This window comes from Trematomus bernacchii, unplaced genomic scaffold, assembly GCF_902827165.1.
Source record: "Trematomus bernacchii unplaced genomic scaffold, fTreBer1.1, whole genome shotgun sequence".
In the NCBI taxonomy this organism is placed as follows: domain Eukaryota; kingdom Metazoa; phylum Chordata; class Actinopteri; order Perciformes; family Nototheniidae; genus Trematomus; species Trematomus bernacchii.
In genome coordinates, this window is record NW_022987513.1 from 6,161,754 (window position 1) to 6,288,578 (window position 126,825).

The window sequence follows — 126,825 nt, forward strand, 5'->3', positions numbered from 1 at the left end:
TGTTGAAATCAGGCACTGTTGCTCCCTCTGGTGGTGGAAATCAGAAACCAGAAGAACATCTTAAAGTTGTGGAACAGCTGTATTTTTATTCAGCGTTGCCTGCCTCCTAGTTTGGTTTATTTTAAATGCAATACATATTTCATGATGATGTAATGAGTCTCAATACAAACCGTTATTCACCTGAGGATACCACACCTGAGAGGTATTGTACATCCTACAGAATGAGAGTAGTATACCTCATTATTTGCTATGATGAGGTTAATGTGTCTAATTTTCTATGACGACTGAGGCTCAGAGGACTGACAATTGATTAGACACTGGACTCAGGCGAGATGAAAAAAACATCTGTTATTGAACTGTTTTAGTAAGTGCATCAGTAAGGAAGGAGGCGGACAGGTGGGTGTAGATCCTAAAGAACCAATCACAGTGGGTCATCCGGTCAGTACTTATCAGCACCCCTGCACTGATTTTGATCATTCTTTTCTCTAAACTGTGGCCCGGGTACAATCACAGCATGGTAAGAGAGTCAATGAGTCAATATTGAGACATTATCACCGCTGTGTTACTGAGGAGATCATTATTATAACTTCAGTGGATAAAGGCCAGGGACACTGTAGCACTTGAAGTTCTAATGATCTTTATCTTTTCTTTCTTTTTAGACAAGCTACACAGATAAAGGGGAGAAGGTAAGATTTGAAGTGCTTGTGAAGAAGGACTGTGATGTTTGATGTAGTTTGATGTGTTAACATTTCTGTTAGTTCTGCTTGATCATAGCCAAGTAGATTTCGAATATGTCTAAAACATTTTAAAGAAGGCCTCAAACGATTAAAAATTACTCACCAATAGAGTAAAGTATAGACCAGGGCTTCTCAAACCAAGGTCCGGATCCAACTGCAAATCAATCCGGACTGAACCCTGTGTCCCATTATAAAAAAAGAAATGTCTGATTCTGATGTAAATTAAAGTGGACCTATTATGCTATATTGGAAAAATATATTGTAGGGCCATACCTATACAAAACATGTCTGTGAAGTTTTTTGCTTAAAATACCAAACAGTTCACCCATTGTAGCCATGCCTCATACTGCTCAATCTGTATCCGCTCGTTGTACCCCCGTTTTTAAAAGATTTGGGTACAGAGGAAAAGAAAGGGTTTTATTTTCTGACGCTGCGTGAGTTCCCCAACGCACCGGGGACACATATTTATGTATAAAAGACATCACAAAGTGCATTTTGCATGATAGGTCCCCTTTAATGTATATTTTCTTGTGTCTGACGTGTTTATATTTACTGCATTGCAGACCGCAAGTTAACCGCAAGTTTACCTTGACTTTCTAATGCTTCTAATGCCATTTTTGCCGAGGTTCAAGGCATTGGCTACAAACAGTGCCATTTCTCCCGCTAGTTCAAGCCATCATACTGTATGTATGTATTGAATGTGTGTGTGTATACAGGGGCGCGGTTTACCGACAGGCAAGTGCTTGGACCAGAAGGTGGCCCCCAAATAAAGTAGATTAATCCAATCCAATCCAACTTTATTTATATAGCACTTTAAAACCTCCAGACCAAAGTGCTGTACAGAGAGATACATACAATATAAAATCACACAGCTCAGCTCACAAAACATTAAATAAATAAATACATTTAAAATAAAAGATACAAACACAAAACAAACCAGAATAAACGTAACAATTTCAAAATAAAAAAGATAAACATAAAAAAAGATTAAGAAGGTCCACAGCAACGACAACATGAAACACCCTTTAATTTACTGCAACGACATGTCGGGAAACCCCCTCAAGGTGGCCCCATGCATAGCGCGCCGAAACTGCTTCTTAATTTCAGTTTCGTTGCTCCGCTCCGGGGGTGGGGGGACCATTGACCTTGTATAAAATTGACAAGTGGACCTTTAACAAAAGAGTTTGAGCACACCTGGTACAGTATAGACGTTAACACAGTTATTTCAACATTTATTTTCTATCTAGCCATGTTACAGAATTAAGAGAAACATTGATGTTTACTGTTGTTTCTGTTATGGATTTCCAGAAACTGTTTTATTTAGGCATAGCTAAATTATAAATATTTGCTGGAAAAATCTATGTTTTTTTTTAAATGTTTTACTGAGAATATTGATGAAAGTGTTAGCTTTGCAGGAATGTGTTGTATGTTCTCCTGAAGATTTTTTTTTGTATTAGCTGATGTAATAGTTCTGTTGCAAATTCACTTATTTGCTTTCTAGCACGCAAGGGGAAGGTTTGTCAAGTTTCATCATATCACCTTCTGGGTCGGCAATGCCAAGCAGGTCAGAATCTACACGCTGATATTTACTCTTCTCTCATCTGTGACAGTTTCAGGATTTCAGCACCGGTCCAATCTGATACTCTTCTTACTCACATAATTAATAATTGGATCCAGATGTCTTTTTTAGATTCCACATATTGTACATTTTAAAGTTCAGTGTCCTTTTAATGATCTTTATGCTTGTGTACATGGGTTTTACCTGTAAAAAAGCATAAAGATCTGGTTTGGTGGGAAAAGCCCATGTTTTAATAAAGTTTTATTTACTTTTATGTACAAACATTCACAGGTTTACCTTAAAAAAAGTAAAAACCTTAAATGTTTTCCTCTACACAAAAGCACGACTAGTTTAATCAATAGCCTTTGGAAATATTGGTCTTCAAAGCAACAAGAAAAGATTATTCCTGAATTATTGAAAAAGACAAATCATGGACTGAAAGTACCTAGAACTGTTTTGAAAATATAACTTACCCTGGTTCCAGCTTTTCAAATGTGAGGATTTGGAGCTTTTCTGTGTCATAAAGTCTTCAAATATTGAAAATAACAACAAATAACACATTTTTAAAGTTCACCCTTATCTCTAGCACAATACAATGTGCCTCTCACAAGATTTTTTAGACTTATTGTATAGATTAGAGTACATGATCAGCAGTTTCATCATTCAAACAAAAACATTTTATTTATTATATATTTATATCTTATTTACAAATGTTTACATGTTCCACTACATTTTGTTGAAGAGAAATGTAATTGACATTGTAGAAAACGTAATGAATCTGAATAAATTCATATAAAAAAACAAACAAACATTGAATTGGTTAAGCAGACAGGTCAAACACACAACAGTGATTGAAAAACAAACACAGTAACTCCTACATTTTAAGTAGGAGTTCCCCACTGTTTCTCACCTTGTCATACAGTAGTTAAAGTCCCTCCTTAGTGAAAGACACTGTGACACTTTGCAGGCGGCCTCCTTCTACTGTGATAAGATGGGCTTCGAGCCTTTGGCCTATAAGGGTCTGGAGACGGGCAACAGAGAGGTGGTGTCACATGTCATCAGACAGGATAAGGTATGCAGTCTGTCATCCTGTGCTGATTGAATTATCACTCAGTAAATCCACAATCAGTGATACACAACACCCTCCTCTCTCCTCACAGATAATATTTGCTTTTGAATCAGCGCTTAATCCTGGAAATGAAGGCAAGTTTTCTCACGACTTGAGACTAAATGAAAGATAAAATGATGTGCACATGACATACAGTAGGATGGCTTTCAACATGTATCTATGTTCCCTCAGAGATGGGAGAACACTTGGTGAAGCATGGAGACGGAGTCAAGGACATCGCTTTCCAAGTGGAGGACTGCGACTTCTTAGTCAAGGTACCAAAAGCAACAAGAGACACAACACGACTTCCAAGAGACACAAAATGACTACAAAGAGATACAGAATAATGACAGACACAAAACAATAAAGATACAACTTCAGAGACACAAAACAACGAGAAAGAGTCACATAACCAGAGGTGCACACAACTTTCTCAGTGAGGTACTCAGATGAGTACCTGGAGTCAGTGTTTGGTACTCCAACTTCTGACGATTGTCAACGGGGGGGGGGGGGGTGGCGTCAGTGGGGAACAGCGCTTCGCGATTGTCAACGGGGGGGGGGGGGGTGGCGTCAGTGGAGTACAGCGCTTCGCGATTGTCAACGGCGGGGGGGGGGGGTGCGGAGCGTGTGAACCATAACAACCACGAAGAAAAACAAAAAAAATACAAAGAGACATAACAACCAACAAGAGAAACAAAACAACCACAGAGACAAATAACCACAAAAAGACACAAAACAACCACAAAGAGACACAAAACAACCACAAAGAGACACAAAACAACCACAGAGACACAAAACAACCACAAAGAGACACAAAACAACCACAGAGACACAAAACAACCACAAAGAGACACAAAACAACCACAGAGACACAAAACAACCACAGAGACACAAAACAACCACAAAGAGACACAAAACAACCACAAAGAGACACATAACAACCACAAAGAGACACAAAACAACCACAGAGACACAAAACAACCACAGAGACACAAAACAACCACAAAGACACAAAACAACTACAAAGAGACACATAACAACCACAGAGACACAAAACAACCACAAAGAGACACATAACAACCACACACATAACAACCACAAAGAGACACATAACAACCACAAAGAGACACAAAACAACCACAAAGAGAAACAAAACAACCACAAAGAGACACATAACAACCACAAAGAGAAACAAAACAACCACAAAGAGACACATAACAACCACAAAGAGACACAAAACAACCACAAAGAGACACAAAACAACCACAAAGAGACACATAACAACCACAAAGAGACACAAAACAACCACAAAGAGACACATAACAACCACAAAGAGACACAAAACAACCACAAACAGACACAAAACAACCACAAAGAGACACAAAACAACCACAAAGAGACACAAAACAACCACAGACACAAAACAACCACAAAGAGACACATAACAACCACAAAGAGACACATAACAACCACAAAGAGACACATAACAACCACAAAGAGACACATAACAACCACAAAGAGACACATAACAACCACAAAGAGACACAAAACAACCACAAAGAGAAACAAAACAACCACAAAGAGACACAAAACAACCACAAAGAGAAACAAAACAACCACAAAGAGACACAAAACAACCACAGACACAAAACAACCACAAAGAGACACAAAACAACCACAAAGAGACACAAAACAACCACAAAGAGACACAAAACAACCACAAAGAGACACAAAACAACCACAGACACAAAACAACCACAGAGACACAAAACAACCACAAAGAGACACATAACAACCACAGAGACACATAACAACCACAAAGAGACACATAACAACCACAAAGAGACACATAACAACCACAAAGAGACACAAAACAACCACAAAGAGACACATAACAACCACAAAGAGACACAAAACAACCACAAAGAGACACAAAACAACTACAAAGAGACACAAAACAACCACAAAGAGACACATAACAACTACAAAGAGACACATAACAACTACAAAGAGACACAAAACAACCACAAAGAGACACAAAACAACCACAGAGACACAAAACAACCACAGAGACACAAAACAACCACAAAGAGACACAAAACAACCACAAAGAGACACAAAACAACCACAGAGACACAAAACAACTACAAAGAGACACATAACAACCACAAAGAGACACAAAACAACCACAAAGAGACACAAAACAACCACAGAGACACAAAACAACCACAGAGACACAAAACAACCACAAAGAGACACAAAACAACCACAGAGACACAAAACAACCACAAAGAGACACAAAACAACCACAAAGAGACACAAAACAACCACAGAGACACAAAACAACCACAGAGACACAAAACAACCACAAAGAGACACAAAACAACCACAAAGAGACACATAACAACCACAAAGAGACACAAAACAACCACAAAGAGACACAAAACAACCACAAAGAGACACAAAACAACTACAAAGAGACACACAACCACAAAGAGACACAAAACAACCACAAAGAGACACATAACAACTACAAAGAGACACAAAACAACCACAGAGACACAAAACAACCACAAAGAGACACAAAACAACCACAAAGAGACACATAACAACCACAAAGAGACACAAAACAACCACAAAGAGACACAAAACAACCACAAAGAGAAACAAAACAACCACAAAGAGACACATAACAACCACAGAGACACATAACAACCACAAAGAGACACATAACAACCACAAAGAGACACAAAACAACCACAAAGAGACACATAACAACCACAGAGACACATAACAACCACAAAGAGACACATAACAACTACAAAGAGACACACAACCACAAAGAGACACAAAACAACCACAAAGAGACACAAAACAACCACAAAGAGACACATAACAACCACAAAGAGACACAAAACAACCACAGAGACACATAACAACCACAAAGAGACACAAAACAACCACAAAGAGACACAAAACAACCACAAAGAGACACATAACAACCACAGAGACACATAACAACCACAAAGAGACACATAACAACTACAAAGAGACACACAACCACAAAGAGACACAAAACAACCACAAAGAGACACAAAACAACCACAAAGAGACACAAAACAACCACAGAGACACATAACAACCACAAAGAGACACATAACAACCACAAAGAGACACAAAACAACCACAAAGAGACACAAAACAACCACAGAGACACAAAACAACCACAAAGAGACACATAACAACCACAAAGAGACACAAAACAACCACAAAGAGACACAAAACAACCACAAAGAGAAACAAAACAACCACAAAGAGACACATAACAACCACAGAGACACATAACAACCACAAAGAGACACATAACAACTACAAAGAGACACACAACCACAAAGAGACACAAAACAACCACAAAGAGAAACAAAACAACCACAAAGAGACACATAACAACCACAGAGACACATAACAACCACAAAGAGACACATAACAACCACAAAGAGACACAAAACAACCACAAAGAGAAACAAAACAACCACAAAGAGACACATAACAACCACAGAGACACATAACAACCACAAAGAGACACATAACAACTACAAAGAGACACACAACCACAAAGAGACACAAAACAACCACAAAGAGACACAAAACAACCACAAAGAGACACAAAACAACCACAAAGAGAAACAAAACAACCACAAAGAGACACATAACAACCACAGAGACACATAACAACCACAAAGAGACACATAACAACTACAAAGAGACACACAACCACAAAGAGACACAAAACAACCACAAAGAGACACATAACAACCACAAAGAGACACAAAACAACCACAGAGACACATAACAACCACAAAGAGACACAAAACAACCACAAAGAGACACAAAACAACCACAAAGAGACACATAACAACCACAAAGAGACACAAAACAACCACAAGAGAAACAAAACAACCACAAAGAGACACATAACAACCACAGAGACACATAACAACCACAAAGAGACACATAACAACTACAAAGAGACACACAACCACAAAGAGACACAAAACAACCACAAAGAGACACATAACTACAAAGAGACACAAAACAACCACAGAGACACAAAACAACCACAAAGAGACACAAAACAACCACAAAGAGACACAAAACAACCACAGAGACACAAAACAACCACAAAGAGACACATAACAACCACAAAGAGACACAAAACAACCACAAAGAGACACATAACAACCACAGAGACACATAACCACAAAGAGACACATAACTACAAAGAGACACACAACCACAAAGAGACACAAAACAACCACAAAGAGACACAAAACAACCACAAAGAGACACATAACAACCACAAAGAGACACAAAACAACCACAGAGACACATAACAACCACAAAGAGACACAAAACAACTACAAAGAGACACAAAACAACCACAAAGAGACACATAACAACCACAAAGAGACACAAAACAACCACAAAGAGAAACAAAACAACCACAAAGAGACACATAACAACCACAAAGAGACACATAACAACCACAAAGAGACACAAAACAACCACAAAGAGACACATAACAACCACAGAGACACATAACAACCACAAAGAGACACATAACAACTACAAAGAGACACACAACCACAAAGAGACACAAAACAACCACAAAGAGACACAAAACAACCACAAAGAGACACATAACAACCACAAAGAGACACAAAACAACCACAAAGAGACACAAAACAACTACAAAGAGACACAAACAACCACAAAGAGACACAAAACAACCACAAAGAGACACAAAACAACCACAAAGAGACACAAAACAACCACAAAGAGACACAAAACAACCACAAAGAGACACATAACAACCACAAAGAGACACAAAACAACCACAAAGAGAAACAAAACAACCACAAAGAGACACATAACAACCACAAAGAGACACATAACAACCACAAAGAGACACAAAACAACCACAAAGAGACACATAACAACCACAGAGACACATAACAACCACAAAGAGACACATAACAACTACAAAGAGACACACAACCACAAAGAGACACAAAACAACCACAAAGAGACACAAAACAACCACAAAGAGACACATAACAACCACAGAGACACATAACAACCACAAAGAGACACAAAACAACCACAAAGAGACACAAAACAACCACAAAGAGACACAAAACAACCACAGAGACACATAACAACCACAAAGAGACACAAAACAACCACAGAGACACAAAACAACCACAAAGAGACACATAACAACCACAAAGAGACACAAAACAACTACAAAGAGACACAAAACAACCAAAAGGAGAAACAAAACAACTACAAAAAGACACATAACCACAAAGAGACACAAAACAACCACAAAGAAACACAAGACAACAAAAAAGGCTCAACAACAACAAAGTCGGTGTGTCACCCGAGCTCTCTTTAACTTATTTTGATTAAAATGTAGGCTTCAACAACGTTCCAAATTCAAGAAATAACCCCAATGACATGTATATGACTATGTGCAGTGCACTCGGTGTGTGTTGAAATAGGGGGAACATGCTGGTGGTGCAACAGATTTAGCCTGATTTGAACTCTTTACCTCAGTTAAGGTCAGACTGGCTATGGTTAAACTCTCTCTGTCGACCATCAGGTGGCTACAAAGAGACTGAATCACCTCTGAATGTACTCAGATTTGAGATACTTGCATGTTAAGAAATATATCACAGCATGTGTAGAAATGTATTCTGTCTTCAGCCGCTGGAGGGCTTCCAAGAGATGTCTTCAGAGAGAAATACTGTTAAGATCCTGTGTTTGTGACAGACAGCTAAAGAGCGAGGAGCTGTGATCGTGAAGGAGCCCTGGGTGGAGCAGGACGGCCAGGGGAGGATCAAGTGTGCCGTGCTTCAGACGGTACGCACATGTTCAAGCCTTGTGTGATGACACATATGAGACTGGGGATTAATAACAATATCTGTCAATGATTTTCTTTCAGTATGGAGATACAACTCACACACTGGTTGAGTACCTCAGTCCCTACAAAGGCCTCTTCCTGCCAGGCTACAAAGAGCCTCTGTTTAAGGATCCTCTGTTAGCCAAACTGTGAGTGTCTGACATTCCCAACATGTTTATAATGGGTATTATCCCTTTTTTTGCAGAACTGTCATGGAAACATACTCATGCAATGATTGTTTTCTCTTCATTTCTTTTTAGTCCACTGGCAGGTTTGCACTTCATCGATCACATTGTGGGAAATCAGCCAGACGACCAAATGGTGCCAGTGACAGACTGGTAAGACTGCTTGAGTGCATGTACACATGGAGGGCACAGCAGGCACACGGGGCAAAAGAACAAGTAAACACGACACACACGGTCACTCTGTCCCATGCAGATATAAAAGTTGGCTCCAGTGCAACATCACTGGCCTATAAAATAAACAAAATCCTCATTATTTTGATCCATTTTCTAAGTCGGGTGAAAATAATTTTCCATCTTGGCATTACGACCTTAGAACAGGTAAAAAAAAAAATAAAAAAAATCTTTGATTAAACGTTTGTTGTTGTAATACTCATTTAGTTAAGCCACACAAGGCTGAAGTGCACCACTACCAAACATGCCTTCATTCACTAAATGACAGAATAGGTTGTTTGCCTTTAACTCCCAAAATGACATGTGACATGTGACACACACACATTATAATACCTCTTTTGTGCATTGAAAATATAACTCACCTGGAAGAAGCATTAGTGCTTTCAGTCTTGAACTACTATAAAGGTAGTGGTGCACATCAGCCTCTTGTGGCTGCTATACGTATTACAACACTAAGAAAAAAAATACCGATTTTAAAATAAAAATCCCCCTGAATTCTTTTTTCATCTGTTTCACAGATAGAAAAAATAAAGAATTAAGATCATCCTGGAAAACCAAAGATGGATCACCAGAATGTTTCTCCTGTGTCTCTTGAGGCTTCTGTAAAAAAAGACATATTTAAATAATTAAATAAGACTGAGCTTGCTCATTTAGCCAATGCTCACATATTCTGTCCGGGTATGTTTTTAGGTATGAGAAGTGTTTGATGTTCCACCGGTTCTGGTCAATAGACGACAAGCAGATCCACACGCAGTACAGCTCACTGAGGTCCGTAGTGGTGACCAACTATGAGGAGACCATCAAGATGCCCATCAATGAACCTGCAAGGGGACAGAAAATGTCACAAATCCAGGTGTGACTTCATCAGCTTATAGCATTGGTTCACAGGGGTTTATCACTCTGGTGTAGCACAGGGGAGTAACATCGTGGTACAGAGCCCATCTTAAATGCTTTGTTTTGTTCATGCCTAATATTTTCTAAGTTGTATGGTTTTATTTGTTCTTATGGGTAACTGTTGAATTCTGAACCGCCTGGGAATCAGTATCATTTGCATTAAGTGTTATTTTCCCATCCACCCAAAGGTGCACTATTACCTCTAATAATACATGTTGTACTAACTTGTGAATTGCAAGTGCCCTGCTCATTTAATGTGTTAACTGTAAAAGCTAAATGTAATTTGCAGGGTATCGCAGTGGTTTATTGCAGTTAGTCCCCAGCAGCTTGAGGAACAGTTGTGCAATTAAGTACTAAATGAACTCAATGGAATCTCCCTGTGTTGAAACCTCCTGGCTAATAGCCCTGTCTCAGTGCTTTAATGTTCTGCATCCCCCTCCTCACAGGAATATGTGGACTACAACGGGGGCCCAGGTGCTCAGCACATCGCCCTGAACACGTCAGACATTATCCAAGCTGTGAGTCTCCCCAGTTCATTTTCCCACAGCCTCCGCAAATCTGCAAGTAAAGGCAAGTTTAAGAAGCTGCTTCTCTTTTTTGTGCGCTTGAATCAGGTGGTGAACCTGCGCGCCCGGGGGATGGAGTTCCTCTCAGCGCCTGACAAGTACTACGACAACCTGCGGCTGAATCTCAAAACCGCCAAGATCAAGGTGAAGGAGGACCTGGACCGTTTACAGGTGAGGAAACGTGTGATTTCAGCAAGCCTGAAATTATTTACAACCTTTTTTGCTTGTGTCATTCCAAACTATACATCTGTGTTTTTCACTTTGAAGGAATTGAAAATCTTAGTTGATTTTGACGACAATGGCTACATCCTCCAAATCTTCACCAAACCCGTGCAGGACAGACCGACTCTCTTCCTGGAGGTCATTCAGCGGCACAACCACTTTGTAAGAGGAAGAATTACTTATTATTATAAGTTAAGGTACTAATAATAGCACACAAATGTAACTAAAGTATGAACATATAAAATATTGCCTCCGTCAGTTTTACTATTGTATTGACATCTGCAACCTTTGGTAGTTTAATGCACAGCAATGCATCATATTCGATAAGATCAACATTTGGGTGTAGCTTTGTCGTTGGCATTAGAGAAACACATAAACAAAAGTCAGTTTATGATGACTTCAAGACCATGGATTTCCAGTTTATCCAAGATACTTTTGTAATCATTTATTTGGCTTAAGAAGTAGGAGAATTTCCTAAAGCATAAAGGAATACTTTATCCTTTAGTTTATCACAAACATTCAACATCTGGAGATTAAGGGTTTTCACTGAAAAGGAAGGGAGAGAAAAAATATAATCTGAAGAGTAAACAGTCGTAGAATACAAATGAGATTATTTCCCTCTGAGTAGAGAAGCGGAAGTGGAAAGTTGCATAAATAGAATTACTCAATTATAATAATTGTTTTATAGTATAGTAAAATATTGTTGTAGTATAGTAAAGTAAAAGTTGTAATTGCACAGTATGAGTAAATGTACTTTGTTACTGCCCACTGCCAGTTACACAAACTACTGGTATGATTGGTCAACTAATGGTAGTCGTATCGTGTTTTTGGGGTGAGACCAATAGGAATGTGGTGCTGTTTCTAACGTCCTCACCACCTTAAAGAGTGAGAGCGGCCTGAACACCTGTTTGCAGCTCCCACCCAGTGTGAACAGTATAACAGCAGCCCACTTGAAAAACCCCAGTAAATCTATCACAGGAGCAGATTAAAAGGCTCCCTGCTTCACAGCGAGGGGGATCTTTGGATTGGGTTGCACCCTGTGGCACTCCATTTATTACCTAGCACCCATTCTGCCTGTCAGAACAGGCCCATCATGTCACTCTCCAGCGTTTCACTGCAGATGTGGATACAATGCATGAAAGTGAGAAACTGAAGCTCTCAGAGCAACCACCCAACACTTGATCTTTTGATTATCCATGATACAAATATTGACATGATTAGTTTGCGAGCCCCTGGTGAGCTCCCATTGAACCCTGTGTGAATATTTCCAAGCCTCAGACTTCAAAGTTTCTTACTGTACGGTGTCTGAGAGAAGAACCCCAGAGCCATAAGGAATGACACAGAAGACGGCAGATCTTTAAGTAATTAGCCATCTGTGTGTGCTTGTTCTCTCTCCAGGGCTTTGGGGCAGGAAACTTCAAGTCTCTCTTTGAGGCCATTGAGAAGGACCAAGAAGCCCGTGGCAACCTCACCCAGATGACACCCGACAGGCAGGCCAAAGCCTCGAACTGATGCTCGCCTGCTGCTGCCAAACCACACCAAATATCATTGTACATCTCAACAGCGCTGGATATAAAACACATGTACCGAGTGTTGATGATCTTCATGAGAAAAACTGCTATTAGATATGTTGCTTATCGATTGCATGCTGTACGACTAAATAAAGATACTCATGTTCATGAAAGTTGGATAGTATTTGGGAAATAGAATCATTTCTAAAGGAAAAATTCAACAATTTGGAAAGTATTTGCTTGTTTGCCAAAGTTACATGAGAAAATTGATACTAATCTGTAAATGATGATGAAAAGTCTTGCTTTAAATTGTACATTATTAAAAAATATATATATGGAAAATGAAAACACAACCGTTTTTATTTAAGAAGCAAGGTATGTCAAGAGGTTTAGAGGTGCCGGTAGGCAGGTTGTTTCCCATTTGTGTAAAGGCCAATTTCTCCAAAACCCATAGGGGCCTACTAGTCTAGCAGGAAGGGCCCTCAGATGTTGAGATACCCCTACCCGAGGTAGAACAAAACACAACAATGATTTTTCTTATCTTTAGGGTCTCCCATTAATGAAATTGATTGTTGTCAAATTTTATTTTGGGGGAAAAATGTTTTTTTGGTTATTCTTTAGAACTACCCCAATACCTGAAAAAGAGCCAAATTAGACCAGGCCGAATATGGGAAAGGTGACAAAAAAGCCTATAACTTGAGAAGGATCACTCTTTTCCTCTTCAGATTAGCTGAGGTATGAACCAGATGGCTGTCCTACATCACCAAATAGTCAGACAATTATTTACCTAAAAGAATACTGAATTATAGTCCTGTAAAGCTTTAGTTTAGACGGAAATTGTACTTTTTGGTGATAGGAACATAGGATTGGGTTACTCTTATTCTGACTATTTGGTGATGTAGTTCAGGTATTTCCCTCTCCAAATATGATGACCATCAGAGTGAGCATTCTTAACTTATAGGCTATTATGCCACTTATCCCCCATTTGGAATTTGACTGTATCAGAGAAGAGGTAGGCCTATGTCTAAAGAAATCTCATTTGCAATATAACTGTACCAGATATTTCCATACAACTACTGGTTAGTGTTCAATAGCACCCTAGACAATTCAGTAATGGTATCTTTTTTAGGGATTTCTGTTTTCTGATAAATGAGAGAAAAGTGATGGAGTCCTATGTTTCTATCACCAAAAAGTACAATTTCCGTCTAAACTAAAGCTAAGTTTACAGGACTATAATTCAGTATTATTTTAGGTAAATAATTATCTGACTATTTGGTGATGTAGGACAGCCACCTGGTTCATACCTCAGCAAATCTGAAGAGGAAAAGAGTGATCATTCTCAAGTTATGGGCTTTTTTGTCACCTTTCCCATTTTCGGCCTGGTCTAATTTGGCTCTTTTTCAGGGATTGGGGTAGTTCCATACAGTCTATGGGTAGTTCTAAAGAACAACCCAAAAACATTTTTCCCCCCAAAATTGACAACAATGGGAGACCCTAAAGATAAGAAAAATCATTGTTGTGTTTTGTTCTACCTCGGGTAGGGGTATCTCGAAAACTAAAGCCTTTTTTGAGGACTTACGGTCTATGCCTGAACCTCAATAGTTCGAAAATTGCCTATTTGAACAAAATCCAATGGGTGATATTCCTTCATTGTATTAGGGACTTTACAGACAGCAAATAACTAGTTGCGAGTTTCGACAGAGCTTTTGCATCATCTCACGCTGCCTACGCGTTGCCAGCAGCCAGCAACTATCATGGACTCTATGAAATAACTCACCATAACAGCAGGCGGCGGTAGTCAGTGTTGGTAATACAAAAGAATAAACCGGGAAAAAGTTAGACTTAAGACATGTAGACATACACGCAGTTTTATGACACACACATTAAAACCACAACAACCAGCGTTTTCAACCATTTTCAAACCACTCTCACTTACCACTCACCTTCTTTATAGATGACAGAAAGATGAAACAAAGATTGTGTGCGGCCCTGTTACTCGAGTCGTTTGTTTCTCCTGTGGCCATTTCTCTCCACGTGCGCTGATTCGCTTAAACTGAACAGCCAATCAATGTGATTTATTTTGCCGACACACGTCGAATCTGCGGTGAAAAATATGCCGAAAGTGCGGGACATACGGGGGAGACAGCACTCAAATAATACATATTTTATATTACTTTTGGATTTGAAGCAAAATAATCGTGTATTCTGTAAGTATTAGGCTATATTTAGCATGGTTTTCTTCAGGGTGAAGCTCTTTATGGAATGTAAGCATTTTTGTAACACACATTTGTTTGCTTGACATTCTGTTTTTTCCATTTATCGTACAATTCTTGCAGTTAATAAGGATTACATTGTGCAACATATTATAGCAATGTTTCTTCCCCCTCTTTAATAGGTTGTCCTTGAGGAGTTAAATTGTACATCAGTGTGAAACAAAATAGGTTATTTAGCTCTAGACATCTATTTGTAAACTATGTTGGGTACGTTTGAGTCAACTATATGTAATTGAACACAAACCCAGCTCATCTAACACTTTGGGAATTAAAAGAATAAAAACAATCCTCAGCACAGAGGTTTTATTTCAAAATAATTTATTTGCATATAATTGGAATGAAGACAGGTTGATACATCTGTGATGGCACTGCTCAGTTTCCATATAGAAACATTCAGTCTATACAGAAACCACTCTTTCAAACCTGGACAAAATGGATAAATATATTAGTAAATAAATATATTAGTGACATGTCACTATATTGAAATGTTCTATTATATATAAAATACAACACTATTTCATTTCTGTTTTTTTGTTTGTTCTCTTTTTGTACACAAAGTATCCAAAATATACTGACATATCCCTTAAGGTTCTGGAGGGATTTTTTTTACTCATAGAAAAGGCAGTTTCAGCTCATTATTCTTGCAAAAACATAAAAAAACAAACAAATAAACCACAGAAAGAGAAAGATCTTGAACAGGATGAAATTACATCAGATATTATGTGGCATCATTTTTCATGTGCTTACGGTTTGGGGATGTTTTGTTCTTTAAATGATCAAATCTGCCCAAGCCTGTAAATGCTGCTTGTAATTCAGTCATTTCCATCTCAGACAGAGGCTGTTTAGGCACCAATAATAACAGACAAGGACACTTTGTCTGGAGGACGCTGCGTTGACACATTCAAAGTGGGGTTTAAGAACAAATGACTGCAGTTAAAAAGTCTGCATGATTGTCCAACATATTGATTCCAAAATGATTTCCACTTCAATTCTGTCAGGTCCTCTTCACAAAAGCACATTTTGTTCTTATATTTAAGGAAAGGGTTGCCAACACATACTGAGTTATAAGTTCACTGTGTTCAAGATTGTGCCTCTTTGGTTGGACAGGTAAGAGCTTAGTGTGTGTGTGTGTGTGTGTGGGGGGGGGGAGGGTCCTGAATGAGGATTATGAACAGTTTCTTTATGAATAAGGCACATATAAGGCTTTTTATTAAGTGCTACTGGTTACATTGCAATACCCATGAGCTCTGTGTCTGCTGTTAAACTGTATCTGACTGCTGCTGAGTAAAGCCTTTCACATTTCACTTAGCCTTTAAGGGAAAGTCCACACTATTATAGCATTCTAATTCCTCTAATGTGTGATCGTTTAGCCTAGCAGAGGAGTCTGTGTTAAAGATACACAAATAAAGCCATCTTTGACTACTATCCACACAATTTAAGTTATCAGAGTAATTCTTCCTGGACACATGTTCTGTCTGCCAGAGGGGCTAAATAGGTGGAGTGAGAAGATAATGGATATTTAGATTTTTATTTTTAAAGGATGGCGTAAATATTTCATCTTAATTTAAAAAAATGTAAATACTGAATCTAATTTAGAACAATGCAAATGTACAACAACACAGGATCTTTTACCGATTGGGGTATCATTACTTAAGAAGTCCTGAGAGGCAAATGAGAAAAACAATTCTTGTAATGCATTTTTTTTACGTCTGATCTGAAATGGTGCATTTCCTGTGTTTATGACTTAAGAACAGATGACAAAGAAGCTTTTTCCAGGATATCTTTTCTGTCAGGGCAGTATCAGATTTTCAGTTCATGATTTTATAATTGCGTTTAAACAGTTTTTGGAAAGTTATTCCCCCAAAAAATGTTTACATGATATTGTTATATGTGTAATGTTTGACATTTTTTATATCACAGTTAGTATAAACTGGAAAAAACAAAGTTTAATCTGTGATATAGGTGAGAAAATACAATTTAATATTTGCCAGTATAATTTTAGGTGATTTTTTTGTTACTCCTTTGCTATTGTAATACTCATTTTGCTAACAAAAACTGCTTATCCTGATCATTACGTATCCTTATAGATTTACCCTAAATCATAAACACAGGAGATACAACAACTTAGAATGTCTGTTCTAGGGTCAGGGTGAAAATCACTGGGGAAGCTTGCAGAGTTTAAGGATGTTTCGGGACTGTTCGGTTACATGGCTTTACTCGGGTTATATCATGAAATAATCACTTTTTCTAGAAGGTAGAACATTTCCCTTGAGCTTTAGTTCCTGGAAGACAAAGGGAGGGTGCACCCTTTTTGGAGAATAACACAACATAGCGATGAATTAGCCGTTAAAGCAGCAGAGGATATGGTTGTATTATGGCCTGTACACTTTTCACTGATCGGGAGGTTTAACAGCACCAACATGTGAAGACACCAATGGCAAGAGAAATGGCGAGAACAAGTTTACACTAGCTTGTAATGACGACGGGATAATTCAGTCAAACCGGTTCATTCTGAGAGGATAAAAAAATAATAATTACATACTACAAAAAAAAAAATACAGAAAATGATCCAAAACACAAACAAAACAGCTGCCATTATTGAAATAATGAAAAAGGGCCCATGCGAGGCTCAGCTACCTCATTGAACGCTCGCTGTGTGAGGGGCTGAGCATCAACCTTCCTCTCCATTTTGGACAGGTCGGACTGCCAAGAGGAACACTTTTTGTTGAGTTTATGGGAGCTACGTGGTTGTGACATAAAAAAGAATCACTACAGCAGTACCTTTAAAGACCCCCTGTGTGAGGCATGTTAAGAAATCTGAGCTGAGGTAGGCTGGAGAGAAAAGCTTCTCTCAGCTGAGACTAGACTCAGCGAAGGAAGACGCAGATCACGAGAGTGAAAGATAGTACCTCGAAGATAAATCAAGTTATTTTTGCTTTAGAGTGAGCGACGCAGAGATGGAGTCTCACTTCATGAGGGCTCAACACCCTAAGCAAGGATCATTCATTGCTAAGGAGCATGGGAACTTGTGATATCATATCCAAAATGAATATTATTCCTATATATCTGAAGAGGAGAAATGCAGAAAAACCTTGTTGCCTCTTTGTGGTGTATGAGTCGTTTCTCCAGCAGCTCCCAAACATTTTCATAATTCAATGTATTTTCAACATTATGAAGGGTCTTCACTTAAAAAATGATTTGTTTAAGTTTTAGCATGATTCAATTATAATCATTTCAATCCAACTCAGGCGAAAGAGCATTTCAGTGTGAGTTCTGAATCCCGGGGGGAATTGCTGGTGGAACAATGTGGAAGACGTGAGAGCGATAGCCAATGAGAGGCCTGTCCATTCTGGCTCCTGGGTAGCAGCTTGATTATCGGGGATGCAACAAGTTCTCACACACCGGACTCCTCTTCTGATCCTGTGGGCACAAAAACAGCTCAAGTCATCTTCAAAATATAATTTGAAAAAATACATAATTTTTTTTTTTTAAATAAACAGCTACAGTAAGGATAACGCTGGTGCATACTGTTTATATGGCAGAGTTTTAAATAGTGAAGTTTTACTGGGCACATCTGAACAATGTAACACACTTCGAAATGCACAACTTCATCTCCTGTCCTATGGTCTCCTGTGTGCAAAGAATCGATTCTCCTATTATGGAAATCAAAGGATGTGCCAAGTTTTAAAGCTAGGATAACGACATTGACTGATACTCTGCATTTGGAAAGAATTCGATATATCCTAAAACATAGACTGGGGGAATATGAAAGGATGTGGGGTCCAATGGTTTCATTTACAAGGGGGACGGTCGGCTGAGATGCATTGCACAAACAATCGATTTTTAATGGCTTGGGTGGGGGGGGGGGGGGGGGGGGGGGGGGGGGGGGTTGTAGTCTGGGCTCATTAGCACCCTTTAAGTTTATTTATTTATTTCTATTATATATACTATTTTGTATGTTCTTTCCCACTAGGACTATGTATGTCATTAAGTATGGTATTCCTGTCTTGCTATGTTTTTTCTTTATTATTTCTTGTTGGCTGTTCTGTTTGTCTTCTATGTTGAAAAAGGGAAGCATGATTTCCACCCCAAAGAAGTCTGTACTATTGCTTACACTTGTATGCTTCTTCTCAATTCAGCAAGACTTTTCAACATCTTAGGATTCTTAATTAACCATGGAGGCATGAGTCATTCTTTGGTGGTAAATATTCCATAAAGTCCTAAAGGCTGGACATGTTATTAAAGATAAACAAGTGAGTCACCCACCCTGATTGTGGTGTAAAGTTTGGCAGTGCAAACAAATGTCTGTGTTACAGTCAGCAGCAGGACCGTGGTAGAACCTGCAGGGGGGCCTGTCCATAGGGGCCCCGGGCCCCAAGAGCTGAGGCTCTGAGCGGGCCTGCTGCACCCGCTTTTGCCACACAACATGGGCCCCGGCATAGCAGGGCCACTCCTCAATACCCCCAGAGTCCAGAATGAGGGGCACGGGGAGCAGGGCGGGGTGCAGCTCAGGGGGGGAGCAGCAGAAGCCGGGCCCCTGACCATAGTGGATGTGGATGCTGCGGTCGTCCTGCAGATCCAGGCTCTGGTGGAAGCGAACAGAGGGGCCGTCGTGAACGTAGCCCCCCACTCGCCCAAGTGGAGCGGGAGGGTGTCCGTGTCCCTGGTGGCAGCAGTGGGGCTGAAGCTGTAAGGGGATTGGGGACACCAGGACTGGAGGAGGGCTGCTAGGGTCCTGACACTCGGCCCCCGGACTGGGCCGGTCTGTGGGCTCTGGCTTCGGGCACTGGCAGGGGCTGTGCTTAGGGGGGCACATGGGCGAGTCTTTGTCCAGGAGAGGAGCAGCAGAAGCAGCTGCATCAGCAGCAGCGGCCCCCTGCTCCTCGTCCGAGCCCCTGCTGTGCTCCCCCTCCTCATAGTGGTGGTGTCTGTGGCGGTGGTAGTGGATGTGGCTGAACACAGTCTGCGTCTGCTCCTCGGGGCAGCCTGCTTTGTTCACAACAGAATCCAGAGACCTGGGCCGGGCCTGGGCCCCTTCCTCTAGGCTGCTCCTGCGGGGCCCGTGTCCAGGACCTGGCCCGTAATACACAAACGGATCGTAGTCACTGCTCAGGGAGCTCCGGAAGGTGGACCAGCTGCCATAGACCCCCTGCAGGGACACGTCAGTACAGTTCAGGACAGAGTCGCTGGAGGAGCCATGACATGGCCCCGAACTGGAGTCACTTGCTGGCCCATCAGCCAAGTACCCGCTGCGTTCTGTGTGGTAGCTCCCCCCCGAGCAGCTGCCGTCGTCCTGCCGGGTGTGGGGGGGCGCTCCGCGGGGCTGTGGCGTGGAGGAGGCCGCGTGCTGCAGTCTGGAGCTGGATGCACTGCGCTGGGCAGGGCAGGCTGAGCGGTAGTTGTTGTGGCAGGGCCGACGGGGGGTGTAGTGGTGAGTGGAAGTCCTGCAGTTACCACTTATCCTATGGGGCCTCCCGGGACCCTCCACAGGAAGGTGGTACCCACAGCTGGAGGCGAGCTGCCTGCTGGTGAGGAAGCGTAGTGTCTGAGCGTCTACGGGAGAAGAGCCAGAGTAGTGGCCCAGAGAGGGGTACGGTCCTGAGGGTCCCCGGGGATAGTGGGGCCTCATAGAGAAGGGGATGGCGTGCTGGGGGAAGAGGTGGCTGTGTGGGCTGCTGAAGGGCTGAGGGTGCAGGAAGCTCTGGCTCTGCTCCTGACTCTGTCTGCTGGTCCTCTGGGGCTGCCGCTCCGTCCCTGTGGAGACCAGCAGCAGTCAGAATACACAGAACAGGGTACGAGGAACTTCTGATTATACAACACGTCTCACTGCAGATTAAACAGGGGTTAAGAATTCAGAGAAATGGCTGGTTGGAAGGAAAAATATAAATGTGATCCATCCAAGTCTGATCTACATAACTTCTCTCTGGTGATTACTTTAAAATAATATTTCTTCTGCCATGTTTCAACTTGGTTAGTATCTGTGAAAACAGATAAAATAGTCAGGTTACATTTTTGTATTAATACTCAGTTAGGCCACAAGAGGCTGACGTTCAGCAACACCATGTTGTAAATAGAACTAAAGGCATTTAGCGTTTTATTCCACGTTAAATTGGAATCTCCCCAATGCTCTTTAGACACAAGGTACATATATTGTACGTTTCATCAAATTCCTGTGCCAAAAATGTTTTCCCCAATGAACTAAAAGATGTAACATTTGTTTCACCTGATAAATCACAAATACAGGAGAGAAAACTTTAAGTGAACATTTCAGATTGTACCTAGATCACCAGATATTATTTTTCTCTTACCTCTCAGGGCTACTATCTTAATACAGTGTAAATTCCTAGTCTAATCGTCACCATCTTTACCACAACTTGACTGGCAATATATGTTTCCTCACCCATGATGTTATGCATGCAGAGGGGACAGGTGCGGTGCTGCAGCAGCCAGGGGTCGACACACTCTTTGTGGAACTCGTGAGCGCAGGAGATGATCCTCAGATGCTGCGATAAAAGAGAGGCAGAGGAAGATTTGAGGATAAATAGCTGACAGTTAAATGTACAGAAACATTATTCATTGCTCTATCTCCTCTCACCTGCCCGTCCAGGAATTCGTCCAGGCAGATGGCACAGACGGGGCTGGAGTTGGAGCTGCTGGCCGAGCCCCAGGCTGCGCGGTGCCGCTGGGCCCCCGAGCAGCCCTGAGAGCTGTACGTCTTGGTCTCCAGGCGACTGATGGCCCGCATGGTCTGCTGATGGACTGAGTCCTGCACACACAAGAAGAGAGGGTTAGAAAATCCTTTCAAATGGATCCACAATGAAGACTGACAGCTTGTTTTTTGTGAGCTTTTCACTTTTACAAATGTCACTGCTGCCACTCACCCAGGTCCGGTTGGACTTGCACTTGTAGCGGAAAGCGAAGATTAGGACGATGGTCAGAATAGCTAGGACAATGGTGAGCAGGATACCAACATCATAATGTTGCTGTAAAGGGAGGAGAAAATGGAAATAAAGCAAAAATATTTTTAATTTAAAACCTCAACTTAATTCACATAAACAACTTGCAATAATAAATCCATATTTGAAGTGAAGATAATGTTTGTTTTTGTGAATTATTTATGGTTTAAATATTGTAATCACCTTAATAATGCAGTTATAAGTAGTAGTAGCCTAGTAGCAATAATATAAATTATTTTCATTTTGATTAAACAATTTATTTTCATCATATCCTTGAGTTATGTTGTGGATCCAAGATTTTGAATGACCATATTGAACATGACTCAGCATCTGATGGTGCAAATAATCCAACTCTTTAGCTACATGAATAAACATATCAAAAAGACTGTGTACAACTTTTTGAATATTAAAAAAATATATATTCAAACATTTAATCCCATCCTGTAATTATATGTGTCTTAGTCACACATAGATTGTCATTATTTGTGTCTAATATTTTACATTTAATCCAAAATCATATCTGTACCTACTCTAATGGAGCGCAGAGAAAGTTATTTTGTGAGAAAGCGTAGAGAGATCCTCTCCCCCCCCCCCCCCCCCCCCCCCCCCCCCCCCCCCCCCCCCTAGTTAATGAAAGGAATGTCAGAAAGATGTCATTGTTTCAGGGCTTACCCAACTGGGCAGCTCCACCAGGAGCTCAATAGTAACTTTGGCCTCTTCGTTCTTGTTAACCAAACCCATCAACTCCTCAGCATTCTGTGCCTCCACCAGCACCACGGGGCCGCGAAGGAAGTCTGCTTCTCTCAGCTGTGCGTTAGTGAATAGGAAGGTAAAGTACACAGACACGTGAGTGTGTTTTATCCTCTCACACACTTTAAAGATTAGTACAATAGTGGCCGTACACTCACATCAGAAGCAGCATTGGCATCATCACTGACATCAAAGATCACGGCCTGAGCTCCTTTGTCCAATGCCATACGAGCCTGAAGGAGACAGCACAGAGGAGACAGTTATAAACAAAACATAAAGACAGCAGGACATCTTTGGGAGATGCATAAAGTCATGTGACGTGAATAATGGAGACTTATTCATTGGGAAAGCTGGTAACCTGCGCTACAGAACAGAACACTCGTTATGATGATACACATTTGTTTGAATTCACTGGCCATTTTTGGGGTTTTGGGTTATTCTGCTTCCCTGACTTGTGTCACTGAACAGTGTAAAGAAAACATCAAAAATAAACATTTAGGTGTCTATTTGTGTCTGTAGATTTCTCCTAAATGTGACCCGCTCTATCGAAATCAGTCGGAAGTAGCAACGGCTCATTTCAAAATAAACGTGGATTTGCGTAAAAAAATAGTTTTTCGGGGTTCGGGTGTTTTGTTTGATTTTAAATAAACAAAGTCTTGGCTTTCAGAATATGAAACTTTTATTTCCAAAATCACACGATAAATACATGTTTGAAGCTTGTAAAGGGAAGATGACAGCTCTCACTCGCCACTCTGCTCTTCCGCAGCGCAGCTCCCCCTCCCTCCGGCTGAAATTATGAATGTAAGGCGTATAGTAATCATAGATAACACGGCAGGGTCCGTTACAGTTTGTTTTCATCTGATTTCAATTAAACAAAGTCTTGGCTTTCAGAATATTAAACTTGTTTCGGCAAATTCAGATGATAAATACAACTTTGAAGCTTGTAACGGCATAAATACAAGCGGAGAACGGAGTAACTTAACGTCACAGCAAGCATAACAACAGCTGGTGTTTCTCGTGAGTGTTTTCCCCGGGAAACAAACACAATACACACAAATGCAAAATTACACAAACACACACACACGTACAGTATACACACACATACACTCGCGAGCTTCCCCCAGACCAGTAATCCAAATGAAAATATTTTCCCTCTGTAGTATTTTGATAATTTGCTAATAATCAATCAGATCGATGGATTCCAGAGAAGAGGAAACTTTGAAGGCCTTTTTCTCAAAATGATGACTCGGTGACAGTCATTATATAATGTGACATATTTCGCTTAATGTTTGGAGTACAAAAACAATCCTGATATCATCAGAAAGCTAGGAATCTCCTCTTTCCAACAGTGTATACTGTACAACTCAAAATGTGTCTTTGGGTCAATGCGACTGATTCCGATGGAGCAGGTCACATATGTACTAAAAATGCCCCTTTTTCAGATTCAATTATTTCAGAAAACTTACAAAAACATTTCTGGTGTAAAATAAACTACTGCGGAAGTTTTCAATTTCACCTGTAGTGTCTTGAAAAATGTATGGAATAGAACATATTGGCATATACATATATTTAAAGGCTGTTTTATCATATTTATCAAATTAGTTTTTCTTCTCATACCAGAAGATAGATCCCCGAAACACACAATCATTTTTGAACAAGGCTTTAACCAATGTTCAGATTTCTGTTCCGGAAGAGGATGATGATGAGATAATGCCTGATTTGCATATTTAATCATAATATTTCAGAAAACCTGTAATACGTAATAAGTAATTCATCGGGGGAGTTTCATGGTGTAAAGATATCTAACGCTGTTCACCTGCTGTATCTCCCATAGCACTTTATTTAAGGTCCTAACTCGAGCACTAGGTGGCGCTCCTGCACTGAGCCCCAGGCCTCACACAGACCAAAGTGCAGCTCCTCCTCCCACTGCTCCACCTGACTGTGGGAGCCACACACTGACTGAAGAGTGGAAGCATGGAGCTGAAGGCCGCAGCACAAATCTGCTGCCTGATCTGAACCCTTTTCTAATGTTGGAGCGTAAAGCAACAAGAAGTAATGCAGGATGATTTGACTGAGTGAAAGGAAAATGTGTTATAGACTCACATGCTAATGGACATCTTAGTTTCCATGTGTCATTTCACAGTGAGGGATTTTAATACTTATATACTATTTTAACAGAACGATATTCCAAACAAGTACAATGGCAAATCAGGTGAATTTACAACCACCTGTTTCTAACCAGTTGCGCTCGATTGGACCATTAGGGTTAGGTAAGGTCGTTTTTAGGGTCTTTAATTAGTCTTAGGTTGTGAACGTTACTGTATGATCACTGCACTTCTTCAAATAAAGAAAACGTCTTTGTTAAACATATATTTTAAACTATCTGTTGAGTGTATTGGCTCATGCTTTCAGCTTCAAGCTTAACAGTGTTTCCCATTTGATATATCTGCATTATGTCTACAGTATCATTGATCTCGCAAACCTAACTATTAGAGGCATCTATTCATTCTCAAATATATGCCGTTTAGCTTATTATCATTGCGAATGAAATGCTCTATAAAATGTTCCATTAGGTATGGCTTGGTCTGTGAATCTTTTTCCGTAACAGTGCAATACATATTTTTGGTTAAAGAAGGCTGAGGTCTATAATTACTCCTTCATTTTTACTATAGTTAAGTTTCTCTCAATCAAAGCCTAACAGGGAAAGTGAATTTGCATATTGTCACTCTAACACCCCAAAATAGCACTTGTGGTGTGAATGTCTTTTCAATGTGTGCGCGTGTGTGTGCCCTAAAACAATCCAGAAATACTTTTTTTCCAGCATCACTAGAAGACAGTTGAAAAACAAAAAGCAGTCTTTCCATTAATACTTCATCACATGCTGTCAAGCGTCTGGCATCTGCCGACAACACAAGTTTAAACACCTAATCCCCGGGTCAAACACTACACACACTCAATGTACACAGTATATAAGGGATGCTTTGCCACAATTAAGCCCAATACAACCCTACTGCGACTTTAAACATTTTGTGATAACATATATTGCAATGTATTGCTTTGTATCCTTTAACTGAATTTATATTATGCAGCGTTTAGTTTCATTCTGCTATTTTTTGACCACCTTTAAGCTGATATTACCCATAACCTCACTCAGCCCCATCAAGTGGACTGAAATAGCGAGTGCAACCAAAACGTTTAAATAGTATTTTCAATATTAAATATAAAACAATCAATATCACAAAATACTGCTATACTATGCTGTGTCAATTGTTTCCCTGACCCCTAGATAATGCAGGAATTAATAGTGAAACAATTATTTGAGTAGATTTCTGGTAGATTTTGGACTTGGGATACTGAAAGTGAATATCCTGATAGGAGTAAAAAACAGACTCACAAAATGTTGCTATTAATGCAGGGACCTTCCTAATTATTGACTACCTTTTTTAAGATGATTTGATCACTTAAAATAATGTTCACTTAAACAAGATGCATGTACTATCTGTGATGCAATAAAAAACAAATCGGTTTGTCAAGTGATTCAAGTATGTTTGAAAGTTTAAGGCAATTTTCTAAAATGATCTGGATAATACAGTGCAAAGCTATTATTTTGGCCAGGATGGTCCCATGCCTGCTGCAGAAGTTAAAAGCTGCACGTACACTGACTGTGAGTGTGCATACAGTGCGTGTTTTTGTGCAGCTGAGAGTTAACAACATTGCCCCACAGAACCGCCGGTGGTGGCCGTAGTGCTGACGGTCAGAAAGAGGTCAAATAAAAAAATTATCATGTTCCCTTTGATCTGGCTTCCAGCTCTGGAGCAGCAGCCGTTCCCCTGTTTCATCAGAACGGTAATTGTGGTACGTGCGTGGGCCTAAATCGGGTGCGGTCACATTGGAGTAGAACAAAAAAAAAAACGGAATCTTTGACATGTGGGAATTTGCTTTACCTGGGGTTCAAAAGTTGCACGCTGCAATGAGCCCAAACATCCTCTAATCGCGGTAATAAACGCAGGGAAGCCCAATGTGGTGTCACACACACACACACACACACACACACACACACACACACACACACACACACACAACACACACACACACACACACACACACACACACACACACACACACACCACACACACACACACACACACACACACACACACACACACACACACACACACACACACACACACACACACGCAGTTTCAAAACCCCAGTTTGAGAAAATACCATCATAATTTCTACGAATGTCTGCTGCTGTGGTTTTATTATTTCTCAGTATTAGTAGTGAGCCACAGACCCAGAAGAGGCCGGAGAGATCTGATTACATGATTAACAGAAGACACTATATTTAACCTTTAACGGCGCAATGACAAGCTGCTACGCTAACAAGACAAGCTAAAAGGAAGTGCCAGCACGAAGGTTTCAACATCTCCAGGTCTGAAACTGAAACACAAATGTCTGTGGTTAGGTAAACACCCATCCTCGGGAGGTGCCACTTGACACATGTGATTCAACACTATTTGGCATTGGAGTAAACATTAACAACTCACAATCGCAGAGTCGGAAATGCCTGTGGTTTACAGAGGTTTACAGGGAAGACATCATCCCTGAGAAACTCACAAACAACCCTTTTTTTTGGCAGAGGGTGCAATGAAACACGGGTTAAGTCTTGCTGTGTTTTGTCACGCTGTGCAATCATTTGAATAAAGGCAGGAGAGGAGTAGCAGCAGGTAATTGAGCTGTCACAAACATAAACACACCTGAGGACCCAGAGCGAGGACCCAGAGCGAGGCACCGTGAGGTCACACGCCAGCAGCTCTGCACCCACAGACACACCGTGAGGTCACACACCAGCAGCTCTGCACCCACAGACACACCGTGAGGTCACACACCAGCAGCTCTGCACCCACAGACACACTCTTACTTCAAATCCCATCAGGGCTTCTTTTACATGTATTCAGCTCTAAGGAAAGAAACTGGGAAATGTCAAGTTTAAATGTATCATCTTATCTTTTAACTGAGTTTGTCTGCATTTTTTCCTCGTATAATTCCTTTACATTTGATAGAATACAATACATAAGAAATAAATGAAGTAAAAAAAATGCACATGGGAAGGACGCCAATCAAACCGAGAGTCCCATTGCCAATTTAGATTTTGCCCAAAATAAGCAAGATTTTCCATTGCCTTCAATACACACAACCCTGTAAAGCTGTATCACAACCTAACCATAATCTTTTTTAAATTGTATTTGAGGCTGCCTGTGTTCCATTGATGGTCAACATTGTCCATTGACAGCATTTTTGGGTATATTAAAAAATGTAACAGTGATGTTTTTGTTAATTTGTACCTTATTTTATTACTTTTCCAGTTTATTCTAGTCTAGTTGATCTGTCATTTGTTTTCCCTTGTTAATTATGGGGTTTCTTTGGGAGTTTTCCATGTAAGGAAGGAAAGAGGGTGTCTTATGCTGTAAACACCGTAAACCCCCCTAAGAAAAATGTATAATTTGTGCTACTCAGTTGAATTTGATTGATTGATGGAACTTTACTACGAGCTGCCTAAGCTTGAGGCAGTTTTAACCGCAACTCATCTCCCATACAGTAAGTCTCACATCTGGCTCATGATGTGCCCTCCTCAGCATCAGGTGGCCGGCTCGGGCCAGCCAGCGCTGTTTGTTTACATCTCCAGTAAGAAGTGCGGTCTGCGAGCCAGGCCTGGCATCACAGAGTGTTCTCTCAACAGGGGCAGAAACTAACTACGCTGCTCTGATGTCTTTATTTCATGTTAGAGACGTGCCAAGGTTCTTCAGTCGCCTGAGAAGATGGCTGTGCCTGTTAACGTCTCTGTGTTGTTCATGGGATTAATGTGCCAGAGAGCGAATCCCCTTCATCTGCAGCCAAGGTAACAGGGAGAAGACGGAGAGGGCAAAAAAAGGAGGATATTACACAGACACATGTAGACACATTGCGTCTTGCCACAGAGAAACATCTGCTATATTAGTTAAACATCTATGATTAGAGAACTATATTCAGAGTACCAAGCGTGACCCAGTGGCTTCGTAACCTTTGACTTTTGAAAGCAGCAGATTTGATTTAAATCTGTGCATTAAAGGGGCAGGAAATACTTTAAAGGCAATCATCTTGCACACTCAGGAACCAAATATGGCTGAGTGAGTCATTATTCACATATTGAGCCATAATCATGTTTTATATATAGCAGAACTCTGTCAGTGGATCGAGACAGAAGTTTTTTTTGTTTCGGGAATTATCTATAAATTAATTCATGCTGTAATCAAGACAGAAAAAAGTAGGACAGAGCAATAGTAAGAAGAAAATCCTGGAAAAAGAGCTCTCAATCCCAATTCTATAAGAAGTGGCACTGCATGATCATTTCAACAGCCCACACTGCTATATTAATAAGAGCGGAATATTATCTCGTAAATAATTTCCAAGACCTTGAATACCTTTTTTTTCTTTCTACGGTCCATTATTCTTTATATGTATTGGATTATATTGTGTCATGGACTTTCAAGGTAAGGGTGGGAGGGGATGTGTGGGAGGTGGGGTAGGATGCTTGTGAAAGAAATTAAAAGTGAGGAAAAACATTGCTTCAATTGCAACATTGTACTACTAGCATCTGTCCTTCGGTAAAACAAACATTTATTAAAAAACAGTTGCTGCACAAGATTGAACAATAATTGAGGGTTTCACTCCTCATTTCAAACTAGGATGTAATGTCTATTTTAGGACAAAACTGTGCAAACACACTGAACAATTTGAAACGTTGACTTTAATTAAATGTAAACAGATTTCACATAACTATATTAGGTTAGTTGAAAGCAATAATATTAAGTTGAAATAACAAATATTAGGTTCAACTTTATATTACTGCTTTCAACTAACTGTAACTACAGTTGTTGAGATAATACATTTAATTAAAGTCAACGTTTCAGTTTTTGAAAGTAAGACGTTTCAATGTCAACCTAAGCTAATTAGTGAGCATGGTTGCCCTTGTATTCAAAATCTTTGTTACGTTAATCACACAGCACCAACAGACCATACAGCTGCTGATGTAGCGCTTTCTCGGTCTCTGATAACCCTTCCTGCCTCTGTAAAACACGCCACCAGACTCCATTTAACTCAATCCAACGTCTCTTTGCCCAGCGTGACTGTCCACATCACTCGGTGCATGAGTAAATTACACCATGGAATAATATGTGTGGGAATAAGGAGTGAGAGTGAAAGGGGAACAGGGAGGGGGAGGAGTGAGGCGTGCAGGCTGTGGTGCTGCTGCATTAAAGTGTGTAATGACAGAGTACAGAGCTCCGGCCTGCAGGTCTGAGGCTCTGCTCCGCTCTGCTCTGTCATTTCTCCGACTGGCCCGGCACACTGGAACCATTACTGAGGCAGCGGGACACGCCGCACGGCTAAATGAGGAGCAGACGGGGGCGAAGGCTGCTGGTGATAATAAGAGAGGGGTAAGGGGGGGGGGGGGGGGGGCTGGAACAGGTGCAGTCTGAGTTGATGTTGTGGTCGTAGTATTACTGGACCCAACATGTAATGCCTCTATGGCTCTGTCTTTCAAAACAATAGCAATAAACACAACACTTACTGGGGCTCAGTCCCTGTTGCGGATATGAGGGTTTGAATTCGGCCTGTAGACCCTTTACGCATCTCATCCCCTCAAGCCCCTTTAAAAACCATCTCTCTAATGAAGGCTAAACTAGCCAAAAAGAAACATCTTTATAAAAAATAAAAGAGGCGGGGGATCATAGGCATTTTTGTCTTCATAAAATCATCGTCAACATCAACCAACATCACTGCAGTTATTAATCTCGCTTAGGACTCCTCATCGCCGCAACAAACAAACCACGTCATCAAAACCGGTCAAATCACTGAATAGGTTCAACAACTTGCTGTACATGACATTACATTACTTAGACTGGCACTAATACTTACTCAACCATTAGTAGCACAACCCTTTTAAATGCTGAAATTCACCATAAAGAGTCATATTAAATACTAAAACACGACTGCATGTGTTGTAATATACAGTTTATATATTAGTACAATGTGCAAATAAATGCATTATATCAATATTTACATTCTTTTTTTTGTTTATCTTATTTGACATTTGAATTAAACTTCTTATGTTTTTATAATATTTCAATTGTATAACTTTATTGCACACTTTTACTTACATTTCTTATATTTATATAAACATTTATTTAAATTGTAATTGTTTTACTTATTTTATTCTTAAATGGACCATCTATCATGAAAACAAATGTCCCCCCTGGATTCTGATTCTGATACTATTTCATTTTTCTTCTTCTTTCCTTGTTGAAATAGTTTGGTCAAATGACATCAAAAATAACCACACAGCTTTGCGTTAAATATTGTTTACCTAGCTTTGATGCTGTATATTTAAATCTAATTGTGTGTGAATAATTGCTGTATGTGTTTGTGTGCTGTGTGATTGCCGGGTGTTCGCCACTGGCTGAGCAGCAGTTGAGGAGAGAAGGGTGTGGCCCTGCTGGGTATCCATTACTCACAGGGGCACTTTGATGTGGGGCCGCTTAAGGGGGGGGTGGGGAGTAATGTATGAAGAGGAGGGGTGGGTGGTTGGTCGGGCATGTCAGGGCAGGTGAGCAGATTCTACGCTCTCAGGAAAAGTATTGAGCCTGAGGGGGTGGGCCTGAATAACACACACACACACACCTCCTCCTACTTAGAAGTCCCATTCATCCTGAACACACACACACACACACACACACACACACACACACACACACACACACACACACACACACACACACACACACACACACACACACACACACACACACCACACACACACACACACACACACACACACACACACACACACACACACACACACACACACACACACACACACACACACACACACACACACACACACACGCACACACACACACACACACACTCTTAATCCAGAGCCTGGGCTTGGCCACCCTTCCCGTTTAGAGGAGAGACACTGGAAAAAGTTATGAACATGATCTGCCTGTCTGGAGGTAAGAGAGGTCATTTAGAGAACCCAGTGTTGTCTCTGAGCCCTCCCACTCTCTCTCTCTCTCTCTCTCTCTCCCTGCACTTCCCTTGTCTCTCGCCCCCTCTCGTTAGCGTACCATGGCTTCAATGTGACACACATTTGAAATGCAAAGCACAGGGTGACAGAGAAAGACCAATGTCATCTGATATACTATCGCTCACTAAACACATCCTCCAAACATCAAAGTGCTGGGTGGCAAGCGCCTCCAGCTTGGAGAGGTGACGGGGGGGCAGATGAGACTGATGTAGCTGCCAGTGACAGCAGTGATGATGGGGCCCAGAGGCCATGACTCCATCGCACACACGCCACAATGTGACCTCCCATTTCTCTCTTTTAAACCCATCCAGCCCGTTGCCAGGGCGCTGAGGGCCAACTTTACAGTAACAGTAACAGCCAGTAAACATCCCAAGAAGAGGAACAAAGTAAACTGGGCTTTGAGTTTAGGTTTAAACGAGGTAAACTACAAGATGTGTTGCTACTTAGTCGCTAAGTACGACATTTTGGAAACAAAGCTAATTCGCTTTCAGGATAAATGTAAAAAGAAAAAGCCAAGAAATTGTTAGCTTAGCTGAAAACAGGGGGGATCGGATAATGGAAAGACTGGTTATCCCTTTTCTAAGACGAAACCAAAGTATTTTCTCTTCGTTTTTTGTTACTTAAGATTATTTGAAGTTTTTTGACAGTATAGTCTTTCTCAAACTTTCGGCTTTTCTTCTTTTGTCAGGATGGTGTGTTGTTGTAATACTCATTTCGGCCACAAGAGAACACAAACAGAAGTACAAGCATGCATGCTTTCCTAGGTGAGTTTAAGTTTCCATAACTTGCCTACGTGGACAAATTAAACTTAAAAAATCAAGCTATTCAAGCGCAATTCAGAAAATGGGGTATTGGTGCACTTCAGCCTCTTTGCAGAAACATTACAACAAATAAACCCCTTTAAGTGAGTTTAAATATCAGACTGAAAATCAAAACATATTTTTTCCACTTGCCCCTTGGGGCTTCCATATATCGGTCAATGCTGTAAATGAAATAAAAAAATAAAACTGAAAACCAGCACCTCTGGACCACAATAGTGTAAAACTGACATTACCTAACACATTCTTAGTTCAACTTTACTACATTACCAACCCTAACTGCTGCAGAACATGTACATTTACAACAACTACAGCAATTTAAGCATATGAAATCATTCTAAAATTAATACAGCTATAACTTCTAGTATGTGCTTTAATCATAGCAGCAGTTGACAGTAATACGTATAATTAAGTCAACCACCTGAGTAACATGTCAGTGAAGAGATGTAAAGAGTTAGTTGTCTGGATGTACGGGAACACAAACATACCAAACCCCACCTCTGACGCTTTTCTCTCACTCCTCCAAACATCTAGAGGTCCTTTTATGAAAACCTCAGCTGTGGAAGCTCCCACATGAGAAACTACCCGATCCCACAGAGGAGTCACTATCTCTTTATTGTTTGTATTGCACCCTATCAAGAGATTCAGGTGGGAATAATCCTCCTTTGAGTGGAAAAAGACACCCTTTTTTGTAGGCTTGGTATCGGTATGTTGACACATTCCTGTAGAAGTGATGAGACTAAAGGAGGGGGAGAAAGTGTCCCGTTTAATTCCTCTCCGTTTGTGGCTCAGCAAAGGCGTTTTTCTGTCACCGACGGGCGGCAACACAGAGACTTGGGGGAAGCCAATTAGAGGGCCTTTCCCGGCCTTTTAAGAGGCAGATAATGTTCGTGTTTTCATAAAGCATCCTGTTATTTAATCAGGCCTGTAAGTGAGAGCCTGACAACCCTCCTACAGGGGAGAGCAGCCCTCCTCTCCTCCCCTCCCATCATTCCTGCCCTGAGCCCTCCATCTCATTCAACAGCTCTTGTAAGCCTCCAGGAATTCATTCTTGGAACAGGCCGTGCAGTAAGCCGTGTCTTTCTGCAGAGCAAATACACACACACACACACTCCCACATACACACAAGCAGCATGGTGACAGTTGAACACACACGCTGTCTGTAAATGAGGTAAACCTAGAAAGAGGTTGAGTTTAAAAAGTTGCCAAATTTGATTGATTTCACAAATACTGATCATTTCATTTGAGGTAAGTCAATGTGATGATTGTTTATGGAATAAGACCTACCTCATCTCTGTTGTGTATAATAGCCATTAAGTGAAAACACACCTCAAGGCTTCTCAACCCCCAGGTAATATCAGTGTTAGGGTAACACATTTAGTATTCATTTGATTAAAAGCATGTAAATGATTCATTGGCAGAAGTGGAGGAAGTATTCAGGGCATAGACTTAAAGGTCCCATGTCATGCTTTTCCGGTTATTACCCGTCCCCTTGTGTGTTATGAAGGTTTTTATGCATGTAAACGGTCTGCAGAGTCACAAACCCTCAAAGTACACCCTGTAGCGAGTAAAACTCTAACACAGTCTATGCTGCCCCAGAACGCCTCGTTGGAGATGTATCTTTTTCCATTGTTTTCTTCCTGGGTACATTGACGTGCCCATACCCAAATGGACCCATTGGTCCAAATGGACCAATCCGTGGAGCCGTTACGTTACGTCCGCGGAGCCGTTAGGTTAAGTCCGAGGATTGGTCCAAATTGACCAATTCGCGGACTTCCTCACACACACACACTCAATCTTTTCTCAGCTACAGCTCCGCCGATTTCTCCTCCCTGAGACGGCGGGACGCGGCGAGGCTGTGAGTCGGTGTGTGAGCACACACACAAACTCCCAGCCAGGCTGCGGGTGTGTGTGTGTGTTCGGGCTGGTTTCGGGCTGGGTTTCGCTGTGTCTCGCTGTCTCGCAGACGGCCACTGGGCTCACAGGGAGGGGGGGGCAGGAGCTCCAAGAAGCCGTTTAGGACAGAGAGTGAATACACATACTATACAGAGATGCTGTATGAGAAACCAATGTGAGTTTGGAAAATTGCACAATATAAATCTATTTTAGTAGACCTCAACAATGGAATTATGATCAGTAGAAATGGCCATGACATGGGACCTTTAAGTAAAACTAGCATTACCACAGTATAGTAACATTCTGTTAGAAGTCAGATATTATTCATAAGCAGGATGTTGCCAATGCTTGAGGTGGAGCTTTTCAGCAGTTTTATATATTATCGGCTAGTGTAACAGTGTATCATGTTTCATAATTACAGTAGGAGGTTGTCTACTCAAATTCCTAACTTGTAGTGTTGTAACTTTAAACTGTATCTGTCAAATAAACAAATGTAGTGGATTAATGTAAAACTAAACAAAAAAGCATCAAATAGAACCACTTAAGTACAAGATGCTTTAAACTGTAAGTACATCCAACTAAAACAACTTAGATTTACTTCAATGTAGTTCAATGTCACTGTCGATATTATTTAAAGTTCTTAAGGAGGCTAGCTGTATGAGTGGGCTTAGAGTCAGTTCACATTATAATATATACATATATATATATATATATATATATATATATATATATATATATATATATATTTATTCTATTTTTCAGCTCTGTGAAGCTGTACGGCAGCCATGCTTTAAGATGACAATGTAAACGATTGGCCTAATGATGGCACTAGAGGAAAAAACACAAAAGTGTTCACTGTTCATCCTCAGAGGGAATATCTGTAGCAAATGTTATTACCATCCATATTATAACAGTTTTTGACACATTTCACATAAAACCATATATGTGAACATCATGATGGGTCTAGAGGAAAAGCCATATGATCTTCAAAAATGTGGGAAACACGAAAATGTGCAACTTGCCTAACAGATTATTATTTAAATAAACATTACCGAGTATATATTTCTGGTGATAATAACCAATGTTTAATGGGCTGACTACATTTAGAATGGGTTGAGCTTCAGTGTTAGCACGGCTCATATTTGTTTCAGCTCGCGGTATGACAGGAAAGCTAAATGCTGCACGCTACAGCATATTAAAGTATTCATAATCAAACAAATCCACCATGATATGATTGAATATCAAAGCACTTCCTGAATGTTCTCTGGCCTTTCATGAAATTTGGGTCAATAAAATCCTCAACATTTTAATTACCACACTTAATAGCTATGAGGCATTTAGCCCATGGAAATCTGGGTCTAAATAGTCTCATTGTATCCTAGTGAATTACATTCAGTGGAGCCTCACTGTTTGCCCTGTGAATCTGTTTTGTCAAACCCCTGCTAAAAAGCCCAAGCGGAGGGGGATGGGGGGGGCACTTGGCAATAACCTACCTGAGTCAGAGTTAAACAGGTTCATACTCAGTAGGAGAAACAAGAACTCACTCCCTTCGCCTGCAGGACTCACAATACCTGTTTGCTGGTTTCCTCTTGGATACACATGGTGCTCACTCACTTGCCTGGGGAAGTAGTTATTGGTAACACAAACCTGTCTACTTTCTAGCATCGTTCTGCCCTTGCCCAAGCCTGAGGCTAGCCAGAAAAAAAAAAACAGCCCAAAAGAGGCAGAGACAAAGACAGAAAGCACGAAAAGACGGAGAAAAAGGGAGACAGTGGAGGGACACGGGGAGATGTCTTTTTTTACGGGAATGTTTCACTTAATCTCATAAAGGCAGCGTGAAAACCTCCATCTGTTTGCCTAGCAGATCAAAAGAGACTCCACATGCCTCCGCTTGCTGCTATATAAAAACAACATTCTAATGCAGATCTTAAGGAGGGCCAGCGGCTCAGCCTGCACAATGAGAACGGGGATGTGCCAGACGCACCGATGGAGGATGGGAGGGTGGAAAGAGAATTACTGTAGAAAGGCAAACAGGGCGATGGGGGGGGGGGGGGGGGGGGGGGAATGTGAGCAGCATAAGGGCCTGGCGACAAAGAAAGTGAGGAGAAAGAGTCAAATCAAAGCAACACATTTTCCTGTCAACAGTCGTCGTTGTGACCTGCTAGACCTGACCTTGAAGCCTGAGACAGTGCGGGTCGCCCTCTGGCCTCGCCGACATTTCTCCGAATCAACCCATTCACCTCTCCACCTCTCTGACTCTCTCCTGCTTTCTCTTCCCCTCTCCTCTCCCTCTTCATGTTTCACCACGAGGCTTACCAGTCGCCTTTGTCATTAATAGAGGAATGTCCCTGGCTGAGAACGACATCTCGTGTTTTATCGTGGCTCTTGAGAGGGGATTCAAGGGCAGCGCCTTCAGAATCAGCGTTCCAAATTTTCATGAAGTCTGTGAAAAGAGAACTGGCTGTAATAATGACACAATCGGATACGATCTACTGGAAAAATCTATTTATTATGAAGGTAATTAAATGATAACATGTAGGTTCCATGATATGTAGTAGACAACAAACTCTTTAGTCCTCCAACATTGTCAAAGCTAGGGGGGAAGTTGTCTGTTACCACCTACCCTACAGTAAGCATAGCACTCTCCTTGCTGAGAACCAACCAAAAGGAATTAAATATAAGATAATAAATGGTTTCTCCGATCCATTCAAAGGTGTGTGAGACTTCAGTAGTGTGATGCCTCTGTACACCTCCAGGCCTTCTCTCCCCATAGCCAGGGCAAGACCAGGCCCGATCCTATCTGCAAAGCTATTTTGACAGGCCACCCCCCCTAAAAAACTCTAGGGTTCAAACTGCTTGAAGATCAAAGGGCTAATTCTGCAGTAATAATAAGTTACTGCCCTATGAACGCCTCATTCATCGGGGAAAGGCAGTGATATAGTACAGTTGTAACTGGAGGGCCATTAAGCTCTCATCATATCTTCACATCTTCAGCTCTGCAGGCAGAGCGAGAACCGAGAATGAACTCAAAGCAGTGATTTCAGAAGTCTGAGGTGATAAGGAAGTGCACAAACATCAGTGTGTGACAAAATCTCCAAATCTGTCCAAACTCTTCGTGGATCCCTCTTCACCTCACCTCAGATAAACAAACCATCACCCCCCCCCTCAGCTGAAGGTGTCTCCCAACCAGTTGGGATGGAAGCATTTTAATCACAGCAATTTGGCACAGAGTGGTCTCATCTGTCTTTATGAGCATGACACAGCGTTCTATTTTTAGGGCAGCATTTTTTCGTCTACCCCGACGACAGCCTGATGAAGCCCTGACCGCCGCGTGCTCCCTTTGAAGTGACAAGTGAGAGATGTGCCGCTCTAATAAGAACGCCTTGAGATGCAAACACTTTGCATTCTCCAATAACAGTAGCAGCCCTGCGAGAGGGTGGCGTGCTCGCCCTCAGGGAGCAGATAATCGGCCATGCGTGCAGAGGCGCTCCCACGGGCACATGCACAGTGTTTATGCATGTTTATGTATTAACAAATTCACAGTTGCCTTTCCTTTCTTTTAGGAGGAACTCATTTTCTGGCTTCATTAAATATTATTGCATTTAACCGACTGTTTCCAATAGTGAACAGAAATCCACATTCATTACGTAAATTTGCTCATTTCAAAAGGGTCATTTATGTGATAAAACTGTCAAACATGTTATGCTGGTTTGACTTAAAATGTTCACCCTGCAGCCTTAACAATGTGACTGAACTTACTGAACTCAATTTTGAACTGACTACAAGTTTGGCGATTTTGAGATAAGACGTTTTTTTATGCTGCTGAAGCCACTGTAGCAGCAGAGGTAACATCGAATGGACATTCAAGGCTGCTTTGTCTGTTTTAAAAACACACATAAAGGTTCAACATAATTCCCAACATAAATTCAACAGTACTTTTGGCAGATACTTTAAAGGCACAGTTGGTCACTTTTTTTAAAATTGATTTGTTGTCATATTTTCAAAAACTGTCACTGTATCCTGACACTAGTTCAGATCTCTCCTGCCAGTGTTCCTGGTGTCATTTTTTATAAAAAGGGAAAAGGAAAAGAACCAATCAGAGCCAAGGAGTCTCAAAATCACTGTTTATGAACTCTGACAAATAAGAAACTGGAAGGTGCACTGGTTTTGACTGCACTGATTTCAACATGGTGTAAGGTTTAAAAAGGCAAAGAATAGACAATACAGTAACCAAATCTTAATTCATATTTGATAAGGGCTTTATCGGAATTCTCCAACAGTGATTGACTTGTTGAAGACATTGAATGCCTTATTATTTAAAGTTGGGCATCCCAAACTCGAAAAAAGCCTTTAAAACTACAATATATTCAATAAAGACTAATCTTTTCAGCAATATTTGACGTTTGAGTCCAAAAATATGGCCTTGGCACATGAATTCTGAAAGTTAGGCTTCAAATATCGTTCTTCAAAAATACATAATAACAGGGCAATCCCAGAAAACATGGTTTTGATGTCCTTAACTTTTTATGGGAAAAGTAGGACTCTGGAAAACACATTATGCGGACCTTGGTAATAGGGACATATTTTGCAATCCAGACATATAAACATGCAGGTGATATTCCAACAGCTTCTATTTCCGAGAGGTACTTCCCACCCAGCGGCACTGTAGACATCTCACTGTTTGTGTATAAAAGTTTTGCGGTAGTGCTGTCGACAAGCACAAATTGGACGGCAGAACCAGAGAAAGATGTGTCGGGCCAACATGCCTACAGTCACTATGTAGAGCCAGAACACAGCCTATGTGTCATTGATGTGAGGGGATTGAAAAAGGGAAGAGCAGGAAAGTGAGAAAGTGGGAGCAACAAGCTGCTAATCGCCAGGCGCTGGGAAAAGAGAGCCAGCTTCTGAAAACACCTCAAAGCAAACAACACATCTTCCAGAGCTTATGTTGGTGAGGAGAGGACAGGTCAATGTTTAGCTTAGCAACGCTGGCACCAGGCGAGAAACTGAGGACAAGACATGCGGATGAGAGCTGCAGCCACAGCTGGGGTGTGTTACTCTGAAAATATTCAGACGGATGCCGCAAGAGTAAAGTACGCACCTTAAGGCCAGGGAATTTTCCACCTATTTAAGGTGACAAGATGAGTGGAGAGAGTGCAGCAGAGAAGCAGACCCTCTTCAAATCACTCACACCTCGTTGCTCTGCGTGATGACAGCACTGAACTGAGCTGACCGACAACAATGCTGCAGGTCAAGGTGACATCTGTTTAGCTGCGACCTGCCGGCCTGTCTAACCTCTGAGTCTCACTGTGTTGTGATCCTGTAAACTTTAAGACCTGCAGTTCAAATGCTCCTGGTCACCTTAAGGTGAAGTGTGTATTATTGAGTTATAAGGTTAAGAGTTCTTTTCTGGGGTTTGAGATGGAAACACCCACTCACATTCTGATCAATTAATGCTTATGAATAATGTGATTATTAGCTTTAGCTGAGTTGAGCTAAGCAGTGCTAAGTTTGTAAATAACTGAAAGGGCTAGTCTGCACTTTTTTGAAATGAGGTTGTATGTATATTCCTGTGTTAAAGCCAACTAAAGAAAGGCCCACCTTAAAATCTCCAACAGTTGAATTAAGTGTAGGCTATATTAAGAATATTCTCACATCTTTACCTTGTTGTCATCCCTTTCCAATGGGGAACTGAACTGCCACCATACTCCATTGGCAACAACATTAATTTAACTCACAGAACATGAGTGTTGCTGTTTTACTGCTGCCTCGGTTAGTTTGTGTTATTGTGTGACTTTTGGCTCCTAACTAACGTGGCCTCCACAGCATTACATTGCTTGGATTCCTTGCTGCTACTCCTGTTTACCTCTCTTAAGTGGGAGTGTACTGTGATCTAAGTAAGACTAAAAGGATATAAACTCTATATGTAGCAATGTCATGAAACCTACATCAACTCACTTGGAAAAAAGTGGTTGGAAAGGCCTAGAAATAGCCTTTTGATGGTAAAACACATGTACTCATATACTGATATTCTGCACAAACTGTGCTGTTGTATTTGCTGTAAAGTGTCTTTACTATAGAGTATTTTTATTATATGTACAGCACTTTGGCTCGACCAAAAATCGTTTAAAAATGTGCTATATAAATAAAACTTGATTTGATTTGATTTGATTTACTCTGACAAAATTGTAAATGTTCCGATTTTAAAACATATGGAACACCAACATAAAAAAACGATTGGACATTTAAAAAGCTAATAGAAATGCGTGTTTGTTTACAGCTGTGTTTGCAGCAGCCCTGGGCGAGCTAGTGTTGTTTTGAATCCTTAGGAATGTAGTGTCGAGATGCTCCATCAGGGGTAAACATGTGATGAATAGATGGGTGACAACAGTCTTCCAATCTCATTAAGTTGATTTAACGTCTAATTCCTTTCCCATATTTCTTTCTGTAGACTCACCTCTTTGCCCCAAGGTCAAAAACATAAAACAGACACACTTTCCTACCACACGGCTAGACAAGGAGAACTAACTCCATCCATCCCTTGAGATGTATCTACGCTGTCCTATTCCATCCCACCTGAACAGACAAGTGCAACTTGTTTTTTCAATTCAGTTTTTTTAGTGCCTCACACAGGTCAACAAAACCAGCGTTCCAAAAACTACACGACTGCGAAATGCTAAGCACACCACTTGTTTTTGAAGTGGTGACAAAAAGAGGAATGCACTTTCTCATTGGCGAGGGAAACCTGAAGTATTCCTCTCTTTGTTCAGCCGCCTACAAAGCCAACTACTCCCTGAAAGGTCTCCCCCAGAAATAACAGCTTGCATCTACAGAATGCTTGCTAATCCCCAGCGATTGTGTTAAAGTACACAGCCGTACAGTAAAGTGACTGTCCCCCACGTTGACAGATTCCACCATGTCTGTGAAGTCGTACCACATCCAGCTGACCTCAGGTTTTCCTCTGATAACTGGTCACTCAGGTGGGAAAGGGAGGATACTGGCATCAACAACATAACTGTATGAATACAGCATCTATCTGCAACTAATGAGCAGAAAATCTGAAAATTGTGTACAAGCCCTCAGGGACAGCTGAGGTCAACAAGCAGCAGCCTGAGGTTCATTTCGGTGAATGAAACTTGAATGACATTCCTGTTGCTCAGGGCTTTTCCTTGTCCAAAATATTCTTTGTCTGAGTCCCATGGGAATATGCTCTCTCTGTTGTGACGACAACACAAGACTTATCTTCCTGTTTTTCTGTCCTTGGACAGCAGATACTACACCAACATCCATGACAACTGACGGCTCATTTTCACTCTCAAACTTGGTTCCAGATTCAGTCGACCATTTGTTAGCCAACACTTTGGATAGCAATGCTTGCCATAGTTCGTTACTGAGTACGTTTTAGATGAATTCTACAAGCAGGGTTGTTTTGATTAGAAAATGTTTGAGTGAAAACATAGTGTTACCCTCTAAAATGTCATGACTGCCTACCAACATTTTGGAAAAGTTACCCAATATATCATACACTTTCAGAATGTTGCTCTTACAGCTGTACAAAGTAGAAATTATACTGATGGGCATTTTGCAGGGATTTAGTCATAACCCCAATAAAAATGAACATATATAAGTGACTAAGTAGACCCAAAGTAAAGCGATCATCAGAATTATGTTTTATTCTTTTATTTTCCAAACTTCATGACAATCTAGCCACACGTTGTTGAGACATTCTGTTTAAAACAACACAAGTAGACCTAATGCTAGGGCTAGATGATAAGACTGATTAGGATTAATCCTAGTCTGTCAAATTATTGTATTTCTCGAAGGAGTTTAGAGACTTTAAAGAGAGCATTAAAATAGACTTCAGGAAAACAGTGGACATATTCTAACTATAAACTTAAACTTGATATTGATTTGAAATCTAATGGATGTTTTGCTGCTGGTTCCGTCGGCCTTGCTCCCATGATGGTCTATTTCTACTGAAAGGGAGCATGCAGACTGCTAACTAAGTACTGTAAGCACCTCATACAACCCCAGTTCAAAACTATCCATTTAACACTGCATGCCAGGGGGGTTATGTTTCTGCTTGTGTACAACATTGGATAAGGGAACGGCCTAACAAAGGGCCCATTGTTCAGCTTTATTAAAAAACACTGAGTGTGGCTTCCCTTCTAATATCTGCATCATCATGAAAGGAACAAGATACAGAGGACACTGGCTCAGGAAAATACCCTCGCAGTCACAACACCAAGTATTTCAAAATAAAAGACAGAACACATAAGCTAATCAAACTACAAATGACATCATGAGTAGAGCCGTAATGAGTGCACTGACTGAGACGAAGGCAGTGATTAGGCTGCTGGACTCCAAGCAGCTAAGTACTTCCTACTGAATTATCTTCACGTTGATATGCTCAGCGAAGACAGCGGCTAACTTTAGCCACAGAGGAAATGGGAGGGAAAAGCATGTGTCGTCGGGGTCAAAAAGGCAAAAACAGAGGAACGTGGTTAGTTAGCCTTGTCGTTTCTTAAGATAGAAGGAATGACAATTACAGTGCAGAAGGAAGGACGTAGCTTAATAGGCACAGCGGGGTCACTTAACAGTTAAAAGCAGGACAAATATTTTGAACGTTCACACTGCTGCTTGATAGAAAGTGGGAAGATAAGCCAAAAGCTACTTCAACATCACTTTTAAAGATGTTGCGTTCAAGATGAAATGATCCCACAAGAAGTAGAGGGAATATGAGAGGAAGAAAGGGCCTGTACCTTTTGCTCAAAGGACTAAAAAACGGATTTAGAAATGTCCCCACATGGTTTTTAAACTTCTTATGCAGCGATTTACAGTTGATCTCATATCGGAAACGGTAAGAATGCTCTAGGGTGTGTGGTTATATGCATCAAATGTAAAAAAGTAATCTAAGGTGTATAAAGTGGTTTCAGAGGTGCATGGTCCTTGCCGGTCCATTAGCAAAGAGAAACCAAAAGTTATCCCTTTGAGGACAACCATGCTACTTCCTGGCACGGGCAAGCAAATAATGATTTTTTTTTGGGAGAGAAATCAAAGCAAAACCCAGAAGTCTGATCACACTGATGCATTTCATTTGTACTAGCCAAAATGTCCATTGTGTACCTGCTGCTTTTTGCATTTACTCTCAAAAGCTGAAATATTCCCCTTTTTTCCAGATGTTGCCCTGTGTTCCCCCTGCTCGGCTCGTCTCTGATGAACTGGAGACGTTGGACTCGGCTACTGAAGGAGAAGGAGCCAAAAGGCAGCAGCCATTACTTTTCCAGCCCCTGTCCTTTCTAAAAAACAGCAGGCAGGAATAGCCTGAGGTCAGAGTCCCCCCCCTACTATGTCTGACAATTAGACACAAGAAGACAAAAACATTGTCATGAGGGCCGTGATTTATTCCTCTCTCAAGGGCTTCCCTTGCTTTAACCACTTCCTGTCACTGGGACTCCTCTTCCTGGCCTGAAAGATTAGACCACACTGGATGAAAGGTTTAACCATTCACACTAGTTTTAATGCTGAAAAAAGGTGTATACTGTATATTATTATTCATTGTTGAGTTACTTGTTCTATAGTCTGCACTCGTTTGATGCGTTTACATGTTCTTTTAAAAAATGTTTTGCAGGTGGAGCTCATTTTCCTTTATATACTGCTAGGTTGCTAACATAAAATATTGCTGTTTAACAGTTTATTCAAATATGTATTAAAAAAAAGGGAAATGTACAAAGTAACTTAAGATGCCATGTAAATGTAGTGGGGTAAAAAGTACAATAATAACCTTTGAGAAGTAGTGGGTGTTTAGAAAGTAGGGATGCCAGCGATTATTCGATTTTTCGAATATTCGTTACAGTCTCCATAATCGAAAATTATTTTTAAAATTCGATTTTATTTATATATTTTTTTATTATTATTTATGTTTTTCTTTTTTTTCCTGGCTTAGTTTCAACCAAAATATAGACTAATGCTAACAATAGTAATAGTATTAATAATTGTAAATGGCCATTGGTCACACCACCAGTTTGTTTTACTGTAAACTTGGAGGAAGCCAGCAGCGCAGACTGCGCAAAGTGCAGACTGCTGGGCGGCGAATAATCGATTAATATTCGCCAGGGCTGTCCGATTTTCGAATTTGATCATGGTCAGTTTCTGGCATCCCTATTAGAAAGTAGGAGGGAATATAAATAATCAAGTGAAGTACAAGAACTGCAAAATTGTATTTAAGTACAGTAGTTCAGTAAATGTACTTAGTTAACTTCCATCAATGCATGTATATGATGATGATAACAACTATAATCATAATTTACAGTTAATATACTCAGATTGCTTGAATTTAGTTTAATGAAATATACAAGATATGAATTCCTCTGGTCCCTGTGACTCAGCAGCCACGGCTTGGGAAACATTTGAGAAGGCAAACCTGAAGTAATGTGATGCACAAACTCACACACACACACATACTGTAGTACGCATACACACAAGCACACAAAAACCCTAGTTAAAGAAAAAAGGATTACTGCACAATCCTTCCAAAACCCCTTTTCATCTGAGAGGAGCAGAATCAATAAGCAAGGTTTTCTATGGGACTCAACAAGTTCAGACATGGGCCTGAAACTCAATCACCGTACTGTAAACACTGCTTTCACAAAACGTGGATTTTTTGAACTGATGCTGATTCATGGAGCTGCAGTAGGAGAAAGTGAGCTCGGTGTCTGAAGGAGCACAGATTACCACATTTATTGAGAGCAAAGCAAGCCTGGCGCGGAGTTTACAGTAGCCCTGCTGGCACCGCTGCCACGCCGCTGCTCGTTGAGTCATGTGTTGCTCCGTGACTTAGCTTGAGAACGTTTCCAGGGCTCGAGTGTAAACAGAGCTAGTGGAAAGCAGACGGATCACTCCTAGCAAAACATGCTGGCAGAGAAAGCCCGTGGCCTCCGCTCATGTTGTGTTGTGTAATGATGCAAAACCACTGGAGCGGTGCAGGGTTTTCATTCAGGCAATTGCATAGAAAGACAGAGGGAGGGAGAGAGAGAGAGAGAGAGACAGAGACAGAGAGAGAGAGAGAGAGAGAGAGAGAGAGAGAGAGAGAGAGAGAGAGAGAGAGAGAGAGAGAGAGAGAAAGAGCTGTATCTGAAAGACAGACGGAAGCAATAGCTGCACAAAGAGTCTAGTTCTGATTGTAGATGCTTCTAAGTAAACAACTCGTCGATTGTAGGCCTTTTAATGTGGAAAAGTGACATATAACTCGTTTATGTATAATGTCTTGTAGGGATCTTTTAAAGAGGCCCTATTATTCTAATTGTTATGTTTCATAGTTGTATTTTGGACCTCTATTGAGAATTCGGATTTAAGCCTTTGCAGACCATTGACATGCATACAAATGTATATAACACAACACAGGAAAGGGAATACCTCCAAAAAGCATACTAGGGCCCCTATAAGGCCTTCTTCTTGTGTCCTTCTGAAATAGGACTACTTTAACTTCACTAAAAGTACTGTTTCATTCAGGTAGCAGTACATCTAAAGAAAACTGCTAATTTTATACATTTTTTTTTAATGTGGGTAAGAGGTGGTGGGTAGTGCAGAACGCACAAGGAAAGGTTGATGATTAAAAGCATTAAGACATATTTAAATTTAAATTTAAATATGTTATGCACCTTCAAAACAACAGCATAGAGATACACTTTAAACTTCCATTAGGTAGAAGAAAATATGGCATTTGAGAGACAGCACAGATCAGTGCATATCAGCCAAGGAATCTCTCTTGTTCATGATGTCGTTGCGGATAAGAACCTCTAAAACCAAAATAAAAACAAAGCACAACAATGAAACCTTATCCTTCAAGGTTTTGCGCTGCACTTTGTTTGGTTTACAGTCTATTCTGAGTGTGTGTGGTGCAACACGAACCCTCTGTGGCTGTGGAGGTATCAATAGATCAGTGGGGCGGGCTGCTGCAGTCAGACTAAACTGTAAACAAGTCCCATCCAGAGACCACGGCTGACCCGGCACCGCACATCCCAAACCATCTGATTCATCCTCCTTTACAGGCCGACAGCAAGCTCCTCAACAGCTGCATGATGAACCCCCAATAAATCCACTGCGACCAAAAGCTTTGAATCTCTCTAAAGGAAGCGAGGATGCAGGTGGCTGGAGTGGAGTTTATTGGAACACATACTTTCCAGAAGACCAAAACAACAAGACCCTGATGTCCTCCTGATTTCAAAGGCGATCTGCAGGGAGGGGAGAGAACACTCGGAAGCAACAGCCTTTTGTTGGAAGGCACTTTCGCATTAGGAAGAGACTGTGTTTTGTTTATGGGACAACATAGTGTTGCCATTAAGGCTTTAATCAAAACTGTTTTCTGGAGACAGCCTTGAGTGACACCCCCCCCCCCCCCCCTCCTTGGTTTTGGCCTGTTTGGTTTGGTTCCCACTGAGGGAGCAGAAACAGCAGGAAGAAGAAAGGAGCGGGGAAAGTGTGGGAATGTCTCTACATCGTCGCCACGGCAGGCAGTTCCTAAACATGGCTTTAAATTAGGGGAAAAGAAAACACGGGCTAAAAAAAGGCAGTCGCCTAACTATACTCCTGCCTGCTAATTTGTCACCACTTGAAAAACAAGGGAAAAAATAGCAACAGTTTGAAATCACACTGCTTTAGAGTTAGGAAATGGCGGAATACTTAAACACAAGGGGCATTTGGGTCAACTCCATCGCACATACATCTAAACCATTGTGGCTGCGTCCATATTAGAGGGAGGAAGACATGGAGAGTGTCTGGCTCTGGCCTGCTGGCCGGCTGGCTGGGATCGGACCAGTGACAGCTGGGGCTTGAAAGTCTTACATCCAAAGCCAGGGCTCACTGCCACTTGCTACATAGCAGCGCTGAGCTAAGCCCACCCCCTCCTGTCCAAGCCCTCACTCTGAAAGATCACTGTCCTGAACAAAACATTAAGCCCCTGCCAAATAACTCACTCTTAAACCATCTTCTCTTTAAAGTGTACAGTAAATCCAAGAGCGGAAGGGGTACTGGAGAGAAGACAAGATGGCAAGAGGAAGTATCTGTCTGCTGCCATGTTCGAGAGGGGAAGGGGTCACAGAGAGGGGAGTTTCTCAGAGTGTTCAGTGTGTTTGTGTGATCATTACCTTATCAACCAGCGGCAGACAGCGTGGTACCCTGTGCTCCAGTTTGACAATGGTGATGAAGTCACCCTCTTGGCGTTCATCTTCACTTGTGTTGCACAGAGACAGAGGGTGATACTGCAAGAGAAAAAGAGAAAAGGTTATCATTTCATAAGGACAACAAGAAAGGTCAATCAGTAGATCCCTAGGTGTGTTGAATCTCACTCAATTGTCCTTAGTCAAATTGGCAGAAAGGATAACAACTAGACGGGGATTCATTTATCTTGTCTATGCCTAACTGTATTACAAACTTGTAATATTTGTCCTAAAAATGTAAAACAATGTCAAGAGATTTGATTTGATTGTGTAAATCAGCACTTTCTTTTGAAAATATAACAATAACCGACCACATTGATGGTTTCTTAAAGAGACAGTACAGAACACAAATTACAGCTGTTATTTTGTTCTAACAGAAAGATGGAGAATAACTGGAGAAAAACTGAGCACTAAAATGTATCTCAAATACCAGTGATATTCACAAGACATATGCAGATAGATGAGAAAACATTTGTTAAGCAGATGGGGATAGAAACATTTAAAACTTGTGACATACTTGAATTTACTTTGGTAAACACCAACCATTTGGTTTGGATCATTGTACTCCTCTATTGTACTCATCTTTTAAAGCTTTGTGACCGGGAATTTGAAAAATGATACAGCTGTAGCAGAATAAGACACTAACCTCCAGATACAAAAACACATGTTACTGACAGCATGTGACCTAAAGTATATCAAAGACTGGACCATAACCAAGAAGAGAAGAAGATAATGTTTGGGACACTTGCACTTGAAAGAAGCTTTTATGTGTTGAATGAAGGCGTTTCCGCTCTAAACTGTTCACAGTTGTTATCAAGAGGAAAAAACTTTAGCACCCTGAAAAATCAATTACATGGATGGTGCTGTTCACTCCCACTGAAAGCCTTGAGGACTGAAAGAGCCAGAGATAGTCTTTGGTAGGAACATTTGATCCCCTCTGAAAGGGAGGAAATTCGTAGCTGCTGAAAGGCTGCATTTAAGAGCTCAAAGGATAGCAGCAGTGTTTGCAAGTCACAGACATGCTGTCACGGGTACGAGGTTGTCCAAAAAGGAGAAAACCGCTCCTATACACCCCCGAACATCCCTAATTTCCTCACATGACATCAACAAGAGCACCAACATGATGCTGCCCATCCTCACAGATCACCATGAGGGGCCCGGTCCCTGCGCTCACCCAGCAGGGCGGTCCCACCCTGCCCTGTCCTGCCCTGCCCTATAGGCCCGTCCTGGCATGGTGCTGCCCCGTTGGGCCCCTTCATGTGGCTGTGGGCTGAGGTCATGGGACTCCCCCTCATCTCACCCAGCGGAAATCCCTAAATTAAAAAGACCCACGGGTGACATCAACAGCTGGCACCCCCGTCCAGGAGAATTGACGTAATGTTTTGCAAAGGGCTTGTGCATGTCTGTCACAAGGAGGGAGAGAGGAGAAGGAGACAGATTTGGGGGACCGGGGGCGGGGCTTGTAGGTAAAAGAAGGAAGTAGGGAAACACCCTTTGTGTAGAGATTGGAGAGTGCAGTGGAGTCACATACCATGAATAATTCCTATGATGTCTACTATGAGTTGAGATGATGAAGCTAGTTGGGAAACAAGCCAGCTAAATACCTTCTGCACAAACAACATGTGTATTAATGACCTCCAGACAAGTGATTACAATCCAGAGTATAACCTTAGACTGTTTATACGAATTGGACGTAGTAACTGTGATATCACCCATTAGTTAATGTTTTGAAGCCTCAAGTTCATTATTTGGCTGTTGCCATCTTGTTTTTTCGAGCCAAAAGTGACAAGAGGATGGAGCTTAGAACAATAGAACAAGACAATTGGAGAACTGAAAACACACTATGACAGGCTTAAAGTTCTATGAGGACAACACTGACAACAGCGAGTTGTCAATCACAAGGTATTACCGCCATAAAGCATACCTTTCCAAAATTGGGATCAATAAAGTATATATCTATCTAGTATATATCTACCTTGCATTATCGTCTAATTTACTCTTAAGGCAATCATCTTGTATTGAAGAAGACTTGAACGATTGAGAAAATAACTTGTAAGGAAAATGTTTACTGAGGTAATACATCAAGTGTGAAATAGGGTCCTAGTTCGGTCATTTTTTCAAAGGCTTCTATAAAAAAGGACTTTTTTCTAACTGTCTTTCTGCTCGCTAAAGGAAAGAATATAGGGAAAAGGCACTTCCTGTATTAGCTTTCACTTTTCACACCTGGAGATAGTCCCTTTGTTGTACCCCGGGGGATTATTTGGCAGCTGCCAGAATATGTTTATGAGGGAAAGTGTGACGTTATGAAGCACTTCTGCTTATTAAGAAATCACTGTCACAATAATTATAGAGCCAACTGGAGTCATTTGTATCACCTTAAGAAACGCCATGTGATTGAGAGTACAGGGAACTTGTCAGAAAGTGAGCAGAGGTGTCTTAAGACTGTAGTTAGCTGAAGTGGAAAAAGGCAGAACTCTGACAAAAAAAAGACAATTCAATTGGATACAAAAATAAATGCTACTTAATTAACATTCCATTTACAGTCCATTGAAATAAACACATACGTATGATACGTCAAACAAGAAAAGCTCTGAAAGCAATGATATAGAGAATAACCGAGAAGGCCATGGGTCATGGTGAAGTACTCAAAGACACTAAGACATCAAATCCAGAGTACCTCTCTCTACATGAAGTTGAAGGTGAACAATAAATGGAATAATCTTGACTTCAGAATCTGCCCTGCATGACGTTTTCAGACCTGGCATGTGGCCTGAGAGGAAGCTCCTCTTAAGGAAGTCATGGTCTGGCCTGCATGCTGCCCTCCCAGCTGCCTCTACCAGTCCACATTTACTAGGCCTAAATTAGAGGCCTAAAGTTGAACTTGGCCCTTAACAAAGTAAAAGAAAGAAATAAAAAGATATTTTAATGGCCTTCCTTCATTGATGCCATGACCTCTGCTCTTTTACGCTGTAGGTTTGTAGGAAAAGTTGAAAAATAGCTACTTTCAGAAAAGAGATGTGCCAATACGCTGAAATCACAAGGGTTATTTTGAATCTTGAGGCTTAGTTGGTCATGTTTTGATCGTGTTGCGATATTAAACATGTTGATACATGGGACTGTGCAATCATACCTAATAAAGTAGATAATAATCCCGAAGCTGAGTCAAACAGGCACAGAAGGAGCGGCTGGTTTGAGTTTCCTCTTGCTCTCCTCTAAGGGCAACCACTTCCATGATCACAGTGTCTATGTTTTGCATTGTTGACAAGAGTTAGAGTTTTCTTCTATTTTAGATATGCACACCACTTATAAACAGATGGCTGCAAACTCTCTCCATGTGCCACCATTGGTGCCATCCACCACTTAGAGTCATGCTGCCACTGGACTATAAATGGCACCCAGGATAGACTGAAACGTCTTCATTTGGTTTTTGTATGGCCCTGAGAAAAAGGGGCCTGGGAAACCGAATCACTGAGTCTCCATTTCACAGGGACTAGAAACCACAGGGCACGCAAACAGTTCCCCACAGACTGTTAACAATGCTAACTCCTCCGTTCCGCCTCCTCCTCCTCCTCAATCTGTCTAGATCTGTTGCAAAACTGACGGGGACATGTCCCTCGGTTCCTTTGTAGCCACGATTAAAGGCATTCCTTTGCAGCTCAATCAAAGACTACCCTAAAAATATTCCGGGGCAAGAATCTTAACAGTTTCAAAAACAAATACATGGACAGAAAAAGGGGAGAATAAATAGTAGCTGCGGTGAGAAGTCAATAATATTTGTTTTCCCCTGCACTGAGCCCTGCGGATCTTCTTTTTTCATCTGCTAATAATCAGCAAGAGAGATTTTTAGTTCATCTCTTGCCAGCAGGGAACCAGGCCCAGGCAGTTATGTCAGTATGCGTCGGGGTGGGATGGGATGGGGGGGGGCTTGCACCTCTCATCGAGTTCCACCACTCAATTACCAGCTGCTCAGGCCACTTTTCAAAAACGATTGGATGAAACGCTACATGCAAAAGTGATCAAAACGAAGCAGATTGCTTTAGTAGGCGATGAAAGAAATACATTAGTGTGATTATTCTATCGTACAGTGTTTAATCGAGAGAGGGAGGGAGGAAGGTTTCTTCAATGAAGCTCTGCCCTGAGGCCTGGAAAGCCAGCCAGGTTGGTGCACACCAGGGAAGATTTCAATCAACCCTGACACATGCAAGCTAGCAGCAGCAGCACATACACACACACACACACAGTAAAAAAACAACACAATATCTACTGCCTGGGTTCGGACTGACCCACTTCCTCAGAGAGTGACTCAGCCTCCCACGTCTGGGCTCAAACGTATGAAATCTCTTTGTCTCTCATTCTCTTGAACTCCATTAAACACACCTGTTGTGCATGTGCTCACACTTACACTTATATAAAAGTTCTGTTAAAGTGAGTAAGAAGTCAGAGCAGTGGGTTCAGAAATTGGGGCACGGCTTCAGATTGTGGTTGCCCAATTCAACAGAATGACTTTCAGTTATTTGATTTGCATTAATACTGCCCTGTATTATTATTAGACTCCTTTATTATGTAAAACTTAGTAAGTTAATTTGTGTTTTGATTCAAACAGACACAAGTGATTTGGCCTCACTCATGACACGACATAGATTTATGATGCTATATCTGTCTCTGTGGGTGTAAATCAAAGCCTTTCACTTATTTAACTTGGCAGAAGATTTGGTAACGAGGGCAAATGTTTGGTTTAAGAGCAGGAAGAGCGGTCTCTAAAAAGAGCAAAGAGAGACCGCATGTAATAGTTGAAAGAGATCTGAATCTGGTTGCCTGGGTTACTAAGCAACAATAACTTTGGTCCCAGCAAAGATTTGGCTCTCTGTACACATTTGTGAAGTGATGAGGGAGCCTGAGGTGACAGGACGGGCTACAGGACGGGCTACGACACTGACCCATGCCACCACCCCTGCCCCCTAACTGAAATCACTAATAGCACGGGTTAATGAATGAGGTTGCAGCTATGTATTGTTGCTGGAGGCACATGAGAGCACATGCAGGTACTTGCATGTGAACATATGTATTCTGCTGATCTATTGGGGCAAAAAGTCCCTCTGTGGTCCTGCAGGCGGAGTGAGTCACTCCGCAGTGTGTCTACATCAGTGGAGGAGGACGCATTGGAATTCAGAGTTTCTCTAACTTTTTTCTATAATGTACCCCTTTAAACGTTTTTTCAGCAAAGTTACCCTCGCCTCTTTGAAGAAGTTCAATACAAAGCTGCGCCATTAGTGTCAGATTTACCTAATCAGAAAATACTTACATTTCAAATGTTTATAATCTATCACTATACAGTATTAATGGACAGTTGCACATGAACTTGTATCATTTAATTAATTAGTTACATTTATATAAGAAAATGTCAAATTGTATACGTTTTTTTGTGTTTTGTATGAAAACAATCTCTAACTGTAAAGTGACTAAACCTGTCAGATAGATGTTGCGTAAAGTGTAAAATACTCCCTTTTGAGATGTGATGGAGTACGGTACTTGAGTTAATATACTTGTGGTTACATTCTACATTTGTCTTGATCACAGCAGCACTGAGAGCCAAGCCACTGAGCATTTTCTCAGATATCATATACATGCTTGGACCAATAATCAGGCAGTACTAGCTTCTACACACACACACACACACACACACACACACACACACACACACACACACACACACACACACACACACACACACACACACACACACACACACACACACACACACACACACACACACACACACACACACACACACACACACACACACACACACACACACACACACACACACACACACACACACACACACACACACACACACACACACACACACACACACACACACACACACACACACACACACACACACACACACACACTCTCTGTGGTCCAGCCCCCAGTGCCATAGATGGCACAGATACACACTCCTCATACCACACACCTCAAACAGCCTTGTATCTCATGAGCCTACACTAAGTACATTTACTTAAAAGGCTGATAGAAGAGTGACGCCCGGTCGCCCGGTGCCAGGCAAACCAAGTGAGGGTCTTTCTCTGGCACAGCATCTGGAAAAAGAGTTCTCTGAGGCCCTCGCCTCTCCTGTCTTTGCAAATGCAAACGAACAGGAGGCATTACTGCTTTGGTCCTGTCAAAACAAAAGGCGTGTCATCTTTCCCCTCGCTTTATTGACAGTGTCAGCCCCATATCCAGTAACGGTTACCACAGAGAATGACTTGGGGAAACGTGATCCCATAATGAGGCCTAAATAATTACCACCAGTCCCAAATTTGCCCGGGCGCTTTCTTTAAGTAGATGTGCTTCCCCCCGACTCCAGGCCCGTCAGACTGTCTCTCTGTTCTATAAAAGGGATTAGAAAAGAGAAAAGAAAGAAGCTGGAAAGGAAAGAGGAGTTGAAATGAAAGAAAGGAAGCTGAGGAGTGAGACTGAACGTTGTCGTTAAACAAAGTTGCTGGGTACTGGTGGTATGCCACATGAGCAGTAAACTCTTTCTCAAGTCAAGCTTTTGCTCATTTTTCTTTGCCTTCCACACTAGCTATTTCACTTGTATTATGAAGATGTACAAGAGTTTTATGTAACATGCACTCAGAGCACTCTTACAGTTGTTTTAGCACAAGCGGCAGAGATGGTCAGGATCTTGTTTCAGATCCAAAGAATCAATGGACAATCATAAGGACACACCCTACTGTACACACACTACTGATCTGTAATTGAACACCAACGTTTGACAACACACCCACATTGGCTTATCCTCTCATTTGATTTATTACCTTAGAAAGTATTTTCTTCAAAGCATAGCGAAGATCAAAAAGCCAAACTCAAAACAACAGTGCGCAAATTAGTGAAATCACATGGGCCAAATGTTATACAATGCATGGTTGCAAAAAAAGACAATCTCTGAACCCATTGGCTATTGGACTGATAGCCATAAGCTTTTCGAGGTAGGGGGCTATATATCTGGGGTTCTGGTGTCAAATCTTTGGACACAAAACCTATTTTCTATCGCACACTATGAGCTAATCTCCAGCTAATTCAAACTACTTTCTTGTAAGGCGAAGGGATGTGATTTTATTTCAGCAAATGAATTCCCCCTCTTCTGTTCTAAACGCAAACTGTATTCATTACATTACATGTTACTTGTTAGACTTACATACTCACATGCTGACTGCAGTGGGGTTTGAACCTGTTTGAACCCCCTGATCCGAACACCTACGGACAACCCACTACGCCACACGACCCCCTTATATTCCTGCAATCAACCAAAGCTTTCTTCCATATGCATGCACAATCTGTTGGATGAAAAAAAACCTAATTAACAAATAATGTCCATCTTCTGACCAGTTTAAGGATATTTCACATAGACCATAAGACTATGTTGTGATGGTGAGACCTTCTCCAGTCCTCTTTAAGTGCTCAAAAGAACATCAAACATGGGCACTTTTGAGTTTTTATTATCATTATAGCTGCTACATTAGCTGAATGACCCTTCTCTTTCTGACTGGTGACAAAGCACTTAGAGCCACTCAATAGGATCACCATGGAAACCGCTTTAAGATGGAGCCCCGTGTCATCTCCACACTTCCTGACCAGGTTCAGTGGTCTTACACAAACACATCTCCGCACACCGAAACATACACACCACCAACAACTACGGCCACTCCATCAGCCTCAGGCCAGCGCTTGGCTATACATTTCAAAGCTCTGAGTTCAACATAAACACAGCACTTCCCTGTCATAACAAGTCAGTGGCTTGGTAACCCAACAGTTTGTTAGTATTGCAGTGATCCTTCTTCCCTGTAGAGACAGGGCCATATCCACACGTCCTCCAGGCTTCCTCCGGCCCGTCCCTGGCCTGCAGGACCGCTCTGCCACTCTCTCAGGTTCCACAACATCAGTCAGAGATAAAACCCACACTTTTAAGAGTGTCAATCACTTAAGGTTGGGAACGTAAGATCAGCTATGTGGAAAGAGATTAGCCCGGAGAATGAGGAAGGGTGTTTACAGAAAGGAACTCCAAATTAAAGGAAAAGGAAGAAACACATGAGGCAAAGGAGCAGGAGGACGTGCGGTCAGTTAGGAGCTAATATGTTCCCTAATTCATTTTCATTGTTAAATTGCATTCATTCAGAGTAGGCTTTGGAAGTACAAGTGGTTGGTTTTGCAGGTGTTTCATAACCATAAAGCAAAGAATGGGACAAATTGGAAGTCTAGGGATAAGATATCAAAAGTTATCACAGGTAATGCTGAGGAGGTCATGATTATCTGTATCAAATGTCAAGGTCGATCCAATAGTTGTAAACACATATCACTGAAAACCACAAATGTCCCTCATATTGAAGTTCAAAAGATGAAAAGTCAGGGGAACACTAAAGTCATGAGGGTACACGGCCTAGGAACCATGAATGTATACCAAAGTATGAACCAAATCATCCAGCAGATGATAAGATATTTTACTGGATAACGTAAAACTTGGACCTGCTGGTGCTAGACGATAAGTCAGACCAAAGTCAGTGAGAACTCCCACTGGGAACCATACATTTCTGATCCAAATGTCATCTTAATCCATCAAATGGTTGCTAAGATATTTCAGTTTCCACCAAAGTGGTGAATCAACCGACTGACCGACATCCCTGGATCCTAGCTGAAAACGTATTTTAACCAGAACCCACAATCTTATATAAATATACAGTATGTTAGGGCCTTCACTGATATTGGTATATGGTAAATGGGCTGACCTTAAGAGTTCAAACTGACTGGGAGAGTTTCAGTTTCAAAATCAAACTACTGCTTTAACAGAACAAGTTGCAGACAGTAAGAACAATGACACCAGAGGAGGGTTGCAGACATTGTGATTCACTTTAACAAGCAACAGGTGCCTTTTTTAAACACTTCCACATAAAATAAAAAAACCAGTAGACTGCTGGGGGTGCTCTTAACTTGCCTTTCATTTGGAAATGCAATCCCATGTCCCCCCCTGAACCCGCCCACCAACATGTCTATTCTGTGGCAATATGCTGTTCTTAAAGAGGGTCAAACTTTATTATGGCATATAAGAGGGAGTCATTTGCCCCCCTTTTTCCTTCCTCTTTCAGCTCCAGCTTTCCAACTGTTCTTCCAGTCAACCTCGTAAAGATTTAAACCCCTAAAAACGCAGCTTGTGGGATGAAAATGGATGCCACTGTACAGAGACATGTGCAGCCAATGAGCTTCCCTTTGTTGACAAAGCTCTGTGCGAGGACAGGGAAAGCCTGAAACCCCTAATGTGGTGTTTCATTACACAACAAGCGGTCACCTTTTTTATAATTGGTTTAGTCGTCTGTTTTTCAGAAGGAATACGTTAAATAAAAGAAATGCTTGATTTTCATGGGATTCTGGACAAAGGGAAAAGTATGGGAGAAATAATATCCTTCAACAAACCAAAGGGTGTAACTGGATGGATGAAGAATGGGCCGAGCATGAAGCGATTACATTTTGGAGCCGATCTGAATCATGGGGTGCGTACCAAATACTTTTTCATGTATGTAAACGGCTGAAATATAAGTTCTGACAGGTGGCTCTTTAAATGTATCGTGCAGTTTTTCATCTTGTCTACCAGTTGGCAGCAGGTGTGGTTCACCTGTTGGCTGCAGTAGACAATTCAAACATAAATTCTGTATAAACGGTTGCAGAGAAATGTAAGGCTCAGTTATCGGGGTTAGGGCTTACACTGTAAATCATTTTCCCTCAGAGGCGTCCCCATCCTCCCATCTGTTCAAAACAAATGACTTAACCCACTGACTTCCTCTTTCCTCACGGTTGATTCCTTTAACATCTGTCCTCGAGTATGTACAATAATTGTACACAGCAAAACTTTTCCATACTAACATGTGTAGTTGCATGATCAGCCTTAAATCTAATTCTCCTGGAAAGAAGAAATCAAAACAGAGGAGATGCCAGAAAATAATTTCTTAGAAAGGTCTTTCCAGTGTCTACCTCTCGGATCTAAACTCCATATAAGCGCTCTTTGGTATTTCTACTATGTTATTACCCACTTTTTGTGTCGTATAATATCTCTAATTTAATCCCTAGGACAGGAGAAAAGCAAAAGAGAGACGTATTTCACCACAAATGTCACTGTCTGCCACCGCCCCTCCTCTCCCCCCCACAGGGAATCCCATAATCACCTGCGGCCGATGTCGGAGAAATGCAGTCATAAAGGCAAAGAGCAAGTAAACACAACATCTAAATAAAGGGCTCTCTATGTTATTTTTGCTCTCCGCAAATGTTTATGTGACCATATTGGCCAGGCACACACACACACTGCATCCGTAGCAACCCTGCAGTAAATAGTCACAAAAACACCAGCAGAGAGTCCTCTGATGTGGCCGACGACTGCTTGCAACACACCTTGTAATTGGCGGCATAATTGTTTTCTTTTTGCTGCTATATTTCACTTTGGCTCTGAGGCTGGCGTTGAAGCAGCATGATTTACGGTCAGGGAATGCGCTGAGAGCTTTTCAAGACAAACCGGCACAGATGTTTCTGTCTGACGTCTGTGCGCCTGGATATCCACCTGAGTCCGTCAGGGAAGGGGAGAGGGGAGGATCAAGGGTTAAGGGAGAGAGACTCCTGCTCTCCTATGTAGGGGCTGGGAAAAAAGGATTCATGTAAGAATCAAGATTCTTACCTTTGGAGATTTTGGAGCGATTCAAAGATTCCCCAAATATTTGTTTGCTAACCTTGATTTATCCTTTTTTTAATTGGCAAGTTTAAAAAAAATGAAATGCAGTTTGCAAAAAGTGTTTATTTGTGTAAGTTTAGCATTACTTAATGTTACCTTTTTTATTTGGTTTGCCATCATGGAAATAACTTTTTATAACTTTGTCTATATTTAAAAAGCCAATCATTTTATACACACTTTACCATGCTTCCATGCCATAATGTGTCACAGCCTCTTTTTAAAACACACAGTGACTGGAGTAGACCCTGAAGTTAGCATCTACTGAATCCAGAATCCGATTTGAACTGCGAAATGTTTTAAATGTGAAATCGCCTTTTAAAAGAATCTTGACAACAATCGAAATCCAATCAAATCATGAAATACTAAAAGATTTACAGCCCTTTCCTGTGGCACTCTGAATTGTCAGTGTGCCCTGCTGCATGCTGGGTGCTGTACTGTATGCTCCAGTCCCAGCTGGGTCCTGTCTTGTTTTAATGGCAAAAGGGACCGTACAGTTGTGTGTACAGAAGTATGTATGCACTATAAGGGTAAGGGCTGTAGGGGAGGGGGCTGCTTGGGTAAACGACGCTGAGGCGTGGGCACGCGGCCAGGAGCAGGGAGCTCCTCGTGGAATGCCATGGAAAAATGAGACAGAGGAATGCAGACTCCACTGAGCAGTGTAAACAGGCCGGGCGGACAGAATGCTGCAATGCTACTTTGAAGTCATCTCCCTATCACACACTCACAGACATACACACACATACACGCACACACACACACACACTATCTGAACTAGTGACCAGCAGGTTCCGCTTTGTTTGGGCGCTGACATGAATGCAACTTTAAAACACAGCATGTACAGTATGTGTGCTTTTTCAGCCCAGCTCAATGTCCGGAACACACACACTATTTATTACTCAAACACAGATGCACTCACTTCAACACATGAGCACACACATGCACCCACGCACATGCCTGCGTAGTCACATTCGGCACGTCCACACACACAAACATATACAGAAAGTCACACCTGCTCTCCCCTCCGCGGGCCGGACACTTCAAGGCCTCCGGCCGCGCTGACGACAGTGAGTTTTACGAGCAGAGTCCATCTATCTCCTCCAACTCCCCTCCTCCCTCCACTCCCAGTCCTGCTTCAATATGGCCTTTCAACATCTTTGTTGAGCGTGCGGCAGTGATATCAGGCGAAGAATGTCTCCGGTGTAGACAGTAGACACGCAGGCACCGGAGCCTCTACCTCAACGTCTGAGCCAGCCGGCTGAGGAATCCACTCAAGTGGGCAGGTAAACACTGCTGCCCTTTGGATCACCACTCTCTCTTACAACCAGTGTGTGTGTGTGTGTGTGTGTGTGTGTGTGTGTGTGTGTGTGTGTGTGTGTGTGTGTGTGTGTGTGTGTGTGTGTGTGTGTGTGTGGGGGGGGGAGACTGCTTGCTGAACAAGTGTTACATCAAACTGAAAATCATCATATGAAATGGTTTCTGATGAGAGAAATTATGAAAAAATATATAATGTGGTATCATCAGTAAGAAAAACTGCCAATACATTTTTTTCCCCCAATCTTTAAGCTCTACTAAAACATGTATATAACTCATTTTATGTTTTTTTCGTCATGTTTCAGTAGATTTCTGTACAGCAGAAAGAAAACAAATAAAATGTTATTTATTTCTTTAATGAAAAAAAGAAACTATCTATGTTACATTATTTGATCTTTAAAAATGAATCCATGTGAACGTTAGCATATGATGAGTATACAAACTAAAAGAAGAGATAAAGAAAATAAACAAATCTCACTTTTAATTACTGTTTAAATATTATAAACATTACATTTGAATTATATTATATAATAGATGTAAATTAATGTAACATTTGCACCCTAAGTATATGCCTATGCTAAGTATTGTCACATTTGTTTAACGACAGGTGCACATACTGTATGATGCTATTGGTTTTTTATCCTTTCATTTTTGTGTGAGTGTGAAACTTGTAGTTTCTTTCATTTATCATTCCAAGAAAACCAGGCGTGATTATCGCCCGTTTCCTTAACTAAACAAGGGTGTGCATCATTTTCATGTAATTCTAACAAATTATAGCTCATTTGTAAGCATCCAGAGAACTATGGAGCTGTTAACTGCCCTATAAGTGTTGGTCAACACCCTCATCTGAATATACCTCTTTTTGTTTTGCGTACTTCACCACACACCTGTCGGATGTTGTTTACAGTCCTGGGCTAGTGGGAAATATTGTTTGTTAAAGGCCACTAAAAAAGAAATGTAAATAATGGTATGACATTATTGACTGCCTATTATAGGCAGAATCTTTGATGATTTGCATATTGAAAGACATCGGAGGTGACACGTTCACTCAATTATTTATTCTCTACTGACTTCCCATTAACATTAGCCATGAAAGTTATTCTAGCTAAACAGGCTAGGTAACCTACATAACTAACTGTGTTAAACAGTCACACACTGCCAAGATGTTCTTTAGAATTGTACAGCACATTCGTCATGTCTCAAACTGCAAACTGTAATTAAGATATATTAAACTCAGAAGGCTGTTATTAAATGGTGTACTTGGTGTAAACATGTTATGTTCAGTACCAAAGTTAATGTCCCGTAGAATCACTACAGGTGGAGTTACACCCCTTCTCTCCATGCAGTGATTGAACTGAGGCCAGGGTTTGAGGATCCTCCTGCAGTAAATACAAATAGTGCTTATCTGCAGTGCCGGAAGTCTTAAATACTGCACACAGTTGTATGATAACATCTGCCTGCTCCAACAGCAGCGCACACTCATCACCGCTACCACGAAACACTCAACACATCCATATACACTCATAAAAGTCTGTATAGTGTATAAACACATAAATCACTTGTCCTACTTGGTAACATTATGTATACAGTACACACACAGACACTAACAAAGTCAAGTTGAGCCGTGGCTGCTGCCGCTGTCTGCCATAAGACAGCTTTCGTTTTCACTGAATGTGCCATCCCAGTAGGGAGAGTCATCAGTACAAAGGCAAGGGCCATGATGAAGAAACACTGCATGATTCACCTACTGCAAGAATACGCAGAGTACAACCGCCATGACTTAGGAGAATAAATGAAGGAATGTTTTCTTTTTTTTTACTTTTTTGGCTAAATATTTAGGAAAAACAAGGAATGTTTCGAAAAGAATCTCGAAAACAAGAATAAAGTGGAACTGTCGAGAATGAATTCAGAATGTTGAGAATCCAGTCCAAATGTGAATGAACTCAAAATGTCAAAAGAAAAGACGGAGTGACTAGAACTAGGACGGGATGATGAAGAAAAAGTTGGATTTTAGGAATAAAGTCGAAAGTTGTGAATAAAGTCTAAATGTTGTTAATAAATCCAACGCAACTTTCTTCTCAAAAGGTAAACGTGTGTGTTGTGTGTGTATGAGGCTCACTGGCAGTGGATGTAGGGGATTACTTTAGTCATTGTTATTGTTTGTTTGTGTTTTTCGTTGTTCATTTTTTTCTCTTTGTACTTATAATCAGGACAAACCATTGTCTCATTTGTATATGACAGTGTTTCCCACAGAATTTGATTCTATTTGCGGGGGCACCGCACCGCACCTCCCCCCCCGGCAAGAAAAGCCAAAGGCCCCTTAACCTATTCGGGTGGCCCACGCATCCACCCCCCCCTCAAATAAGAAAATACATGCGAGTTCATGGCTACTGTAGACAACGTTCTTGTTGCTCTGTGTTGCGTTGTTAATGAGTGAGACACACCGGAGTTGAGGATCTGTGGGGTTTATTCTCCCAAAAATATAATTTACAATTTACAATTTAGCAGACGCCTTATTCCAAAGCGACTTACAATGACCAATTACAGGGACATTCTCCCTGGAGTAACTGAGGGCTAAGTGCCTTACTCACGGGCACACTAGTAGTGGTGTTCCAGGCGGGATTTGAACTCGCAACCTTCCGATCATCAGCCCACCTCACTATCCTAGACCACCAAAATTTAAAATTTAAAAATTAAAAAATTTAAAAAAATTTAAAATGGCAGCCCGCCACAAATAAATCAATGTATGGGAAACACTGTATGCATATATTTAGCTTTCCATTGCCAAACGACAAACCTTGGTTATGCATTGTGGAAAACCTAATACAAATATTTTTGACCAGAAAAAGATAATTTATAAAGGCCACATTAATTCCTGGCATTTCGACTTCATTCTAAAAATTGTATTTCTACAGTAAGTGATTCTCAATATTCTGCCTTTAATACCGAAATGCTAAATCAGATAAAACGTCCTAATTGTGTTCTCCTCTCATCTTTTGGCCTTACTCTTCTGTAGCAGCTTTGTTTGGGCACCACGAAAAGAAGAAAAAATACACTCCTAAGGCTCGAGAAAACAAAATGGCTTTGCGCAAATAACATTTATTCAGAAATCTTTCCTCATTAAAATATATTTGGCGCATAATTACAGAAGAGGAAGACTATGTTGAGTGCATTGGGCCAGACTCGATCTGCCTCAGACAACAAAACACAAGACGTCCCTCTACCGCAGCGGGAACATAATGGCGCACTACTTCCTACTTTAAAAGCCTTTCAGCAGTCTTTCCGTTCTCTCTCTGTATTCTGTGGGATGAAAGGTAGGAGAGCCCGGAACATTGCGCGGCCTGTCATCACCACTCGGCTGTCATATCATAAGGAAGCTTTTAAATTGGTACTTGTGCTGCCTGGCAGGGCAGGTCTGCTGATGTATTCTGGTAGCAGGCCGCTAGATAAATCTCTTCAGCAGGGACAGTCTGTCTGTGATTTAGGGGCCAGCCGATACCGCAAGTAGGCACCGCTCCACGACTGGCCCCCAGTGAGAGCGCTGGGTCAGGAGGGTAAGGTACAAAACAACCCCAGCAGCAGCTCATCTACCTCACCCTGCCTCCTACTCTCATCCTTCTAACCTGGGAGCTCTCTGGGCCCCGCAGACAAAACATTGCTGCTTTTTTGCAGATTCTTGGCAGCAACAAAGAAAGCCTCTCAATTCAATAACAGGCAAACCAAGACTGCACTCCAGTTTTTTGTATACTATCATTGGGAGGACTCATCGTCTACAGAGATTCTGAATCTTCAGTCCTCTGTAGAAAAGAGAAGGTATGTCTCTGACAGTTATTGTGCCGTACTACTCTCTAAGCCTCTGGCAAATGGATAAACCAGTCTGGGGTCGGTTCCAGGGAGCTCCTTAAGTCATTTCCTGATGGAATCTTTATTTCAATCTCAGTCCTTCATGGGGTGAGACTCTTCACTCCTGAGTATTTTCTTCTGGGCCCCATCACAACATTCCCCTATCTGTCCTTGCCTTGTCTTTAGATGTAGATCTATCGCTGGCACTCTCCTGTTTTCAAATTTGGTGGCTAACCCAACGGCTCTGGACGAAAGCCCAGGCATTCACTGACAAACACAGAGGGTTGGCAATCCTCAAGGGCAATTCCACAGGCCTGACCAGCCTAGAGCCTTCAGCACGTAAACACCAGAGAGCTGCCACCAGGAGGGCTGGAGTCACATGGACACTTTACTCATTATACAGGGATGCTGCAGATGGCAGGCACAATGAGATAGAGGAACATTATATTTAACAATACCAACATATGAATTAGGGATCCAGCTTCTTCTACGTCACTTTATTTCAATTAACTGACACTATGTATTGGGTTTTTAGACCATATTTTCTTCATACTGCTATCTAGTCTGATACTTTTCAAGATATTATAATACATATTTTGGCAGAAAATATAAATTGCAGATTCATTTTTTAAATAAAAAAAACACTAAAATGATCTTGTTTCGTCTTCTCAAATGTAATCATTTTCAGTTTTTTTTTATATAAGAGTGGATTACACGTTTTTTTAAAGTTAGACTGTCAGTAAAAGAAAACAATAAATACAATTTAAATTAATAAAATAAACATCTTATGTGTCGTGTCAGGGTGTGTTGTTATGCTATCTGTTAGTAATGCCAAATAAAGTAATATTTTCATATCACATCTCTCCCTTTTTCTCTAAATTGCAACAATGTTTTTTATTTGGGCATGCGTCTCTACCTGTGTTAGCTACTTTGTCAAACGCACAGAGCTAGCCGAAAACAAGCTAAAAGATATGTGTCGCTAATGCAGTGAAATCCCCGATTTAGACACGTATTGTTTTGGTAATGTGCCGTATACAAGTCAGAGGAAAGCTCCTAAAACTTGATGTTAAAAAATGCTCCATGGAAAAAAATACAGAATATGATGTTTACATGATCAATATCAAATTCTGAATATTTTGGAATAATAATAAAGTGTGCATGGAAACCTAGTCCCCGTCATGAAACATTGTGTCCAGTATCTTTTTTCTAGTCAAAAATGTATGAATGGCATTCCTCTCTTGTACAAAAGAATCCAAATTTCCACTGCAGCATTCTGCGGTTAACGCCCGCGGGCAGGTCCAGGGGTCTCCGACACAAACAGGACCCAGCTGACGGAGACGGGGTCCATTCAGAGAGACAGATCAACTCATCCTCACAAGAAAGACCTGGCTGGCCCCCCGCAACCTGATCTATTCTCTTTCCAGAGTCACTCAGCAGTCTCACATTAGACCTTTACACTTCCTCTGCTGGCTCTCCTTCCTCCGGCCCTGAGGGTGTCAGGACCATGGGATCTGTGTGTGTGTGTTTGTGCAGTGGACACAAAAGGAGGTGACCTCATACGACATGAAAGGAGACTTGAGAATCCTGTCTCAACTGGAGTCAACTGGAGGGTCCACAAAGCTGAAAGTTGCCTATTAACTGTCATGCGAGTCAAGTTCATCTGCTGCGCCGCCTCGGGCACAGAAATAAATCCTGTATTGGGTTTTTCCTACTTTCTGTCCCACTGATCAAATCATTAAAGTGTATGGCTAATTGCAGACTATTGGAAAGGAATGTTCTACCGAGCAGCGGGCAGGTGACAACAACAATGTGGTAATAACTTTTCATCGCCTTTTTCCTGCAGCGGTGGGTGGGTCAGGGGGTGGGTTTGTAGCATTTATTGCTGTGTGAGGGGGAGGCGACGCAGTATAAAGTGGAACCAGAATTTCCTGATCCATTTTTATGTCAGAGCCTTTGTAGACAAGCCAACAAATCTCGAGTGAACACACACCTGCAACCGGCGGAAAGAAGGAGGAGAGGGAGGATTTAGAAAAAAGCAACAGAGAGTAGACACAGTAAATAAGTGCATAAAATTAAACCCCTGGCAGGGATATGCTAAAGACTGAGGGAAAGAACAGCGTCCATTCAAGCTGCGCTGCTATGTGGGTGGGCCCGCAAATCAGAACCAGCTTTTTACAGGCCCGTCCCGTAGAGGAATCAGAGTGCAGTGTGGCAAAGGCCAGCTGCCACTCCGCCGCTTCAGTTCTCCCCGGGTAAACCACATCACAGCCAAACACACAGCGACCCTGACCTTTAACAACACTCATCGCCTCTCCATTGTCACATCCCTCCCATTCACATTCACACCTGCTTATCATCGCAGGGTAATGGGAAAATAACAGAGCTGTGGATAGGGGGGGGAGTGCATCAACATTAAATTAGTCAAACAGTTGAAAACAAGCTCCACTGGGTGTTACGGTGATGTTTAACATGTGCGCTGACAGGTAACAATAAAGGAAAGGAACACCTACTTTTTCACATAGTAGTTATCTTCCACAGAACATGATTTATTTTGTGGTTTAGCTATTATGTAAAGACAAACACATGTGAATCTCTATGATAATACAAACTGAAAGGAAATAAAATATTTGTTCATGAGTTGCTAGTACCGCCACCCTCAGTGAGATTCTACTAAGCTCTAAGGGACAACATAACAAATATATCATTTTAGTCAACTATTTCTGTCTACCAAACCAGTTTTTACAAGTCCAAGCCTTTGACTTTCTTAAATCTTCACAACTGCAGCCAGAAAATGCTATGGGATTTTGAGAAACATTAAACGTTTTTTATACATTTTTTGCTGTTTAACTTTCTTTTGAACGATTATAAAATCATAATCGCAGCCCTATTTGAATCTAAAAGGGGAACAACCTAAATATATGTTGCTGCCTTATGGTGATATACCACAGAGTGCAGAACAAGCTGGAAGAGAAGCGAAGATGTTTATCATAGGAGAGCTAAAACCTCAGCATAGACAATAATGGACCCCTCTTGTTTCTGTTGCATTGGTGTAGTTTGGTGTAGTTTGTGTGGTGCTGTGGGTTTCCCCACTTCTTGTCATGCAGTTCAACTGAGTTTCATTCATTTCTAGGAGGCTTCCATGGTGGGTGGTGTCACCAATCTCTATGGCACTGTACTGTATAATGTCTCATGGTTGACTTGTGAGGATAAACACAACACAAACATGTATAGTTATTAATTGTGAACCATGTTTAACTACAGAGTGCACCCTGTAGTGTGCAGGTGTGTCATCATAAATCATATAGTCAGTCAGTCAAAAATATGAGGCCAGCGGTATGCAAGATAAAAATACACATAGGAAGTATTATGTTTGTCTCGATGGAGGCTATTTATTGTACCGCATAGTCTATGCAAACACACATAAACATTATAAAAAATCACTCTTACTTTCAGTCCAGAATTCCTCCTATGTGATAAATGGACTCATGATCACATTTGAACACATGAATCCAGTGTTGCATTACCCTCTATTTAATTTAATTGATTCCATCTGTCTAAGGTGTGACTCATGGGATTAGGCTCGGTAATTGTAGAGGAATGAATTCTGTCTAAACTCATAAAGCATTAGGTAAGCTGTAGGTGTGTCCCTCTGTGCTTTTTCAGTATTCAAATCAGTCCCGTTGCCTAATGTTAAATCAATAGCAGCAGACATGTATGATCCAAGCAGATGTTTAGTCATCATGATCCGCTGCCAGCCTATTATCGCTGCCTTATGAAAGAGCCTGATGTGAGTCATGCTGATAGCGCTGGCTGCTGTGCTCTTTAAGTTAAGGCGGCATCACTATGACTTAAGTGGTTATCTCGACTCTCTGTGATTCTTGGCACACAAACAAGCTCTAGAAATGCTTTTCACCAAGGTGCCAGCACAACACGTCACTCAGGTTAACCAAACAGTCAAATATCATTAGTCCTGTTGTCCTACTACTATAATGGTCTGATGTCAAACATTATGTTCAAGAGTTGTTTTGTAACCGACCACAAACACAAAGCTGGTTCTGTATAAAACAAGCTCAAACGTATCTTTAAGTACGTTTTTCTTGTTCGACAATTCTTTGTACTTTATTCAGAAAATGTATGCAGACACTGAAGAAGATGAAAAGAAATCAAGGCTTGTTTGACAAAGAGCAGTACTGTGAAAGAGGCGCTCTAGTTGTGTTACTGAACGCTGCTCAGCCCCGGGGTGTCTTTCATGTGATGGCTGTTTTACTGGGAGTTAATTCCTCAAAGCAGCACACTCAAGAGTGACTGGGTACTGATTTACAGCGCCAAAGGGAGGTCTGACCCCGGCCTTTCGTTCCCCTCGTTTTAGGGTGATTCCTTATTAATTCAATATTAGAGAACAGTGATTTCCCTCGTAGTTTGCGTACTTTTATGGCAGAAAATAAGCCCAACCCTCCAGACCTCCCACACAGGAAAACTTTTATCACTACGCCTGAAGGTATACCACTAACACCCTGGCTGCTCTAACTAAATACAGAAGCTCACAATTAAGATGGATGTTAAAAACCATAGCACTACAAAGCAATGTTCTTCTTGCAAAGTTGGCTGGCTTCTGTCAATTGAAAACTATCTCAAAGATTAAGTTTACCATTTTGCATAATACGAAAGAACAGTAAAAATATAGCTTTTTACATACGTATTGAAGCAGGGTGTTTTGTTCGATGAATTTTGGAAATGACTACTGTCGCAGCTTCCTTCCTTTGTTTCCATCAACCCACTTAGATGCCTTTTAAACAGACATTTCTAATGCGTTATCTTTTACGTGGGGTTTGTGGTTGATCAAAAATAAAATACAATTCTTTCCACATGCATTCAACACAATAGGGCTTTTAAAATGGTCAAACTAAGCAAAACAAAATGAGGCAAGACTCAAATAAAATGGACCATAAACTTAGATTGTCCTATTATTTTGGACGTAATATAATTTAGCCCATATCTGTTTCTCTCAAAGGCTATCACCGTTGGAAATGTACTAATCAGTACAAACTCTACATTTGCTACCAAGCCAGGCTAGCTGTTCCCACCTGTGTTTATTTTCTATGCTAAGCTAACCAGCTGCTAGCTAGGCATTAAGAATGGTATTGATTATCTCATATAACTCTCTGCAAGAACAACCAATGATTCTAACAGCTTTATAATAACAATGAACAGGAGGAAATGAAAAGAAAAACGGAGACAATCTTGCGGTCTAGATTCTCTCTAGACGGATAGATTAAATTGTGGAAGGAAAGGAAACAAATAGAAAACCAAAGATGAGTCGTTGTAATGTAATATACACTACTTGGAGGGTGCTTAAATATACTATATGTGGCTTTGTGGAGCGGGTATGACGCAGTAAGGACCATCCACCGTCATTGTGAATACAAGCAAACATCTGTGTGGAGCTGCAACAGCTGCCTCCACCTCCCTCTCTGCTGCTGGTTTACTCCAGACATTCCTCTGACATAAATGAGCAAACACACTACACACATATAAACAGAAACATAAACATGACAACGTCTGTATTATGTTGGAGTGGTGAAGTGATGTTGGCAGTGTTTCACGGTGAGTGTGTGTTGGTCTCATTATGTGAACCCTACAGGCCAGACAGTTCCAGGAGGGGAGACGGGACCGTCGCCTCGGGAGAGATGGATGTGCCGGGAGATCAGTGCAAGGGGTGTGAATGGGAAGGCGGGAAGGGAAGGAGGGGAGGAGGGAGGGGTTTGTCTCGACATGCAGCCCCTCTGGGTAGATGCTGATGGGCAATGACATCCAAAGCACTTCCTCCCTTGAACTCCCTCCGAAGGTAAGTGTTGTTAAGGTAGAGAGGCAGACTGAGATCTGAAGGAGCGCCATTATCAAAGATCCAGAAAATACATATCAGGCAGCAAAGACTGGTCAGTGAGTTGTTTTACTATCCTTATCATTTGTTTCTGTCAAAAAGCAGTAACATTGACTCTGGCCTTGTTCTTTAGAAAGTATTCAGAAAAATCTAATCTAATATCAAGCTGCAGTTTCAGTTGATTTCATAAAAAGCAAAACAAAATACAATCCCCATATTCTTCTCTGAGCCTTGAAAACAGCGATGGGGAAATATTTAACATAGCTAAGGTTGAATTCAGTGGAATAAAGTACAAATCTCCAGGGGATTATAAAAACCCCACTGGCATGTGAAACCCCTATCGTCTGAAGGGGAAGTGGAGCCGGCCCAGGGTGTTTTCCACATTACAAGCAGCCCTAATATCAAAGGAGATAACAATTCCAGCTGCGTCGCTGTCGGATCATCTGGAGGAGTCATCCCCCAGCCGTGGCTGCAGCCCCCCAGCCACCGCCACCGCCACCAAACACGATGCGAAAGCACATTCAGATGCACATACTCTCCATAAACCAAGGTAACAAGACATGTTTAAGCATTATCAGTCTATGAATCAAAACTAGATGTGAAACCAGGGCCTAAATGGAAGGTACCTTTCATCTAGTTTCCTGCCTTTGTAGCAACTAGGGCGTGGAATATGAAGGAAAAAAATTATATTCTCAATAAAAGCTGTCGCTCTCCTCAGAAGCTTAATTAGAGGCTGAAGTGGTTGCACGCGATGGATCTGGCCCGGGGCAGAGGCCTGCGACAGCTGAGCTGCTACCGCTCAGAAGAGCGCCGGCTTTCAGGCCCTGTAGGCCAATCAGAAAGAACATTTGGAGCGGAGCAGGCAGGTAGATAAAGGAATGAATCAAAAACATGCCTGTCAAACTGCGAGACCCCCAAGGAGAGAAAGATTCATGGTAGGACCGCCCTGTGCCCTCCTCACGCATTTCTACTTTAGTGAATCAGGAACGGCACACCTTGAAGGGATGGATCCACATTTTGGTAACCACATTTATTTACTTTTTTCTATAAAGACTTAATGGAGAAGATCAATACCCCACTTACATTGTTGTAAAAAACAGGGTAGTACATGTAGTTACATGTTAAGGCAAGATTAAGTTACACAAAGTTACTGAGAAAGGTATTATTAACTTACAGTTAATAAACAAATGATGGTAATTAAAAAATTCCAAGTAGAATTTCTCCTTCATTTTGTTGCTTGTTTACTAGCAGGGGAAAGTATTACAAATTGAGAATGCAAGGCATCTGTAAGTAATCCAAAAGTCAAACAATGTACTAAGTTAAATTACTTTGACTAAATAAATACAAAAATGCACATTAGTTAATGCATTAAGTTTGTTATCTGTAACCAATGACATTTTCTTAAAGTGGACCTATCATGCTATATTTGAATAATATAGTGTAGGACCATACCTATATAAGGCATATTTATACTTTTTTTTTTTCAAAATACCAAACAGATCATGCATTTTAGCCATGCTTCATTTTGCTCAATTTGACATTTTTTAGCTCTGTTTTTGCAAGGGCTGATTCTGTGAGAACAGCACCACCTACAGGCCTGGCATATGTACTACAGCGTCTCCAGCGCTTTCGAACGGCAATGGCCGTGGCTGTCTCCTCCTGATTGGTGGAGTTGGCCCAATAGCCGTAGCGCCACTGTCCTGACGTCAGGACAGTGTTCAAATCTGGATCAGTTTTTATCAGATCCGTTGCAGCCCCTTTTTTAGAGATTTGGGTATGGAGGAAAATAGAGAGGGTTGTGTTTTCTGACACTTGGTGAGTTCCCTGGAACACCGGGGACACATATTCATGTATAAAAGACGTACAAAAGTGCATTTTGCATGATAGGTCCCCTTTAAGTAACCTTCCCAACATTGATGCTAAATGTGTAGCTTGAACCAGAAGAGGGTTAGCCTAGCTTAGCATAAATACTGGAAACAATAGTAGGAAGCTATGCCTATGTCTGCCTAGCTGCACCTATATAGCTCAATACTTCACATGTCAGGTCTCCCAGTGTTATCCACTAAATAACCTGGGACCTTGTCTTGGCCAGGTGCAGTGACTAGAGTCACCATGAGGGTGCCGACCATATTCTAGGTCATATTTTATAAAATGACTTCTCTACAGTACATGAGATAGGCAGTGCATTTGCATTACAGGAGGCTTTGTCTCAATGTTTGGAGGAAAAAACAGAACAGAATGTTGTTTGCGATTTATTTTCTAATATTTGTTATTACAAAGACACAAAACCCATCCGTGCAAACACTTTGGATGTTGCTGGTTTACCACGCAACTTATGAAAACCAATAAATAAAGTTGTTTTTAATAGTATGTGTAATTGACAATGTGATGCAGAACAAGATCTGTAAACATGAAGACCAGCTGGTCTGCAGAGAGAGGGCACCAGAGATCCCTGACACACTGCTGGAGTCAGGGCAGCGAGGCAGCACTGCACTGCTAACTGAATTCATCTGAGGAGAAACAAACACTATGCTCCATGAAGTGAAATACACTGCGGGGTGAATGTTCAGAAGTTCAAGCAGTAAATGGATGGCTCCTGTTTGTGTCTTTCAAGCTGTTCGCAGATGTCTCATTAGTCCAAATAACAAGACAAATTATAACTGAAGTATAGACCAACAGTTTGTCTGGCCTTGGCCGTAACAACTTTTTCAAATAAAGGCAGTACTACTCCTCAAGACCTATACGAGTTACAACCAATGACCACCCTCTTACAGTTACTTTTCACAATTGTGATGTTGATGCTGAAGCTTAAAAGCTACATTTGAACTCAGAATTCCACAGATTTTACACATCAAAGTCCGTATGCCTAAATCTTAGATAATCAGTATAAGATTCTTACTACAGTATATTAAAGAACATATTCACATAAATATCACTGGCCTTGGACCTTTGCATTAAGGATTATATTATGAGCAACTGTGGAAAAATTAAAAGCATGCCGGCAACAGACGAGCAAAGAAAAGAAAAGAATCACACATAAAAGAGAACTGATAAGCAAGGCAGATTGGCGATAAGAAACAAAGACTGCATGCAGAAACGCGCCAGGACCAGGAAGATGAGGGCCGGCGATAAAAGACACTGGAGGTGGCGAAACACAAGCATCTGAAACGTAGACACAGGAAGAGAATAAGACTCGGGAATAAAGAGGGAGAGATTGGAGTGGGTATGTGTGTGTCTCACAGTTGCACCTGTGAGTTATCTTGGGTCCGTCACTGTGCTTCGACAGGCATCTCTCTAGGCTTCGCTTCCTCTAAATGGACCAGATGAATATGTAATCTGCCCCCTTTCATCCTAAGCCTTTATTTCCACCCTGGCCACTTACAGTAGCTCGCTCTGCTGCTGATGGCAGTTGCATCAAAACTGCACAAACACGCCATACTGTAGACAAGCTACACAAAAGAAGATCAGCAGGGTCGAATCTGCTCTAGCAGCCAAGCCACCGAGCATGACGACAACCTTAAGACTGGACTTTATGATACACATTGCTGTGTCTGATGGTAGAGGAGGAATGCAAAACAAGACGTGTACTTAGTAAAGGACTACTAAACATTATTATTTCCCACCAATCACAAAACAACACAATAATTTCCATTCAGAAACATACCAATGACTCAACAATTACTTCTCCAGATTGTTTTGGCTTACTGTCCAGCTCGTACACTGTTTTGGAACACATATAAAACTCCCTAGTTTTGGAATTTGAAGACTCAAGAACAAAAACACACACTAAATGGTTACTAACTCCACATGTACTCAAGACAGTCAAGTAACACGACTTCAAACCGCATGCAGTAAGCATCAGGCTTTTAGCCAAAGTTGACAGCATTGTTGCCATGTTTAAATTAGTTATGTAACTATAGTGATTATTGCCCTGTGTAAAAGCACACCTATCACAAGTTCAGTCTTGAAATCAAGAGGCAATCAAAAAGTCTATAAGAAATAAAGAACCTACTTCTCACTTGATTTATTACCCCAGTAAACATTTTCATAATAAGTTTATGGCCTCAAGATTCAAGATTCAAAGGTTTATTGTCATAACATGTATACATTCGGTAGTTTTATGTATGCTACTTACAGACAGATTTCATTGAAAAATGACTTGTTCTCATGTCAAATGTGCTTTGCTTCGCTCTCTCATGTCACTTCTGATTCCACAAAACCAAGAGGGCTATTGCCAAAATGCTAAACTCGAGGTTCAAAACCATAGTCCACAAACCAATGGATGACGTAAAAGTAACTACTTCCTATACATTATACAGAGTATGACTGAATAGGCCGAATAATTATCTGCTTCAAGCAAGGTCTCAATGATCAATCCATCGTTAGTCACCGATCATCTACATTTGTGATTTCAAAGAGATCGGAGATTGTAAAATTCACAAACAATTTAAACGTATTTTAATGTATGAAAAATGTGACTGAGTTACTCAGTAGAAATGGCGCTCTACACACTGTGTATATGACTTCACAAATCTAATCTGGGTGATTTGTAAAACAGGAGTTTCATCACCTTCATACGGCGGAAATATGAGGACTACGGGACCCTCTGCTGACGTCAGAGATTATTTATGGAGTTCTACAGATGCTAGGAAAGTCCACAGCAAACTAACCCCATTGGGCAGTAAGGCACCAGGCAGATCAAATGATAAGAGATCTTATGTCTGACTGTTACCAGCATCTGATAGGCCTTGATAATGACTGAGGGGACAGTGGAGCCTTCGGGTTGAATTCAGTTTATACTGCAGTCGGATGTTGTCACACACATGAAAACTGTACAAGCAGATTATACTATATGGGCACTGGAAACAAGTAAAACATCAGAGACCAAATATGGAAACGCCACTAACAAAAAGAACAGAAAGAAACTCCCTTTCAAGTGCTGTTAGATCGTTCATCTACAGTTACTTCTTGTCCTTCTCCACCAGCATTTCGTTTTCATAGACTCATGTCTAGAACAGATTAGAAAAGCACTTTTGTTTTCCTGCAGTCATGGCAAGCTGTCTGCTGTCCATCAGTCGACATCAAGCACATCCAATGCCCTGGCCTCTTCCTCCTCCTCCTCCTCCTCCTCCTCCTCCTCCTCCTCCTCCTCCTGTTAGAAACTAAGGCCGAAGACGGGCGCCATTCCAAATACACCAGATAGTTTCATCCACAGCTGCAAGCAGGCGGCTGCCCCAAGTAACAATGGAGTCCACTCATTAAAGCTAACCCGACTCTGACAAAGAGAAGCGCGAGGAAAGAGCAGGAAAAAGGGAAAAGATATTGAAAAAAAGCAGCCTGTGATGGAAGAAACTCAAGATGTGAGAGGAGATGATATCAGATGCAAAAGATATGTGGTTGTGTATCCTCAGGCTATGCAGAGCATGCCTCCCACGTGCAGAGTAAACCAATCTCTCCACCCAAGTGAAAAACACCACGACTACTATCTGCAGCAACAGTGTGGTATCAGTCTACAAAACACTATTTTGGTACCATGCATGATGTAAATAAAGGAAATTCATACAACTGAGCTGGAAGCTATTTACTCTGCTATTCTTGACAGGTAAGTGTAAAAACACACTGGGAACTGTTTTTAAAAAGCTCAAATATGAATACCCTCAAGAATAAAACATTATTTTCATGGCCAAAATTGAAATAATTATCTGTTCGAAAATTGCTGGTGTTACTTACTGTAATGGGAGTAAAGTGCTTCTAAAAGGAAAAGTATCATGAGAAAATCACTGTTTTAGCACTTGTGCACATACATACTGTATAGGGGCATGGAGGCTTAAAAACGCAGAGTCGTTTTTCAACATTAGAGCATGTAAACTTGTTCTATAAGTTTATAGAACAAGTTTGCAAGCATAAACCAAAAATCTAACTACAAAGCTGATGACCATGTTATGTCCCATTTAATCCATTTTCTTCCTGGGGCAGGTGGGCCATAATTATTTGAGAAAGAGAAAGACAATGCTAACATACTGATGTTTGGCAGGTACATTTTTTTATTTTTTTTATTAACAAATTAATTCATTAGTGCACTGATTGGCATGTTAAGCATTTAGTGTTGAAGGTACAAAAAAGTAAAAATAAAAATGTTGGCTGTTGTTTCCGTATGATTGTGGAGTGAACAACATGGTCAACATCAGCTGTAATCATATTTCATTTTCTATAGGCTGTTATTGGCATTGACATTCCTCCGCACTGTTTGATTAGCCACAGCTTCAAACAGTCAAAGATCTCTTCTCTTACAGCTGACCACATAAGCCTTCATTTCTTCCTTGAGGTCCCACCAGCAGCCTGTGTTTTCCTGAGGGGACTCGAACATTAAAGACTACTGCATTCTATTTCTGTCATATGGTTAACTTTTACAGAATTGTGCTCCTTAAACCAGGGGCCCCAAGAATCGCCTGTATGTGTGTGAAAGAGAGAGTGCAGAGCAACGGTGCCATGCTGGGAGCGCAGTTAGCATTGTAGCACATACGCTTCTCACCACTTCCTTCGTTAGCAGTGTGGGGACATAGCTTGGTTCTGTGCCCGCGTAACCTGACGCCTGCCGGTAATGGCATTTCATGCTTTCACACGAGGCCGGACTCTCTCTGTATGTGTGTGTTTGTGAGAGAGTGTGTAAGTTGGGGGGGGGGGGGGGGGGGGCGAACATCGAGGCCAGCATCTAACGGAGGCCTGGGCAGGCCGAAAGAGGGCGGGGAACAGCTGGCCTTTCATTGACAGGCTTTGAGTGCTGGCAGTTAAGATTTCACTCCAAAGTGGGGGGGTGTGGTGGGAGTGCTGGGCTTTGACATTGTTCCAACAGGAGCCAACTGTGCTTGGAAAAAAATATAAATATAAAGAGTAGCTCGAAAGAGTGTTGGGGGTATTGTGTTGCCAAGCAGGAAATGATGCTGCCTCTTCAGACATAGAGTTACAGAGACATCTAAAGCTATTACCACAAGGATGATTCATGTGATTTCTAGAAAAAAGCAAAGGCCAATACTTTTTTTTTAAAAGCAATGCTAACTGTGCCAAAGCTAAGATTCCCAGAACCAAGATGTTTATTTATGATGTGTTGCCAACATAGCACCACCCATTACACAATAGAAGACAGATTTTGAGGGGCGTAATTACAATTTGCAAGCTGGGTCCTTTCACATCTGAATCACTGCACTGTCATGTTTGACCACAAGAGATGTTAGTCAATGTTGACTTTGACAGAAAATATCATAAGAACATTTCTATTGGCTGACAAACGGCTATAGATGACACTATATGTGTTTTTAACAACCCAAACTGATAACAATGCTCATGGATGATGACACACAACAAAAAGACGGATAAGGTGGGTACCAAAAATGTTGATCAATCCCACTAGAGGTACTACTAACAAACTAACACATTTTCTTTAAAGGTCTAAGCTTATATTCACGAGAAAATGAATTGGTTCAGCCATGCTTTCATCAATTGTTTTTAATATGTTGCGAATAAATGATTAAATTACAACATTAATTTGAGGAGATATACCTCAAAAGACGTAAACTATCAGCCTCTTTATGCCATTACATAAAAAGCCAACAAATCTTAATACACACGCACAACAAGCCTTGAGTCCATTCATACCGTATGCTGCATGTTGTTGGATTCGGTATCAAGTGGAGTACATATTTTGACACCTCGTGGAATGATTCCATCTTGTTATTTTTAGCAGCGGGCACAGCTCATCCATCACCTAGGAAGATGGTGTAGTGAGTCCCTGCAGCCTGGCTTCACTAAATGTTTGAATAACACAATGATTTCTGACGTTATTTTAGCTTATTTGTGCATCATTTCAAGCCACAGCAATAATATGATCAGAGAAAGAGCTCTGGAAGTCAGATGAGGGGATGTGAAGGAGTGAATGGATGGGTCAGACAAACTCTTAACTTTCATCCAGGGGTCGGCTGTTTGTATCACCTCTCAAACTAAAAGTCAACCGTTAATTATGTTGAACATGTCATTCTGTTGGAAATCACAACATGAACAATGTTTGAATCAGCGACCGTGCGTCTATATGTGCAGGTTTATGTTGACAACGTATGTACGTAACTTAGTTCACACAAAGGCATCTTTATGGGCCGCCGTAAAGCCCAGTGGTTACAGCTGGCCATTTAATGGGGCTCAGCCCCTGCTGTGGTGGACGCATGTTCGAATCCGGCCTGCGGTCCCTTGTCATCCCCTCTACCCCCCCCCCCCCCACCTTTCAACACTGTTACTCTTCTATAAAGACTAAACTGACCCAATTTCACTAAACCATAAACCGATTTTTGTTGCCTGAATATATGTGCAGGTTACTACTTAACTTATATACGTAACCAAATGTACATAACAAACATCCTTTATTTAACCCACATCAAAAACGGACTAGATCTAAGCAAGTTGCTTTGATTGAAATTACACAATAACCATGATTTTGAAATTGGGACAGTTCATCCAAAGTGCAGGTAGAATGGGGGTTCAATTACACAAAAAAATGAGAAAGGGGCATTATATGACACGAAATGTGAAATGTCCTCAAAAGTGTCATTCTATTTATATGCCTTCCCATGAGATTACGTTGGTCCTCACCCAGAGCTCCCATAGCGCCCTGAGACCCAGCGACCTGCTCTGTTCTGCGGCCCCCATAGAACTAGGCCACCCAGTGAAGACATCAACATGCTGATTGTTGAGCTCCAGAACATTTACCTCATCTTTCACCCCCACCCCCATCCTCTGTGCACCGGCCAGTTGGTTCCCACACTCCCCTTCTGTAGCAGGCATCACTGCTCCCCAACCTTACCCCCACAAAAGGGCCAATGAGCAATGACCTCACAATGTAGAGGCTCAGTGCTCATGCACAACTCAACATGCACGCATTGTCACAAACACCTACATTTCTGCCCGCATAAACACAAACGTGAACACACAGCTACACACCTACTCCATCAATGCCACCATCCCCCCTATCCCACAATGCCACGGTCATACACTCCAGCTGATATCCTCTCCAACCACACTCAATTACTTTGGCTAAGTCACCATGACATGTACAACCACAGAAGGATAAACAAGTAAACACGTCATTCCCCACAAACATTGCTGCGGGGCTTTTTGTCAATCAGTAACAGGACGGTTCAACCGTTACAAGATTCACCAACTTCCAAACACGGAAATGTGCGTTTTATTTTAAATTTGACTATAATTAAGAACTATTGGATGGCAATATTTCCTGTGTTCCTAAGCTATATCAAGAAAAGGTTACAGTGAAGAAAATGTTCTTAACATGTCAACTTAGTCATAAATTTGAATCAGGACTTGGTTCAGGAGACATTGCAGGCTACACACAAGACCCCGAACAATCACAGCTTGCCATCTCTTCCAACTATCATGATAACTGATCAGGATGGTGCCAAGGATGTCTTCACCTGACAGCACCCACAATAAGGTTTTACCATTCATAGCCAATTGGCCGGAAGGTGTGCTCTTTCTTCGCCTTTCTCTTTGGTTGGTGCACAGTCAGTCCTAGCCAGAGATGGGGTCGTTACTAAAAAAAAGTGATATATTACATATTACATATTACTTTTTTAAAAAAAGTAATATATTACACTACTTCGTTACTCTCTACATAAAGTAACTCGTTACTTTACTCGTTACTTTACTCATTACTTTACTCGCAGGGCCGGCCCGCCCCTCCCTACAGGCAGATCACGCAGACTGCTAAAGTTTCAAATGTTCTCTTTAGTTCAGTTTCCATTGTCGCATAAGACTGATCCAGATAGCTCTGACCATGGCTGTCTCCTGCTATCTGTATTTTGCGCAGTATATCTCTGAACGATGCGATGGTGATTCCACTGTGCAAATGGGCAACATTTTCTCTACTATGAAGGATGCTACAAGCCTGTCCATCTCTGTACTTTGTAACGCGTTACACCCAACTCTGGTCCTAGCCAACTTGTGCTCCCAATGACCAGTCCGAAAATGTTTTACATTTCAAGGATAAATGTGTTAAACTGGCACACTCAATGAGGAAAACTAAGGCAAGGTCCATGAAGAAGTGTGTTTGTAAACAATTCAATCATAAACACATTTACCCGGGGCTTTTCAAAGTCAGCCCTGGGAGGTCCCACGAAGGGATCCTCCCAAAAAGAGCGCCTGTCTCTGACCCGCCATGTTAATTCCCCCATGCTGACATTGCATGGACCCCACCGGTTAAGAAGTGGAAAAATATTTCTGATTCATTATTAAATTGTTTTGGGGCTATCCATGGCTGGCAGTTTTGTGTAATGTATTTTGACCATCAAAATAATGAAGATTCAAGTAAAGAAATTCTGCGTCTGAGAAGGCTTGCTGATTCAGGCACTGCAAGGAAGTCCAGTTTGAATAAGGGTTTAGAGTTTTAATATAGTATCAGACTGATATTATGGAAGATTAACCTGGGATTAAATACTTCCAGGTCAATTCAGTTGTTAAACTTTGCCAAAGTGTTCACGCTACTCCTTTTTTCCTCATATTCAGGAAAGAGTGGTGACACACAGCTGCTCTTCTAGCTGCTTAATTGTGACTCCAGCCCCCCTCCTGGGTTCTCAAGCTTCTTGGCAGAATAAAAGGCCTCTCTGATCAAAGGACCCAGAGACAGGTTCCAACTGAAAAACTTACCACTATCAAAATGGTTTGTTTACTCTGCATTGCCATGACAATATCAGATAAGAGATCTAAAAATATAGGGGCTAAAGAAGCGGGTAGACGATGACAGAGTGAAGCGTGCAGGTTTCAATGACTGAATCTGTACAGTGGAGGAAGCAGGGGGAGATAAAATTGGGAAATGCCTGTTTCCATTGCTACTGGAAACAAACACTGGCAACAACAACAACACAGGCCAGGGGTCAGCTCCTCAGTTAACTTTGCTATGGAGTAAAGCCTGCGTATGGATTACCCTTCAGTGAACTCAAGGATACATACTGGAGAATACCTAAATGCCTAAATGTAATCCATGTTTCTTTAAAGAGGGAGGCATAGCTGACTATTTCCACTGCTGGAAAAACAAACTTTGATTGTGGTTTTAAAATAGCTAACTGATATAAATAACCTTTCATCTATTTACATTAGATAAGCCATCTGAATAACGGTAAAACAACGAACAATGCAACGCTTCAAAGCTCTATCTTAAGAATGATTAACAAAGAGCTGTGGGGCTCACAATAAAGTAAATTAATAACATTGATTCATGTACACTGTTTTAGTGAAATCTGCAACAGAGATTCACCTTCTTTCTAAAAGCCACTGCATTCTTATTTTTCAATTTTATTTTAGTGTTACATTTTTTCCGAGCATTCACTTCCTGGAATGTGACTAAGTACATTCATTACTGTACTTAACTACAATTTTAAGGTACTTGTGAATTAACTTTCTGTTAATTCATAATTCTACTTCACCACAATTCAGAGGGCAATATTTGAAATAAATGGTCATGTATTATTAAGGATTAAGTTTCTCAGGAGTTTTATAAACAAGTAAAATGTACCAGCTGCAAGATTAAAGTAATCAAATGATTAACTAATCAATAATTGTATTGCAGTAATATTCTAAAATGTGCATTTCTGCATCATAAGTACATTTGCTTTTGGTTCTCTAAGTATGTTTTGGTGCTAATACAGTTTTTACCTTTAGACGTTGTAGTATTTCTACTTTTGGTTAAGTAAAAGAGTTCTTTGTACACCACTGCTGATAAAAACACAATCAACAGGGTGGCGGGCATAAAAGCAGGTCACTGTTTTCCCATTATAACAGTGCACAACGTGTCCTAGAGTTAACCAAAGCTATAGGTGGGGCAGAGAGGCAGGGTTGGAAGTGGGCTGTCTAGTGGAACACACCCTTGCCCCGGGGGTGGCCAATAATCTCCAAGGAAAGTGTCACCCTGAAAAATGATTGACAGGCCACAGCTTTGACTGTTAGTGAATGCTAAGCAGGGAACAAGTACTGCATACCCGTGTAGCTCGGGAAACATAACTCACAGCTAGGGTTGCCTCCCATGTCTCCAAAGCCTTCCATTCAGACCACAGCCGTGCAATACTATACCTGCTAACAAGGCGGCCTGACATTCTGCCTCCACTATTTACTTTCCACTGTATTTATGATCTCCTGTCTATTCTGGTGCCAACCTTTCTTATGTTCCGCTTTTATTTCTTCCCATTAAAATGGTGTCGCTTTACTGTGTCAATGATTGTCGGGCCCTGCGTCTGAACTTTGAACCGACCAGGCAACGGCGCTCTCTCTAGAACGCTGTAGGGAGGCGAGGCGTGGGGAGAGGGCTTTAGGTTGGGGGTTAACTCGTTTACGACTCGCACCATAAAGCTTCCTGAAAGGTTGGTCGGGCTGAATAAGCAAGGATATGTTAACCTGTCACCTTCCTACGCAGTGACAGCACAGGGTCACAGGGAAGCGGCTACACGAGGGTGTGTGTGTTTTTCAAATTGTGTTTGTGCGTGTGAAAAAGGCAACTAGACATGTTTTTCTCCTCTCCCAAAAGCAGGTGTTTGTGCAAGCTGTCCCAGGGGAGGCACCCAGGCTACAGTGTTGTGAGATCGCTCCCACCTGTGAAGATCAAATATGAGACATTTATTATACAGGGGGGACTTATCTAGCGCTCCCTATCTGATGGGCTATGTAATAGAGAGGCCTTGGACAGATCCACTTTCACTGCCCTAAAAGGCGGGAGAGGTGACCCAAAAGGAAAACATTATGTGAGGAAACAAAGGCGTCGTAGGCGTGGAGTAGAAACCCTCTAAAGGGTACTGCCCTCTCTCCTCCCTGTTTTCAAATCGAGCCTAATTAGACTGTTAAAAGCCGTTACTGTGTGTTCGGGAGGTAGTGAGTAACTGTATGATTTACACATAATTATGTGCTGGCAAGTGCAGACATTTAAACTGGAGGGTTGTAATTTAACTGTATTGTGGCGAACGCATCTTTGTGCATGTTGTATTGTGAAGTCTTTAGCAATACCCAACTATGAAGTGGTGCCAGTGTTTGTCCTCTGGGCACCAACCAGACACCAGTTAAATTATGTCAAAGCCAACTCTCACCTTACCAGCCTTTCAGAAAAGGTCATATGAAGCAACAGATCTACAGTGCTGTCTGCAAACTGTTAGATGACAAACTACAAAGAGAGTTTTACCACAGGCCCGACTGAAATCAAAATGTGCCACTAATCAATGACTGTCCCTTCAACTGCATGTAACATAAATACTACTTATTCACAGCAAGTTGACGCACAGATCCACTTTGTTGGAACCAATCTAGCTACATCAAATCAAGTTGCAGGTGCAAACCTTTAAGAACTAATGTTACCTTACTAAACACCAAGATAATTGTTGTGGTCAACGTAACGTTTTTTTTTAAAGGAGCTGTGCTGGCCAATCAAATACATGCAGAAGCACATTCCTGATGATTACTTTGTTAACATGGTCCATGGGTCTCTTACTAAAACTGGGCAGAAACGATTTCATATCATGTCTGAAGCAATGAACACTTTTAATTATATAATGAATCTGCTGTTGCTATAATACGTTGTGTATGGCTGCAAAAAGAAAATGTAATCTGGGTGAATTACATTTACTAGAAGTCATGTTGGAGAAATTCAGGTGTATGAACCACAGTCTGGTCAAAGATTAAAGCTCCTAATCATTCTTCCCCTGGCATCGAGAGAGTAAACACCTCAGAGTTAATTAAGCTACGGAGATAAGGCTCCAATGAGAAGCTAATGTCTCCATGGCTTTATCACGGTATAACAAGGCCAGGACTTCCTGCTGGGGAGAGGAAGTGAGTTTGGGAGAGGTAAAAGTGTGGGGGGGGGAGCAGAGATTATCTCTCCACATTAACAGGCTTCGCTGAACCAACAGTGAAGTGTATGGCCCGAGGATATCAGGCATCACACTTTCAGATACACTCTGTGCTACACACGCACTTCAAAGCACTTTGTGTTTACATGTAAATTATAAAGAATCAGATTCCAAGATGAATACACACACAACTATCCACACATCAAAGCATGCCGTCAAGAGTGCCATGTGTACAGGCAGACTGAATCTAATATGTGTGAGCACCTGGTTCAGGTATGATGAGGCCGCCACCTGATTAAATAAGCAACATAATACACCATGATAAACATTCAGATGGGCAAATATTCACAGTATTCACCTACCAGTGGAATGTGTACCACAGGGTCATAACACCTAAAGACTGCCTCTAAGAGAGCGTGAAAACAATTACCTAAAAGTATTGGTTTCATGGTTGGAATAGCTAGAAGTAATGGATAAATGGACGAAAGGTTTAGTTACTGTAAGTATTAGCTACATTGTTAAAATAACTACAAGTGATGGGTTGAAATAGCTAAAGGCAATACAAGTGATGGCTAGAATAATAAATAATTAGAAAGCTAAAAGTAACAGCTAGATAAATGGCCAAAATCGCTAGCTATAAGTAATGGCTCCATATCTGAAATCATTAGCTAGTAATAGATAAACGGTTAAATGGCAAGGTAGCTAAAAACAGCTATAGCCAATGGCTGAAATTGTTAGCTTAAAAACAATTGCTAAATGTGTGAAATAGCCAGAACAAATGGCTACATTTGTGAAATTGCTAAAAGTTATAATATTGAATAATGCATATTATTACATGATCTGAGAAGTTAAATATCTGCTCCATTTATGTTAAAATACAACTTAAGGCATATCTCCTTATCTTAAGAAAACTAAACTGAATGTTCTAGTCTTCAAAGGCCCAATTAATTATATGATGAAATAATTACCTCAGTATCAAATAGTTTTCTTGTGATCGTGACATAGATATCTCACTTGAAGCAAATAAATGGCTTTGCCAATATCAAATTGGATTAAAGTAGATAAAGATTCTATCCCAGTCCACTTATTTGGTCATTTTTGAAATCTCATTTGTTGATCAGTCTCCTGTCCATGGCCACATCCTCATGGACAGACTCAGAATCTGGCTGGCTCTCAGCTAAACCATGACTCTGTCATCTCAAGATAACAAGATAATAAAGTCAGGATCACCATGGCATAGTTCATAATGAATGAATGAAATGTTATTGGATACCTGTAAATGTAAATAGGTTGCTAATGTATACCCCTGTAATTATGTTGTGATGTCCTTTTGTTTTCTGTTTGTTTTTATATGTGTAACTAATGTACCGCAGGTCTCCCTTGAAAAAGAGATCGTTGATCTCAATGGGATTTTTTAACCTGGTTAAATAAAGGCTACAAACAAACAAACAAACATAATTAGTGATTTCTCAAGTTAGAAATATCATTTAATTGTTATCTCAGAATTTTGGGCTGACAAAACAGGTTACGCACAAAATTGTAATTTGCTTATCTGGAATAATGAAACGAGGGGTTACGGGGCGGGCCTACCTGAATGCGCGCGCATCTCACCGTATAAAAGGAGGCCTCGCCTCCTGACCGTCATCCTACACCTCTCTTCAGCGAGCGGTATAGGACAGACAGTGCCCCGAGTAGAGCTCTCCCCGCCTGTCCGTAGGTGTGCAATGCCTTCGCAGAGCCAGCCTGCCAGGCGTTTCTTGGACAGAGCTTTCCCGGTCACCCCGCCCCCGAAGCACACAAACAGCTGTTCAGTGCGTCTAAGGGCAGCCATGGGCTCCACCTAACTTGCTAGCGCGCACCGGGCAGAGGAGGTGCAATTTAGCTTCCCTGGCCCCACTATGGGGTGGAAGACTAAAACCCTCCAACTGAATAGCCCTCGACCTGAACGCACTCCTTAGGCTCTTGGGCACAAAGGAGGGGTTCGGTCTGAGTGTCGCCCCGCTCCGGTCACCCCGACGCGATCCGGTGCTACTAGGATGACTGCCAGACGTTCTCGCCTCACTCTCCCCAGGAGGGGGAGAATGAGACGCAGCGGTGGAAAGGCGTAGAGCAGCTTCCTTGGCCATGGCTTGTGTGCAAATGCGTCCACCCCTAAGGGCGGGTCGTCGCTCAGAGCCACGGAGAACCACAGGGCACAGTGGCTGTTGCGCCGGCTGGCGAACAGGTCCACTTCCATTCTCCCGAACTGGGCCCAGATCTGCTTCACCACCTCCGGGTGAAGCTCCCACTCGCCTGGCAGGGGGGCGCTCCTCGACATGAGGTAGGCCCCCCTGTTCTCCAGTCCCGGGATGTGGAGAGCTCTCAGAGATAACACCACTTCTGAAGCCCATAACCACAATTTCTCCGCTGTGGTCAACAAGGCGGCGGAGCGGACTCCGCCTTGCCTGTTGATGTCTGCCACTGTGGTGCTGTTGTCGCTCCTGACCAGTACATGTCTCCCCTGAATTAGGGGCATGAAATGCTGGAGGACCAACACTACTGCCCGTAGCTCTAGTAGGTTGCTGTGCCGTGTCTCCTTTAGAGACCAGCGCCCACCTATAGCCCTCTTCAGGCAGGTCCCTCCCCATCCTGTTCTGGACGCGTCCGTGAACACTGTGATGTAAGAGGTCACCCGTCCGAGTGGAGACCCCCTCCAGACGCGCAGACCTGTGTGCTGGACCCTCCTGGCCGCCGGAACCGACGGTGTCAGACAAGGAGGCGTCCTCGTTGTCCTCCCCCTCTGCGAACGCGACCACCCGGCCCCTCGGGAGGGTGAACTCAAATGGCACCTCATCGAGATCGTCCATGTCGACCACCTCAAGGTCCGGATCCTCCACCTGTGGGCCGAGCTTCCCCCGGAAATGCTTGCCACGATGCCGGCGGTTTAGCTGCGTGATCGTGCGGCAAGCATTACAGGCCGGCGACTGGCCTAGGCCCTCCTCGGCGTGGTTCGGCCCCAGGCACTGGAAGCACAGGCAGTGCGGGTCAGCCCCTGCAATCAGGCCAGGGCATGTCGGGCAGTTTCAGTGCTCTAGGAGTGGTTCCATTTTCAATTCTTCGATTCTCTTTCTCTCACACGTCTTTGCTCAGTATCACTTCCGCTCGCTGAAGAGAAAGGGATGACGGTCAGGAGGCGAGGCCTCCTTTTATACGGTGAGATGCGGCTACGTCTATAGAAGTCTCAGTAGGTAAATACTTGCATGATAAGGTACCCATAGAGTCCAGTAGAGAGCGGAGCCTGTGAGAGATATAACAATGAAGTTGTGATAACAGACGGTAGTGATCATTTGGATCAGATAACTGGTTTGAAATAACTACACTGCTCTCAGCGCTGATATCTGAGAAGCAATCTTAAAAGGGGTCTCAGTCAATGATTCTTTCTTCTAAACCATCAACGTGTATCTTAGACTCGATTCCAACTAAGCTGTTAAAGGAAGTTTTTCCATTAATTAGCACTTCTTTATTAAATATTATGAATATGTCTTTATTATCAGGCTATGTTCCACAATCATTCAAAGTAGCAGTGATAAAACCTCTTCTTAAAAAGCACAACCTCGATCCAGAGGTTTTAGCCAACTACAGTATAGACCTATTTCTAATCTTCCGTTCCTATAAAAAATTATTGAGAAAGCAGTCGCAAAACAGTTGTGTGATTACTTAAAAAACAATGATTTATTTGAAGATTTTCAGTCTGGCTTTAGAACACATCATAGCACAGAGACAGCTCTGGTTAAAGTCACAAATTACCTTCTAATAGCCTCAGACAAAGGACTTGTCTCTATTCTTGTCTTGCTCGATCTCAGTGCTGCATTTGATACTATTGACCATGATATCCTATTGCAAAGACGAGAGCACTTAGTTGGCATAAAGGGAACTGCTTTAGGCTGGTTTAGGTCCTATCTATCTGAACGCTCTCAGTTTGTGTGTGTCAACGATGAATCTTCCATGCAAACCAAAGTTAGCCATGGAGTGCCACAGGGCTCAGTGCTTGGACCTATTTTGTTCACATTATATATGCTTCCGTTAGGCAATATTATAAGGAATCACTCTGTACATTTTCATTGTTATGCGGATGATACTCAACTATATTTATCAATCAAGCCTGATGAAATTAATCATCTAAATAAAACTCAAGACTGCCTCAAGGATTTAAAAACGTGGATGACCTTAAATGTTTTGATGTTAAACACGGCCAAAACTGAAGTTATTGTACTCGGCCCAAAGACTCTACGAAATAAACTATCTCAAGATATATTAACTATGGATGGCATTCATTTGGCCTCCAGTGAGACTGTAAGGAATCTTGGTGTTATATTTGATCAGGATTTATCTTTTAACGCCCACATAAAATCAATCTCAAGGACCGCCTTTTTTCATCTACGTAACAGCAAAAATCAGGCATATCTTGCCTCAAAACAATGCAGAGAAACTATTCCATGCATTTGTTACTTCAAGGCTGGATTATTGTAACTCTTTATTATCAGGGTGTACCAAGAAGTCAGTTAAGTCGCTTCAGCTGATTCAAAATGCTGCAGCACGTGTACTAACCAGAGTTCGGAAAAGGGACCACATTACTCCTGTTCTGGCTGCCTTACACTGGCTCCCTATAGAACACAGGATATCATTTTAAATGATTCTTGTCGCCTACAAAGCCCTTAATGGGCAGGCGCCATCTTACCTTAAAGTGGACCTATCATGCTATATTTGAATAATATAGTGTAGGACCATACCTATATAAGGCATATTTATACTTTTTTTTTTTCAAAATACCAAACAGATCATGCATTTTAGCCATGCCTCATTTTGCTCAATTTGAAAAATGTTAGCTCTGTTTTTGCAAGGTCTGATTCTGTGAGAACAGCACCATCTACTGGCCTGGCATATGTACTACAGCGTCTCCAGCGCTTTCGAACGGCAATGGCCGTGGCTGTCTCCTCCTGATTGGTGGAGTTGGCCCAATAGCCGTAGCGCCACTGTCCTGACGTCAGGACAGTGTTCAAATCTGGATCAGTTTTTATCAGATCCGTTGCAGCCCCTTTTTTAGAGATTTAGGTATGGAGGAAAATAGAGAGGGTTGTGTTTTCTGACACTTGGTGAGTTCCCTGGAACACCGGGGACACATATTCATGTATAAAAGACGTACAAAAGTGCATTTTGCATGATAGGTCCCCTTTAAATAACTCATTATACCCTACTGTCCTACTAGGGCAGGGGTCTGCAAACTTTTTGACCAAAAGAGCCATTTTGCCCCCTTTTCCACCAATTGTTTTTGTCTGGAGCCGCAAAACATATTTGATAGCTTGATAGCTTATAAAGTTGTATATTGTTACATCATAGACAAAAACTACAGTTTTTTTGCATTTATTATTTATTACATTATAGAAAACTGTTTACCTCTAATAATAAACAAAGAACTCTTATAAGGAGAATAAAAAAAAATACACAGGCCAACTTTAAAATAAATCAACACAGCACTTGGGGAGTCCTCTGCACATTTGAAGAAAATGAATATAATTCATTCAAAGATTGAATTATGACTGAAGATCGTCAGCTGTCTTCCTCTTCCGTGTTTTTCCTCCAATACGTAAAGGCTGCAGCACCTTTGACAACTTCTCTCCACATATCAAACATACCGGTAAGCCAGCATCGTTTGCTGTGAAAGCATATAACTCTAACCACGCAGAATTAAACCCTCTGTGTTCCTCCGATACTTTTATTTTCTTCGATTTATCCATAGTTCGCTCATCGAGCCCGGGGTCAGGGTATTCGCCTGCAAGAAAAGGCGCTGGTGTGGGACCGTAGCAGGATATGACGCATATTTTAGTTGACCTAATTAAAACCGTTTTTTTTATGTGTATCACCTCAAAATACAAGATACACAATATTTTCAACCATGCAACAAAATATAAATAGTCCTACAAATATTTTAATTTTATTTCCTTCTTATTTTTGTCTAAGCTCAAGGGAGCCAGAGTAGAGGGCTTAAAGAGCTGCATGCGGCTCGAGAGCCACGGGTTGCCGACCCCTGTACTAGGGCATTGCGTTCCAAGAATGCAGGGTTGTTGGTTGTTCCTAGAGTTTTTTAAAGTACAATGGGAGCCAGAGCCTTTTCTTATCAAGCTCCACTTTTGTGGAATCAGCTTCCAGTTTGTGTTCGGGCGGCAGACACCCTATCCTCTATCCCCCCGCTTCACTGTGAGCACAGGACAGGTCCAGAAACAGATGGAAAAACTCCACCAAGGCAAGGCTGCTGGCCCTGATGGTATCAGCCCCAGGGTCCTGAGGACCTGTGGCCGCCAGCTGGCTCCTGTTCTCCAACATCTCTACAACCTCAGCCTGCACCTGGAGACCATCCCGGTGCTGTGGAAGACGTCCTGCGTTGTTCCGGTCCCTAAAAAGACGACTCCTTCTGGGCTCAATGACTATCGCCCCGGAAGCACTTACATCTCATGTGATGAAGGTGCTTGAGAGACTGGTCTTGGCCCATCTCAGACCGCAGGTGAGATCATTCCTTGACCCTCTGCAATTTGCCTACCAGCCTCACCTGGGGGTGGACGATGCCATTATTTACCTGCTGCAGCATGCTCACTCATACCTGAATGGATCGGGTTGCACTGTGAGAATCACCTTTTTTGATTTCTCCAGCGCATTCAACACGATCCAGCCTCGGCTACTGAGTGACAAGCTGCAGGCTATGAGGGTAAACTCGTCCACCATCTCCTGGATTACCAACTACCTCACAGACAGACCACAGTACGTCCGGCTGGGCAGTGTGCTGTCTGATGTGGTGGTTGGTAGTATTGGAGCCCCACAGGGGACTGTGCTGTCTCCTTTCCTGTTCACCTTATACACCTCTGACTTTCTATACAACTCAGAGTCATGCCACCTGCAGAAGTTTTCGGATGACTCTGCAGTGGTAGGGTGTATAAGGGATGGACGGGAGGAGGAGTACAGAGCGCTGGTGGGTGATTTTGTTGAGTGGACTGGAAGAAATCATCTGCTTCTGAATGTGGCCAAGACCAGAGAGATGGTCATTGATTTCAGGAGGAAGAGGACGTTTCCTCCTCTGCCCCTGTGCATTCTAGGAGAGGATGTGGCAGTTGTGGAGGTCTACAAGTACCTGGGAGTGCACTTAGACAATGGGCTGAACTGGAGGATCAACACTGACGCTGTGTACAAGAAGGGGATGAGCTGACTCTATTTTCTGAGGAAGCTGAGATCCTTCAACGTATGCAGTAAGATGCTGGAGATCTTCTATCAGTCTGTTGTGGCTAGTGCACTCTTCTTTGCTGCGGTCTGCTGGGGGGGCAGCATCAGAGCCGGTGACACCAGCAGGATCAATAAACTGATCAGGAAAGCTGGGTCTGTCATCGGCATCAAGCTGGACCCCTTTGAAGCTGTGGTGGAGAGGAGGACACTGAACAGGCTGTTGTCCATCATGGATAACCCCACCCATCCTCTCCACCTGCAGCTGGACAGTCAACGGAGCTCCTTCTCCAACAGACTGCTGCAGCTCCCCTGTCACAAGGACTGATACTGGGAAACATTCCTGCCTACTGCAATAACACTGTACAACAAATCACCTCTGGCTGGAAGAGAACTCTCTGCTCCATAGTTTCTCTAGAAATAAAACCACGTTGTACATTTTACTCATACATAATCTGTTTCATATTTAATACTCCATATTCCATATATTTTGAATATATATATATATATTTGTATATATATATATAATATCTGCATGTATATTTTCTATTTCGACATGTATATTTTATATTTTATTTTATTTCCTTTCTATTCTTGTATATTTTGTAGTTTTGTTTTATTGTAAAATGCCTTTTATGCTGCTGTAACAAAAACAATTTCCCAATTTGGGATCAATAAAGTACGATCTATCTATCTATCTATCTATCCGTTTTTAAGAGTGCGCTTAAGACCTTCCTTTTTGATAAAGCTTATAGTTAGGGCTGATTAGATTCAGCCCCTAGTTTTGCTGCTATAGGCTTAGACTGTCGGGGGACACCTTACTTCTTCCTTCTCTCTGTCTGTACCTGTGTACTCTCATGTTCCGAATAACCCAGCTTCCCCCAAATTTCTATTTGGTGTCTATCTACGCCGGGATACTGAGTCGTGGCTGATCCTGAGTCCTGATCTGAGTCCTGGATTTCGAGTCGTGGCTGAACCTGTCACTGTGGTCCTGCCTGACTCTCATCATACTACTTCCCTGATGGCTCCCACAGGATTGTTGACATCCTCATGGATTCATCTTCTTATTATAGACACATGCATTTCCAAACATTTGGTCTACCTATGTTGTAAATGTATTATCTCTTCAATTTATACACGGCATCTATTGCACGTCTGTCCGTCCTGGGAGAGGGATCCCTCCTCTGTTGCTCTCCCTGAGGTTTCTCCCATTTTCCCCTTTACACTGTGGGGTTTCTTTGGAAGTGTTTCCTTGTACGATGTGAGGGTCTAAGGACAGAGGGTGTCGTATTGTCATACTGACATTCTGTACAAACTGTGAAGTCCACTGAGACAAATGTAACATTTGTGATATTGGGCTATATAAATAAACATTGATTGATTGATTGATTGATTGATTGATTGATTGATTGATTGATGATATTCTTCGATCACAAATGCCAACTATACTATTAGAAGTTTGCTGTTTTTTTTTCAGAAAACTGCTGTCTGAAAACAAGTATAAGACCAAGCAATCGGTCAATTGATGAATAAAATAAGTGGCAGATTAAGCGATACATTTGTTTTGCATTTCCAGCTCTGGAAAGAAAGAAGACGAGAATCTCACTCAACTCACTTTTAGTTATTCTAACTCTATCACATGTTTTCACGTCATTAACATTATTGCATTATTGCTTCGACACGTAGTCATAACATTACAAAACATAAACAGACAATTCAAACCTTGAAAAACTGTATTTCATGGGTTGAGGTGAATCATTCTTGTTTTTACTCTCTCGGTGTTGTTGTACTCTGACCACACCAAAGAAAAAAAAAATGCAAACATAAAAGAGATAATAAAATGAAATGCGATTGGGTGAGGTACCTGCCAAGGACAGTTTAACCAACATGTGCATGTTCAAGCACGGGGATTAGGAGAAAAGGAGTATGGGAGGAGGTAGAGGGAGAGCGATGGGGAGACAAAACAGGAGGGAGTGCTCAGATATTGATGCAGTGCAGCTTGGGATAGGTCTTGAAGCAGAATGTGGCTGTGGCCTTTTTGGAAGGACTCCAGGGCTTGTAGTGCAGGTCTCCTTTGATAATAGGCCACAGTATGTGTAAGAACACTGGGCTGCAGCCAAGGTACACAGCCTTTTGGTAATAGTTAACAGAGTGGGCAAACAGTGGAAGTCAGCGGCATGGAGGTAGGTCAGAGAACTGCAGTAGACAGGCCCCCCCCCTCACTCTCTCCGATAGATAGATCTGGCACAGCACTGGGACACTTGGCTCAGCTCCTGGCTCTTAGGCCTGAACTGAAGTTTCATGAACATGCTGTTGACTCATATAGGACAAAGTGTCGTAATGTGCACTCAACAGGATATTCTTCATAAAACACTTTGGGATGTAAACAGCCCTCCAACAGGACCGCAGTATCCAACTGTACCTGCTTTGAAAAGCTGTCTACTTCAATTTCATGTGAGGCAAATACACTTCTGGAATTCGGGGAATAATGTTGCGATTTTAAAGGTTAATGGAGCGGATTGGTAATTAGATCAATCAAAACTGTGCAACTACCAACACGCATTCATTTCCAGCATAAAAGGCTAAAGCCTAGCAAGAGAACATTCCGAGCATGTACAAACACAGATGTGTAAAATATAAAGAATGCTCAAAAGGACAAATTGGACACATATGTTAATGAAGAGTGTGAGGGGGATGCAAAAGCAATGGACAATGCATTGTTATATTATAATCATCTTTACATAACTTTTAGTAATGTCACCACCATTTTATTCATAGTAATAAAGTGCAGGAAAAGTCCTAAAAGCAAGAAGTTGGTAAGCATTTTTACACTTTCCCGTCACTGAATGGGTTTTATGGGTTTCTTGAATTAATCGAGGTAAACAGGGTAATCCTTTATTTAAGTATTATTATTGAATATAGACATGAAGATTGCTCCTGAAAAAGATTTTGACTCAGTGACATAAGTGGAACAATACATGTCTTCTGTGTCCACATCCATTAGTGGCTGACCCTGTCACATCTCGTTTGGCAGAGATTATAAATGTTATGTTGTTTCTGTCACCACAATGTTAGCTCCTCTACAAATGTAGAGGTAGAGGAAGGAGTGCTACGCTCATGTGTGTAGGTGTGTGTGTGTGCCTCTTGCTTTCAAGTATCCCCCGCAGTCCCAGACAGTCCAAGGACTCGTGAGCGGTAGACATGTCATTACCCAATCCTCTGCCAACCTGCTGCTCTAATCTCAGAGTGAGCAGACCAAACACCAAACCACACACAGCTCTGCTTTAGTCTTCAGAGCTGGCTTTCAGGGCCGCTGTGGTGTAATGCTGTGCTAACCCTAACCTAGGGCCCAGAACAAAGAGCAACACCATGCTCCACTCCACTTCCGCACAGCAATCTGGGGGTTTAAATAGCAGGCTGTCAGGGAATGGGGCTTGGCAGCTATAGTCACCAACAGACCGTCACAAAGTGAAAAAGGAGCACATATGACTCCATGCAGCCTTGCAAACATGCCTTGTTGGCTATCGAGGACTACTTTTCCACAGCTTTGGAGCGGCTCCCACAGAGGAGGTTATCAGGTGAATGGCCCTGATGAGACATCATGGCCCTGTTCCCTCAAATACAGACTGCCTTTTGATCTCCCCGCCTGATTCCAGTGAACCGCTGCACACCAAGGGCAGTTGACATTGAAACAACGAGGATGTTTTTTTACTCGAAGGCTGCAGGAAGCCTAACGTTGGAGAAGGGGTAAATACTAGGCATGGGAATTTGAAAGCAAATGTATATTCGAATATTCGACCCCCAAAAAAAACGGTTAACCAATTAACCGAAATGTACATATCCTATAAAAGAAAAAATGTGGGAAAAATGTTGACAAAAAAAATATATATATATTTTGAAAAATAAATAAATACATGTTCAAATAAGTATAGAAACCAAGTCCAATTTGTCAAATGTATTGAACTGGTGATCACAGTTTGAACAGTTGACAGCTATAGGCCTACAGCTTTCATGCTTAAAACATAACTTGGTTTTTAAATTAAAGAGGGATCATACACGAACAACATAACGGGTTAGGGTAACGTAACCCTATTACAATAGAGATCAACAACCTATAACAGGGCCTATGCACAGAATGCAGCTATTCAATACTCATTCTTGTTTAAGAATATGAGCATGTCTACTCAGGGGAGAGACGGGTGCGGACTGCGGAGACGATTCACAATCAGGCCAGCTGTAGAGAAGACCCTCTCAGCTGGAATTTGGGCATAAGATGAGGTTTGAGTCTGCGTGATCTGCGTGTAGGGAGGGGCAGCAGTCATATCATTAGCTAGAACTAGCTAGATCTGATGGATTTGGACATAAACGCGAGTGAAGTATAACCGGACGCGAGAGAGAGAGATCAGCACCTGCAGCTCTGCCCGCTGTGAGGGACCGGTGAGCGGAGCAAAACTCACCTTTAGACCTAACACACTTAGCTATGGCACTGTCGTATACATTGAATTATTCCATTTGATCATATGTAATCAATGTAGGCACCCCTCCCAAAAAAAAACCTGAATAATTTTGAATATTCGATTAATCGTTCCCATCCCTAGTAAATACACAGGTTATGTAACTCAGATGTAGATGATATCCCCCCCAGCTCAATCACTTCCACACAAAGTCCCAGTCTGTGGTCAAGGCCATTCGAAGAGATTAATCTGAACATATTCCAAATGGAAAAACAACACAGCATGCTGGCATTAGAAAGCCAAGATAGTAATGCATATTTTGAGCGAGTTCAACAATGAAGTCATTTGTGTTTCCGTTGCTGACTAGTGTTGGTTGTTAGTGTTGGCTGCAGACCACTACATGAGGGGAGTCAGTGACTGTCCAAGCCTCTCTCTAAGCACCCTAAACAGCAGTCAGTCAGCATTATTGCTGGGTGCCAAGGTATTTACTTTGGACAAGAGAGGGAGGCACTGTGAGGGACCGCTTCTAATTAGGAGCAGCCAGTCATGAGGTCATGGCCAATTGGAACGGGCCTCCTAGATACGCGTACACGGACCTCTCCTGAGGGCTGCTGGACAGTAAACCAGGAACAGTCAAGTATGGGTTTAGTTGTTTTGTGAGCGGGCAACAAGATCACTGCTGTGCAGGATCAGTTGTTCCACCTGGAGGAGTCTTCATAAATGGCTGGTGGCAGCATTGTTATGCTTCAAGGGGAGGTCTGACATAGCCTTACTGTGGCCATCAAGGCTTTGAAACATTGTGATGAAGAGCATGACTTTTCTTCATCCTGAACAATATTGTAAGAAATATCCACGGTACATTGTCAGTAATTATCCTCATTGTGTTCAATTTGTTCAAATTATTTAGGGGACTAATCCAACTTAAACAATGATTACATCTGATGTCAGTTGGCCTGTCGAGCGAGGTTATCTGGAATCGCTGATTTAAAAAAAAAAGGAAACACAATCCTAAGAGGACCAGAGCACAGTTGTACCCAATCAAAGTCGACCTTGGTTTAATAAGTCCAGTTGACTTTTGCAAAATGTGGTCATCCAAACCGGCCTTCATATAGAGAACAACATCCCAACACCAGCAGCAATGCTCTATGAATTAGAAATCAGCCATGGTCAAAAATGGCATTTTAATATCTGTAAGGAAATACATTTACACGGTTCTAAGACAAATGTTGTCATATTTTGACTACTAGGAGCAATACATAGACAGAAGATAATCTTGTTCTACTGTATTAAATATGTATCTATATAATAATTCCCCAAAAATGATAAGCCATTACAGTATAATTTGTACCGAAAAAGATCTCTACTGCAATTATACACTAAGTTAAGATTTTATTATTAATAAAATCTGTATAGCATGTTGGGTTTGTGTGATTTAGATCTAGCCCTACAGTGTGTGCTGTGGTGCAACATGGACACGGATGAAGTAGTACAGGCAGACTTACTAAGTGGTACTAATGGCAGTGTCAAGACTTTTGTTAAATGTATTTTTGAGCACATGCATATGTTCATGCAGCATCAAAGGCCATGTGACACAAGTTCAATTTAGTCTGTAATCACATGGGATTTAGTCTCTGCCGGTTTGAGAGTGCATGTTCAACCAAAACTCCCTGGAGAGGAAGAGGAAGACTCTCAGTGCAGGTGAACGGAGATGAACACATCAGTGAAACACACTTGTCTGGCAGACATATGAACCCTTTGTCTGATTCAGAAGCATGCACTTTTCATTTAGTCCAACTGAGAGAACAGCCATCCATCATGCTGGTAGGCATGTGACTGGAGGTATGATGATCAGCCATTTTCACGAGAACAATCATTCACCTCCCACTCACAGCAGTCGCAGACTAGCAGCTACAAAGGGAAAAACATAACCCTGTTTCAAGCAAAAAGGGAATGACAAAATCATTTTCCGTTGACAGTTTTTATTTTGTAAGTCACTACCTGTTGAAACGCCTTGCTATCTGAAAAACAAAAGTCTTTCCCAAAAAGCAGCCTGCATTCATCCCAATGGCCAGCAGGGGGCAACTTCAAAAGAAGTCCAATTGAATAGAAGTCTATGAGATAACTACCATACTTCTCACCTGATTTATTACCTTAGTAAATACTTGCCTAATGAGTTTATGGTTTCAATTACTAGTTTGCCATCTTCATCAATACACGTGATGTTCATTGTGTAAATGATGGGCTTGTTTAGAGTAAATTAGATGATAAAGCACAGTATGCTTTAGGGTGTCTACCTTGTGATTTACAAGATAATGGCTTTGTTCAGCAATGGGCTGTAGTAAAAGACACCTTAGGAGTGCGCTGTTCATTTCTTTTCTTGGTTTACCAAGAATGTTTTTTGCACAATTAGCACAACAATTAAGATGACAGCTACAGTGAATTACCGTTGCACCTAGCTAAACAAGCAAACTCATAAGCGCTAATTGCTAACTTAGAGTTTGCTATGCTATAGCCTTGTTACTCTCCAGTTCCACCCTAACAAATATATTCGACACATTCATTAAATACATTCAACTCCTGAAAAGGGCGGGCTTTGAAGCATCAAATTAAACAGAATGTTTTTTTAGCAAGTTGGCACTAAATAAAAGATGTGTTTGGCTACACCGTAACCTGTTCTGTCTCAACAAAGCAGATCAATACTTCTACCCCAATCATTCTTGGATCTGTTGTTTGTTACCAAAGTGTTGGCAAATCAACAAGGAGGGAAATGATGAAAAAGCTTTAACCCATGCTATGACCCGGGACCCCCCCTAGAAAACTTAATGTCCCAACATAAGCAGCTTACACGTGACAACATCCTATAAGTATCGTATCGTAAATTATTTAATGCTAAAAATCAAGATTATATATGTGTGAATTCAATCCCTGGACTAAATAGAACAGGCACATCAGTCAGAATTTCCTAAGTTGTCCAGTAGTGGGCAGCTTGTTAATGTTTTACTGGTTAGCTTCTGCCTATCCCATGTAGAAAAAGCACAGACACATGATGGGTGGCATGTGGCCTTCATGAGAGTGATAGTGTGTATTACAGTACTGCAAGGCCATCCGAAGGGCAATATTTCAACATGTCTCAAGCCACTTTGGTGCTGTTCCACATTTGACATTTGCATTCAGCTTTTCTAATTCAATAAATCAAACTCTGCATGAAGCAGGGAAGTATGAGCACCATTATCGCAACTGACACTGAAGCCTTTCTCTGAAGGAAAAAAAAAGGGGTCAAAGATGGGACATGCTGTTTGTTGTTTTGAAGTGACCATGTGACTTTTGCAGACATAAAGCATTTTTTGTCAGCAGCCTTATCTCCCTGGATCTGGGGTTACAATATGGCTTTTGTAGTCATGCAGCACTGAAAGATCTAAGTCTCTTTGATCCAGCTTAATAGAGTTTGGTAAATGATCTCAGTATGGGAGCTCCACCTCCTGTGCACACACACACACACACACACACACTCACAAAGACTCACTCATGCTTGTACACACATACATAAAGAATCAGACCGTCACACAGGTGAAAGCTCCTCTCCTTGCGGATCGTTGAGCCAAGCGTTCAAGCAGAAAAGCAGAAAATGGGCTTCCACTCAGAAGACTGCTCTGTGCTCTCTGCAGATTCTGCTTTTTAACAATATCATTCTGCAGCTCTGGCACACATGTCTCTGCCACAAACATGTAGTACAACTCTTGTTTAGCTTCTCAAACAGGAACCAAACAACTTTGTAATACAATTACATTGCTGGGAGGTGTTATTGCTGTATTTGCCAAAGCGGCAAGCACAAAGCAAAATTGCCTGAGAGAGTGAGTGAAGGAGCCACAGGGAGCCGGAGAGAGGGAGGGAGTGTGTCAGAGAGCATTTATCTGTGGTATGGTGATGACTCTTTTCCTCCGACCTCTCAGCAAACTAAGCGCTTCCTGCCTTTTGAGTGCTTGTAGCCATTCTTGTCCTTGAAACTAAGCACATGCAATGAATTACAACCATTTTAAAGAGCTGTCAAGAAACAAGAGAGGGCTGGTTAAGGGAGAGGAGGTGAGGAGGAGGAGGAATTTGAAGCTGTGAGAGAAAGAAGAAGCGAGACAACCAAGAGAAATGAAAACCTGCAAAGAAGCTTCTGAGCCTTTGATGTTAGCAGCCGGGAGAAGAAAAGGCAGCAAAGGAATAAGTAAGGGACTTAATGAAGTCAACACTTTGGCTGAAAGTAACAGGTAATATTTCACCTGTCTACTGATAAGACAGCAAGCATAAAGTAGGTCCCAAATAATTACGTAAAGTTGGGAATTCATTTCAAAACCATAATGCAAATATCACGTGCAAACAAAACCAGGAAGCTAAATTGATCTTCAACAAACTGTCCAACAAACATACTCAATCTTTGCATATTGTGTTGTAAAGTTAACTCCATTAAAAGTAAGCTTTTATTCAAGTTTGAAGAACAAAATCAAGCACATATGCACAGTAAACATACGTCTGGCATATGTTACATCTGGCTTATCTAGAAGCTAGTAATCTGTTGTTTCACGGTTGATAACAAAACTATGTAGAACGTAAAACAGATTGTGTAAGCAGTGCAAGTCTATTTTCTTTAGCACTGTACAGTACATGTTGCGATTATTGAAGAATCTTCATTGAAATGGCAAGAAAAAACAGAGAAATGTAAAAAAAGACTAGAAGTCTCCAGCCATGCTAGCAGCTCTGTAAGACTGCGAGCTGATCTACCAAATATGATTTCAATCCATTAAACACATTTCACAAACGTTCACAAATGTCAACCTCATGGTGATAAAAAGGAAAGTTCAGGCGACCATCAAATACATTAGGATTGATCATTTGGGCACCATGAACATGTGTACGTAATTCCATGGCAATCCTTCCAATAGCTACGATTGATTTCAGCCTGGGCCCCAGTGTCGGAACGTTTGACAATACCATCCTTAAAGCATGACTAAAACTGGACCAGTTGTAAAATATGATTTGAATAAGTTAGCTGACTTTTTCTCAAAAGCCAGTTTCTTCAAAAAGTGAATTGTGAAATGTGTTGTTGAAAGTGAAGGTTTGAAAACTAATCGTATTGTATTTCAATGTGTTTGCCAAAGTATACCCAGCCTTCTTCCTTTAAACTAAACAGACACAGTCAACTTCCTCACCAGTAGATTCTACTGCCACATGGTGCAATTGTCATCTGTTGCAACATGGTTCTCTGTAAATCTCTATAAATGTGCCCTTGATCCCCTGAGAAGGGATAGCTTGGCGTCCACGCCCGCCCTGGATCAGCGGGCTTTCCTCTGTACTCCCAGTGGATCGGTTTCCTCTGGAAGGTTGTAGGACAGGTGCTTCACTTGACCTGCACTGTCAGGACAAATTCAGAAAGGTCGCACAAGATACCCATCTCACTAGGAATGCCAAAATGCCAAGGTATTCTCAACTGTTTAACCCTAACATAATTGAATTCCCCTGACCCTGAAAGCACCTCAGCCCCGCCTGGCCCTATTTCAGGTAGGTGCCATCAAAGAAAAATAAATGAATGTGTGTGTATGTGCGCTTTTTTAGTCTGCGGTGACTCACTGCTCTCCATTGTAATGGATGCAAGGCTGAACGATGGCACAACTTAAAAGAGCTGCTACTCCTTCAGTGCACTGCTGTTTTTTTTAGAGGGACAGACAATAAAAGAGCTCAAAAAGAGGAGCGAGACAAAGCCTGTATCATTAACCTTTCAGTTAAGTGTGTCTCTTCATGTGTGTGTGCAACATTTCAAGTTCCTCCGCCACTTTGTTGAACATCAAAAGAGTGTGTGAATGAGAAAGCACACACACAAACATTGTGTTGAAGGTGGACGAATATGTTCGACCGATATGCGTTATTCAACAGACAATGCCGATATTAAGAGAGCAGGGCGGCCAGTCACCAATGAACAATGGCAATGTGTTTGTTTTTTTATCTGATAAAATACCAGTAAATACATATAATAATAAGTACAAATGATAATCACTTTACTGAACTTAGTTTTAAACAATAATTAATACAACATTGTTTAAATGTTCACATGTAAAGAACTATGCTTCGTAAAAAAAAACACCTTATATAGGAAAAATCAATACTGCAATAGGCATTACTTGGCTCGATTAAGAGCACTATCTTGAACACGTCCTCACTGTAATGTGAGATTTGTAGTTTCAGTCTGCACGATATTGGAAAAACCTGACATTGAACTTTCTTTTCTCTTCTGCGATATACATGAAAAGATACTGGAAATGTTCCGAAGACGCCAACAAAGTGCCTGTCTTTAGTCAACATGATCATTACTCAAGTCCGAATATTTCCCTATAATTGACATTGCATTTATTCTTGCATACGAATATTCATTTTTTGTACACACAAGTTGTGCTCGATGACTGGCCCTGTTTTGATACATTGATTACGAATGATTGTGATTGGTGTTTGCCTGTGTGTGCAGAGCCTGCATATCTCGCACCATGAGTATGCAGTAACCAATTCATCAAATAAATAAATGATGTTCTATCAGACAGATATGGCATGACTTGACATTGCACGTTCTGCGATGTGACTTTAGCGCATGCGTACATTGAAATGTCCGTGAAACGATACATCATGCAGCCATGCTTGGTTCAGCCCTGAGATTACTATTTTCTCTCCAACTCGCCCTGTCTGTGGGCCGGTTCAAGGACAAGTCCAGTAGTAATGCCTTTACCAGACTACATTGTGTGTACGTACTTAGCATGTGTTTGCATGCTCTACATGGTGTGCTACATCAAAAAACGTGGAACTACGCATGTGAATTTCTTGCACAAAGGCACTGACTGGATGAGTGAACCAGTGCCAGTGGCAGAGTGTATACTGAAGTAACAGATACTTTCTCCTGTTATTTGCAAGAGGAGAGCTATGAAAAAGTAGAAAAGAATGTGTTGTATAACGTTCATGAATTCCAGACCTGGTCTAATGACTTAAAAAGAAGGGGGCCGGCAGGATTAAGAGATTTGCCATGTTTCCCCTACCTGCCTCTCCCTTCTTCCCAGTGCCCTAAGAAACATCTCAACAGCCATCTCTTGTGGAAGAGGCTGGACAGGACAGCACTAGCCCCTGCTTCCTGTGCTGCAGGCTGCAGCTTTGTCAGATCCCTGCTCAGGAGAAACCATTAGTCCACGGCTCGTCTGATAGGTTTGACACACGTGGGGGTCTGTTCAAGGCGAGAGCCAGAGGCAACATGGGATCGGGGTCTCGGATCACTAAGAGGGAGGAGACGATAGAAAAGCCATAGCAGGCTGCTGAACTGATGACCATATGGAAATCCAAAAACACAACCACGTCTTCACACAGAATAATCTCTGCATCAACAGCTCGGAAATGTTTCATGTGTTATATGCTAGCTTTAAATTTGTCCCTGAAGATCCTTCCTTTTTTTTTTTACCCAAACAGCTGGTAATCACAGAAGAGTCAACGTTCTTTTCAACAGGCGCTGAGGCAAAGCAGGGGGAAATTGTGAGCTTATAGCGATTTTATTCATAGCTTTATATAACTGCCAGTGTCGCCAAGGGGCAGATGGGACAGATGGGGGCGTGACTCTACTGCTGTTGATGTCGGGGTCTCGTATGGTAAATGTGAACTGAGGCTTGCAGCAAATATTAGAGCAGGCATGCTACTTTTACTTTTACTGTAGTGTCAAAAAAGACTTGAACTGGACGTCAGTGAGTGAATTCATTAGCATGCAAACAACTGGAGGTTTCAATGCATATCCACATCCCTGTTGATATGTCAAATCTTCCCAATCATTCTTCGATCTGGAGTCAAACCTATTTCCTGATACCATTCTGATTATTCATATACCAACGTTTCATCTAGAGTACTACCACACTATGAAGTGTGGGTTGGTATTAAGGGTTTTTATGAAACAAAAAAAGGCCCAGGCACCTCGACTTGAATAAATATATTCATGGTATGCCACATATGAAAAAGCTAAGCTATGCCCAGCAGTGCATCCCACATGTAAAGAAGTGAGGAGCCCTGAGGAGCCCTGGACAGGCTGTTATCTCATCCAGGGAGATAGGAAGTATGGACAGGAAATACAGAGGGAGGGGGAGGAGAGGGCCCATATGGGAAGTGCAGTGTAAACAGTCTCGGTTTTTAATCATCCCAGCTCACGTTCGGAACTGGACGCACTTTGATGTTCTCCCTCAGCGCCGCCTCCGCCCTCCCATCGCTCGTTCCCAAACTGCCGAGCTGAGGGCCCGCCAGGGGAACGTGCAGATAGTGTCCTCGGACAGAGGAGGGCTCGGGGAGAGACGAGGAGGCATTCAGTACCTTGTGGGACACTGAGAAGGGAGGCGAAAGAATGTGAAGTGGTGCAGAGTTAACTGGTGTTCAGTCAATTGCCTGCCCTGCCTTAATTATAGCTGATGTATTTAAGGGAGCTCTCAAAGGTCCATTCAACATTTCAAAGCACAAAGACCAAAAAAACACAGAGTGAGGAAGAAAAGAAAGTTAAGATTAAGAGAAAATAGGTGGAGCTCTTATGATTGGACACAATGCCCACTGGAGGATAAACCCCTTCTCTCCAAAGAGGAGAGTCGCTCAAGTTCAAAGCTCTCCCAGAAGCCATTGCATTGCTCCTCTGCTCATAATGCAAGCTGTTTTTAGTAAAAGGAGAGAGAGTCAAAATTCCTCACCACTTGTATTTGTCCAAATAGTGCTGGCCAGAGCCTAGCCAGTGTTCCAATGAACGTGTTCATTCAGAGGACAGGGCATACTTCCAGGGAGATCACAGTTTAATAGATCAGAGAGATGTGCGTACCAAAGTCTTGTGACTTGAATACACTAAGGGAACAAAATGGGATGTTCTTCTATCCAAAGCACTCCAAATGTGTTCCTCACATGTGTTTGCAAACATAATCTAAACAGGATCTAAAGATTTGTAAAAGAAATAAATCCAGTTCTACAAAACTTGTTTTCTGTTGTACTTTTTTACAGTGTATGTTTTTTAACCATTGTGTGACTTATACAAAAGCCTTGCCGTTTTTAAATGAAATGGATGTTTAGCTGATAAATGCCAGATAACAATTTTCTCCAAATCAACCTCCAGAATCTGATCATTCTAATAAAACAGCTCAAGGCTCAGAGGAGCGACATGTTCATCAAGATGTGTATGTGGCCAAAATGATAAAGAATAACTGTAGTTTATGTAAAGTGATTGGAATGCTTCGGCATGACCTAGAGTAAGACTGGGCTATCTTCTGGGACTCCCAGAATGCACTGGCTGACCTCCTAAACAGGAGTTATGCTTACTAGAAGAGAACTTGGCGTTGTGGTCATGATAATACATGAAGTGAGGACAGTTTAATCACAGAGCAGAGAGGACAAACTAAGATACAAATAAAAAGGACAAAGCCTGAGTGAGGCAGAGAATCTATGGAACTCAACCTCCTTTCCAGCGTTCACCCCCCACTCCCAATCCACTGGGAGACAAGGACATAAAGCGGGACTGTAGAGCAGCCTGCAGAGGCAATGAGGACCTGTTGGAACAGGCCTGAGCTGCAACAAAGAGCATCCTGCAGCATAACACCACCTCTGTGCACTGTGGGAGCAGCCCTGACAAAACTACACCTTCCTCTGCTCGGACAGAACTGACACCAACAGTCTGACTGAGGGAACAGAAGAGAGGACACAAGCGCCTGTACAGACTTTTTAACCAGCAGAAAGCAAGAAGAAACAGGATCATATCAGCAGAGCATTAACACTTGGCAAAGAAAAACATTTAGTCTGAATGTAGCACTATAGGGCTACCCCCTCTTCTCGCAAGTAATTGGTCATTTCGCTTTTTGTTGAGCAGGATTTCTTTAAGTGGATTAGTCAATATCTTACCAAGATCTCCAGAAACAACATTCGATCAGATGTACTTTATAGATCCACAATATGGTAGTTAAAACTAAATAGGTGCTTTTGCATGATTCTTTGTGCAGAACCTTTACAGAAGAGTGGTCTAAATCAGCTGGATTAGTTCAATCATACTTTATTTTATTTGTATATTTTTTCTTATAAGTTCTACATTACTGATCAAGTAACCATACCTTAAAATAAGTGGCTGAAGCTCATGGGTGACAGGGGATAAATACCTTTACCTGTATTTCCTCTACAGCACATTTACATGTGGAACACTACATAATAACTGTGCAAGGTTTTATGAGGAAGAAAGATAAAGAACGCTGGAAATCCCAGGGAGTGTCTTTGATCTCACCTGCGCTGTGATATGCCTCCATAACATGTTGTCAACATCCCACACAGACACATTAAAAGCCAAATCAGTTTTAACTGGAGAGGAAAACAGCAATGGCTTTTTACACAAGTGCCTAACAACTTTCTCTGTTGAAAAGTCAATCCTTATCAATTATGGATAACTGCAGCATCTGGCTTGCCATTCACAAAACCTCCCACGCCTGCTGAGTGAGAAGAGACAAGATCCTACAGTGCCTCAAATCTGTCGTCCCGTTTCTCTGGAGACGGTAAATAAATTGACACAGCTAGAGCTTTAAGGCCTGGGAGCCTTAATCCACTACTGAATCCTAAATATGCACGCTGAATAGAGCACATACTTTACATTTCAAAGGTAACGGCATGCTTTTTTTAAAAACCTAAATGGTAAAAAAACATGTTTGCTCAAATTAGGTTTGCATGAGTCTAAACATGATTTCAACCACACCTTCTTGTCAACATGTTGGAGGAGAAATAGATGCCATAAATAGAAACTGCAAAGTAATGCTTTCATCTTTGGAAAGATACACATAAAGAGGTTGGCAATCTCAACCCCACCCATGTTTTTAGAAAGGATAAGTAAAAATAGATTGAAGACCAAGTTACCTCAATAACACCTGTGCTGCATCACTATTGTTCAAGGAATGTAGATGTACTGTCATCACATGCTGAGTGGGAAACTCTCAGAAAGATGCAGACAGTGTACCGTGTAACCCATGGCCACTACAGTATGTTGATGCAGTATAGCAACAGTACAGGTGTTAACATCATTTGGTTTATCAGACAGTGGATGCTGTGTAAACAGTTATTTAGTCTGGAGAAACATGTGGGTCACTGCACAGGAGGAAGAAATGAACTAAGGTACGACAGTCTGTCCTAAAAACTCATTTTCAAATGAATTTTACTTTTTATAATGTATGGACTTTGAATGGTAGATTATTACTCTGCAGGCACCATTTAACTTCATGCATGATTTTTCTTATGTATGGGAGAACACTCAAGTTTATAAATGCGGTCTCTAAATTATCTGCACATTCAGATGTTAGAAAAGTGGGACATCTACAATACAAATGTCTATTTGAGGGTCCCCTGGGGAAAAGGTGTTATAAGAGCAACAGGCAAAAGTATATTAAAGCAGAAATTATTCCAAGTGGTAAGGCTGTCTATCAATATTCTCACTTCTCTACCTAATTAAGTGTCATTAATCAAGGCATTACATTCCTAAGAGCTTTCAGGGCACTATTGCATGGGAGCCTAGAGTGGTGGGGCCCCAGCTGAACAACAGGTGCCCACCCTGCAGCCCTGAATTCCCTCTTTTTAGTATGTTTGGGGGTACATGATGAGAGAGTGGGCAGACAGTAGAAATACATTGAGTGCTTTATTACACCTTACCTGCATTAGTTTTCCCTCCGCCCTGCCGGCACTTCCTCGCACGAACACCCCTTGCAGAGTGATGGGCTTCCCCGTCGACTCTTGGTTCAGCAGTGCCACCTTGATGACCGCTCGCTGGAACGGCCGCTCGGACTCCAGGCCCGGCTGGCCCAGCACCACCTGCAGGGCCGCCATGAGCAGCCACGGCCAGAGCCCGGCCAGGCGCCGCTGGGGGACGGTCATGGCCTCGGCTGTAGCGGCGGTGCCCGGCCGCACATGGTGGACTTCAAAGCAGGCAAGCGCCGCGGGTAGACAAACGGAGAAAATATGTGTATATATTTATACGTCCCCCACTTCTTCTCTCCGCGTCGACGACTAAACAGATACAAACCAAACTTTTAGAGCTGGAGGACTGCCATCATAACTCATGCGTGAATGTCCTAAAACTTCCATTCAGCACCAGTTAATATTCAAACTCGAGACGTTATAGAAAGCAGTACCCACATGGAACAAAGAATATCTTCCGAGTTACAATGAGCTTGAGCTTGGAACTTTTATCCAGTGTCATTAATGTGGGTGGCGAAACACTGCATGCTCAAAGGCACCATGAAGACACGCTGTGTCGTGTTAGAGCTTGAAGTGTGCAGTAGTTGTCCAGCAGCCTGAGCTTCACCAGATACACAAGTGTCCTCTTTTGTAACGTGTTTGCGTTATGGTTCAGCTGTAGTATCCTCTCCCCAAAGAACGGCAGGTCCTGTGAACACTGTATCAATATTCATCTGTATCCAAACTCTTATTAATATTACAGTGTACACGAGTCACTGTACCTTACAATCACAGTGTGTGAGTTTCCAAACAGCGTGAGAAGATAAAGCACATCCTGTGGGCGCAGATATTTCTGGATAATTCCACAAAAAACGCAGAAAAGCGACGACTTGAACTTCAAAGGCTGGGTTACAGGTTGCCGCCGGAAAGTTATAAGGCATGTTGACAGATAAAGCAGTGCCAAAAAGTTGAGTAATATTCTTTACAACCGAGGAGTTGCGAAAAAATAACCCTCAAAGAAGTTGTTAAATTCAGAACACCGCTCTATCTAATTATTAACCAAAGCAAATGGACCGTTGACTTACGTCGCTTATAGCTTGGTAGTTATATACTGGGTCCGAAACCAAAGCGATTCCTCTAACAGACACATTAACTTACTTTCTACAGTCGGTGTTCATAAACGCTGTAAAAAGGAAAACACACAGGCATTCCCCTGAGTTCAGTGACTCCGCTGCACTGTAAGAAATTAGATACGATCCTCCTGAGAACACCGAGAGAAAATGAATTGTTTATCAAAATCATCAACGAGCACAGAGAAGAAATACTACAAAAGTACGGAATAAAAGTGGTCCAAACTCCTAGTGGTCTCCATTGAAAGTTGATAAAGTGGAGAGACACCGTGTACAGTTATGACACCGTCCCAAAAGTCTACCTCCCGGACTGTCTCTCGCTCCCCTGGGATCTCATTGACACTCTCTACCTGCTCTCTGTGCTGCTGCCTTCACGTGCCGTCAGACATTTTAGATTTTGAAGAAACGATACACATGACCAATCATGATGTGTTTGCGGGAGGATGGACTTTTGTCACCGGATTTGTTTTGACGAAAGATAAACTTAGTTAACAAGTGTTGCATGTAAATTAATGATGTTATGAGGCACAATTCTAAGTAAAAGTTACCACTTGTGTTTAATTCCTATTTTCACACAATGTGGTGTCAAATTACAGTCTTTGATAATAAACAGCTATGAAAAAAGACCTGTGTTACAAACTTGGTTAAAACCGTCAAACACTTACACGTTACAGAATTAATAAATACCTTACAAAATAATGCAATAGGAGCTTCCGAGTAGCACTTAAATGCCACATTGGAGGCTGAGGGCGGAGCAGCCAATCATGAGCGGCCCTGTCAAACACGAGTCAGTGGCTCCCTCTAGTGTACACACACCTACATAACCAGCTGCAGCGTCAACAGGAAATCATGACATACTGTACACATTACAAACTATAGCTTAATTATCAGAAGTATATTTCATTTTATTTATAAAGCTTTTGCAACGTGCCTTTAAAAACATGCCAGTTACACATTTTAAAAACACTGGAAATGGGGTGCATTAAATAATTAATAAAGGAAGGATTTGCAAGCACCAACTTGTCACCATGACAAAGCAAACAATCAATAGTAGATTAAAATATATATTTTCATTAATAAACATTCCATCTCTTTGCACCATTACAGCAGTAACTTGCTATGACAAACACTAGCAGATATTAACAACAGTAAGTCAAACATGTGCACATTAAAATAGGTGAGGCTGAGTTTGCCTTACTTCAGCAATTCTGTATAAATAAACTTCAAATTAAATTAATTGAAAACATCAGAAGGCAGTTACATTTAAAACAACACTTTTTTAAAGAGGTTAAACCTTACTTTCTACATTTTTAAAAAATGTATCACTAGCAATGAGTAAAAACACTAAAGGAAAATACACACAAATGTAAGACATATTACACATTTAGCAAAATAATGTAAATAAGATTAAAATTTCAACTCATCAACAAACCTTTCCACAACAAAAAATCATTGAAATGGAGATGAAGTTGTTAAAATGTAAGATAATAAAATACTGTAATGAATCAAGACTCTCTGTCACATTCAAATCAAATCAACAAGTTGAGATCTAAAAGGAAAAGAAGCAAACTGTTAGTAAACATGTTGCAACGACTCACATGTGAACTGCCTTTTCTTCTACCCGTTTTCATCTGAAAGTGCTATCTTAATGTTCAATAACAGCTTACCTAAAGATATGGTGTACTTCCTGTATCCTTGCTGCTGTTGGCATTGTTGGCCTGACTGGTTTCCTTTAGAGGCGACCTTTCCTCGACATCTATAAGCTCAGTGTCCTTTGCATCATCAACGGTTACGTGAGGGGCAGAGAGAAAAGCACATCAATTACATGGCTTCTGCTAAGCTGCTACAAATGTTCCTATAAATACATCATCAAAATGTAAAAATACACATCATGGATGAATAGACAGACCTCATCTAGTCTGTCTAGTCTATCATGACCTCATCTAGTCTGTCCTGGCAAAGTCTTTTGATTTTAGAAAAATAAAGCCTTAAGGAGACGTACAATGTAGAGGCTTACCTCAAATATGTCATATTCAGGCATTTTCTCAGGTACTGAAATCACAGACTTCTCGTCTTGTTTGTAATGAATCGGACCACTTTTGGCTGACACAGCCATTATGATGGGTCCAGGGCTCAAAGGGCTAGCTTTCATGGGGCTGGTCAGGTTGTCACTCATCATGCTGGTGTTGGAGACCGGCACTAACACAGGGCCCAGCTTCTCTGGGGTCACAACTCTAACCAGGCCAGCTCTACTGGGTGGAGTTTGCATCACCTCATCGGCAATCTGGAAGATTGTGTCCAAGTTGATGTCACATTTGTTCAACTCATGGTGTCCCTTGGTCTTTGATTCCTGGTGGGGGTCCGAATATGGAAACATGTTCACAGGATAGCTTGCCTTCAACAGAAAAATAAAAAGATTAGTAACAGTAAATGTCCAACATACTCCATCTTCCTAAACCAATAACGGATTTATTTTGAGGCACTGATAACATGACTCATGGAGCACACTTCAATTCCCCTACCTGGTAATATCTGTGGGGAGAGAGGGGCACTGGCTGAAGTCCACCAGCTGCCATATGGGAAGCCATAAGGCTCGGATGGCAGCACTGGTAGGCTTGAAAAAAGAAAAACAAATGTTTTTTTATTTTAAAATGCAGGATTTGAAGTTAAAACCTCAATGTTTACACTCTCACAAATCATTATTCATTCAACACAGAGATTAGTACATTTTAATAATAGCTCCAGCTAAGAATTATTTTGAGTGTTGATGAATTGTATGGTCTCTAAAATGTCAGAAATTGTGAAAAATGTCAAGAAGTGTTACCCAAACTAAATGTCTTGTCTACAACTCAAAGGTCTTCCTTTTACTTCCATAAAGGAGTAAAACAACCAAAATATTCATATTTAAGAGGCTGGAATCAGACCATTTTTACTTTATATATTTTTTTAAGTACATAATAGGTTACCCTAAATGTCAATTAATCTTTGTAACTAAATTACAGTACATTTGTATTACATTGTATGTAAAATAAAGGTCTGTCACTAAAATGATGCAAGCAGTGTGGTTTTTAACTCTTTCACCCATACTGCTAACATGTTCATTGGTGCCATGCTCACCTGCAGCCAAGTAGCCCGGCTGATATTGTGCATGAGAACCAGGAAAAGGAAAATTGGGATTTGCAGAGCTTGCACGGGCCAGTAAACTCTGCTGAAGGTGCATATGATTGGAGCCTGTGGTGAGTCCAGGGTAGTGGTGGCTTAAGGAGACTGGTATCCCTTTGTCTGCAGCAAAGACTATCGGCGAAAGAGCCGCACCATGACCCCTTATCAGGAATCGTGGGGGAACTGGGGTTCCATTGTGCGATGTCATGGCCTGAGCTTTTTTTGGAAGATAAGGATGTTGGGACTCCTGATGTCGGGGGCTATGGCTAGTCAGCAAAGAACTTCCTGCAGAATCTAGAGGGAAGCAAAGCATGGCAAACCGTTAAACAGCCATATTTGAACTGTAAAGCACTTATAAAAATTGCAATTGTAAACATTTGGTTCGGTTGGAAGTAATAAAGCTAGAACGGACCCATTCCAGCCCATGACAGGTTTAAGAAATAGTTACATTTTACAGTACACACCACCATAGGACAGCCATGAGAAGTAATGCGTAACACTTGCCTCTTTTCAAGTCGTGATCCATGCAATCACCTCCCCCACTGAACCGAAGGAATCGACTCAGGGGACGAGCTTTCACGTCCACACCAGCTTTTATCTTGGCCTTGTTCTCAGCGGTCAGTCTCCTCAGATTTTCAACAAATGCAGGCTTGTCTCGCTTGAAGTTTGGGTTTATAAATTGATGATATCCTGCAATGTATCCAGCCTGTTTAATAGGTTGATCGACTTTCTTGAAGCCATACAGATTGAGCTGACGGACAAAGCTTGAGAAGTTGGTTGTTTTGAAGGCGTCAGGTGAGGTGTTGGCTCTGGGAGACAGGATCTGCTTCTCAAAGAGTTGTTGATCAATGAGGATGACTTCGCCGTGAATGTCCCAGCAGATGCCTTCATTTAGCGGGTTGTTCACCAAACGCCATAGTTTGGCAGGAAAGTTCATCGGGTTGATCCCGTCAGGGAGTGAACTATCCCTAAAGTCCATGATGTTGTCTGAAGAATTGGAAACAGAGAAAAAGTTAGTGAACACATGGCTTTCCTTTTTTACACAAAATTGTATTAGGCTAAATCAAAAGTACATATCACAACAGACACAAATACAAAATAAAGCAGACATTGATATGTTTAACATTAAATAATACAAAAAATACACTTAAAATAAAAAAAATAAGGACAGACATTAGAAAATAACTATTATTTGGCTTCAGGAGGGTTTCTAAAAACGATGTTTCATAATTAGAATCAGAAACATGTTTATTGCATAGTAGAAATTTGTCTTGGTGTTTTTGGATTATACATAAACATACATACATAAAAACAAAACAGTGTTATAATCAAATAACCTGTTGTTTCATTACTATTTGTAACAAAGTGAAGCACTGAATTAATGTCAAATAAAATAGAAGCAAAGGGGGTTTTGAAGCTTAACTAGTCTGCTTATGAATACATAATGTTCCCAATAAAATAAAAAGTGAATACCACATGTTTAGAGATGTGTTACTCATAATGTCGAGTGTAGCGACAAAACTCTGAACTGAACAGTTTCTAGAGGCTGAGGTAGGCTCATCACTTTTACACGTTTCAATTAAAGAGATAATAAACAAACAATAACTTAAAGAGGACAAAGGGTCAACAGAAAATGACCGAGCCAGCTCACCCTCTGTGTCATACTAACTACTGGCAGACAACAGGTGGATTTACAGGTGGTGAATACAAATGCGTGTAATCTAAAATAACAGCAATAACGGAAATAATGAGTCAGGCATGGCTCCTGCATCGAGTAACAATTGCTATTGAGTATGTTTGTATGTACGTAAACGTTAAACAAATGGGCGTGTATCAGGCAAACCGTCATCAGTTACTTTCCGTTATGGTTCGTTTTAGCTAGCCAAGTAAGCGTGTATACAACATAACCGTATTATTAACCGGTAAATAAATGTCATAGACTAATCTAATAAAAGTGACATACCATTACCGTTAACTTACGGGGTGTGACACTTTTCGTTAATGTTAACGTTAGATAATTAATAACCCACTTTAACTACCCGTTAAGTAATCTAGTTATGAAGGAAAGTAATGAGCTAACGCTAGCTAATATTTCACACCTGGGAGTATTTATATTTAAAAAATATTGACTTCTGGCAAATGTCAACGATGGAGCTAAACTTTAAAAAGTGTAAAAGCTGTAAATTGTTAACTTTAACGTCAGTTAAGTTCCTCCAAGTGCTAACTTTAGCGGTAACGTTATTGCTAACGTTACTTATTTTATGTGAACGTTAACGTTAGCTCGCCAAGTAACCGATCTGTAAGAAATGATTGCAGCACATTACCGAAAGTGTACGTTTGCATAAATAATTTCAATATTGATATGCTGATTTGTGTATCATGATACAACAATAAGAAATATTATATTATGTAAACTGTACCTGGATCACACAACATGACTCTCTTCTTCAGAACCGTCTCGAGTTCCCGAACCGTTGGAGCTGTTGGAGTTTAAACGTTTCATCTGACACTGATTCTGGGCCAACTGACAGGGTTCTATGATGTTCTTCAACAGGGCAGTTTATCACCTTCTATTAGAACAAACATGGGGGGCATTCAAGTCCACTGCTTCTAATTAAAGGTGCACCGTGAAAAATCCCCAGTGATGTAAAGTAACTAAGTAGATTTACTCAAATACTGTATCTAAGTACAATTCTGAGGGAGTCTTTACTTGAGTATTTCCATTTGCTAGTTTTGTACTTATACTCCACTTAAATTGAGAGGTAAAATGTGGACTTTTACTCCACTACATTTAATTAATACCTTTAGTTACTTTGCACATTTGTGTAATGATGGGAATATATAATCACACTATAATAAGACTTTTGTTACACATTGAGTCAATTCACAAGCTACCTTGCAACATACAAAGTAATTCAAACTAGCTGCATCTTTACAAGCTTTGATAACACTCTAATGCATTACTAATTATAGTCAAAGAATACAATTTATATTATTCTTAAATTGGTCAATCAGCATAATTAGTTATTTTTGTAAAGTAAAAGTTAATTCAAAAGTTAGTTGCATATTGTCAAAAACAAAAAATGGGAAAATCCCTAAATTCATTTAAAAAAACCTAAGTGATGGTTGAAATCGGTTTAAATACATGCACGCATAAAGAAATAAATAACAATCAACATCTATTATATCCTATAATATTTTCTGGTCAGAAAGGGAAACATTATTTTTAATTAAAGTTTACTATATTATTGCATTGGGTTCACATATGTTCAAAGATGTATAATAAAATGTACAAAACACCTCAAACATAATTAATCGTTGTAACTGAAATTATATAACGTTTATCACATGCATATGCACATGCATATAACCTACTACGTTTCTGTTTGTATTCAGTTTATTTATTCACCACTATTTATATTACCTTGTTTTATTATCGTTTATGTTTTTTACCTATATTTAAACTAACCCAAAACACCTTTTGTGTCTTAAATTCGGATTTATCTTCTACCTGCAATACATTTATTTGGCTTTTAAATATATATATTACATAGCATTGTTGAAGGGAGCCTGTCAAACAAGATGTGTAATAACTCACTGCATTTTGTGTGCATGATGATATAGAAATGTAACCTTGAATCTGATGGAGATTATAAAGAATTGTGTACAGGCGCACATAGGGACCTCTATGCGCTGGTCTTTTAGGGCCTCGCAGTCAGTGACGTAATCCCCGGGCGACTGGGAAACATTCAAAACATTCATCTGTTAGATTTTTCGGTATTCAATTGTCCAGGAGCTTAACGTAATGGCACTGGAAACGGTCCCGAAAGACCTTCGCCATTTGCGAGCCTGTCTTCTTTGTTCTTTAGTGAAGGTAAACTTTAAACTGTGTAAAGATACGTTAAAGATAGCTTCTTGCTAACGTGTTAGCCGCTTTCTGTGCCGCATTTATTCTTCTGTTCTGTGTGTATACTGCTTTTTGTATTTATTTGTATTAGTTAATTGCCGAATAACACCCAAACTGACTGGTTAAACTCCTGGTATACTTGTTGAAAGTACGGTATTTAGTCCATCTCTAACAAACAATGTTTGTTTGGCTAAACTCAAACATGTAATGCTAATTACAGTACACAAACTAAAATACAGTTGAACAGGACTTGATAAAAGTAGACTGGGTACAACATTTCATGTCAGTTACGGTATTGAACAAAGCTAATATGGTTAATAGATTAGTCGATCAACAGAAACATAATTGTTTGAAAATGGATTAATCGTTACAGTTATTTAAGTATTATATATTTAGGCTAATAGTTAAACAATTACAACATTCAGCCTCTGAAACTATAGGATGTTCTGCTTTTGTCATATATCATTGTAAACTAAAATGTTTGGGCTATTTAGTCAAAATAAAATGAGGACGTCACGTTTGTTTTTGTGAAATTGTGATGGCCTTTTTTATTTGACGTTTTATTTACTAAACGATTATCGATCATTCATAAAATGCTCTGTCTTCTTTAGACCATTGACCAGTTTGAATACGACGGCTGTGACAACTGTGAGTCGTACCTCCAGATGAAGGGGAACCGAGAGATGGTTTATGAATGCACAAGTTCCTCATTCGATGGGTAAACACTGATTTGAGAATGTATTAATTAAAAAATGTTCAATGGTTTGAACGATTTTCTTAATTCTAACCAAAACTGTCTGTCCACAGTGTGATATCCATGATGAGTCCTGAGGACAGCTGGGTCGCTAAATGGCAGAGGATAGGTAAGGATGTAGGCCCATATTAAACCATTTACATTTCTAAGAACATGCCCTGTTTTTTAACGTTTGCTCAAGTAATTTTATTGTTATATGATCGAGTAATAAAATATGTGTATTTGTTTTTTCTTCATCTTACAGGTAACTTCAAGCCAGGTGTATATGCAGTGTCAGTGACCGGCAGACTTCCTCCAGGTACACTTTATCTAACTGTAATACTTCAATATGTAGCCAATTTCACACACCTAGAAATAATAGGTTTGGCTTTTTTTGTTCAGAATCTCCAACTTGTTAAGTATTGCATGTACTATACTCATTCACTGTTTATGTAACTAACTTTTTCTCTTTTCTGAAGGCGTTGTGAGAGAGTTGAAAAGCAGAGGAGTGATCTACAAATCCAGAGATACAGCAGTGAAGTCCTAAACCTGACGAAGAGACGAAGGCGGGACTAAATGTGTTTATGTCCGTCATGTCTTATGGAAATGCCCTTCAACTGTTCCATTTTTGTTTATTTTTGTTATTAGAAATATTAGCACGGGAGGTCAGTTTTTTAAGATGTTGTTTCTTTGAATAAATGCGAAAAATAAAGGTCTGTTTTTATACAAACAGAGAGTCATTTCTGCAACACAGTGATGCAAACACAGTGAGATTAGCTGATTCAGGGATACACAACTTGTTGTAGTAAACTTGTTGTTAAAAAAAAAAGCAGCGGGTGTCAAGAATATACTGTCGGTACTGGAAGTTTCACCAGAAAAAGTAAAAAATAAATAAAGTAATCACCAATCAAATTAAAATAAACACCAATGATAAAAAAAGATAAAGTAAAAGCCAACCATTACATTATAAAAACTAAAGCTAGCCCACAACTCCAAATTGAATACCAGATTAAATAAAAAATAAATAATAATTTGCTCAAATGCAAGCTCTTAAAAAATAAATCACCTATCAAAATACAATCAAATACAAAATACAATTATGTTAGGCAATGACATGTATTTTAAAATATAAACTATGCCCATCTCAATGCTGATATCAGCATTTAGTATTATAGTTTTAGAGTTATATACCTAAAGTAGTAGAGTATTATATTTTGTTAAACTTTACAAAATTAAAATCACCCAGAATGTACACAGCCTTAACTCGCCATTCTTTTTAAACCAAGAGAATAACTTGCATTTACAGAGAATTCACTGTAGTGTTCTTATAGCTACGCTAAAGAGAAGAAACTCAGTCTATCATCATGTGTTGACAGAGGGGGGAAAGTACTCCGATATTGTACTTGAGTAAAAGTAGAAGTTCCAAAGAAGTACAAAAAAAGTTCAAAATGTTACTCAAGTAAAAGTACAAAAGTATAAGCATCAAAATATACTTAAAGTACTTATTATGCAGATTGGTCCATTTCAGAATATTATATATTCAATCTTTTGTGATTATTATGAATGATGCATCATGTGTTATCAAAGGTAAAGGTGGAGCTAGTCTGAATTCCTTTGTATACTGCAGGGTAGATTGTGTGTTGACTCCAACTAAAGTCTTATTTTATTGTAGATTATATTTCACATCATAAATCAAAATCTGAGTAAAAATGTAGTGGAGTAAAAGTACACGATTTACCTCTGAATTGAAGTGGAGTAGAAGTACAAAGTAGCAGAAACTTGAAATACTCAACTAAAGTACCTCAAAATTGAACTTAAGTACAGTACTTGAGTACATCTACTTAGTTACTTCCCACCTCTGCGTTTTGAACCAATTCTACTAAAACACCCCTGTACTTATTTATTCTGGGCTAGATGGTGCTTTTCACTGAGTACGGGGATTAGATGTAGTACCAAACATTACCAGCAGGGGGAACCATAACCAAAACTATTACTTGTGTAAAATAGTCGCATGATTCTCACCAACTGTCTGTCCATAAATAGTTTGAAATGATCTGCAGTTTCCTCTCACTGCTGTAGCTACTGTTGCATTGTGTAATAGATAACACCCGTGCGTATCACTGTTCAGCTGTAGCTTCAGTTACTGTAGAGGAAGGGTTATTTATTGCTCCAGGGTCTGGGCATTGTCTAAAATCCCTGTAACCTGATGGATTTGGGTCATGCATGCACACAGAGGACTTCTCACCACACAGGCACCTGGTGCTGACATTTACAAAAGACTGTTAATGAGATGCTTTTATCTCAGGGTCTCAACTGAACACTAAACATTTACATTTTCTATAAATATAACAGAAATATGAACAATATTGTCAGAATAGTTAATTGGATTATGGATTACAGAAAGGTCCTCTTTTACTTGAGTACTGCACCGCACAGTTTTGAGGTACTTGTACTTTACTTGAGTATTTACCTTTTTCTGCTACTTTATATTTCCACTCCACTACAATACATTTTTTTGTAATTCACTAGATTTCCTTGACAACTTTAGTTACTTTAAAGATTCAGATGAGTATTAGAAAAATAATCAAATAATTTATCATGTTTAGATAATAATAATTATTGAAATTAACAAGCTACACATCCGTGTATATAGTTTAAAAAAGCAGCTGCACATTAAAGTGAGGAACACATTGATGAATCAATCATTGAAATACAGAAATACAATATATTCATTTCATCTGGCCATTATGTCTCTGTGCTTCAAGTATATTTGATTGCTAAAGCATCTTTTCTTGGAGGCTACTTGTACAATTTAAATTCTGGACTTTTACTTGGTGCAGAGTATTTCTACACAGTAGTATTACTACTTCCACTCAAGTAAAAGATATAGGTACTTTTCTACCACTGATATCACATCCTGGACTCTTGTGATGTAACACACACAAACGTCGGTGTGACCAAATGAGCACATGTTCTGTCTTTTGAAAAAGAGGGGGAATTACCACACACCACCCACCCACCCACCCACCCACACACACACACACACACACACCACACACACACACACACACACACACACACACACACACACACACACACACACACACACACACACACACACACACACACACACACACACACACACACACACACACACACACACACACACACACACACACACACACACACACACACACAACAAGTTCATTTCATGCACACACACTTTACATTACTAATGTGATTTACTGCAATGTATAACTGAATCTATGAGGCAATATACCTCTAGTGAGTTGCCAAGCCCTTCGTATGTTTTTCTGTATGTGGCCCTCAGAGAAAACAGTTTGGACACCCCTGTCTTACCCTATACATGTATAAACATAATCCAAATATTAACCAGAACAATTTGCACAACAGCTATTTTGCACAATTATAATGTATATTCAATCCAATGCCATGTGGCCTAGTGAGACTGTATAGCCTACTCATTTATTCAATATTTTCAGTATATTATTGAAATACTCTGGGGATATATGTCCTTTCTATTGTGAATTTGTATATACTTGCTGCTAATGTTAATTTGTATTATATGTGTGTGTTATTGTATGTTTTAAACATGTTTAACTCCTGTAATGCTTGACACTGCTGCTGGAACAAAATCATTTCCCAATTTTGGGATAAATAAAGTATATCTATCAATCTATCTATTAAAACGTTCTGCTTTTTACTGGATATCAGAAGGAAAGAATTCAACGAGCTGCCCTTTTGCCATCACAAAATACAATTCTGATGTATTACAATCCGCAGGGAGTGAAATTCAGAATTCAAATTGCACAATTCCGTGAAATAACATGGCCATAAACAACACAGATGGGAGAAAGACATTGAAATACCTTGAACATGTGCCATGACCTACATTTGTTTTTTTGTTTTACTGTAACTAACAAGGAAGTTATGTTAGATCATGTTCAACTAGGAGGGAGTTTGATGCATCTGTTTTAACGACTATCATCATTTGTTCTTATGAAACGTGTCTCTGAACCGACAGTTACTGTGGCTAGGTCAGACGCTGAAGAACAACAAGGTGTTAAACACAAAGGATCTGCGTCTTCCTGCATCAGAGCTGATTTCAGAAGGTGTCGTACTGCAGGATGTGTAGGAGTGGAACATATAGATTTGTCACGCGGCGACACTGTAAACACGTTTCCCACGAGAAGTATATTCTCACAGCGTTTCTGCTCACACGCCTCGTCCATTTGAGCTGATACTGAGTTGTAGTAAACTAGCTCTGATAATTATAGAAGACTAAAGCTCCCATACAATAAATACATTCCTAAGTAAATATATAAAAAACCATCTCGAAATAAAAGCCTCTATTACCAATAGAGTTATAATGATAATAAATACATAAAATACATTTAATATCTGTGACCATTTTTGTATTTATTTATCTTTATATTTAATAATTTCCCAATGTATTGTTTCCTGTTTACATTATTATTACTTTTCTTTCCAAAATGTTTTTATTTATTTTATTTATTATAATTATTTAATACATTTGATGTACTGATAATTTAGTTAATTTGTATTGTATAAAATAACCTAAGCACATTCATTTGATAATTGGAATTTAATATGTACATTATTTTCATTTATTTATTGAGTCATTTATGTTCTAATGAACATGTATATGACATATCTGGTTAATCCTACCCAAAAGGGGGTTTCTGTTAAATACATAATGATTTCTGGCTGAATCAAAGCACTCAGGCCCCATGTACGTTACAAGGTAATAAACCATGTGACAAAATAAAGGGCTCATAAAACTATCATTCATTTGAAAAAGAAAGAACTACATTTCCTCTTCAATGTGAACATAAAAAATTCAATAAATCAAAAACGTCCTTACTCAATAATTAACCTAATGTACAGATTTGTTGTCATTCTCTCCGTCACTGGCAGAAGAGAGTGTTTCTACCCTGAGAATCTATCTCCAGTGGTTTGAGACAGCTAATAATCAAATGAGAAATAAACCACAAGTCGGCCTGTATGCCTCCATGTGGCTTTTAACTCGATGCAAAACTGAGTGCATGTCTAGATGAATGCAACCTGATTTATTTAGTGCAGCTTGACACTTTTTCTGCTCTGTAAAACTAGATTCTACCAAACTAAAATGAAGTATTTTCTCTGTGGGATTTGAAACCTCTTTTTCTATCTGCACGTAGGTGAAGTCACTTAAGGAGGGCCGCAGAGTAAAAACGAAACTGAGAAATTTGGCTTAGTGCTGCAAGACCTCCACGACCGCAGCAGGCGTAGTCAGGAAGGCGTTCAGCTCCACCCGCGGGCCCTGAACGCAGCGAGGGTTTGAACCGGCATCAGAGCCAAAAGAAAGGAAGCACGCCTTCGTTTTCACACTCTCAGGCCCGTCTGCCACGGCCTCATTGGTGCTCACAACGCTGGCTTTTGCCCTTATTTGGATATGTCAAGGCTAAAGCTATAGGGAAGGTATTAGATCAGAAAATGAGGTGTGACTCGAGGTTTATCGGCTGCCTGGTGACATCTGTTCAAATAAGAGAAAAGCAAGTGGAGGTTTTCAAAAAAGTGTTGGATTTTGCTCTTTGAGAAGAAAAACGTGGCGATAGGGAAGTGGACGTGTTTCACATGGGGGATGGACATTATCAACTGAAGGCCTCACACTCACACTTGTGTGTGTTGCATCAGGCTGACCCAACTTCCTGTATCTTGCAGACTAGAAAGCATACAGAACAGAGAACATCGTGACCTATTTAAGGGTGTCAATTTCTTTTTAGAACGTAGATGACACATCGAGGCCCTCAGTTTGTGATTACTTGTTAAATGTGCACATTCTTTAGGTGTTGTTACCCACTTTAAAAAAGCTGCTGTAAGGTCCTTATAGGACACATTTGTCAATTATTTTATATTAATATTATTTTCTTTCTAGACCTTCAATCAATCAATCAATCAATGTTTATTTATATAGCCCAATATCACAAATGTTACATTTGTCTCAGTGGACTTCACAGTTTGTACAGAATATCAGTATGACAATACGACACCCTCTGTCCTTAGACCCTCACATCGTACAAGGAAAAACTTCCACAAAAAAAACACAGTGTAAAGGGGAAAAATGGGAGAAACCTCAGGGAGAGCAACAGAGGAGGGATCCCTCTCCCAGGACGGACAGACGTGCAATAGATGCCGTGTGTAAATCAAAGAGATAATACATTTTACAGCATAGGTAGACCAAATGCATGTGTCTATAATAAGAAGATGAATCCACGAGGATGTCAACAATCCTGTGGGAGCTATCAGGGAAGAAGTATGATGAGGGTCAGGCAGGACCGCAGTGACAGGTTCAGCCACGACTCGAAGTCCAGGACTCAAATCAGGACTCAGGATAGAGGATCCAGGACTCAGGATCCAGGACTCAGGATTGAGGATCCAGGACACAGGACCGCAGCAACAGGATCAGCCACGACTCAGTATCCCGGCGTAGATAGACACCAAAAATAAATTTGGGGGAAGCTGGGTTATTCGGAACATGAGAGTACACAGGTACAGACAGAGAGAAGGAAGAAGTAAGGTGTCCCCCGACAGTCTAAGCCTATAGCAGCAAAACTAGGGGCTGAATCTAATCAGCCCTAACTATAAGCTTTATCAAAAGACACACATTTTCTTATTAGCCATTGTTTTGGTTGCTGTGGAAAACCCCTCTAACAAAATGTACATATTTCTTTTAGTGTACTAAATTGTATACAAAAAAAAGTAGAAAAATAACAAATCTACAGTGAGGCACAAGGGTTCAATAAAAGTGCTGCACTCACTTTAGCATTAAAATCTGAGGGGTCATGAGATGTTTGATGGAAATAAAGATTGCTTTTATAAACATTTATTGGATTTTTGTGTAGTATTTGACCTCTTTGACCTTGAAAAGCAATTGAAATGGGGTCCATATATTAATTGGTGAATACATTAAGCATGTAAATAGTGAACTTAATATGTTAATAGCCTTGAACTCTTCTAGTATGTTAGGTTCCTCTATGGCACTTAGGTAGGTCCATATGAGACTACATTTTAAACGTGTAAAAGTCCCTGAGTGCCTGAAATTGAAGCGCAATGAGCCTGGACTCTAGGGCATAAATAAAACCATGTGAGAACATTTAAGAAGACATTTTACTTTGGTGAAACTGGTATCGACCTGAAATGCGACCTGGACACTTTCATTTGTAATTATTAAAAGCTTTTTTATGTTATAAGTCCATTCAGCGTACATACATGTATGAAATGTTAGAAGACTCAAGGGAAGGACCTGAAAATGTGTCCTTAGTGTAGATTGTGAGTAAATCTACCGTGCCCTGGTGTTCTGCAGAAGCCGGTTTTAGAGCAGCTCAGGCGGCTCTGGGGGGGGGGGGGGGGGGGGGGGGGGAGGAGAATAAGCCTGTGGGCGGCTCGGTGGTGTCGACACCCGGCCCGAGCGCAGAGGGAGCTGGCAGGGAGGGGAAATGGCTGCCGGCCCAGATAAGGTCTATCAGGGGCCTGGCTTTAGTGTCCTCCTCACACACAGGGACAGAGGATCACTTCCCCACTGGCACACGCTCAGAGGCTGGGGGGGGGGCCTGCCAGATGAACTGCAGCTCTTCAGTGGAGCCCGCTGACTCAATAAGGTGGAGAGGGCAGGGTTTAGTGAAGAGTGGGGCAGGGGTCAGGAGATCTGAAGGCAGCAGGCTAAACAAAAAAAGTGTGGCTTTTAAAATAGACCATATGCTGGATATTCTAACCCAACGTGAGGGATGTTTGTCAGTCGTGACGTCCTGAGTGATTGGAGAGGAATGAAGTGATGAGCATTCAGTCTTTTATGAATCAGACCCCTCTGTAGGATTCCCACGTCCCTTATTCTTTAAGGTATTGACGTCATATTGACATCAGCTCTCTGCCTTTAACCTACATGACTCAAAAACAGGAATAGACTTTATGGGAATAAAGTTATAGTATAGTAGACCTCACCACATCATATTTCTCTGATCACACCGATGCCTTTTCAAATCCTCATTGGGAATCTGTGAGATAATGCATATGCACCTCAGCTTACATCCAGAGTAAATTAGGTAAAAATACCATTATGCTTAAGTATTGTATTATTTTATATTTGTTGGTATCGGTCCTTGTTTGTAATATTATAATATATTATTGTGTGATTGTAATGGATTGGTTGGAGCGGGTCACATGGATATGAGTAGCGCTCATAGGGAATACTATCACATGTTCACCTGTGTGTGTGGAAGAGAGGGACGCTGCATTATTTGTATATAGCTGTGATTATGAATACACATTGTAGTGAGTTGATCATTTCATTTTTTCATTAAATTAGAATGTATTCACCAAAATTTTTGATCCCAGCAATTACATTTTGATGTAAAAAAGGCAACCAGGCCAAGCCTCTTGCGAGTTCTGTTTGTTCCCTGAAGTCGTTACATGAGTATTTCTATTTTGTGCAATTTCATACTACTATTACACCACAATTTGGAGGAAGTATTGCATTCCAATATATGTAATTAACAGATAAAGTTGCTTTTAACATTGAGGTTTTACATGCCTTTTTGATTGTGTGTAGTTTAACACGTTTTAGATGTCTATGAGATCTTATCAGTCGAGTAGTGACTTCTTCTCTAAAAGGGATCTGTGTCGCAGAACCTTTTTTCTTGGTATGAGCCGCATGATTAAACTACTGAATACGTACCTACAGCAATGAGCAAGTACTTTCACTTTGATACTGCTTTTGATCACATGTTGGTGATATACTTCTGTACTTTTGCTCAAGCGGGGTTATGTAATCAGGACTTTTAATTGTTACACTACTTTTGACTTATTGGTTCCTTTCCTTAGAACCAACCAAAGTGTTGTGTTGCCTTCCCTCAGAGATGTAATTTGATGACCTAGATCTGGTTTTAAACTATAAAAGAAAGTTGTTTTTATGTAGAATTGATGAGTTTGAAAGGTTTTAAAGATGCATTTACACTGTACATACAGTACACCCCCCATGTTAGCATTACAAGAAACCTCACAGTTACATTCAGACATTCAACAGGAAGTGAAACCTGTGGCCTTTCACTTTTGCAAATCAACAGAGAAGCAATGGAAAATTGGCGCTCAACATATACATCTTTATAACAAGATTTGAAATGAAATGGTTTGCATTAAATGATAGTGTCATATTTTCCAAGTCTATCATTTATTCTCACATGCCTGTATGTACATGTGTTCCCTTTAATGGTTTCCCTTCATATTTGCCACAAGATCCTCTTTCGACACATTTCCACACAGTCCTAGTAAACCTGCATTACGCATTGAGGACGTGTATAATTAATAATGTATGTATATTAATTAATGGAAGTATTATTTAGATAATTTACCTAAGTAAAATTACTGCAACCACACTGTGAAAATACTCCATTACAAGCTCAAGTCCTGCTCTCTTAAGCTTATTTAAGTTAAGGATGAAATGTAAAAGTTATCATTGTGCAGTAAAATATTTGCTATCAATGTTTTACTATTTGATATGACATATCTGGATTGATATTAAAGCTGCATTACGTTTTTGTTGTATTTGACTGCCTTAGATGTTTAAGTTTGTGCTAATTGTAACACCTTGATGTGCCTTTAGGTAGTTTAATCTAAATGCAGTTCATGTTCTATAGGATCTATACGATGACAGAAGAGTTTCTTGAAGATCTTGAAGCTCAATTTTCAGCTCATACAAGACACATTTCAAACAGTAAGTATTTCTTTCTTATTTTCAGTTTACCAGAATATTATAATGTGTTGTACTAGACAGGAAGGGTATGAAACTGAATCTTCAAGGTAACTGCTCTCAGAAAATTAGAAGGCAGTAAAAAGTACATTATTTGTCTGTGAACTGTAGTGAAGCAGAAGAAGAAGGTTGCATAGAAAGGAAACAAGTGCCTGAATACAGAACACAAGTTTATGGACTCATTCCATATAATAACATTCCCCCACTGTATGTAATGTGTAACAAACACAAGTAATGAAACAGTTAATAAAGGGGAATTAAAGTGAGTATAAATGTATTCGTAGGTTCACCTAATGGGAAAGTTACATATGTGTGTTGTAATCACTTTATTACTGGCTTATAACACAACTAAACATCTGACTGTTCTGCGGAGTAAATAAAGCCTGACATCATCCCTCGCAGCACGGCATCATGGTCAAAATGGAAAAACTGAACTAAAGCCTTAAAAGGATTTGATGTGCAGGTGATTAAGAAGATAACATTATTCAAATGAAATCCAAGATGTTTTATGCGTTAAAGAAACCAAATGTTCTGAATTTGTTTCCCGTTTACTTTTGTGTCAATTTGATCGAAAAACTATCTTCTCAGTTGCTGTCGGTGTTTTATAAAAAAGCGGCAGCAGAAGGCAAGAGAGTGAAGCCGGAAGAGGAAAGAGAGTGACTGTTAGACCTCTTCCTGTGGTTACATCACGTGGCTGTGGAGCCTTCAAAAGGAGACGACTTCTGCTTCTTCTTCTACTTCATCCTCTCCTTGGACCGACAGCAGACACCTGCGAGGCCGCTGCACACCCGACTCTAAGCTAGAGAAAACACACGAAGGATGAGGTAAAGTATGATGGACGACATGGCGCTCTTGATACTAGAATGATTTGTAACGACGTGGGAACAGTTATTTTAGATAATAACAGTGTTTCAGCTTTTCCTTCATTGACTTTG

General features: G+C 41.0%; 4 protein-coding genes across 5 annotated transcripts; 2 read left to right on the forward strand and 2 right to left on the reverse strand.

The window, feature by feature from the left end:
• The first annotated feature begins 493 nt into the window (after window positions 1–493).
• On the forward strand, window positions 494–13,325 carry hpda (4-hydroxyphenylpyruvate dioxygenase a). Of its 2 annotated transcripts, XM_034112679.1 has the most exons (14): window positions 494–517; window positions 660–686; window positions 2,239–2,301; window positions 3,263–3,367; window positions 3,456–3,498; window positions 3,596–3,678; window positions 9,239–9,328; window positions 9,411–9,517; window positions 9,629–9,706; window positions 10,475–10,637; window positions 11,125–11,196; window positions 11,293–11,415; window positions 11,512–11,628; window positions 12,865–13,325. In XM_034112679.1, exons 1-14 carry the CDS (start codon window positions 515–517, stop codon window positions 12,976–12,978), a joined length of 1,188 nt encoding a protein of 395 aa, XP_033968570.1. In that variant the 5' UTR covers window positions 494–514; the 3' UTR covers window positions 12,979–13,325. The 2 variants fall into 2 exon arrangements, with proteins under 2 accessions (XP_033968570.1, XP_033968578.1); XM_034112687.1 differs by lacking the exons at window positions 494–517; window positions 660–686 and adding an exon at window positions 1,885–1,934.
• A 2,226-nt stretch (window positions 13,326–15,551) lies between these two features.
• LOC117469909 (E3 ubiquitin-protein ligase RNF43) lies at window positions 15,552–108,565 on the reverse strand. The gene is made up of 9 exons (XM_034114386.1): window positions 107,109–108,565; window positions 47,946–48,059; window positions 23,115–23,189; window positions 22,879–23,013; window positions 22,132–22,233; window positions 21,846–22,016; window positions 21,651–21,753; window positions 19,517–21,004; window positions 15,552–18,670 (listed from the first exon to the last, which is right to left on the reverse strand). The coding sequence occupies exons 1-9, from the start codon at window positions 107,328–107,330 to the stop codon at window positions 18,645–18,647; spliced, it is 2,436 nt and encodes an 811-aa protein (XP_033970277.1). The 5' UTR covers window positions 107,331–108,565; the 3' UTR covers window positions 15,552–18,644.
• Window positions 108,566–109,929: 1,364 nt separating this feature from the next.
• Window positions 109,930–112,403, reverse strand: hsf5 (heat shock transcription factor family member 5). Its single transcript, XM_034152791.1, is given in 5 exon segments — window positions 109,930–110,060; window positions 110,285–110,657; window positions 110,785–110,876; window positions 111,380–111,709; window positions 111,923–112,403. Coding segments are annotated over 5 exon segments (1,407 nt in total).
• A 2,714-nt stretch (window positions 112,404–115,117) lies between these two features.
• Window positions 115,118–116,780, forward strand: supt4h1 (SPT4 homolog, DSIF elongation factor subunit). The gene is made up of 5 exons (XM_034113632.1): window positions 115,118–115,298; window positions 115,943–116,049; window positions 116,139–116,194; window positions 116,330–116,383; window positions 116,544–116,780. The coding sequence occupies exons 1-5, from the start codon at window positions 115,230–115,232 to the stop codon at window positions 116,609–116,611; spliced, it is 354 nt and encodes a 117-aa protein (XP_033969523.1). The 5' UTR covers window positions 115,118–115,229; the 3' UTR covers window positions 116,612–116,780.
• Window positions 116,781–126,825: the final 10,045 nt, after the last annotated feature.

Excerpts from the sequence above, each read along its gene's own strand:
- hpda (XM_034112679.1), top strand. Across the intron at positions 9,707-10,474 it reads ATGGTGCCAGTGACAGACTG|GTATGAGAAGTGTTTGATGT; the intron begins GTAAGACTGCTT and ends GTATGTTTTTAG. Across the intron at positions 11,629-12,864 it reads TTCAGCGGCACAACCACTTT|GGCTTTGGGGCAGGAAACTT; the intron begins GTAAGAGGAAGA and ends TTCTCTCTCCAG.
- LOC117469909 (XM_034114386.1), bottom strand. The coding sequence starts at position 107,330 with ATGACCGTCCCCCAGCGGCGCCTGGCCGGGCTCTGGCCGTGGCTGCTC. Across the intron at positions 21,754-21,845 it reads ACGAATTCCTGGACGGGCAG|CATCTGAGGATCATCTCCTG; the intron begins GTGAGAGGAGAT and ends CTTTTATCGCAG. Across the intron at positions 18,671-19,516 it reads AACTTTACACCACAATCAGG|GATCAGAAGAGGAGTCCGGT; the intron begins GTGGGTGACTCA and ends TTGTGCCCACAG.
- supt4h1 (XM_034113632.1), top strand. The coding sequence starts at position 115,230 with ATGGCACTGGAAACGGTCCCGAAAGACCTTCGCCATTTGCGAGCCTGT. Across the intron at positions 116,050-116,138 it reads ACAAGTTCCTCATTCGATGG|TGTGATATCCATGATGAGTC; the intron begins GTAAACACTGAT and ends GTCTGTCCACAG. Across the intron at positions 116,195-116,329 it reads CGCTAAATGGCAGAGGATAG|GTAACTTCAAGCCAGGTGTA; the intron begins GTAAGGATGTAG and ends TTCATCTTACAG.